Raw genomic sequence first — 120,980 nt, 5'->3', positions numbered from 1 at the left:
TAGTTAAACTATTAACTATTAACAGATTAGCATCTTTGCATGTGCAGAAATAGACAATAGGTGCAGAAGTAGACCATTCGGCCCTTTGAGCTTGCACCCCCATTCTGAGATCATGGCCGATCATCTACTATCAATACCCGGTTCCTGCCTTGTCTCCATATCTCTTGTTTCCCCTGTCCATAAGATACCTATCTAGCTCCTTCTTGAAAGCATCCAGAGAATTGGCCTCCACTACCTTCCGAGGCAGTGCATTCCAGACCCCCACAACTCTCTGGGAGAAGAAGTTTTTCCTCTCAATCTCCTTAATTCCAGCATATACAAACCCAGTCTCTCGAACCGCTCTGCGTAAGACAGTCCGGACATCCCAGGAATTAACCTTGTGAGTATACGCTGCACTTCCTCGACAGCCAGGAAGATGTTCTTCCTTAACCCTGGAGACCAAAACTCTGCTCAATACTCCAAGTGTGGTCTCACCAGGGCCCTGTACAAATGCAAAAGGATTTCCTTGCTCTTGTACTCAATTCCCTTTGTAATAAAGGTCAACATTCCATTAGCCTTCTTCACTGCCTGCTGCACTTGCTCATTTACCTTCAGTGACTGATGAACAAGGACTCCTAGATTTCTTTGTATTTCTCCCTTACCTAACTCTACACCGTTCAGATAATAATCTGCCTGCCTGTTCTTACTCCCAAAGTGGATAACCTCACACTTATTCACATTAAACGTCATCTGCCAAGTATCTGCCCACTCACCCAGCCTATCCAAGTCACCCTGAATTCTCCTAACATCCTCATCACATGTCACACTGCCACCCAGCTTAGTATCATCAGCAAACTTGCTGATGTTATTCTCATTGCATTTATCTAAATCGTTGATGTAATTCGTAAACAGCTGTGGTCCCAATACCGAGCCCTGTGGCACCCCACTAGCCATTCCGAGAAACACCCATTCACCACTACCTTTTGCTTTCTATCTGCCAACCAGTTTTCTATTCATGTCAATATCTTATCCCCAATGCCATGAGCTCTGATTTTACCCACCAATCTCCTATGTGGGACCTTATCAAATGCCTTCTGAAAATCGAGGTACACTACATCTTCTGGATCTCCCTTGTCCAACATCCTGGTTACATCCTCGAAAAACTCCAACAGATTAGTCAAGCATGATTTGCCCTTGGTAAATCCATGCTGGCTCGGCCCAATCCTATCACTGCTATCTAGATATGCCACTATTTCAACTTTAATAATGGACCCTAGCATCTTCCCCACTACTGATGGTAGGCTGACAGGACGATAGTTCTCTGTTTTCTCCCTCCTTCCTTTCTTAAAAAGTGGGATAACATTAGCCATTCTCCAATCCTCAGGAACTGATCCTGAATCTAAGGAATATTTTAAAATGATTACCAATGCATCTGCAATTTCCAGAGCAACCTCCTTTAGTTCCCTAGGATGCAGACCATCTGGACCTGGGGATTTGTCAGCCTTCAGTCCCATCAGTCTACTCATCACCGTTTCCTTCCTAATGTCAATCTGTTTAATTTCCTCTGTTACCCTATGTCCTTGGCCCATCCAAACATCTGGGAGATTGCTTGTGTCTTCCCTAGTGAAGACAGATCTAAAGTACTTATTAAATTCTTCTGCCATTTCTCGGTTTCCCATAGCAATTTCACCCAATTCATTCTTCAAGGGCCCAACATTGTTCTTAACTATCTTCTTTCTCTTCACGTACCTAAAAACGCTTTTGCAAATTATTTTATATTCCTGTCTAGCTTGCGTTTGTACCTCATTTTTTCTCCCCGTATTGCCTTTTTCGTTAAGTTCTGTTGTTCCTTAAAAATTTCCCAATCATCTGTCTTCCCACTCATCTTAGCTCTGTCATACTTCTCTTTTTTTAATGCTATGCAATCTCTGACTTCCTTTGTCAACCACTGTGGCCCCTTTCCCCCCTTTGAATCCTTCCTTCTCCGGGGGATGAACTGATTTTGCACCTTGTGCATTATTCCCAAGAATACCTGCCATTGCTCTTCCACTGTCTTTTCTGCTAGGATATCTGTCCATTTAACTTTGGCCAGCTCCTCCCTCATGGCTCCATAGTCTCCTTTGTTCATCTGCAACACTGACACCTCCGATCTGCCCATAACCTTCTCAAATTGCAGATAAAAATTTATCATATTATGGTCACTACCTCCTAATGGCTCCTTTACTTCAAGATCGCTTATCAAACCCTGTTCATTACATAACACTAAATCCAGAACAGCCTTGTCCTTGGTCGGCTCTCATACAAGCTGTACCAAGAATGCATCCCGTAGGCACTCTACAAACTCCCTATGCTGGGGTCCAGCACCAACCTGATTCTCCCAGTTCACCTGCATGTTGAAATCCCCCATAACTACTGCGACATTACCTTTGCCAGATGTCAATGTTAACTCCCTATTCAACTTGCACCCAATATCCATGCTTCTGTTTGGGGGCCTGTAAACACCACCCATTAGTGTCTTTTTGCCCTTACTGTTCCTCAGTTCTATGTACACATACTCTACTTCTCCTAATCCTATGTCCCCCCTTGCAAAGGACTGAATCTCTTTCCTCACCAACAGGGCCACCCCACCCCCTCCACCCACATTTCTGTCCCTACGATAGCACGTATACCCTTGTACATTCATTTCATTGTACATTATACCCTTGTACATTAAATAGTTAAATAGAATTCTAAAGTGACTTTGTTTGCGTGACTGAGAGTGAAACTTCAAACCAGTTGGATTTGGTTTCAGCAGAAAGTCCGCTCCCTGTTCTGAGGAATGTGCTGTTTAAGCACAGACCCTGAGCTCCGAGTCTCACAGAAAAGCAACCCATACATTCCAACTCAATCAATGATATTGTCTCTCGTCTCTCCCCTCTCCTCTCCTCCTCTCCCCTCTCCCCTCATTTCCAGTTCCAATAAAACCCAAAACGTTCCCTTTGTATTCAGTTCCATACATACTGCCCGGACCTGCTGAGTTACTCCGGTTAGTAGCAGAGTGGCGCAGCCGAAGCATGGTGGGCCCATAATCCAGGGGTCGATGGATCGAAACCATCCTCTGCCATATTCTCTGCTGGCGCATCCTTTCGTTTCCGAACACCCACACTCTGTCCGTCAGTGAAAGCAGGACCTCCCAGTGGCCACACATTTTAATTCCACGTCCCATTCCCATTCTGATATGTCTGTCCGTGGCCTCCTCTATTTCAAGATGAAGCCACACTCAGGTTGGAGGAACAACATCTGATATTACAACCTGATGGTATGAATATTGATTACTCTTTTTTATTGAATCTGAATATTGATTACTATTGATTAACTTCTGTTAATGCCCCTCCTCTCCGTCTTTCCCCATACCTTATCTATCTATCATTTATTTATTTAAGATACCGCGCACGTGAGGGCAGATCCCGCTGTGGGAGCACGTCAGGCGGGAGGGGGAGTCTGTGTGAGGTCACCTGTAGGGGTGTAGCCTTAATGGGCGTTCCTTATGATTTCAGAGGGACAACAACATTAATCACGGGTTTCATCACTGAATCCAGCATTCTGGGATGTAAAGTCCCTTGTTATGTGTCCGGCTGTGCCGTGTTGTTGGTGGAGTGGGCAGCGTGGTGTTTGTCTCGATTCGGGTCACAACACCAGAATTGCCAGCGGGGTCCACACACAGTGTATTGGTCAACAGAAAACCTCTCGTCCCTGCAGTCTTTGTCTCCTGGTAAACTCAACACCCTGACAGTGTGGACCATAGATACCCCTTCCTCTCAGAGTCAGGGGATCACTCAGACAGCTGATCGCTGAGAGGAATTATATTTATTGGTCATTAAAGTTCACCCAGATTCGTTTTGACGGATTTGATGTGGAGTTCGGGGTGTCACAGTGAAAGGGCCGGACGGCCGAACTCTCTCCGTTGTCCAAACATCCTTCCAGGTGAGGCGACACTTCACCTGTGAATCTTCCGGGGTCGCCCGTTGTGTCCGCTGCTCCCGATGCGGCCGCCTCCACACTGGTGACACCGCATCCTCCGCAGTTGTGCGGGGCAGAGTTGTTTTTTTTATCGGGGTGGGGGGGGGGAGTCGATGTTATTATTCCATTTTCTCCGGAGGGGTGTGTTTGGGGGTTGATGATCAGGATGAAGATCTTTTTTATGCGTGGGGGGGGGGGTAGTTTGATTTTTCTCCCTGAGCGACTTTCATGCTATTTTTTTGTTTCGTGGTTCTCTGGAGAAGAAAAAAAACTCGGATCAGGTTTGAACAATTATTTGTCCTAATTCGTACTTTCTACAATGTTTCTGCAGCGCAGATGGGTAGACTTATTGTGCGTGGGTTATGCCATAAACAACTTGAGTGATCAGCACATTAAGAGAAATGCATCATGGCTTGAGCTTGTTTATGGATACCTGCTTTATAACAAATTAAACTTTGAACTATCTGCTCAGAGCGGAACTTCTCGGTGTCCAAACATTTTTATTCCGATTCCCTTTCTCGTTCCGACTTGTCAGCCCATCTTGTGTCAAGATGAGGCCACCCCCAGGGTCCAGGATCAGCAACTTATACTCCGTCTGGGCACCCCCCCCCCCCCCACAACCTGATAGCATAAATATAGATTTCTCCTTCCGGTGAACAAATTTCCCTCACACCCCTCCCTCCCACTCCCTCTCTGACTTCTCACGTCCTCTCTCCTGCTTACCACTTCTCTCTGGGTCCACTGCTCCATCCCTTTCTCCTATTCTCCACTCTCCTCTCCTATTAGACTCTATTGTCTTCTGCTCTTGAGCTTTCCCACCTATCTGGCTTCACCTGTCATCTTCCAGCGGGACATTTCCTCGCCCGCCCCGATTTTATTCAGATATTTCCCTCATTCCATCTCAGTCCTGAAGGAGAACTCTTTTCGGTAGATGCTGCCCGGCCAGCTGAGTTCCGCCAGCATTTTGTTTGTGTTGCTCTGAATTTCCAGCATCTGCAGACTTTGTCGTGTTTGTGATTTACCTCTCCGTTGTCCCTCCCGCCTCCGTCCACTGGTCCCTCTGTAGGGACCTCCGGCCACGACTGGTGCAGCACAGAACCTCCTGCTAAACGCAGGCGCAGTGCCGACTGGAGCTGTCGCCGGCCGTTATTCAGTTCAGGAGTCCGTGAAGAAGGGTCTGATCTCGGGTTTGTGGAAACCAGGGGCCGGCTGCCGTGGAAGCACAACTTTTTGGGCCGAAGGGCCTGTATTGTGCTGTAGGTTTTCTATGTTTCAATGAAAAGTACCGGGAACGAGCTCTGCCGGACGGCTGGAGGCTCCGGGCTCTCCGGTCCCGCAGCCCCGGTTTTAGCTTTGCGTCCGAGGCCAGGCTGTGGGATCAGTTAGTTGTGGTTCCCAGGCTGGGAGGGATTTGGGGTGAAGGGGATCTGTTTGTGTGTGTGTTGGTAGAGGTTATGGGTGGACTGTGGGTGTGTGGTGAGAGGAGTGACGTTTTCGGGGGGTGGGGGGATGGGGTTGCTGTTGTGAGAAAGTGGGATGATCGGACGTTCCGTGACCCGGGTCAAATAAAGTTGAAAACAGGGGAGGATCTGCTCCTTTGTGTCGGACGCTCGCGTGTCCTTTCAGGAAGCAGCAATTCTCTCTTCAAATTAATCGCTGTCTAATCTTGCTGCTAATATTGTGTTTGTTACAAAGCCCCAGTGTCTGGCAGAGCTGTCACCGTCATGGGCTTTTGATGCAGATTGGGATGGCGGTGGGGTGTCAGTGACCTCTGTATCAGAGAACAACACGGGTTTCTACATCCTCCTGTGAGATATAAATGTCCTCACAGTGGATTCGGATCAGCTGGCATAGCTGGAGCTTGCAAGGGGAAAAGGAATAGGGAAGAAGCTGAGGAGAGAGAGTTTTAATCAGCAAACCATCGTCCGGGGTAATGGAGTGCAAGAGCTGTCTGATAGATCGTTTTACAGTAATTGTGTTTTTATATAATCTCACAGACGGTGACTGAGGAAGAAGCTTGTTGAGGGAGGAGACCCGGAGGTGAGCAGGTCAGACACGGTATCAGGAGAGTGACAGAGATGTGATTTCCTGTGTCACGGGTATAGACAGTCGTCTCAAGTGAGGAGTTTGTGTGGAGATGCAGCTTCCCTGGAGGTGGAGGAAAGAGGACACACCAACAGGTGGAACCAGCTGTGGGAAGACATGGTTTGTCAGGTCTGACGATGAGCTGAATGTACCATAACCTTCAGACTGAATCAGAAAACCATTCTGAGGGTATTTGAAATGTCAGAAGCAGGGGAGATGTGATCTCATGTCTCCATCAGACCCTCAGTGAGATGGTCCCAGTTATGTGCAGGGATGAAAGCACAGTGTTTGGGGCTGATTTATTCACTGATTCTGACACAGTTAGTTTTACTGTAAGGAAGCAATATTAACGGAAGACACAGGAACTTCATCAATTCCAGTTGTTTAGCAGAAGTGACTAATCTCTATGTTACCTGACATAAACATATACTCACAGTGGTGACAAAGGGGTGCAGTCTGGTTTATTTCAGGTTGGAGAGTGGTGCGGAGTTTTGAAATCAATGCTTCGCGGTGCCACCATCGTTAATTTACCTTGTCCGGAGCGGTGGATCACACAGCACGGAAACAGGCCTTTGGTCGGCCATACCTGTTCTGACCATCCACTCACTGTCTACACTGGTCCCATTTATCAGCACTTGGTTCACAGCCGACTGTATCTCGGCAGTTTCAATGCTCATCCTCTTCGTAAATGTTGTGAAGGGACCTGCCTCCACCACCACCTCGGGCAGTGAGTTCCAGACTTCAGCTACCCTCTGAGTGAGAAATCTCCTCCTCAGATCCCTCTAAACCTCTTCATCCTCTGATTAAATCTATGCCCTCTGATCGGTGACACCTCTGTCCCAGGATAGTGGCCAATATGGGCATCAGTGAGGCCTTTGATAAAGTTCAGCATGGTAAGTTGCTGTGGAATGTCAGATCACACGGGATCCAGGGAGAGCTGGCTCACTGGGTACACAGTTGTTTTGATGGTAGGAAGCAGAGAGTGATGGTGGGAGGCTGTTTATTGGACTCAAGGCCCGGGCCTAGTGAGTTCCCTCAGGGTTACACCCCATTGTGTTCATTATTCATTGATGTTTAATGATATTTGCATTTGCACAGTTTGTTGAATTCTATGCTTCACTTGAACTTTCATTGATCCTATTACTATTCTATAGATTTGCTAAGTGTTCCTGTAGGAAAAACTATCTCAGGGTTGTATGTGGTGACATATATGTATTCTGATAATAGCATTTACTTTGAACATCAATCATTGCTACCTGTCATCTGGATCAGTAACTTGGCTAAGAATGTACGGGTATGGATAGCAGATTTGCAGCAAGTTCAAACAATTACTTGTTCTGAAAGATATTAAGTATAAACTCTACGCTCTATTTCCTTCTCCGCACTCGATCACCCCCTCCCCTTACTGTCTTCCCTCTCTGCCCCGTCCTCCCTCTCACCCTGACATTGGACATACAGTCAGGGTGAAAGGTGAATTATCTGAGGGGAATCTGAAGGGGAATTCTTCACTCAGAGGTTGGTGAGAGTGTGGAATGAGCTGCCAGTGGAAGTGGAGGATGTGGGTTTGATTTAGACACTAAAGAGGAATTTGGGTGAGGACGTGGATGGGAGGTGTATGGAGACTCTGGTGCAGGTAGCTGGAACTAGGCAGTAACAACAAAAACAGGTCAGCATTGACTGGAAGTGCTGAAGGGCCTGTTACATTGCTGCTGCTCTCTTTGACTCTAATAATATTCTAATTTGTAATTTCCACATCAGTACTTTGTTGTTTATGACTGAACCCAGACATTTACTCAAACAAGAATTGTAAGACACTTGGCTGGCTACAAAAAGCATTTACAAGCTGTGTTTCTTGCCAAATGGGTTGTTACTAAGTACCAACCATGCAGAGCACCCAAACTTTTGCTTCAGGCCCTTTTCCTTTTTTGTTATTTTGAAACTGTAAAATATGGAAATTAAAATGTAATCTTGCTTAAAATATTTCAGAAATGTGTCATCTTTGACTTATTCCTTTTGGAAATCAGGTCATCGTTTACTCGCTGAGCTATTCACAGCACCAGAATCTTTGACCGGGTGCCCAAACCTTTGCATGCTACTGCTGGACTAAGTGTGTAAATGTAGGATGGGACCACTTTGAAAAATAAATGTGCGAGGTTTTCTAAAATCGACCCCTTCCACCCAAGGCCACGAACATATCAATCACCCCTCAGATATGTTTTCATCCAAAATGAACAGGATTCAGCACTCCATGTGTGTATATGCAATTGTGATAAGAAATACAGACCAGAACACGTACATGTGAGGCCAACTCAGAAAAATGAATCATCACTCTGGAAGAAAGCATTAACCAGTGGAATGAGTATGACCCTCCATGGGAGACATCCCAGCGATCTGACCAGACGAGATGGTGACAAATGAGCCCTCAATAAGGACGTTAACTCCCAATGTCATTCTTCCTCAGGCAGAGACTTGAGGGGTGAAGAACACCTCAGACAGAACTGCAGTCAGCTTGACTTCTTCAGTCTGCAGGAAATTCAAGGGAAACCTCTTCACCCACAGAGTGATGACAATTTGGAACCCATCACCACAGAGATGGACAACAGGGGAGGATTTGAAAGATCTGTTGTGGATCAGAATCAGGTCCAGCCGGCCTGAGTTGACTCTCTACTGTACACTAGGTGTGTTATAAATTCACTAAGTACCGGAGACAGTATTTACAATAGGACTGATTTATTTGTCACAGATCTAGTCCCATTAAAGGTGAATATGCAGCAGAGGAAACTCCTCCCGTGCCCAGTGACCAGGGTGCAGAACTGGGTGTGGTCAGCAGCAGCAATAGTTGCAGATTCCAGCACCGACAGTCAGTCTGGAAGTTGCATTTAGCGATTGTGTTGGTCAAATATCCAGCATGCAGCTCATTGAAACTTTCTCCCCAGTGTGAACCCGGTAGTGTATCACAAGTGTAATGCGCTGTAAGGTTTCACTGCTGAGTTAGTGGCTTCCCTGCAGCAGCAATGTTTAGGGTAAGACTAGAGGTAACAGGGTTTTGGAGTGTGGGACTATCCAATGACAGAAATGTTCTTCCTTGTGAGTCTGGAAGAGAGATTTTCATGGTCTTTTGCTGGGGAGAGATGAGAAGAAGATATGGTTAATTCACTAACCATATAGTCATTATACATCTCAGTCATTTTATCACATATTGTGTACTTTTTGTTATTTCAGGGTACTGATTTGTAACAGGGGACACATCACACAGCATCCACCCAGACAAGATTTCTTAAGTTTGACCAGGCTGGGGGGTGATCACCCCCTGTATTAAACTGCTAGCCAAAGCAAGAGTTGCATAGGGTTAGATTACTGAGTGAATCGCTTCTGAAATACATAGCAGGTGAATAGTCTCTCCCCAGTGTGAACTCAGTCATGCACATCAGGTTGACTTCGCTGAGAGAATCTCTTCCCAACGTCTGAGCATGAGATCGGCCTCTCCCCAGTGTGAACTTGCTGGTGTCTCTGTAGTTGAGATGTCCGAGTGAATCCCTTCCCACACACTGAAGCCTGAATTTTGCTTCACCGTGAAAGCTACGCCGTACACTCTGCGTAACCGTGTACCTGACGTGGCACCCTAGGCCACACCACACACCGTAGCCTAAAGCGCACCTTACGAAAATGTAACTGTGCGCCACAGACTGCGAGAACGTGATTGGTCTGTTTGGTAGCAGCACATTTCCTCCTAGGTATTTCCTGTTGCTTCAAAGTAAGAAAATGGACCAAATCGTGGAGAGGTTAAGTGAGGAAGTCAGAAAACATGTATATTTGTACAACTCTTCATTGATACACTATAAAGACTTGCAAATGGCGTGAAATTCATGCAAATACATTTCCACAAACATTGGTTTGGACGACACGGACTGCACAAGGTTTGACCAGGCTGGGGGGTGATCACCCCCTGTATTAAGCTGCTAGCCAAAGCTACTCCCCTGCCCGTTTGTGCCCACTTTCACCCTCTCCTGGTCTGTGAACGCTGCATCCCTCCCCGTCTTGCGACCACTTCTACATATATTCACCGTGTGTGTGTGTGTGTGTGTGTGTGTGTGGGGGGGGGGGGGGGGGGGTTCCCTGTGCTACAGTTCCAAGGTGAACACAATGAGAGTAATTGTGTAATCTGATTCAACTCGAGAACTCAGTTGATATAACTCTCACTACAGAGACCTTTTTTTTCCATGTCTGACTCCGGGAGTTTGTGATGGGATGGTGTGGAGGGAGATTCACTCTGTCTGATCCCGGGAGTGTGTGATGGGACGGTGTGGAAGGAGATTCACTCTGTGACTGACACCAATATTCCATTCGCCATCCCTCTCATACTGAGGACCTCAGTGGACTCACATCAATTTTAACTGTCTGCGGGGCAGCAGGCGGGGGTCAGTTAACCAGGAAGGCGGCTGGGTGGAGATGAGATCCTGGGCACCAGACTCTTCCAGTCCGACCTCCCTCAGCCTGGAGCTGAGACGCTACTGTGTCAGTGTGAGGAGCTCCGACCCACTGTTGCAGTGCACAGGGTGCGGGGGGCAGCAGAAACCTCAACTAAAACTCGAGTCCGACACCAAGACAGGAAGTTACAGCGGTTTATCGATACAGAGACCCGTTACCGTGATCGGTAAAACTCTCGGTGGGGAGACAGAGATCGGGAACCGAGCCAGTTTGGGATATGGAGACTGGGAACCATGCTCTCTATAACTTCCTGTGTGCTATGTGGACACCGGGAACCGGGCGCAATGAATCTCCCTCACACGCACCCACCCCTCAGGAAGGCTGAAGTATCCACCGACTCCTCCAGAAGTTAGAACCTCGTCAGTGTTACAAAGTTGTCAACATCCACACGGTCCTCGAATTTCCTTGTAACCAGTAAACCATCAGCGTTCTCGTGAAATTCCAGCTTTGAGTTTCGCCAAACACGAAATTCAGGCCTCCCCAGAAGTGTGTGGAGGGATCTTCACTATGTGTCTGACCCGGAGAGTGTGTGATGGGATAATATGGTGGGACCTTCACCCCGTGTTCAATGCCGGTATTCGATCCCCCATCCCTATCGTACTTGGGACCCAAGTAAAATCACGTCTCAGATTACAGTCGATTTTAACAGTCTGCGGGGTCAGTTACCCACGTTGAGGGTAGGGTGTAGATGGGATCCTGAGCAGCCAGACTGTGCAGGTCCAACATCCTTCAATCTGGAGCTGAGATGCTGCTGTACCAGTGTGAGGAGCTCAGACCCATTCTTTCAGTGCACAGGGTGCTGGGGTCAGCAGTAACACCAGGTCCCTGTTTCTCCTGTAATGAGATTCAAGTCCAACACCAAGACAGGAAGTTACAGCTTTTTAATGATTTCATCATGGCAAATGTAAATTAAACAACGTGTTAGCTGCTAACGTGCGGGAATAAATAAGCTGCTCCAGACTCACTCACAGTCACACACAATTAACTGACCAGCGACAACGAGTGACCGGTTGAATAATCAGTCCCGTGTCTCACCGTCGCTCTGTCTCGGGGAACCGATGATTACAAAATCACACTTCAGGGCCATGTCCGGGATTGCTGCAGATCCAGGGTCACTGCTGTGGTGTTTGTCGATATAACATAATTATATCGGCCAGGCATCAAAGTTTATGGTGAGAAGGCGGGGGAATGGGACTAAAGAGGAGATTGGATCAGCTTATGATGAAATGCGGAGTAGACCCGATGGGCCGAATGGCCGACCTGCTCCTTTGTCTTATGTCGGCCAGACTGCCGAATGCACCATCTTCAGCAAAAGGAGCAAAAGGATTCTCTCCCGGGATAATCACACCTCTGGGCTCTTCCTGTCTGTGTCTCATGTGGGGGAGTCACGAACCTGCATATCTGGCGGAAGCTGCGCTGCGGGACAACAGATGGAAATACCTCACTGCGGGACCGCATCCGATGTCACCGAGCGCGAGACTGGAGCCGGTTCTGTTAAAACCGTTGGGAATTACCCCCAGCGCGCGGTCATTAAAGGTAAGGGCGAGAATTAAAGGGGAGGGCGTGTGTTAAAGTGGAGGGGGGAGTTAGAGGGCAGGGAATTGGCCAAAATTTACCCAAGCCCCGGGCGGCGATGTTCACAGATACACTCTCAGTCCGGGTCTGACTCCCTGCAGAGATCTCAGTTCCTTCCTGCCGGTCTCACTGAACAGATTCCACCACACCCTGAAACAGATGGAAGAAGAAAGATGAAATAAACAGATTACACAATAGTGTCAGCAACAGGGGACTGGGGTTAATGTTTCAACAACACTCACAGTCAAATATCACCAGAAAACCCGCGGATCTGCTGATATTTTATTACATTGAACATTGACACAAATACTCACACAATCTGCTCCAGATTCGGGAGGGTCAGTACAAGGCGGCGGAGAGCGGGGACAGATCGGTCTGTCAGCGAGTTGAATCCCAAGTCCAGCTCCTTCAGTGATGGGTTTTTACTGAGAGCGGAGACGAGATCTTCGGCACCAGAATCTGTGAGATCGACAAACTCCAGCCTGGAGATGAGAGAGAGTAAGGGTGAAGGACACAGAGAGACAGGAGACGGTACAAAACCCCAGTGTTTATCAGTAAAACAATTACTGATCACATTAATGTTCAGTCTCAGACACTCAGTGACTGTAAACTCATCCTCCCACAATCTGATAATTACCACAGTTTCTGTATTTTACACTCCGGGTTCTTCAGAGCCGCAGACACCAGTTTCACTCTTGAATCTCCCAGTTTATTACCACCCAGGTTCAGCTCCATCAGTGACGGTTTTGTGCTGAGAGCAGAGGCAAAATCCTCGGCACCAGAGTCTGTGGGACCAACATCCCTCAGCCTGGAGATGAGAAAGAGTGAGGGTGAAGGACACAAACAGACAGGAGACAGCACAAATCCCCAGTGTTTATCAGTAACACAATTACTGATCACATTAATGTTCAGTGTCAGACACCCAGTGACTGCAAACACAATCTCCCACAGCCTGGAGATGAGAGAGAGTGAGGGTGAAGGACACAGAGAGACAGGAGACAGTACAAATCCCCAGTGTTTATCAGTAACACAATTACTGATCACATTAATGTTCAGTGTCAGACACCCAGTGACTGTAAACACAATCTCCCACAGTCTGGTACTTACCACAGTTTCTGTATTTTACACTCCGGGTTCCTCAGAGCCGCAAACACGAGTTTCACTCCTGAATCTCCCAGTTCATTCCGCCCAAGTCTAAACACAAACAGACAGATAGATGAACAACGTGATTCAAACCGTGTGTCTGAGGGAATTTCTCTCCCTCTGATATTCAGTAAATCACTGATCGGAGTTCCCATCACTGTCAATGTCCCTCACTGTCCAGCTCCAGGGTATTCGCCGAATGTCGGTAATTTCGTCTGTCGGTGTGACCCTCTAAACCCCACATATTCTGTCCCATTCCCCGATGGAGAGAAAAGTGTTCCTGACCAAAATGCAGAAATGTCAATGGGACACAGTGAAACAGAGCCAACCGAGCTAAAGGGGTGGGGAGGAGAGGTACCACAGGATGTTGGATGGACGAGTGATCCAGAAGCATGAAGAGGGATGTGGAAGAGAGATCCAACAGTAGGAATGGATAGGGAAGAGAGATCCCACAGGATGAATAGGGATGGGGAAAAGAGATGCCACAGGAGGAAAGGGAGTGGGGAATAGAGAACCCACAGGAGGAAAGGGGGTGTGGAAGATAAATCCAACAGTAGGAAGGAACATAGGGAAGAGAGATCCGACAGGAAGAGGAGGGATGGGGAAGAGAGATCATACAGGAGGATGGGGGATGTGTAGGAGAGATACCTCAGGAGGAATGGGGATGGGAAAGGGAGATCCCACAGGAAGAGGGGGCATGGGAACTGAGGACCCACAGGAGGAAGGGGGATGTGGAAGGGAGATCCCACAGGAGGAGGTCGGATGCACGAGCGATCCCAGAGGAAGGTGGATGGGGAAGAGATATCCCACATGAGGAAGGGGGATGAGGAAGTGATCCAATAGCAGGATGTTGATGGGGGGGAGGGGAAGAGAGCGCACAGAAGGAAGGGAATGGGGATTAGAGATCCCACAGAAGGAAAGGGGATACGGAACAGAGTTCCGATAGGAGGATGGAACATGAAGAAGAAAGATCCCACAGGAGGAAGTGGGATATGGAGAGCGATCCCACAGGAGGAAGGCGAATAGAGATCCCATAGGATGAAGGGGCATGAGGAAGACAGATGAGACTTCAGGAAGTGGGTGGGGAAGAGTGATCATACAGGGGGATGGGGGATGAGTAGGGGAGATCCCATAGGAGGAAGAGGGATGGGGAAAACAGATGCCACAAGAGGATGGGGAAGAGTGATCCCACAGGAGGTAGTGGGTTGGGGAAGAGAGATCCCACCGGAGGAAGGGGCATTGGGAAGAGAGATCCCACAGAAGGAAAATAGTTGATGAAGAGAGATCCCACAGGAAGAAATGGGATGGGGAAAATAGATCACACAGGAGGAAGGGGGAAGGGAAGAGAGAGCCAAGATGAAGAAGGGGGATGTGGAAGAGAGATCCCACAGGAAGAAGGGGATGTGGCAGAGAGATCCCACAGGATGAAGGGTGATGTAGATAATAGAGCCCAGATGAAGAAGGGGGATGTGGAAGAGAGATCCCACAAGAGGAAGGGGGGTGGTGAAGAGACATCTTTCAGGAGGATGTGGGATGGGGTAGGCAGATCCCACAAGAAGAAAGGGGGTGGGATTAATCCCGCAGGAGTAAGGGGATTGGGAAGAGCGACCCCACAGGAGGAAGGTTATGCGGAAGGGAGATCCCACAGGAGGAAGTGGGATGGGGAAGAGCGATCCAACAGGAGTAAGGAGGATGAGGAAAAGAGATCCCACGGGGGTAAAGGTGTTTGGGGAAGGGTGATCCCACTGGAGCAAGGGGGTGGGGAAGATTAATCCCACAGGGGAAGAGACATCCCACAGGAGAAAGTCGGGCAGGGGTAGGGAGATCCAACAGCAGGAAGAAATGGGGAAGGGAGATCCCACAGAAAGTAAGGGTATGGGTAAGATAAATCCAACAGGTGGAACGAGCATGGGGAAGAGACTACCAACAGGAAGAAAGGGATGGAAAAGAGAGTTCATACAGGAGGATGGGTGATGAGTAGGAGAGATACCTCAGGAGGAATGGAGATGGGAAAGAGAGATGGGAAAGAAGGTGAATGGGGAAGGGGAAAATAATAGATCCCACTGGAGAAGTGGGAATGGGAAAGAGAGTTCCCAGCAGAGGTAGGGGGTTTCGGTAGTGATTTCCACAGAAGGAAGGGGAATGGGGAAGAGAGTTCCAACAGCAGGAAGTTGATAGGGAAGAGAGATCCTACAGAAAGAAAAGGGATGGGGAAGAGAGACCAAACAGGAAGTTGGGGGGGGGGGGGGTGGGGGGGAAATAGAGGCCGCACTGTAGAAAGGAGGATGGAGAGAAAATCCCACAGGAGGAAGGGAGATGGGGAGGAGAATCCAAAGGAGAAAGAGTGGTGGTGAAGAGAGATCCCACCGCAGTAATGGGGATGGGGAAGAGAGATCCCACAGGAGGAAGGGGGATGGGGAAGAGAGATCCCACAGGAGGAAGGGGGATGGAGAAGTGAGATCCCACAGGAGGAAGTCAGATGCACGAGCGATCCCAAAGGAGGAAGGTGATGGGGAAAAGCAATCCAACAGGAGGAATGGGGATGGGGAAGAGAGATCCCACAGGAGGAACACAGATGGGGAAAAGAGATCCCACAGGAGGAAGGGGACGTGGAAGGGAGATCCCACAGGAGGAAGGGGGATGGGGACTAGAGATCCGACAGGAGGAAGGGGATAGGAAAGAGAGATCCCAGAGGAGGGAGGTGAGAAGGACAGATGCCACAGGAAGTGAGGAATGGGAACAGAGGCCCAATGGCAGGAAGGGAGATGGTGAAGAGAGAGCTCACAGCAGGAGATGGTGAACAGCGAGCTCACAGGACGAGATGGATGGACGAGCGAACCAAATACAGGAATGGGGATGTGGAAGGGACATCCCACAAGAAGAGTGGGAGATGGGAACAGAGGACACACAGGAGGATGGGGGATGCGGAAAAGAGATACCAGAGGAGGAAGGGGGATTGTGAAGAGAGATCCCACAATAAGAAAGCGCAATGAGAAGAGAGATCCCACATAAGATGGGGGATTGGGAAGATAGATCCCACAGGAGGAAGGTGAATGGGGAAGGGGAAAATAATAGATCCCACTGGAGAAGTGGGAATGGGAAAGAGAGTTCCCAGCAGAGGTAGGGGGTTTCGGTAGTGATTTCCACAGAAGGAAGGGGAATGGGGAAGAGAGTTCCAACAGCAGGAAGTTGATAGGGAAGAGAGATTCTACAGAAGGAAAAGGGATGGGGAAGAGAGACCACACAGGAAGTTGGGGGGGTGGGGGAAATAGAGGCCGCACTGTAGAAAGGAGGATGGAGAGAAAATCCCACAGGAGGAAGGGAGATAGGGAGGAGAATCCAAAGGAGAAAGAGTGGTGGTGAAGAGAGATCCCACCGCAGTAATGGGGATGGGGAAGAGAGATCCCACAGAAGGAAGGGGGATGGAGAAGTGAGATCCCACAGGAGGAAGTCAGATGCACGAGCGATCCCAAAGGAGGAAGGTGATGGGGAAAAGCAATCCAACAGGAGGAATGGGGATGGGAAAGAGCCATTAAAGGAAGGGGAATGGGGAAGAGAGATCCCACAGGAGGAAGGGAGATGGAGAAGAGGCATCCCACAGGAAAAATGGGCATGGGAACAGATGATCCACAGGAGGAAGGGGTGGCAAGAGAGAGCCCATAGGAGGAAGTCTGAAGGATGAACGGTCCCAAAAAAGGAAGTGGGATTATGAAAATAATTCCCACAGGAGGAAGGGGGATCAGGAAAGGAGATCCCATAGGAGGAAGGGGGATGGGGTGGAGATCCCATAGCAGGAAATGTGATGGGAAAGAGAGATCCAACAGGAAGAAGTCGGGATGGCGTAGAGAGAGTCTACAGCAGGAATTTGGATTGGCGAACAATCCAAAAGCAGAAGGGGGATGTGGAAGAGAAATGCTACAGCTGGAAGGGGGATGTGGAATACAGATCCTACATGTGGAAGGGGGATTGGGGACAGCGATACCACGGGAGGAAAGGGTTTGGGGAAGAGAGATCCCACAGGAGTAAGTGGATGGAGAAGAGAGATCCCACAGGACGAAGGGGATGGATGTGACCCCAGAACAGGAAGGCGGATGGGGAAGAGATATCCAACGGGGGGAAGTGGAATGGGGAAGAGAGATCCTACAGGAGGAAGGGGGTTGGGAAAGAAAGATCCGGCAGGAGGAAAGGGGAACGGAGAGGGAGGTCCAACAGCAGAAATGGGGATGGGGAAGAGAGATCCCACATAAGATGGGTGATGGGGAAGATAGAACCCACAGAAGGAAGATGAATGGGGAAGGGGAAAATAATCGATCCTCCTGGAGAAGTGGGAATAGGGGAGAGAGTTCCAACAGGAGGAAATTGATAGGGAAGAGAGATCCTACAAAAGGAAAGGGGGATGGGAAGAGAGATCCCAAAGGAGGAAGTGCAATCGGGTAAAGAGTTGCCAGAGCAGGAAAGTGGATGAGAAGAGATATCCAATAGCAGGAAGGTAATGGGCAAGAGAGATCCCACAAGAAGGATGTGGAAGAGAGATCCCACACGATGATGTGGGATGGGAAAGAGAGATCATACAGGAGGATGTTGGATTAGTAAGAGAGATACATCAGGATGAATGTGGTCGGAAAAGACAGATCCCACAGGAAGAGGGGGCATTATTTTGGCCCAGAGGAGGAAGCGGGATGGGGAAGAGAGAGCCCAGAGGAGGAAGCCAGATGGACGAGCGATCCCAATGGAGGAAGAGGGATGGGAAAGAGATATCCCACAAGAGGTAGGGGGAAAGGGAAGAGAGATCCCACAGGAGGAATACCGATGGGAAGAGCGATCCCACCAGTGGAACTGGGATGGGGAAGAAAGATCCCACAGAAGGAAGGGTGTTGGGAAAGGGAGGTTCCAGAGGAAGAAAGGGGATAGGGAAAAGAGATCCCACAGGAGGAAGGTGATGGGGTAGGGAGATCCAACAGCAGGAAGTTGATGGGAAAGAGAGCTCAGAGGAGGAAGTGGAATGTGGAAGAGATGTCCAACTGAATGAAGTGGATGGGAATGAGAGATCCCATGGGAGGAAAGCCGGCGGGGAAGATGAATCCCACAGGAGGAAGGGGTTGGGGAAGTGAGATCCTACAGGAGGATGTGCAATTGGTTAAGGAGATGACAGAGCAGGAATGTGGATGAGAAGAGATATCCAATAACAAGAAGGTAATGGGCAAGAGAGGTCCCAAAAGGAGGATGAGGAAGAGAGATCCCACAGGATGAAGTGGGATTGTGAAGAGAGATCACATAGTAGGAAGGGGGATGTAGAAGAGAGATCCCACAGATGTAAGGGGGTAGGGGAAGGGAATCCCACAGGAGGAAGTGGGATGTGGATAGCGATCCCTCAGTAGGAAGGTGGTTCGGGAGGAGACATGGTACAGGGGAAAGGGGGATGTGTTGGACAGATACCTCATGAGTAATGGGGATGGGAAAGAGAGACACACAGTAAGAGGGGCATGTGAAAAGAAGACCCACAGGAGGAAGGGTGATGGGGAATACAGCGCCCATAGGAGGAGGTCGGATGCATGAGCGATCCCAGAGGAAGAAGGTGGATGGGAAAGAGATATCCCACATGAGGAAGGGGGATGAGGAAGAGTGATCCAACAGCAGGAAGTTGATGGGGAGGAGAGAGCTCACAGGAGGAATGGGATGGGGAATAGAGATCCCACAGAAGTAAGGGGTTGGGGAAGATATATGCCTAGGAAGAAAGAGGGTGGGGAGGAGATATCCCACAGTTGGAAGGAGAATGAGGAAGAGAGATTGGACAGGAGGATGTGGGCTAAGTAAGAGAGGTACATCAGGATGAATGTGGAGGGAAAAGACAGATCCCACAGGAAAAGGGGGCATTATGATGGCCCACAGGAGGAAGAGGGATGGGGAAGAGAGAGCCCACAAGAGGTAGGGGGAAAGGGAAAAGAGATCCCACAGGAGGAATATCGATGGGGAAGAGTGATCCCACCAGTGGAAGTGGGATTGGGAAGAAAGATCCCACGGAAGGAAGGGGTATAGGGAACAGAGAGCCCACAGGAGGAAGGGGTATGGAGAACAGAGATCCCACAGCAGGAAGGGGGATGGGGATGAGAGATCCCACAGGAGGAAGGTGGATGCTGAAGAGAGATACAGCATTTGGAAAGAAGGGCCAGTGGGAACAGAGAGCCCAGAGGAATAAAGGGGGATGGGAAAGCAAGATCTCACAGATGGATTGCTACCCGTGCCACATGCTAGTGAGGCTAGAAACTGGAAGATAATGCAGCTAAATACGTGACTGAGGGGATGGTTCATGAGGGAGGGGTTCATGTTTCTGGACAATTGGACTTTCTTCCAGGGGAGGTGGGACCAGTTCGAATTGGACAGTTTGCACCTGAACTGGACGGGGACTAACATCCTTACCGGTAGGTTAGCATGTTCTGCTCCGGGGGTTTTAAACTAGATTGCAGGGGGAGGGGAACCAGAGTGTTAGAGCAGACTGTGAAGTGGAGGTTGATAACGGTCATGCGAGGACTGCATGTAATGACAGAAATCAATGGTTTGTACATGATAGAAATGTTCTCAGGTGTATCTATTTCAATGCAAGGAGTATTGTAGGTAAGACAGATGAGTTTAGGATGTGGATTGGCACATGATAATTTCAACATTATTGCTATTAGTAAGACTTGGTTGCAGTAGAGGCAGGACTGGCAGCTTCATGTTCTGAGGTTCTGTTGTTTCAGATGTGATGGGGGGTCGGGATGAAAGGGGGAGGAGTGGCATTACCAGTCAGGGGAATATCACAGTTGTGCGTAGACGGGGCAGCACGGAGGGTTCATCTACAGAGGCCATGTGGGTGGAGTTGAGGAACGGGAAAGGTGTGACCACACTAATAGGGTTGTATTATAGACTGCCCAATAGGCAGAGAGAATTGGAGGAGCAAATCTGTAGAGAGGTAGCAGACCGATGTAAGAAACTGAAAATTGTAATCGTAGGGGATTTTAACTTTCCAGATATTGACTGGGACTCCCACTCCAAGAAAGGGTTATGTTGTTTTTGAGTTTGTCAAATGTATTCAGGAAAGTTTTCTAAGTCAATATATTTGAGTTACCAACGAGAGAGGGTGCAGCACCTGATCTCCTATTAGGGAACCAGACAGGTCAGGTGACAGAAGTACGTGTAAGCAAACATTTTGGGTCCAGTGACCATAATGTCATTAGTTTCAAGATAATTATTTATAAGGATAGGACTGGTCCACCAGTTAAGGTTCTGAATTGAAGAAGGGCCAATTTTGTGGAAATGAGAGAGGATCCGGGAAGAGTGGATTGGGATAAGTTGTTTTCTGGCAAGGATGTGTTCTGTAAGAGGAACGCCTTCAAGGGTGAAATTTTGAGAGTGCAGAGTTTGCATGTTCCTGCCAGGATTAAAGACAAAGTTAGCAGGCATAGGGGATCTTGGTTTTCAAGGGATATTGATGATCTGGTTAAATAGGCATTTAACAGGTATCGGCAACAAGGAACAAATGAAGTACTTGAAGAGTATAGAAAATTTAAGGGAATACTAAAGAAGGAAATCAGGAAGGCAAAAAGGAGACATGAGGTTGTGTTGGCAGATCATGTGAAGGTAAACCAAAAGGGTTTCTACAAGTATATTAAGAGTAAAAGGATAGTAAAGGACAAAATTGGTCCCCTAGTAGATCAGAGTGGTTGTCTATGTGTGGAGCCTCACAAGATGGGGGAGCTCTTAAACAGTTTTTTGCGTCAGTGTTTAATCAGGTAACTGGCATAGCGGATATGGAATTAAGGCAAACAAACAGTAGTGTCATGGAACCTATAGAGATTAAAGAGGAGGAGCTGCTTGCTGCCTTACAGTGAATAAAGGTAGATAAATCTCCGGACCTGACATGATATGTCCTTGGACCCTGAGAGAGACTAGTGTAGAAATTGCAGGGGCCCTGGCAGAAATATTTAAAATGTCCTCAGCCACGGGTGCAGTGCCGGAGGATTGGAGGGTAGCTCATGTTGTTCCGTTGTTTGAAAAAGGCTCCAAAAGGCCAGTGAGCCTGACATCAGTAGTAGGTAAATTATTGGAAGGTTTTCTGAGAGATCGGATATACAAGGATTAGGACAGCCAAGGGCTGATTAAAGATAGTCAGCATGGCTTTGTGCATGGTAGATCGTGTTTAATGAATCCTGTAGTGTTTTTCGAGGAGGTTACCAAGAATGCATATGAAGCTGTGGCTGCGGATGTTGTCTACATGAACTTTAGTAAGGCCTTTAACAAGGTCCCACATATGAGGTTCATTTTAAAGGTTCAGACACTAGGTATCCATGGAGAGGTTGTAAACTGGATTCGAATTGGCTGGGTGGGAGAAGACAGAGATTGTTAGTGGATGTTTGCTTCTCAGACTGGAGGCCTGTAACTAGTGGTGTGTCTCAGGGATCTGTGCTGGGACCATTGCTGTTTGTTGACTATATCAATGATCTCAATGATAATGTGATAAATTGGATCAGCAGGTTTGTGGAGGACACTAAGATTGTTGTGTCGTGGACAGCGAAGAAGGCTTTCAAAGCTTGCAGAGGGATCTGGACCAACTGGAAGAATGGGCCAGAAAATGGCAGATGGAATTTAATGCAGACAAGTGTGAGGTGTTCCATTTTGGAAGGACAAATCAAGGTACGACATATACGATAAACTGTAGGGCACTGAAGAGTGCGGAGGAACAGAGGGATCTGGGGGTTCAGATACACAAGTCCCTGAAAGTGACGTCACAGGTAGACAGGCTTGTAAAGAAGGCTTTTGGCATCCTGGCATTCATAAATTAAAGTTGAGTTTAGGAGCTGGAATACGATGGTGAGGTTGTATAAGACATTGATGAGGCCACATTTGGATTATTGTGTGCAATTCTGATAACCCATCTATAGGAAGGATATCAGTAAGTTTGAAAAAGTGCAGAGAAGATTTACTAGAATGTTGCCAGGTCTTCAGGAGTTGAGTTACAAGGAAGGATTGAACAGGTTAGGACTTTATTCCTTCGAGCATAGAAGAATGCGGGGAGATTTCAAAGAGGTTTACAAAATTATGAGGGTATAGACAGGGTAAATGCGAATAGGCTCTTTCCACATAGATTAGGAGAGATAAATATCAGAAGACATGGCTTCAGCGTGAAAGGGGAAAGGTTTAGGGGGAGCATTAGGAGGAACTTCTTCACTCAGACGGTGGTGAGAGTGTGGAACGAGCTGCCATCTGATGTGGAAAATGTGGACTCACTCTTAAGCTTTAAGAATAAATTGGATAGATACATGGATGGGAGAGGTCTGGAGAGTTATGGACTGGGTGCAGGTTAATGGGACTAGCGGAGTAAGGTTTTGGTACAGACTAGAAGGACTGAATGGCTTGTTTTCTGTGCTGTAGTGTTCTATGATTCTATGGGCAGGAGAGTTCCCAAAGGCGAAAGGGGGAATGGGGATGGGGAAGAGAGATCCAAAATGAGGAAGGGGATGAGGAGGTGAGATCCCTAAGGAGGAAGGGGATGTGGAAGAGAGATCCCAGAGGAGGAAGGGGGATGGGGAAGAGAGTTCCCACAGGAGGAAGGGTGATGGGGAAGAGAGTTCCCACAGGAGGAAGGGGGATGGGGAAGAGAGATCCCACAGGAGGAAGGGGGATATAGAGAGATATTAAACATGGAGTGGGAAGGGGTTGAGAGATCGGCCAGGAGGAGGAGGGCTATAGAAGAGAGTTCCCACAGGACGATGTGGGATTGGGAAGAGAAATTTCACAGGAGGAAGGGGGTTGGCGAAGAGAAATTCCACAGGACAATGGGACATGCCAAAGAGAGATCCGACAGGAAGAAGCCGATGGGGGATAGAGATCCCACAGGAGGAAAGGGTATGGGGAAGAGAGTTCTAACAGCAGGAAGGGATAGGGGAGGGAAATCCACAGAAGGAAGGGGGATGGGGAAGAGCGATCTCATAGGTGAAAGGGAGATGGGGAAGAGAGATCTCACAGAAGGAAGAGGGATGTTAAGGAGAGATCCCACAAGAGGAAGGGGGATTGGGATGAGAGGTCCCACAGGAGGATTCCAAGGGTAAACGATAATCCTACAAGACGAGAGGATTCAGAAATTTTTTGTACATGTGTGTTGGGTCTGAACAGAGCCCCAGAGGAGATGCACCCTCGCTCTTTGCGTATCTGGACGTGAGCAAAGTCACACACGGGGAATGGCAGTGGGAGGACAATCTCACAATGGTATTTCTCTCCTTCTCACTGGGACAGTCTGCTGACGGTCTCTTGTCCCTCACCGGGAATGGGGTGTGAATCTCTGACCCACCTGCTGCAATCAGTGTCTGTCTGAGTGTCAGTAACAGTGAGAAGGAACATTGTCAATGGACGTGTCACAGGCAGTGAGAAACAAGGCCATTCCTGGGATTTACTACCATTAAACCAATGGCCGTTGTTCACTGATCTGATGAAGTCTCCAACATCCCTTCACAAAGAACCACAAAACCCTCCCGTCCTTGGGGAATTACTGACTGACCCCGTGGGCATTTGTCACAATTCTTCACAATCTGATTTACTACAAATTTACTAAAATTCCTTTACATTGAAACAACACAATGAGACAGTTTCACAGTTCAGAGAGATAAATAAAGTTACCTCAACTCCTGGCACTTGTGCAACCCGGGTCCAAGCCGCTGGATTCCTTCACACTGAATGTGGCAGTCCCACAGCTCGAGGTGTTTTATTGTATCACAGAGTCCGATGACATGAGACAGGACCGCGCAGTCAATTGGGGTCAGTGTCATTTCACTGAATGAAAGTGTTTCCACAGATCCCAGTGCAGCCTGAGCCAGTCCACGATTCTGAGACTCAAACAGGTAGTGCAATGTGTTCAGGAGGCTCTTTTTACCAGCTTCACTCCACGTGTTTCTACTCTGGCGTTTAAACTCCTCCTTCACCCAGTCAATCACCCGGCAGGTTGTTTGATGAGGAAATGGACCCAGAAACTCCTCCAGGCCCCGAGCTGTCATTGGGTTGGAGAGACCAGCAACAAAACGGAGAAATACCTCAAATCGCCCATCTGTCGTGCTGTGGACTTCAGTGAGGAATTTCAGGATATCCCTGGAATGTGGATTCAGGAATTGTGCGACTGCAGCTACAAACTCTTGGATGGTGAGGTGTGGGAATGTGTACACCACGCTCCGGGCGGAATCCTCTCTCTCCCAAAGCTCCATCAGGAACCCGGACAGGAACTGGGAAGGCTGCAGATTGATCAAATCTCCATCTGTAAACACAATCTTCCTCTCGCACACTCCTCTGAAGGCCATCTGACCAACCCTGAGTAACACATCTCGGGGGTTCTCAATCTCACGGCCGTGGTTTTTCAGGATATTGTAAATATAGTAGGAGTACAGTTGGGTGATGGTCTTGGGAACTCGCTGTGGGTCCCTGACTGTTTGTGTGAAGAAAGGGACCAGTGCCAGAGCGAGGATCCAGCAGTAGGAGGGGTTGTAGCTCATGGTGTACAGGATCTCGTTCTCCTTTACGTGTTTGAAAACAGCTTCTGCCACCGTCTGATCTTCAAAATGTCTGATGAAATATTCCTTCCGTTCTTCACCAACAAATCCCAGGATTTCAGCCCAGACACTGATCTCTGCCTTTTCCAATAAATGTAATGCAGTGGGACGGGTGGTCACCAGCACTGAACACCCTGGGAGCAGCTTGCCCTGGATTAAACTGTACACAATGTCCGACACTTCACACCACCACTCGGGATCTGGGCACTGGTGCTTGGGTTCTGTAGCTCTCCGACAGTCCGCAAAATCAATTTTGTGTTTGAATTCATCCAAACCATCGAATATAAACAGCAATCCCTCTGGGTTCTTCCAGACCTCTCTCAGGATATTCCCAAAGTAAGGATACTGATCCAAAACCAGTTCCCTCAAGTTTATTCTGCAGTTAATAGAGTTTAAATCACGGAATTTGAAACTGAAGACAAAGTGGAACTGTTGGTATATTTTCCCCATGGCCCAGTCATAAAGAATCTTTTGTACCATTGTGGTTTTCCCTATTCCTGGGACTCCGGCCACTGCTGCTGAACTCCTAGATTTATTGTTACTCTGGGAAAAGCTGCTCTGGAACAGCTGATCAGTCCGGATTTTTTCCAGCTCTCCTTGGAGAAGTTTCTGTCTCCACTCTTCGTGGTCTCTGCCTCTTGCCAGCAGCTCATGTTCCACCAGTCTCCGATCTCGAACAGTAGAAATGACCGTGAGCTCAGCATATCGATCAACCAGCTGGAAAACCTTCACCTTCTCCCTCATCAGGATCGTGTTCACTCTCAGTGTTTCACTTTGTGTCCGCAGGGTCTCCTTGTGTTTCTGTTGAACATCTTCCATGTGAAGAGAACATAGTAAAAATGTTAAATAGCTCAACTGACAAAGAATATTATAACTTCAATTCAACATTCAGTGTTTGAGATTACATGAATTAATTCAATGTTGCCATGAATATTACAGAAAGCAAAACTCTGTTCACAGACATCAGAACTGAGAGAAAGAATATCAAAAAACAAAGAAAAACAAAGAATATCCAGTCCTAATATTCTGGTACTCATGCTTGTGCAGGTGAGCATTCCCTGATATTTTATTGCATCCTGACTGCACTCTATTACAACAACATTTCACTATATTTAAAGCGTTGTTTGCATCATGAACAGATGATGTTCATGTTGATCTGATGTGGGCCTGTGGAGAGCAGGACACTGTGCATTTTCGCAAAGCTGCACACTGGGGAGTCACAGCCGTCCACGGCTCTTGCATCAAAACAGGAGCAGAAATGCTTAAGTCGGGCACGCATCTGGGGGAGAATCACAGAGAATGACAAGGAAGAAAATGGGTAATGGAGGATTGGTGGAAAAATGAAATCTCTGTTAATGGAAGAAACCACAAGCGTCTGTTTCAGTGATGTACATCGTGTCTGTGGGAGAGGGTGGTGAAGTCTTGGCAATGGCTACTCATCAGCGTTGTTGTGGGGGTGTGGGGCTCTGTCTTATGAGGCCTCCATCTGTCAGAGTCGACCATGGATGCCCTGCCCCTGCAAGCCAAGTCACTACGATGTGGAGAGGAAGCTAGTGCTGATGTAACAAACTCCCCTCTCTGTACAATTGATGAACACAAAAAAACTGTAGAGACTGATACACCTTGGCATCACAGGTGTCGCGGGAGATGCCAGTCTGGGTTGAACACCATTTAACACTGCCTTAAGGGGAGTCAGCTGGAGACGCTCATGGAGTGAGTACCGTTTTGGATTCGCTCCATAACCTTTACTTTTTTTAACCTTTGATCACCCTGATTCAGCTTATCTTTACCTATATCGAAAGTTTCTTTATTCTTTTTTTTAGATTTACTGCCAAGAGTTTGTAGTGAACTTTTGAAGATATGCAAACAGAAATGTCTCTCAGGTCTAAGGGACGGGATCCCGGACGTAATCCGAACGGTAACGGAAAAAAGCAGGCTCCGACACAACAAACACAATTAACTTTTGAATTGTTTATGGAGGTTTTGGAAAAAAATTTGCTGAACTAAAACAATTTTTTAAAGAAGATATAAAGGCTTTTCAAGAGTACATGGTTAAGACGGATTTAGTAATTAAACAGCAACAAGCTCTTATTGCGTCTCTGCAAGAAGAAGCTCGGAAGCGAGATTTGACTATTGGAAAACTGCAACAGGATTTAATTTCGACCATTAAGCTGATGGAAGCCCTTAAAGCTAAGAGTGACGATTTTGAGAATCGGTCCAGAAGACAGAACTTACGTATACTTGGTCTTCCAGATGGCATAGAAAAAGATGACCCTTCGAAATATTTTGCTCAACTTTTAAAAGAAGCCTTTCCGACGATTTTCCCGAATAACCCCCCTTTATTGGATCGGGCACATAGAATTCGGCGTCGATCACCGAGTGTTACAGACAAACCTTCGGTGGTAATTGTCCGGTTCCATTATGTACATGACAAAGAACAAGTTATAAGAGCAGCGCGTCGGGTAGGAATGATTAAAATCAAAGATTTTTGCTTTCGCCTGATCGAAGATTTTAGTTCAGATCTTTTAAAAAGAAGGCTTCTTTTTAAACCATTGATGGCTGAATGTTATGAGAAAAATCTGAAACCTGCGCTTCTATACCCTGCAAAGCTTCGAATTTCTCCGTCGAATGCTCCACGACAAGTTTTCCTTTCAACTTCAGAAGCGAGAAAATATCTGGAGGAGAACTTCCCTACTGCGAGACACTAGTCTTTAATAAATGAATGATTCTGATCGTGTAAGATGGTTCTCGATCTCTTAAACCAGAATTAAAATCTGGTTATTGTTGTAGGTTCATCCAACACTTTATACTCAAGTTAAAGTGTGTTTGTGTCATGTTAATTGTTTTGCCTTATACACTTTAATTATTTAACTACATACTTGTCTATTAACTTTGTTCCTTCGAAGGTATATTTTTAATTCTTTGAAGGTAAATTTTTCCTTGATTAAGATGGTGGTTTTTTGGAAAAGATTTTTGGTTTTGCTTAAGATGGCATTATGTTTATATTTTTCGCGTTTCTTCCGTACAATGCATCGCTTATCTTAGCTTAAATATTTTTTGTTTTGTCTGGGCCAGAGCCCGAGTTATAATTGTTTTTTAGTGATTATATTTTTATTCTTTTTACAACTAACTATACTTAGAAATATGGTTTTTATTATAGCGATTTTATTTTTAAAGTTGGGGTGATTCTTTTATATATATCCTTTTTATATGGAGTGTTCTTCAGCTGACATGGGGGTAGGATTAGTCTTACTTTTTCTATTTTTAAGTCATATTTTGGCTTTTTCTCTTTTTCTCGGGGGGTGGGGGGATGGTCTGTTTGCTAATTCTATTTTTTTTGTACCAGTTTGTGTTAGTTTTTTTATTCGGGCTGTTTTTGAACTTCAAATATGTCTGTGTTGTCGTCACTTCCGGATTTTCTCACTACTTTTGTTCCTCTTCCGGGTGCATGAGTTTATAAGTTGGTTAACCCTTTCTATACCAAAGGGTTGATTTTAGAATTATGGCTCAGACCATTAATTTTGTGTCTTGGAATACTAATGGTTTAACTCATCCAATTAAACGAAAGAAGATTTTCAAAGTATTCCAAAGACTTAATGCTCATATCATTTTTGTACAAGAAACTCATGTGAGGAGGGAGGACAAATTTCGTTTTTTTAGATTTTGGCGGGGTCAACAGTATCACGCAAATTCGAATGCTAAAGTAAAAGGAGTTTCAATTTTTATTGACTCCTCTATTTCATTTGTTCAACATGATATTTTTTCGGATCCGAATGGCAGATTTTTGTTAATTACGGGTTTACTTTGTAATAAAAAGGTTGCTTTGGTTAATGTTCATGCTCCAAATGTGGATTGTCCTGACTTTTTTAAGTCTTTATTTACTTCTTTACCCAATCTAAATGAATATAAGTTAATAATGGGTGGTGACTTTAATTGTTGTTTAAATCCTCTGATGGATAAATCTTTATCTATTCAGACTTTACCTAATAAGTCGGCCACTTGTATTAACTCTTTTTTGACTGACAATGGAGTTTTTGATATTTGGAGATTCCGGTATCCTAAAGACAAAGAGTTTTCTTTTTTCTCACATGTTTATCACTCTTATTCAAGAATTGATTATTTTTTTGTAGACTCTTGTTTTATCCCATTGGTAATCGGTTGTAACTATGATATTATAGCTATCTCTGATCATGCTCTGTTATTACTTTCTATGAAATTTACGGATACAGCTTCTAATGCTAGACAATGGCGATTTGACTCTACCTTGTTGCAAGACTCTGACTTTATAAAATTTATGGAGGAGCAGATCGACTTCTTCTTCTCAACTAATTCTACAGATGATATTTCCTGCGGAACACTTTGGGACACTTTTAAAGCTTATATACGTGGACAGATTATTTCTTATTCTGCTGGTTTGAGGAAACGTATCAATATGGAAACTCTTTTATTGGTTGATAAAATTAAAGAGATTGATAAGAAATATTCGATTGCTCCTAGTAAGGAGCTTTACAAACAAAGGGTTGAACTTCAAATGGAACATAGTTTATTACTTACATCCTCGATTGAAAATCAATTAATGAAAACTTAATCTGATTTTTATATACATAGTGATAAATCTGGTAAACTGTTAGCTAGTCAATTGAAGAATGCTCTGGTTAAACGTCAAATCACTAAGATTGGTCAGCAGAATGGGAATCTGACAGTTAATCATGATGAGATAAATAATGCATTTCAAGATTTCTATACCTCCCTGTATCAATCTGAATTTCCTCAAGATTATAATACCATGTCTGATTTTCTTGGAAAATTAAATTTTCCAAGGTTATCATCTGATGATCTTTTGATAGTGGATACTCCTATTACGGATGTAGAAATTAAGGGGGCTATTTCCTCAATGAATTCTGGGAAAGCACCGGGTCCAGATGGTTATACAGTTGAATTTTTTAAATTTTTTTCCGCTACTCTTTCCCCTTGGTTAGGTAAGGTTTTTGAGGAGGCCATTAGATTAGGGAATTTGCCACAATCTTTTTATAGAGCTTCCATTTCTCTAATATTGAAGAAAGATAAAGACCCTACTAATTGTGCTTCTTATAGACCTATATATTTATTGAATGTAGACTCCAAGATTTTTTCTAAGTTACTGGCATCCAGATTGGAGAACGTATTACCCAAAATTATTTCAGATGATCAAACTGGCTTTATTAAAAATCGTTATTCTTTTTTTAACATTAGGAGATTGTTGAATATTGTTTATACTCCCTCACATGATACTTCAGAATGCGTGATTTCATTAGATGCGGAGAAAGCATTTGACAGAGTTGAATGGCCTTACTTATTTAATGTGTTGGAGAAGTTTAATTTTAGTCCGATATTTATATCATGGATTAAATTGATTTATCATACTCCAGTAGCCTCAGTGGTTACCAATAATCAAAGATCTCCCTTTTTTCGCCTATTTCGGGGCACTAGACAGGGATGTCCTCTTAGTCCATTACTATTTAACATTGCCTTAGAACCTTTGGCAATTGCCATCAGACAATCACAGGATATTTTGGGTATTAATCATGGGACAGATATTCATAAGTTATCTTTGTATGCAGATGATTTATTATTATTCATTTCTAACCCGGAGAAATCCATTCCAGCAGTTTTATCATTATTGGCTCAATTTAGTGAGTTTTCTGGGTATAAGTTAAATCTTAATAAAAGTGAATTGTTTCCATTGAATAAACGGGTCCCAATTTATGGAAATTTACCCTTTAATGACTCTTTTACTTATTTAGGGATCAAAATCACAAAAAACCATAAAGATTTGTTTAGATTTAATTTTTTACCCTTAATTGATCAGATTAAAGGTTTGTTTACTAAGTGGTCACCTTTGTCTCTATCCCTAATAGGTAGGATTAATGCTATTAAGATGGTTATTTTACCTAAGTTTTTATATATTTTTCAAGCGATACCAATTTTTATCCCGAAATCTTTTTTTACTAATGTTGACTCTAAAATTTCTTCATATATATGGCAGTATAAAAATCCCAGGTTAGGTAAAACATATTTACAGAAGACAAAAAAGGAAGGCGGGTTAGCATTACCTAATTTCAGATTTTACTATTGGGCAGTTAATATTCGATATTTGTTATGTTGGTTGAAAGATGGGGGTGGATCTTTTGGCCCTTGTTGGGTGAGTTTAAAAACTAAATCGGTATCAGCTTATGCTTTGGGTTCTATTTTAGGGACTTCTCTCCCTTTTGCTCTTTCTAAATTGCCGAAACGAATTGACAACCCGATAGTTAAACATACATTGCGTATATGGTTTCAATTTCGGAGATTTTTTGGGTTGACTCAATTCGTTTTAAATAGTCCTATTGTATCTAATTGTTTTTTTCACCCTTCCACTATAGATCAAGCTTATTCAGCTTGGAAAACTAAGGGATTACTAAGATTTTCTGATTTATTTTTAGATAATTGTTTCATGTCTTTTGAACAATTATCCAACAAATATAACTTGCCGAGATTTCATTTTTTTAGATATTTACAGATTAGACATTTTTTAAGTTCTGTACTCTCTACGTTTCCAAATTTTGTGCCTTCAGATACTTTGGAGAGTTTATTTGAATTAGACCCTTTTCAAAAAGGGCTTATTTCAAAACTTTATAATATAATTATGAAGATACGTTCAGAGCCTCTTTATAAGACTAAACAGGATTGGGAAAGAGAGCTTAGTTTTAGTATTTCTATTGAGAATTGGGATAGAATTCTTCGATTAGTTAATACATCATCGTTATGTGCCAAACATTCACTAATACAATTTAAGGTTGTACATAGGGCCCATATGTCCAAGGATAAATTAGCTCATTTTTACTCTCATATAAGTCCTATTTGTGATAGATGTCATTCTGAAATTGCATCTTTAACTCACATGTTTTGGTCGTGTTCATTTTTGGAGAAATATTGGAAAGATATTTTTGATATTATTTCTGCGGTTTTGAATATTGATTTACAACCTCATCCTATTACCGCAATTTTTGGTTTACCAATGTTAGATTCACTGCTTTTATCTTCTTCAGCCCGTCGAATGATTACATTGCTAACTCTGATGGCTAGAAGATCTATATTGTTGAATTGGAAAGAAATTGATCCTCCCACTGTATTTAATTGGTTCTCTCAAACTATGTTATGTTTAAATTTAGAAAAAATTAGAAGTGGTACTTTTGAGACTTCTATTAAATTTGAAAAGTTATGGAGACCATTTATTCAACATTTTCATATGATGTAATATGACCCTGTGCCAAGTTCATTTGATTTCCCAGTTTTCAGCTTATGTATTTTGAGAGGACCGGAAGTGACGGCATTGATGAATACTTATTTTTGTGAGATATTATAAACAGCCCGTTTTTTTTCCCTTCTTTTTTGTTTTTTTTTCTTTTATATTACTTATTAGTTATAGTTATTAGATTAGATTAGCTAGTTCTGCATTATATAAATTTTTTTGTTTGTTTTTTTTTCTTTCTTTTTTCTGTTTTTTTTATATTATACATTATGAAATATTTAGATTTACTATGTCCATACATATATCTTATGGCTTATGTCTTGGTAAACTCATTTATATTGTAACTATTATGTATTTTTTTTTCATATGTAATGGAATGTGTATGTTGGTAATTTCTTTATCAATATATCATCTGTATTCTGTCCATATTACTAACATTAATAAAAAGATTTAGAAAGAAAGAACACTGTCTTAAGGACTCCAGCTCCAGAGTTTTCCCACTGGGTTTACTCCCAATGTCTTCCTCATGAGGGCTACAGTTACAAGTGTGAAGAGAACTGAAGGACTATTCTAAAGTGGACTGTTCCTTTAACAAGAGAGAGAGGGAGCGAACAGCTTGTGTGCTACTTCAGGGATAGAGAGCAACAGGAAGTCTGTGAGTTGCCTTGGAAACTGAAAGGCGCAGGTATATGATGGACAGCTGGTGTTCCGCACTTGGAGATATATGCAAAGTCAGTTGACGTTTTAATCAGACACACCACAGGAGACACACAACGCCAGAGGCAAGGAGAACACTCGTGAGCATTGTGAACCCACAACAAGGGTGGGATTATTCCTCACAGTGTGGACAAAGAGGTGACCGGAGGAGAGCTATTGGTGTGTTTAACCCTGGCCTGGGGTTGATAACTCCACCATAGAAGACGGCATCCCCTTTTCTGTGGTCACAAGTTGGTGACTTTTAAATAAGTTTCGGAAGTAAGGAGGATGACGTGGAGGATCGGCATCGGCATTGGAAGACAAACCAACACTCTAACTCTCTCTCTCCAACTCTACTCAAACCAAATTCCAGAACTGAACTGATCACTTACCATCCCACCGTGAGACTGTATCACGCAATCACCTGAGCTGGGGAAGCTTATTTACTCACCAATATATATGCATAAACTCTGCTAACCTGTTTACTTTATCTCGTTTCATTTTACTTCATTCACTTAGTTACTAATATAATAGAGTTTATAGCGAAAGACTCAGACTCCAGGTGTGTCCATTTCTGCTGGTTCTTTTTAACTCGTCACGGGGTACGTAACACAAGGCAGAGGAGGTTTGAGATCAGAGTTTTCCTTCCACTGGATGAGCAACCAATCATGGTTAATGAGCCCCATCTGCCCAAAGCGACAGGCTGGAAGGCACCAGTAACCAGCCTTTGCCCTTCTCCCGTCAGATGTAACGCTTCCTCCATGCTTAATAGCTAAGCAACACGTGAAGGCCAGGAGCTGGACTTGAATGTCAGAAGCTATTTGAGGTGCACACCACTGGGAGCATTTACTAGGTGGTGGCCGCTTTTCTCCACTATCACCCCTCGGTAAAACTATCTTGAGAAACAACCAAGGGGCACTGTATTGTTGACAACAATAAATTGATAAATTATTTTCACATGAACTACAGAAAACTTTTCTGCATGCTATCCATATAGATCACTTCATCACATAGATGCAATGAGATGGTACAAGGACAAACGGAGCAGAATAGTTCACGGAAACAGTGTTTTAGCTGCCAAGAAAATGCAGTGCAGGCAGACAATAAGGTAGAAGGTCAAAGGATCATTGGGAGGTCAGGGATTTGTTTTCGATCTATGCTCACAAACTGTAGAATTCAACATCTGAAACTACAGTACTGTGCAGTAGTCTGGTGTATATTACGACTGACAACATTTTCTTGTATTTTATAGTTCGCACTTTATCCCATTGTAATGTGGTTTGAACGACATCCTCCAGACGAAAAGTGCTTTATAAATAAATTATGATTATTTTTTTTCTGAGCCTAAACTGGTAACAGTTTATGGGCATAACAAGCACATTCATGTCTCAATTGATAGGAAATTTCAGACTACTTCAGTGGTGTAGGGTATTGTGGTTTTTTGAAGACTGTTACGAATGTGCCACAACTCTGAGGGGCCGAAGGGTACAAAGTAGCCCCCTCCTTTTTGAGAATCGCAAGATCGCTATTAATTCGGGTCTGGGACCCAGGAAATGAGAGAGAGAGACACGCAGAATCCTCAAGGTTTGGAATGTGTCCTGGCCTCAGCGAGACAAAGCCACGGATACCGGCCATTGTCTCTTGGAGACAGAATTGTGTATTGAGTACTGTACTATTCATTGAAGCCCTCAGGGGATGACCAGAGTGGGTTGGTTGGGGGATTGCATCATCCCAACCTGATTGACATCTGAGACCCGGTGAGTGAGGATAAAAGCGTGTCTGGGGAACAATCCCTTTAGACGCATCAGGAGAAACACTAGAAATCTCGTGACTACGTTTAATAGCGACAGCCAGTGGGGGGATCGCGTGCGTCCTTTCCCTTGCCTGGGATTGGCGGCCTCGGCACGGAAGAACGGCTTTAGCTAAAGGAGAGGCCACAAGTGAACGGCCACACCAACGGGACTCCCGATGGATCGAAATCATAAAAGGAATAGGCAAGTTTCTCAAAATCTCTCTCTCAGCTCCAACCAAGCCTGCAGCCTGAATGAACTGAGTGACTTTTATATTTCCATCAGACAATATATTATCCCCTAGACAACTATAGAGCTATTTCTTATTGATTATTATTATACCCACACTTTTAGATTTAGTATTGATGACATATATTATCTGTATGTTTGCATTGATATTATTTTTATTATTTTTACTAATAAATACTGTTACAAATAGTACCATCAGACTTCAACGGACCTCTCTATCTTTGCTGGTAAGTGACCCAGTTACGGGATTCGTAACAAAGTGGGTGCTCGTCTGGGATTTGATAACAAATTGGAGGCCAGTGAATCGGGCTTGTAAGTCCAAACGTGGGTCTGGTTGTGCGGGAAACCAGACGGGAAACCAGCAAAGATGGACGTGGATGAACTTGTAGAAAACCTGACTCTGGAGGCGCTAGAGGCAGCCACAAAGTCGGATGATAAATATTGCGAAAGGACTAAACCTCACAGAGGTGAGGTTGTCAATGAAAAAGCGGGAGGTGCGGAGGGCCATAACTCTGTATTATATTGTGAAGAATGTGTTTTCGGCTGAGGTATTGGAAAATATCCCTGAAAAGGCACCAGCCAGTGGGACGGCTCAGCTAGAGATGGAGAAATGAAGGTTGGAACATGAAATTAAGTTAAAACAGCTGGAAGCAGCTGAAAAAGAGAAGGAAAGGGCCGAGAAAGAGAAGGAGAGAGAGTATGAGGAGAAGGAGAAACAGAGGCAACATGACTTGGACATGGAGAAGTTAAGGCAAGAGCGAAGAGCTCAAGGGTCAGACTGAGAGGAGCGGTTTAATGTTAGTCGGGAGTTTAGGTTAGCACCTCCGTTCGAGGAGACTGATGTTGATAGTTATTTCTTGCATTTTGAAAAGGTGGCAGTGAGTGGCCCAAAGAGCAGTGGGTGGCGTTGTTACAAAGTGTGTTAAAAGGGAAGGCACAACGGGCATATGCGGCGTTGTCCATGGAGGAGGAGTCTGAGAATTATGAGAAAGTAAAGGAGGCCATTCTTTGGACCTATGAATTGGTATGTGAAGCGTATAGACAAAAGTTCAGAAATTTAAAGAAAGGTTGGAATCAGACGTATACCGAGTTTGCCTATGAGAACAGTGTGCTCTTGGATCGTTGGTGTGCAGTAGAAATAGTGGAAGAAGATTTTTGGCATCTCAGGGAGTTAATTCTGATTGAGGAATTTAAAGTTTGTGTTTCGAATGTTATCCGGATGTATTTGAATGAGAAGCCGAATAAGTCCATCTCCGAATTTGCTAGGTTCGCAGGTGAATATGCCCGAACCCACAAGGCAAAGTTTTCCTCGAATAAAAGTTACCAGAGAGACCGTGGGAATGGTAGAGAAAGCACGCTAGCTGAGGCAATCCCGCTGGGAGCTAGTGGTAAAATTAAGAAGGAGGAAAGGCAAGACGGCAGGAGAGTTCCTGGCTTGACCTGTTTTAATTGTGGAAAGGTGGGTCATATGGCATCTAAGTGCCTTGCTCAGAGGAAGGAGACAGAAAATGGAAAGCAGCAGTCCCTACAGGATGTGTTGTGGTGATCAGTAAATCAATGAGAGAGCCCCAGGTAGACAGAGTACGAGAAGGGTCTGAGAAATGTATTTCAGAAGGAACCGTGTCTGTGCGAGAGAGAGACACACCAGTTCCAGTGCGGATCTGGAGAGACATGGGAGCTGAGCTGTCATTGATTAGCAGTAAGGTACTGGATTTTGGTCGCAAGACTTGAGAGATGGCTTTGAGAGGCATAGCAAAAGGGACAGAAGCGGTGCCCTTGCATAGGATCATTATAAATTGTGGGCTGGTATCTGGACCAGTTGAAATAGGGGTGTGATCAGAATTCCCAAGAACTGATGTAGACATCCTTCTGGGTAACAATTTAGCTGGTGGTGACGTTTGGTCGGCCATGGAGCTGCTGAGCCAGCCTGTAAGTGTTGAGGACCCGCCCCTAGAATCAAAGATCTATCCCGCATGCGCGACCACTTGCAGCATGTCGAGAAAGGCAGCTGAGAAAGAGACCAGTTTAAATCAGGCCAGTATCGATTTGGCCGAGATGCTTTTACTGGCCCTGTACCAAGAGGGTGGTAAAACAGAGAATAGGAAAGCGAAAGAGAGTAAGGGAGAGGAGGTAGTCCTGCCCTTAGCCAGGAGGAAATTTATAGAGGCCCGAAGTAAAGATGAGAAACAGATAAGGCTGTTAATAGGTCCAGGGTTGGACATGGATGATCTGTCTGGTTTGGCAGAACTGTTTAGAAGTTGAAAATTCTAAAGGTGTTCCTGATAATGAAATGAGGGCAGTCCTAGATGAAAAGGATGCCATTACCTTGAAGAAGTCTGCTGGGTTGGCAGATGAGGTTGTTTCAGCCCGCAGGGTTGAATTTACTCTGGAAGGGAGTTGCCCAGAGAGTAACTGGGAGGATCAGGGGAATTTAGAGTTTAAAAAGGGTACGGGTATTAAAAGCCTGGAAGAGGCAGATGTCCTGTTTGAGTGTGTTCAAGATGTGGATGCACGTGGTACTGAACCTAGTAATGGAGCTCAGAAAAAGTCTCAGTTGAAATGGAATGCAGTCCTTGTGGGTCAGATGGACTTGGTTCAGTGAAGAAAGGGTTAACCTTGGTAATAGTGGGAAGTAAGAATTCCCAGTTGTTTGTGTTCGAAGGTGTGTTAAAAGTTAGTGAGGAGATAAAAGGTGGTGTTGTGAATCTTATTATTGAAGGAAAAGAGAAAAGTGTAGTTCCTAAATTGAATGGAAAAAATTTAAATTCTGGATTAATGTCAGAAGCAGCAACCAGGCTACAGAGACAATGGCTTGGTAACACGGTGCTTGCGAATCAATTACAGGCTGATTTGGAACGTAAAGGTGCCCCACACGCTATTGTTATTCAAGAGAGTGCTGTGAAGAAGCAGAAGGGTCCTGAAGATAATGCTAACAACTTGCTTAAAATTAAAGAATTATGTGGAAATTCAGAAAATGGTCAAAGTTTGGAACACATTGTTGATAAAATAATTCCTATGAAAGGAGCATGCGAAAACCCATTCCACACTAGTATACAAGTTAACCACGTGGGAGTTAACTGGAAAAGGGGCGAGGATGGCGGGATGCCATTTCAACTTACAGGATCCGGTTTTAAGGGATGTCGACAAAGCATGTGAATAATAAAGACAACCCCCATGGAAGATTGACTGTTATGTTTGAAAGTAACATAAAGATTAGTATTTGCATGAACTTTTGTAGTATACTCGTAAGCTAAGATCACTACTCTTTAGTTTTTGTTTGCTGAAGGAAAGGAATAAAAATAGGTGGTTATCAAATTGGAGTCTGATGCTACAAGAATTTATTAAGGTACAAGATGTTAAGATATTAAAGGAAGTGACAATGTAGTCGCTAACTGTTTAGATGCTGAATTTGAATGTATAACTGTGTAGTGAAAAAAAAACTCTTTTCTATTGTGTTAGATGCTAAAATCCTGTAAGATTCTGTATTAATTCATTTTTACCAATGGTAAAAATCTTTGAAGGAAGGAGGTGTTACGAATGTGCCACAACTCTGAGGGGCCGAAGGGTACAAAGTAGCCCCCTCCTTTTTGAGAATCGCAAGATCGCTATTAATTCGGGTCTGGGACCCAGGAAATGAGAGAGAGAGACACGCAGAATCCTCAAGGTTTGGAATGTGTCCTGGCCTCAGCAAAACAAAGCCACTAATAACGGCTATGGTCTCTTGGAGACGGAATTGTGTATTGAGTACTGTACTATTCATTGAAGCCCTCAGGGGACGACCAGAGTGGGCTGGTTGAGGGATTGCATCATCCCAACCTGATAGACATCTGAGACCCCGTGAGTAAGGATAAAAGAGGGTCAGGGGCACAATCCCTTTAGATGCATCAGGAGAAATGCTAGAAATCTCGTGACTGCGTTTACTAGCGACAGCCAGTGGGGGGATCGCGTGCGTCCTTTCCCTTGCCTGGGATTGGCGGCCTCGGCACGGAAGAACGGCTTTAGCTAAAGGAGAGGCCACAAGTGAACGGCCACACCAACGGGACTCCCGATGGATCGAAATCATAAAAGATATTGGCAAGTTTCTCAAAATCTCTCTCTCAACTCCAACCAAGGCTGCAGCCTGAATGAACTGAGTGACGTTTATATTTCCATCGGACAATACATATCCCCTAGACAATGATAGAGCTATTTCTTATTGATTATTATTATACCCACACTTTTAGATTTAGTACTGATGACGTATATTATCTGTATGTTTGCATTGATATTATTTTTGTGTATTTTTACTAATAAATACTGTTACAAATAGTACCATCAGACTTCAACGAACCTCTCTATCTTTTCTGGTAAGTGACCCAGTTACGGGGTTCGTAACAAGACTAACACAAGTATTGCCACATGGGCCTAATTGGTTAACACTATTGTGTAAAGCCTTTGGGATGATACCGTTATCGATATTACGATTGGGATAATGAATACCCTGTTCGTGTTCCATAGTCTTTCAATCTCCCCTTTTAATTCAGCATATTTCTGCTGTTTTTCACAAATTGATTACTGTAAGCTATGTATGCTTGGAATTGCTATATCTATTAAATACATTTTTGCTTGTTTATCCTATAAAATTATATCCGAACGGTTACTGACAGACATACTTTATTGATCCGGACTGAAATTGGGTTTTGTTACAGCCTTGCCAACCAAGAATAGTGTAGAAATATAGCAATATAAAACCATAAATAATTAAATAATAATAAGTTAATCATGCCAAGTGGAAATAAGTCCAGGACCAGCCTATTGGCTCAGGGTGTCTGACACTCTGAGGGAGGAGTTGTAAAGTTTGATGGCCACAGGCAGGAATGACTTCCTATGATACTCAGTGTTACATCTCAGTGGAATGAGTCTCTGGCTGAATGTACTCCTGTGCCTAACCAGTTCATTATGGAGTGGATGGGAGTTATTGTCCAAGATGGCATGCAACTTGGAAAGAATCCCCTTTTCAGACACCACCGTCAGAGAGACCAGTTCCACCCCAACAACATCACTGGCCTTACGAATGAGTTTGTTGATTCTGTTGGTTTCTGCATATGATTATGGATTATCCTATCTGTAATAATGGATCGGTCACAGTATCATATGTAGGACTCTAACTCTAAAAGTGGACCCAGCTTCATCAGCTGTAGTTTAAAACAGAATTTTGTGAATGTTGTCCAGCATTTGGTTGTGCTTGTACAAGTAACCAGATTGAGTTGAACTACTGCAGGGTCCCGAAAGGTATTGGATTGTTTCGGGTTTCTCTTGTAATTTTCAGCATTTATCAACTTGAACTTGTTGGTCTTTTATTCTGTATTATTGATAACTCTGTGTGAACTACCAAGATCCCTTCTGTTTCAGGGAAGAGCTCAACAACTCTGAGCCTGGCGTTTGATGATTCCTTGTTGACATCTAGTCGGCTGTGATTGTGGAGTAACTTACTTCTCTTAAGACAGTTTCTTCATTTTTATAACCATATAACAATTACAGTACAGGATCCGGCCATCTTGGCCCTTCTAGTCCATGCCGAACACTTACTCTCACCTAGTCCCACCTACCTGCACTCAGCACATAACCCTCCATTCCTTTCCTGTCCACATACCTATCCATATTTTTTAAATGACAAAATCGAACCTTCCTCTACCGCTTCTACTGGTTGTTCCACACAGCTACCACCCTCTGAGTAAAAAAGATCCCCCTCATGTTACCCCTAAACTTTTGCCTCGTAACTCTCAACTCATGTACTCATGTTTGAATCTCCCCTACTCTCAATGGAAATAGACTATCCACGTCAACTCTATCCATCCCCCTCATAATTTTAAATACCTCTATCAAGTACCCCCTCAACCTTCTACGCTCCAAAGAATAAAGACATAACTTGTTCAACCTTTCTCTGTAAGTTGGATGCTGAAACCCAGGTAACATTATAGTAAGTCTCCTCTGTACTCTCTCTATTTTGTTGACATCTTTCCTTTAATGCAGTGATGAGAACTGTACACAAGACTCCAAATTTGGCCTCACCAATGCCTTGTACAATTTTAACATTACATCCCAACTCCTAAACTCAATGCTCTGATTTTTAAAGGCCAGCATACCAAAAGTTTTCTTCACCACCCTATCCACATGAGATTCTATCTTCAGGGAACTATACATCATTCTGTTCTGCTGCATTCCTCAATGCCCTATCATTTACCATGTATGTCCTATTTTGATTAGTCCTACCAAAATGCAGCACCTCACACTTATCAGCATTAAACTCCATCTGTCATCGTTCAGCCCACTCTTCTAACTGGCCTAAGTCTCCCTGCAAGCTTTGAAAACCTACTTCATTATCCACAACACCACCTACCTTAGTATCATCTGCATATGGGTTATACTTACATTTCCTTTCAGTGATGTGTACCCTTTATCAGAATTGCATATGCTTGTATGGAGAGCAGAATCCTGCTTGCGTTGATGAAAATAAATCAGCTAATTCTAGATGTCAGAAAAGGCAAGATGAGGGAACTCAACACACTAGTCCACAGAGGGATCTGAAGTGGAGACAGAGCAATTTCAAATTCCTGGGTGTCAATATCTGATGTGAGTATCTAACCTGGATCCGATATATTCATGCAGCTATAAAGAAGGCACAACAGTTAGGAGTTTCCAATATCACTCGAATATTTCTACAGGTATAACTTGGACAGCATTGTAACTGGCTGCATCACCGTCTGGTTCATGGGGAATACTGCACAGGATTGGAGTAGGCACACCCTCAATGATTCAGGAACAACTTCTCCTATGCCATCAAATTTCTGAGTGGTCATTGAACCCATCAATAGTGCCACAGTAATCTCTTTTTTATTTCTATTTCTGCACAACTTATTTAATATAATATTTCATATAATCAGACAAGTATAGCTAGATATGCTCAACTTCCAAGCCCTGAAGCTACTTTGCTGCTCAGCCTGCTCCAATGGACAGGACACATGCCTCACATGGAGAACTCCAGGTTACCAAAATCAGTACTCCACAGAGAACTCTCTCAGGGCAAGAGAGATTGTGGTGCCCGTACAAAAGGCACAAGTACCAAATTAAGCAGAGGCTGTATCAGGCAAATATGGAGATCAAAGAGTGGCAGCAGCTGATCCATGGCAAAGCCAAGAATTTTGAGGAATTCAGAAGAGCTACTGCTGAAGAAAAGATGAAATGTAAGAAGGATCCAACTACCCAAGCACTTGCATCCCAGCTGTCCCTGTGTCCCAACTGCTCCCAGGTCTGCGGATCCAGAATATATAAACCTATTGGGGAAGAGAAGAGGATTTAGGGTATGCTTCATGGTCACTGATGCTTGCTGGAACACTGGAATGTCCGTGCCCTCAAATCCTTTTGTTCCCTGGTTCTGGAGTGCCTGGTGCTGCTGTGTAAACCTTTCTGGCGGCCAAGGGAGTTCACAGCTGTTATTATCACAGCTATTTAATAACAACATCCCCCAGAAATTCGTCAGATCAACCCAAACCAGAAGCCCTGGATGATCAGTTCCATGCAAACAGCACTTAACGCGCGATGGACAGCCTACATTGCCGGTAATCATCAGGAGCTCAAGAAATTCAGATCCAATCTGTGCAAAATCATCAAGGCAGTGAAACAACAATACAGGGACAATATCCAGGCACAACTCTTGAACAACACACACAGCATACGGTAATGTGGCAAATATGGCTTATGGCAACCATCGCGGACTTCAAATCTAAGCACAGTGGTGCTGCCAACATTGCTGCCTCCCTCCCAGAGGAGCCAAATCTTTCTATGCTCAGTTCGATATCGCCAACACTGAGCCCTAGAGGACAGCCGACAATGCGACCTGCACCTTGGTCATCTCTGAGGCTGAAATTCGCAGGTGTTTCCAATGAGTGGACAAGTCTCAAGGTTGTGGGACCGGTCGGCATCTCAGGGCGGTTACTCGCGTTTTGCATGACACAAATGGCGTGTGTGGTTAGAAACATTTCAAATCTCTCCCCCTCCCAGTGTAGAATGCCCCCTACTTCAAAACATCCACCATTGTCCCTCGAGATAAAAAGACCAAGGTAACATGTCTGAACGTTTGGCATCCTGTCGCACTCACCTCAATGATAAGCAAATGCTTTGACAGGCTGGTCATGGACTACATCTGCAGCATGCTGTCACCCACACTGGACCCACTACAATTCACCTACTGACACAACCGATCGACAGATGACACAATAGTCACTGCTCTTCACACCTCCTTAAATATCTGGAGAAGATGGGTGCTTATGTGAGAATGCTGTTCTTGCTGTACAGTTCAGCATTCAACACCAGAATTCCCTCCAGACTCTACAAGAAGCTCAGAGACCTCGGCCTTCACCCTGCCTTGTGCAAGTGGACCATGGACTTCCTGTCAGATCGCCGGCAAGTTGTAAGAATGGGCTCCCTCACCTCTGCCCCTCTGACCCTCAAAATTGGTGCCCCTCTGGGCTGGGTCCTAATCTCCCTCCTTTTAGCTCTGTATACGCATGACTCTGTCCCCAGCCACAGATCCAATCCACTAATGAAATTTGCTGATGACACTACACAGGTTGGCTGAATCTCAATTAATAATGAGGCAGCCGACAGAGAAGAAGTCATCACCCCGACACAGTGGTCTCAGGGAAACAGCCTCTCCCTCAATGTTGCAAAAACAAAGCTGGTTGCAATGTCGCAAAAACATGAGGAATGGAGACAGGCTGACACCTATTGATGTCAATGGATCTGGGGTGAGTGGGTGAAGAGCTTTAAGTTCCTCACGATACACATCATTGAGGATCTCACGTGGTCTGTACATAACGGCTGTGTGGTGAGAAAGGCACAACAGTGTCTCTTTCACCTCAGACGTTTGATGAAGTTAGGGATGGGGCCCTAAAATCCCAAGGACCTTCTACAGGAGCACAATTATCAGCATCATGACAGGCTGCACCACTGTCTGGTACATGAACTGTACTTCTCTCAATCGCAGGACTCTGCAGAGAGTGGTGTGGACAGCCCAGCACATCTGTAGATGTGAACTTCCCGCTATTCAGGACATTTATTGAGATAGGTGTGTAAAAAGGGCCCAAAGGATCATTCTGGACCCAAGTCACAACAACCACTAACTGTTCCAGCTACTACCATCCGGGAAATGGTACCACAGCATAAAAACTAAGACCAACAGGCTCCGGGACAGCTTTTTCCACCAGGTCATCAGACTGATTAATTCATGTTGGTAAATTCTATTTTTACAATTTATACATAGATACACGCTCAATACACACAGTTTACGGCAATTGTGCTGGCGCATAAAAACAATTTTCACTACATATGTCAGTGATATTAAACCCGATTGTGAACTTTTATCTGTGTCATTTTTTAGTTCGATTATTCATCTTCCTCATACTGTCCTAGTTCATGTTAATCTAAGAGCACTCGAGTGAACATGGTGTTTTCTAAAAATTGCTATTTTACTTTTTATTTTTCTTTGCATATTTTCCAGATCCGTTTCAGACCAGGATATTATACCAAATGAATACGTCAATACGGGCATAGGGAGTGTTTAGTATCTTTGTTAAATTTTTACTGTTCAGTTCTGTTTGGAAGATTTTCTTCAGCCTTGATGTAAATTCAGATTTTCTTTGGGCTTGAAGTAAATTCAATCTTAAAGGAAATTTTGTTGAAAGATTTTCCTTTATCAGACAATGACTATTTTCTTAGCTTGTTGATATCCTAAATATACTTCTATATTTCATATTCATCCTTTGGTGGTATTGTAACCTGATGAAAAACATAGAAACATAGAAAACATGTGCAGGAGTAGGCCGTTCGGCTCTTCGAGCCTGCACCGTCATTCAGTATGAACAGAGCTGATCATCCAACTCAGAACACTGTACCTGCTTTCTCTCCATACCCCCTGATCCCTTTAGCCACAAGGGCCATATCTAACTCCCTCTTAAATATAGCCAATGAACCGGACTCTACTGTTTCCTGTGGTAGGGAATTCCACAGATTCACCACTCTGTGTGAAGAAGTTTTTCCTCATCTCGGTCCTAAAAGGCTTCCCCTTTATCCTTTCATTGTGACCCCTCGGTCTGGACTTCCTCAACATCAGGAACAATCTTTCTGCATCTAGCCTGTCCAATCCCTTTAGAATTTTATATGTTTCAATTAGATCCCCCCTCAATCTTCTAAATTCCAGTGAGTATAAGCCTAGTCGACCCAGTCAATCTGGTGAACCTTCTTTGTATTCCTTCTATGGCAAGGATGTCTTGCTTCAGATTAGGGGCCAAAACTGCACACAATACTCTAGGTGCGCTCTCACCAAGACCTTCTACAACTGCAGCAGAACCACCTTGCTCCTGTACTCAAATCCATTCGCTATGAATGGCAACATAGCAAATTTACCTTTTTTACCATTTGCCTTTTTCACCGCCTGCTATACCTGCATGCACACCTTCAATGACTGGTGTACCATGACACCCAGGTCTCGCTGCACCTCCCCTTTTCCTAATCGGCCACCATTCAGATAATAATCTATTTTCCTGTTCTTGCTATCAAAGTGGATAACCTCACAGTTATCCACATTAAATTGCATCCTTTAAGGGATGCTCTGTTTCATATCATACTGGCTCTACTGCATCTTTATGTTTAATGTTCTGTACTTTTCTCATGTAAAGTTCACGTTTTGTATCTTTGGAAATTAGTTCCATTATTTGAATTCATTGTTGTAGCTTTAATGATGCAAGGCAACTGATCTCAAATCATCCCTGTGTCAAGCTATAATCCATTTGATTTTTTTCCCTGATTTGATACCCGATGCTAGTCTGTTTCAGTAAATTACAGAATGGGTTTAAATCCAGACAAAACCTTAGCGGGCTTAATGAGACTGTCTGGAAAATGCCTCCATTTATTTTGAAAATGGTTGTTCCTTTTTGGTTGTTAATAGGGTAATTATGGCATGCCAATGCTTCATCAGATGTGGAAACTTCAGAAGTATTGGGTGAATTTTTGTATATATTAGGAATTTAACCATGAGAGGGACAGAATCAAATATTTTTTGATAGACAATATAACATTGGAAGATTTCTGCTTTCTCCAGGCTTGATACAGAATTACATAATCTACTGTCAGTTTTTCCTTTAATCCATTCATACCCTGATGGCCTTTCTGCTCTTCTGCTCTTTCTGCTCTTCTGTAAGGATATTGTGGTTATCTAAGTGAAGGGTGATTAGTGATGAGTTGCATGATGTTACAATTTTAGTCTTATGGTTTTAGGGAGCATCTGGAGTATTGTATTCACTTACGATTGTCCAGCTCTTGGAAGGATTGGAGAGGGTGCAGAACAGGTTCATCAGGGTGTTTCCTGGATTCAGTGGCGTGTGAGACAAGCAGAGTAACTTGATAAACTTGGTTTGTTTACTCTGGAATTTGGTTAGAGGTCTGACAAAAATGTGTAAGATTTAGAGATAAGGGTTTGGTAAGCAGCCTATATTTATTTTGTTTTTCCACATAGAGCAGATATCTAATACCAGAGGGCATTTGGTTAAGATGAGATGGGGTAAATTTACAGCACTTATGGGTAGTTTTTTCACAGGGTGGTAGGTGCCTGGAATTTACAGTCTAGGTCAGATCAGAGGCAACTATGTTACAGATGCTCTGAGAAATACATGACTGTGAAGCAAATGAAAGGATATGGTCAATAATATAAGTGAGGATGCCAAAGTTTATTTTTTTTTCCTTCCCAGATAAGTAAAGAGTAAAAACAAGGAGAGGGTAGCTATCGGACTGCTGAAAAACGATGTTGTAGTTGTAGTAATCGGTGAAAAGGAAATGTCAGACAAACTCTGTGGAAGTCACTAGCAGAATTACAAAATGCAAAGAGCATCCACGGACATAATTGAGTGTAGTTGCCATTACAACGGAGAAGGTGCGTTGGTATCTGATAGGTCTGTAGATAGGGAGTGTCATTGGACTGAATGACACAGTGTATCAGGAGGAGAGGGTGGATATCGGACCGCTGGGAAATGATGCTGGAGATGTAGTAATGGGTGAAAGGGAAATGGCAGACAAGCTCTGTGGAAGACAACAGAGTCTGCCAAAATGCCAAGCATTTCAGGTGGACAGGAGTGCAGTTCTATTACAATGGAGAAGGTGCTCTGGAAGATGAAAGGTTTGAAGATAGAATAGTCACCTGGACTGGATGATGCAGTGTATCAGGAGACTTCCTCGAGTGTGTGGGCATTCCCAGAGCATCAGGACCTGGAGTGAAGGCTTCAGCAGAACCAACAGCTGGATTAATAAAAATGCATTCCCTGAATTGTAACCTGAATCCATAGAGCAGCAAGTGATTGATGGTAAATATTCAAGGTTTTGACAAGACACAGTCTAACATTTGAGTCGTGATTTGAACTGTGCGTTTCATCACTCACCAATCAGTTGAGTGGGTAACTCAGATAATCCTTGGGCAATGTTCATGTATCTCTGTGAATCAGGACCTGTTTAAATCAAAATAAGTTCATGAAAACAGAACTTAAATGACTAAAATTTATTTCAATGTGCCTTTGTGTTCAGTGAGTGTTTTTAACATACCGAGCTCTTGTATTTCCCTCAGGATTCTGTCCAACTTCAGTAACTCAGTCCTCCATGTCACAAAGGATTCCCACATCGCCCTCTGGGCCCGGGAGCCTTTGCCCATCACCAAACTGAGGAAGAGTCTGGAACTCTCTGTCCGGTCTCCCTTCTCTGTCAGTTCAGTGACTTTCTGTAAAAGGAAACAATGTATTTATTGTGGAGCAGACAGACAGACAGACACAGAGAATGTGGAGGAAAATATCTGTTCATGGTCCCAGTGACGTCAAAACAGATGCAGTCACTGGGCTGCTGCCTCATCCTCTCTGGGTTCAGTCATTAACAGAGAAATAGTAACCGAAGGAAATTCTAAATCAATAGTGTGTATGAATAAGGATTTATTGACGCCTTGCAGTAGATACAACTTGATTAATTTCCTCGATCTATCAATGTGCAACATTACTTCAACCAGAAGAGAGGGGAGAACGAGACAGCAAAAGAAAATGGATTGCGATCATGACTCAATCATGGCTGAAAGAAGATCATAGCTGGGTGTTCACATCCAAGGATAAATGTTTAATTGAAAGGACAGGCAGGAAGGTGAAAGGGTTGGGTTGACTCTGGTGTCAAAAAGAAGAAAAGTCCTTAGAAAGAGGTGATATTGGATGGAATGATGCAGATGTTAAGAAACTGCATTGGAAAACTGACCCTGGTTAAAGTGATATACAGGCCTCTTAAAAGCCCCCAGGATGTGGGCTACTAATTCCAGTGGGAGAGAGAAGAGGCATGTACAGAACTCAGTGTTAAAATAGCCATGGGGAATTTCAATAGGCAGGTAGCTTTGGAAAATCAGGTCGGTGTTGAGTCCCAAGTGAGCGAATTTATAGAATGCCTAGGAGATGGTTTGTGAGAGAAGCCTATGGTTTAGCCCACTATAGGAAAGGTGGATCTGGATTCGGTGTTGTGTATTGCATCAGATTTGATTGGGGAGCCTAAGGTAAATAAATCCTGAAGAGGCAGTGATCATAAAATAGCAGCATGCGCACTGCAGTTTGAGAGAAAGAAGGTAAAGTTAGATGTATCCATGTTACAGTGGAATAAAGGAATTACAGAGGCATGAGAGAGGAGCTGGGCAAAAATAAATTGGAAGAGAACACTAGCAGGGACAATGGCAGAGCAGGGATGGCTGGAGTTTCTGGGAGAAAATCGGAAGGTGCAGGACAGATAATCCCAAAGATAAAAAATTATACCGGAGGAAGGATGATCAACCGTGGCTGATGAGGAAGTCAATGCAGCACAAAAGCAAACGAGAGGGCAGAGAACATAGCAAAATATAGCGGAAAGCTGGTGGACTGGGAAGCTTTTACTAACCAGCAGAAAGCAACCAAAAACCCATAAGTAGAGTGAATATGAAATGTGAAGCTAGGCTAACTAATAATGTAAAATAGCTAACCAAAAGGCTCGTCTGATATATATGCCCTTTTAGGATAGGCTATTGAGTTTTGGGGTCATGCATATCAGCTTTGTGCATGGTAGTTCATCTCTAACCAATCTTAAGTTTTTCCAGGAAGATGCTGGGAAAATTGGTGAATCGATGGAAGTGGATGTTGTCTACATGGACTTTAGCATGACATTTGACAGGTACCGCATTGGAGGTTCAAGGAAGGTCAGTTGCTCAGCATTCAAGGTAAACTGGTAAACTGGATTAGACATTGGCTTTTTGGAAGACAGAGAGTGGTTGTAGACTTTTGCAATTCTGATTGGAGTTTATAACTCATGCGGTGCCACAGGGATCAGTGTTTGGTCCGTTGTTATGCGTCATCGATGTCAATGATCTGGATGAAAATGTTGTTAATTGGATTAGCAAATTTGCGGATGACACCAAGAGTGGGGATGTGTAGTGGAGAGTAAGGGACACTACCAAAGCTTGCAGTGGTGTCTAAACCAGCCGAGAAATGGGTAGAAAATTGCTGATGCAATTTAATGCAGACAAGTGTGACATGTTGCACTTTGGAAGGGTCGATCTTACACACTGACCTGTAGGGAACTGAGGAGTGCGGTAGAGCATAGTGATCGGGGAATACTGGTCCACACTTCATTAAAACTGGCAGCAAAGGTAGATAGATCGGAAAGAAAATATTTGGCATATTAGCCTTTATAAATGAAAATATTGAGTACAGGAGATGGGATATGATGTTGAACACGTTGGTGAGGCCTAATTGTGTGTATTGTGTGCAGTTCCAGTCACCTACTTATAGGACAGATGTAAAGAAGGTTGAAAGAGTACAGAGAAAATTTACAACAGTTACCGGGACTGGAGGACTTGGGTTATAAGAAAAGATTGAACAGGTTAGGACTTTGTGCCTTGGAATGCAGAAGATTAAAGGGATATTTGATAGAGCTACACAAAATTATGAGGTGTATTGATAGCGTAAATGTAAGCAGGCATTTTGCACTTAAATATAGAAGTACTACAACAAGAAGTCTTCAGTAAAGGATGTGTAACACTCTGGGAAAGGTTTCACTGCTAATGTGATTGTCTTTCTGTAGAAGCTGTGCTTGGGCTATGGTTAGCGATAACAGGTGCTTAGGAATGTGAACCGTCAGGCAAGGAGAGGGTGCTTACATGCTGTTTGCCCAACACCGAGGCAATATGGGTCTTTTGTTCAGCAGAAGATGGAGAAAGAAGATGCGAGAAAGGAGAGGTTGTAGACACCAGAAAGGAGTGGACTTCCAGTGCGACCGGGAGTCAACGAGGCCAGGGAAATCGATGGAGGACCAGCGTAAGGGAAACCGTGAGCTCCAGCATGTGCACATTAGACTGTCTCATTAAAATGATCCCTTTTCTTTTTGTTTTACTTTAGCCGTTAGTCAAATTAAGAACTATAAAGCTAAATCACATATGTGTTGTACTGTCTCTTCTTTCGTGGTACTGATTTGTAACAGGGGAACAAATCACGTAGTATCCACACAAACAGGAGGTTTTGCACCTCAATCTCAAACGTTTGGTGGGGCCAGAGTTTGTCTTCCCTAGACTGACGCAGCCGACGGAACCCGAGGGTTACAGATGAAAGGTGAAAAGTTCAACGGGTACATGAGGGGGAACATCTTCACTCAGGAGGTGGTGAGAGTGTGGAACGAGCTAGCAGCACAAGTGATACAAGCGGTTAAGAGATGTCAGGATAGATATATGAATATTAAGGGTATAGAGTGCCAGGGCCCAGTGCAGGTCAATGGGAATAGGCTGTTTAAGTAGTCCGGTATGAAATAGATGGGCCAAAGGGCCTGTTTCTGTGCTGTACTTTTCTATGACTATGACAAGTCAGCCAGTCATTGTTTGGGAACTCAGCTGTGGTTCCCTCCCTCCCTCAGGTACAGAGGTGAATCCAGTTGGTCCAATTTACAATCTGATTGTTTCATATTCATCCTGGATTAATGAGCTGAGATGAATTTGACCGACAATCCTGTAAAGTTGCGAAATTCATTTTAGACCGAGTACCTGTTCAACGGTCCAGATATGCAGACACTGCACTTGGACCACACTGATAAATACAGCAGGTGTGAGAGGAAAAGGTGACGCTGGACCTGCAGTTCCCAGTGCTCCCCACCTTAACAGCTGAAACAACATCTGCTGAGGACAAGTCAGAGATCAAAGTCTCCATTGTCATGTAGAACTAGAATGTGAAGGAGATTAATTTTGGCCACTATTCCCAGCAGTTCGGTGACAATTCACAAACTACACTCACCTCATTTTCTTCTCTACTGAAATGTCCTTCCTTTGTCAACATCCAACCAAGTCTTTCAACCTTTTCTTCAATCGCTTGTTCTAGTCTGTCCCTGTAGAACTTTGTCAGTTGGTACAGTCGATATTCACCCCCCTCTGCCAGGAGGTCGGAGATTGTAAACTCTGGCTCTGCGAATATAAAAAGAGAATGTAGACACAAATTCAAATATTGCTTGTCTGCACGGCTCTCATCCAACTCAACAAACCAGTCATGTCTTGAACCTCAGTGTTCATCTGCCTTCAGCTGGAAACACGGATTTATTCCCAATCTCCGACACTGGCTTTAAAACCGACTCATCAATGCGCCGTGCATGATGTTCCCAGAAGGACCACATTCACTAGAAACCTGTCTCTCCCACCGTCCCACCCACTCACCGATTTCAGTTTAAGATGGGCAATAAATGTTGGGACTGTCAATGATCGTCGTTTCCCAGAGATGCTTTCTGCATTCTGGCGAATACATTTTCCTTAATTCATATCCTGGAAGTAGCCTTTGATCTGGACAGCTGCATTTCCTCTGATACACATCCGGGATCTCCTCAGCACAGATAGTACATTTCCTGTAGTGGAATAACGCGTCCCTCACTACACCACTTGTCCCTCATCCACACATCCACCTCTCCTCTGAACAACCCTCCAACAAGGAATCACATTCTTCCTCCTCCCTGCCACATCCTGTGAACACATCAGCCTCATATTTCACTTACCCATTCTTTGTTGGGGACGTGACAATTCCGTATTTGATGAGCTTCTGAGTTGACAGACAGTCGCCTCACTTGTGCTGTTTCCAGGGTCCTGATGGGTGTCTCTGACAGCTCTGTCTCTGGGCTGACAGACAGTCGCCTCACTTGTGCCGGTTCCGGGGTCCTGATCACTGTCTCTGACGTCACTGTTTCGGGGCTGAATTTGCTCCTCCTCCTCTGCGGCAGGACCGCATTCCATTGGGACATTGCTCTCAATCTGACCCTGCTTTGGTACCTGGCTTCCCATGTCCCGATCATCTTCCCTCGATGATCCGCCTGGTAAAATCCTCTTGAGTACTTTGTGTACCTGATTTAATTTCCCACCTGAAATAAATGAATTGCAGGTTTAGAATGAGTTATACATGAACAAGGAGTCACAATGGGTGCCATGGAGTTGAGACTTTGGCTGATCATATTTGGAGTGGGACTGTGCTGAAGAATGTGAACCAGACTTTCAGCCAGGTGACCATCCCAACACATCCATTCCCAGAAAAAGAACAGGACAGACACTGTAATACTGTTCACTGGCTATGCAGTAGTTGAACACATTGATGACCAGGGGATAATAATGTAACGGCAACAGGTGATACCGACAAATATCATCAGGATTATCTTCCACAATCAAAAATCTCCCTGGGTCAGAAACTGTCCAGTCACCTGTGTCACTCACAGACCAGCCAATGGATCACACTCTGTCCAATCCCCTGGATCACATGTTCTCCGTTTGCTTTGTCACACACCGTCTTGTCCCCGGGTCACAGACTGACCATTACCTTGAGGCCCTTGATGCCTGGCCCCCTGGGTTCCGCTGTTCCCTGGATGATGATTGTCATGTGTTTAAGCTGGAAAGAGTGTAGTGGAGGTTGACAAAATGTTACTGGACGTGGGTGTTGGGCTTTGTGTTACATGGATCGGCAGGGACAGTTTTCCATGGAGCACGGGAGCTTGAAGTGTGTCCACACACACATACATAAAATAATTAGGGTGTAGATAGATTAGATGGTCATAGTCCTTTTCCCAGGGTAGGGAAGTCTGAGACTCGAGGGCAGAGATTTAAAAGGGACTGAAGGGACATTTTTTTCACATGGAGGCTGATGTGTATAAATTGCAAGCAGCTGTGGAGGCTGAAAACACAACTAAAATTACAAAGCTGTGAAAATATGGGCAGCAAAAAAGAATAAAAGAAGTCTAGGAGGGAAATTTGGGGAAAGCTGCAGGAAAAATGGGACAAGCTAGGCTGAGGGACCCATTTCCTGGCTATAATCATTGTTTTATTCCACCTGGAATCACAGAGTTGAGCACAATCACAATGCCTACAGGAAACAGAGACAGTTTGTCATTGGCTTTACTGAGTTTCCCATCAGAGATCCAAGGAATTTGAATTCAGGAATTTGATATTGATCATCTCAATATTTGTCCACAGCCCAGACATTCAGTAGGGTATGAAACACCAAAGCAGGGCACAAGTTTATCTACAGTGAGCGGCCATGTTCTCGATTTCAGAAACTCCCCTCATGTTTGTGCAGCAGCTGATGAAATGGGGGGGGGGGGGGGTGTCTTAATAGCTGCCCTTTCAAACCCTGAAATGCTCTGTTCTCACACAAACTCTGAATTCCTGGAAATGTTCCTATCATCTGGCGTTGGGTTTTATAAATGAAAGTCAGAAATGTCTTACACCACAGGGCCCGTCTAGAGGTGAAACAGACCATGACCCTGGACTTTTATATAACCCTCAAGCCCGCAGTCGCATTCCTGTCTGTGTTTCACTCACAACCACCTGATGCAGGATCTCTTGCCTCCTTCACTCAGGTAAAGCTTTCCGCGGTGAGCGGACTGATTTGACCATCACCACTGTCAGGTCCCTGCGCTGGAACTAGTTGTTGGTTTGATTGATTACTCAAGGCCTCTTTACCAAGGGATTCAATGACTCTGTTTAATGAAACTTTTCTCTGCCTCCATTAGCATCTCTCAAAGTTTCTTCATCTGATGTACTGTGCACCAACAGGACAGAAGTTTAATTATAAAGACCCCAGTGAACATACCTGTAGCCATTCTGATTCTGACTGACGATTGTTGATCGTAGTCGTCTTGTTTACACTTTGGCCGAGGTGCGGGACAGCTCCACCTGCTGGCGATGCCCTGAGTGATAAACAAGGGGAGAGAGAGAGGGAGGGGGAGAGAGAGGGGGGGAGAGAGAGGGGGGGGGAGAGAGAGAGGGGGGGAGAGAGAGAGGGGGGGAGAGAGAGAGGGGGGGGGAGAGAGAGAGGGGGGGGGAGAGAGAGAGGGGGGAGAGAGAGAGAGGGGGAGAGAGAGAGGGGGGGAGAGAGAGAGGGGGGGGAGAGAGAGAGGGGGGGAGAGAGAGAGGGGGGGAGAGAGAGAGGGGGGGAGAGAGAGAGGGGGGGAGAGAGAGAGGGGGGGAGAGAGGGGGGGGGAGAGAGGGGGGGGAGAGAGAGGGGGGGAGAGAGAGGGGGGGGAGAGAGAGGGGGGGAGAGAGAGGGGGGGGAGAGAGAGGGGGGGGAGAGAGAGGGGGGGGAGAGAGAGAGGGGGGGGAGAGAGAGGGGGGGAGAGAACATGATTAATTTTTAAAATGACAGCATCTCCATTCCCTGTATCAGAGCTGCAGTTGGCTGAGGGACTGCGCTTTCGCTGTTAACATCAACTTTCACAGCATGTCTGTTCAGTGATATCTGACACACCCTGTAACAAAAAGCAACAGAGCACAGATACAGACCCTTCGAGACCATGATGACCACAGTGCCGACCGAGATGTTCTCAATTTCCTGTTATGGCCCCATTCCCATCCTGGCCTCAGCCATTTGGAATGAATGCACAAGGCTTGACTGGTAAGTTCGTAGATGACACAAAATTACTAGATGGTGTTGTAGTGAAGAATCTCTGCATGAGACCGTTACTGCTCATGTTTGTTTTGGTAACCTATTTAAGACTCCTCTGTCCATTTAGATCGCCTATAATCTACGATAATCTTCACTATTTACTAGGAAATTTTTCAGACTCCTGTATGAGGCAAATGACATCCAGATGCAGCTCCAGTTCCTTAACTCATTCTCTGAGGGGTTGCAGCTTGGTGCACCTGTTGCAGATGTGGTTATCTGGGAAGCTGGGAGTCTCACAGAATTTCCAGTAATTTCTCTTTTTAATTTTAAACAATGCGCAAACATCAACTGATTTCACAATGCTTGTGATGTCCTGAACAGATTTTGCAATGCCCATATTCTTTAGTTTTCTCTTCATTCCAATAGAGTTGATACAGTCAACGTTCACAACATCCTTCCCCACCTCCCCACCTCACAGTCAATCTGTTACATCCTGAGGTCACTGGTCTCTTCACTGAGGGGCAGTAATCAGATAACAAAAATAACATGCAGCACTCCTTCATGGGCTGTTACTGAGTAATGAATCATCAAAAATAACTGAAAAAGCCAATAACAAAGCTTTACTTCATATACTGAATTTAATTAAAGTTAATTAAATTAAATACTGAATTGATATAAAGTTTTAATGGCTCCTTTCACCCTGCCTCGTGCTGTACTTAATTCAACCTGTGCTGATGATCCATCCCCCGGCTCCCCGCCCCATGGGGTGAGGGTCCTCTTCCAATCCTGACCCCACAGACATACCAACACAAAATGGGAAAGAAGCCAGCGCTCATCCAGGGACTGTGAAAATGCGCAAAGTGATTGTTGCATCATCGGGCGCGGCTTCAAAATCAAACCTGCAGATACTGCAGATCTGCGGTAAAATCAGAGGGGGACACATGATCCCGTGACTGGTGGAGGGTGTTGGTTGCTGCTTTGGAAATTCTGCAGGGAGGCTTAAATTCTCACATAAATGGGTCATATACCCCGAAACATTGGCTGCATTTTGGAAGGTCATAAGAGTGGAATGGAATCAGGGAAAACATATTCCCTACCCATCACTGCCTTGTCCAAACAGACAAAATATAGGTGTGGCCCTGGGGTCATCACCTCATCCCCGTCCAACGGAGCAGCAGAACAACAGTGTCTCATCCCAGGCTGTTTGCTGTGAAGGTTCCGAACCCGATAGGTGTCAGTCCAGGAAGTGGGGCGAAGGCCGCCAATTTCAGTGAGTTAATGGGACTCACTGCCCTGCATCAGAACTCTTCACTGGGGACTGGACACAATACTCACCGATGAGAACTTTATGTCTTTGCCCTGCAGTCAGGGATCCAGCCCCCGGCTCCCCGCCCTGGGATGGGAATGCGCCTTTCACCGAAACCACATCCGGGAATACGAGCATGCGCAATCTGATCAATGCGTCATCAGAGGGGAGGACTGTCCAGGGTGATCTGCTCTGGGATGGAGTGGCTGCAGTCACTGCAGAGTCTCGTTGTTTAGGATTTTCATAAACAACAGTTTTATTGATGCTAACTGGAATTGCCAGCAGGGTAAGCACAGATTACATCAAGTAACAGAAAACCTTTCATCCATGGTCGAGGTCTCCTGGGAAACTAAACACTTTGACAATGTCGACCATAGCATTCTCATCCTCTAAAAGTGAGTGAATCATTCTTGCTGATCACTGAGAGGAATTAAGTTTGTTGGTCATTAAAGTTTGCCCAAGATGGTTTGGATGGAGTTGATGTGAAAGAACTGGACAGCAAAACGTTCTGACCATGCAGCCTCCAGACATGGGCAGTGCCACGGCGAACCTCCTGCAGAGCGCAGTCGTGGCGCCAACCCCAGCTGTTGTCGGTGTGTTACGTACCCCGTAACTGGGTCACTTACCAGCAAAGATAGAGAGGTCCATTGAAGTCTGATGGTACTATTTTTAACAGTATTTATCGTTGTCTAGGGGATAATGTATTGTCCGATGGAAATATAAAAGTCACTTTAGTTCATTCAAGCTGCAGCTTTTTGGTTGGAGAAAAAGACAGGTTAAAACTTGCCCAGTCCTTTTATGATGTCAATCCTTCGAGAGTCGCTGGGAGTTGATTTCCCCGTTGTTAGCTAAAAACCGTTCTTCCATGGTAAAGGCCCACCAATTCCGGGGCAAATGGAAACGGACGCACGTGGCCTTCCCACCGGCTTTCGCTATTACGGGATCGCTAGCGTTTCCTCTGGTGCGTCTGAGGGGCTGTTCCCACAGACCCTCTTTTATCCTGACTCACAGGGTCTAAGATGTCAATCAGGTTGGGATGATGCAGTCCCTCCACCAATCAGCCCACTTTGCTTGAGGGCTTCCTCGAAGCACAGTATTTTAATACACAATTCCGTCTCCAAGAGACAATGGCCGTTTCCCGTAGCTTTATATCGCCAGGGGGTCTAGACATTCCAAACGTCTCTCTCTCATTTCCTGGGTCTCCTGACCCAAATCAATAGCGATCCTGCGATTCTCAAAAAGGAGGGGGCTGCAGGCGTAACAGGTGGTACTCCTGTCTGGGTGGCAATGAGGAAGGGGCTGATCTTGGGTTTGTGTAAATTGAGGGTAGCTTGCAGTGCGAAAGGGCTGGGACCGAGTTGGACGGCCAGAGACTCTGGACTCTCTGGTCCCATAACCCCAGTTTTAGTTTTGCGCCTGAGCCAGATTGTGCGATCGGTTAGCTGTGGGTCCCCTCGCTGGGGCGGTGAATGTGGGTGAAGGGGATCAGTCACAAGTGCGGGTGTGGGTTAAATGGTGGGAAGGATGTGGGGCGATTGCCAGGGTAGTGGGAGGATGGGGTACTGAACGTCATCAGATTCTGCGTCACCCAGGGAGGCTGGGCATGGGGCAAATTAAGTTGAAAACAAGGGAAGATCTGGTCCATTGGATCAGACAGCTCAGCTCATGTGTCCTTTCAGGAAGCAGCACTACTATCTTCATATTATTTACTGTCTAATCTTGCTGTTAACGTTGAGTTTGCTACACGTTCCCAGAGTCTGGGACATCTGTCACCAGCATGGGCTGTGGGTGCAGATTGGGAAGGGGGAGGGGGTGTTGGTGATCTCTGCACCAGAGAAGGGCATGGGTTCATACAGCATCCTGTCAGATACAAATGTCCTTACAGTGGGTTCAGACCTGGTGGCATATCGGGAGTTGAAGAAAATGGGATCTAGCCCAACACAACAATCACATTTCCTGCAGACTAACAGGAATAAAATGCTTTTAATAGAAAATTGAAAGTAAAGTGCTGGAAACCCACTACATCGAATTGGATATGCGGAAAGAGAAACTGTGGAAGACCCAGTATCAGAACTGGGACTGTCCAAGTTGCTGCACAATCTGCTGAACGGTTCCAGCATTTTCTCTTTTGACTTTAAATTATGCACAACTATTGACTGATCACAAGATGTTTGTGACGGCCTGAACAAAGTTGCACAAATGTAATGCCCACATTCATTACCTTTCTCTTCATTCAAACACAGGGTTAATACTGTCGATACAGTCAAGGACTGAGCTTAAGTTACCACTCAATGCACTTTAGTAAACTATTTAAGAACTTTTTAAAAGTTATTTATTAATGCTTTTTGGGAGGGTGATTTTAGATGCATATCATATTTATACTGAGTTAAATACTGTATGTAATTAGTTTTGCTACAATAAGTGTATGGGACACTGGAAAAATGTTGAATTTCCCCTTGGGGATGAATAAAGTATCTATCAATCAATCAATCAACCAATCAATGTTCACTACATCCTCCCCACCCCACTATCAATCTGTTATATCTGCTCTGGAGGCCACTACTCTCCCTGAGGGTCAGTGACCAGAGAGAGAAAAAGGTGCTGCCCTCCCTGCAGATCCTGTGGGCTGTTCTTGGCAACAGAGAAAGTGACTCTCCAAAAGGAAATAACAGACTCAACATTAAACGCTGAGAGTCTCCATCTGACTAAGATTAACACAGCGGCCAGTTGGTAACATTGAAACTAAAATCGTAGTGGCTATCTTTACCCTAGCTCATGCTGCATTCAATAAATCCACTGGTAATTCTAGGTAACAAACACCAATTTCATAAATAACCCAGTGACGCCAAAGACTTCACAATGAAGACAATGGTAGAAGAGAGACTATTGATAAACATCATTGAGGTGGTGGCTGGCTAGCAGGACAAAGGTTGAACAAGATGGTTGATATATATCACAGAAGTGGTGGGATACAGACTGGACAGAGGTTGAACAAGTTGGTTGATATATATCACAGAAGTGGTGGGATACAGACTGGACAGAGGTTGAACAAGATTGTCGATACATATCATTGACGTGGTGGGATACAGGCTATGCAGAAAGTTGAACAAGATGTTTGATATATATCATTGAGTTGGTGGGATGCAGGCTGGACAGAGTTTCTACAAGATGGTAGCATACATCATTGATGTGGTGGGATACAGACTGGCCTGAGGTTGAACATGATTGTCGATATATATCATTGAGGTGGTCAGATACAGGCAGGACAGAGATTAAACAAGATGGTTGATATATATCATTGAGATGGTGGGATACAGACTGGACAGAGGTTGAACAAGTTGGTTGATATATATCATTGAGGTGGTGGGATACAGACTGGACAGAGGTTGAACAAGATGTTTGATATATATCATTGAGGTGGTGGGATACAGACTGGACAGAGGTTGAACAAGATGGTTGATATATATCATTGAGGTGGTGGGATACAGACTGGCCTGAGGTTGAACTTGATTCTCGATATATATCATTGAGGTGGTCGGATACAGGCAGGACAGAGATTAAACAAGATGGTTGATATATATCATTGAGATGGTGGGATACAGACTGGACAGAGGTTGAACAAGATGTTTGATAAGTATCATTGAGGTGGTGAGATGCAGGCTGGACAGAGGTTGAACAAGATGGTTGATATATATCATTGAGGTGGTGGGATACAGGCTGGACAGTATTTGAACAAGATGGTTGATATATATCATTGAGGTGGTGGGATACAGGCTGGACAGGTTGAACAAGATCATTGATATATATAATTGAGGTGGTTGTTATAGACTGGACAGGGGTTGAACAAGATGGCTGATATATATCATTGATTTGGTGGGATATAGACTAGTCAGAGGTTGAACACGATTGTCAATATATATCATTGAGGTGGTGGGATGCAGGCTGGACAGAGATTGTACAAGATGGCTGATATACATCATTGAGGTGGTGGGATACAGGCTGGACTGTGGTTGAACAAGATTGTCAATATATATCATTGAGTTGGTGGGATACAGGCCAGACAGCGGTTGAACAAGATGGTTGATATGTACCACTACCGTGACGGGATACAGACTGGACAAAGGTTGAACAAGATCTTTTATATATATCATTGAGATGGTGGGATACAGACTGGACAAAGTTTGAACAAGATTTTTGATATATATCATTGAGGTGGCAGGATGTAGGTTGGACAGAGTTATGAACAAGATGGTTGATATATATCATTGAGGTGGTGGGATGCAGGCTGGACAGAGGTTGAACAAGATTTTTGATATATATATCATTGAGGTGGTGGGATACAGGCTAGACAGTGGTTGAACAAGATGGTTGATATATATCATTGAGGTGGTGGGCTGCAGGCTGGACAGAGTTTGAACAAGTTGGTTGATATATATCATTGAGGTGGTGGGATGCAGGCTGGACAGAGTTTGAACAAGTTGGTTGATATATATCATTGAGGTGGTGGGATACAGACTGGACAGAGGTTGAACAAGATGTTTGATATATATCATTGAGGTGGTGGGATACAGACTGGACTGATGTTGAACAATATTTTTGATATATATCATTGAGATGGTGGGATGCAGGCTGGGCAGAGGTTGAACAAGATGGTTGATATTTATCATTGAGGTGGTGGGATACAGGCTGGACAGAGGTTGAACAAGATCATTGATATATATAATTGAGTTGGTGGTTATAGACTGGACAGAGGTTGAACAAGATGGCTGATATATATCATTGATGTGGTGGGATATAGACTAGTCAGAGGTTGAACACTATTGTCAATATATATCATTGAGGTGGTGGGATGCAGGCTGGACAGAGGTTGTACAAGTTGGCTGATATACATCACTGAGGTGGTGGGATACAGACTGGACTGTGGTTGAACAAGATTGTCAGTATATATCATTGAGTTGGTGGGATACAGGCTATACAGAGGTTGAACAAGATGGTTGATATATCTCATTGAAGAGGTGGGTTACAGACTGGACAGAGGTTGAACGTTTTGGTTGATATATATCATCGAGGTGGTGGGATGAAGGCTTGACAGGGGTTGAACAAGTTGGTTGATATATATCATTGAGGTGGTGGGATACAGACTGGACAGTGGTTGAACAAGATGGTTGATATATATCACTGAAGTGGTGGGATACAGGCTATGCAGAAAGTTGAACAAGATGTTTGATATATACCATTGAGTTGGTGGGGTGCAGGCAGGGCAGAGGTTGTAGAAGATGGATGATCTACTTCATTGAGGTGGTGGGATTCAGACTGGACTGAGGTTGAAAAAGATTGTCGATATATATCATTGAGGTGGAGGGATACAGGCCGGACAGAGGTTGAACAAGATGGTTGAGATATATATCACTGAAGTGGTGGGATACAGACTAGACAAAGTTTGAACAAGCTTTTTGATATATATCACTGAGGAGTGGGATACAGGCTGGACAGAGGTGGAACAGGATGGTTGATATATATCATTGAGGTGGTGGGATACAGGCTGGACTGAGGTTGAACAAGATGGTTGAGATATATATCATTGAAGTGGTGGGATACAGACTAGACAAAGTTTGAACAAGCTTTTTGATATATATCACTGAGGAGTGGGATACAGGCTGGACAGAGGTGGAACAGGATGGTTGATATATATCATTGAGGTGGTGGGATACAGACTGGCCAGACGTTGAACAAGATGGTTGATATATATCGTTGAGGTGGTGGGACACAGGCTGGACAGAAGTTGAACCAAATGGTTCATATATATCATTCCGGTTGTGGGATACAGACTGTTCAGAGGTTCAACAAGATTGCCGATATGTATCATTGAAGTGGTGGGATACAGGCTGGACAGAGGTTGTACAAGATGGTTGCTATATACCATAAACTTGATTGGATACAGACAGGACAAAGGTTGAACATGATTTTTGTTATATATCATTGAGGTGGTGGGATATGGACTGGACAGAGGTTGAACAAGATGATTGATACATATCATTGAGTTGGCGGGATACAGACTGGACAGAGATTGAACAAGATGGTTGATATATATGACTGAGGTGGTGGGCTATATACTGGACAGAGGTTGAGCAAAATTGTCGATATTTATCATTGAGTTAGTGGGATGCACGCTGTATAAAGGTTGTACAAGATGGTTGATCTATATCATTGAGGTGGTGGGATATAGACTGGACAGTGGTTTAACAAAATTGTCGATATATATGATTGAGGTGGTGGGATATAGACTGGTCAGAGTTTGAACAAGATGATTGATATATATATCATTGAGCTGGTGGGATACAGGCTGGACAGAGGTTGAACAAGATGGTTGATATATATCACTGAGGTGGTGGGATACAGGCTGGACCAGATGTTGATCAGGATGGTTGATATATACCAAAATCTTGATGGGATACAGACTGGACAAATGTTGAACAAGATTTTTGTTATATATCATTGAGGTGGTGGGATACTGACTGGACAGAGCTTGAACAAGATGGTTGATATATATCATTGCGCTGGTGGGATACATGCTGGACAAAGGTTGAACAAGATGGTTGATATAGATCATTGATGTGTTGGGATACAGACTGGACAGAGGTTGAACAAGATGGTTGATATATATTATTGAGGTGAGGGGATACAGATTGGACAGAGGTTGAACAAGATGGTTGATATATATCATTGAGGTGTTGGGATACAGACTGGACAAAGGTTGAACAGGATTTTTGATATATATCATTGAGGTGTTGGGATACAGGCTGGACAGAGGTTGAACAAGACTGTTGATATATATCACTGAGGTGTTGGGATACAGTCTGGAAAGAGGTTGAACAAGATGGGCAGGTGATGAGCGGATGGAACCAGATGGGAAAAGGAATCATGGACAGTCTCTGATAGTCCTCTAGCAATACACAGACATTGAATTAATAGGAGATACTATTGTATACAACATCCTAAATTGACCTAGATGGAACAGGAAATTTGGCACATACCCTTCTCCCCAAACCAAATGTTATAAACGCACCTTGGAAAGTATCCCATCCAGATTCTTGACACCTTTGTCTGGCTACTGCTCTGATCATGACTACAAGGAACTGTGGAGAGCTGTGGACAGAGCTGATCTCATCATAAAACCAACCTCCCCTCCATGGACTCTGTCTGCATTTCCCATGGACTCAGTAAAGCCAGCCGTGTACTTAAAAATCCCCACAACCTGGAGCATTCTGATTTCTCACCAATTCCCCATCAGGGAGAAGCTGCAAAAATCTTAAAGCAATAACCACCAGCCTCTAGGACCGTTTCCATTCTGCTGTTTTAAGCAAACTGAATGTCCCCAGTGTGATAAGATGGATGGCTGACCACATGGAGTTACTCTAAGTGACCTTACATTTTCTCTAGATCCATAATGCTTTGTAACACTGTCACTGTTTTACCTTGTATCACCTCAATGTACTGTTTAATGAATTGATCTGTGTGGATGATACACGAGACAAGATTTTCAGTGAACCTCTCAACATGACAATAATAAACAGATTTCCCATTATAATGGTGTGGAAATTATTAGACAACCTGGGTTGCTGGGTTGGATCTTCTGTGGGGAGAGTTAAGTGAAGTGTAGAAATTCTTTTAGGAGCCACGATAAGCGGAAACAATTATCAAACGGAAGCATCAATCCAGGTGAAGTTTGGATCTGCTACCGGCCAGGTGATGGGGATAAAGTTCCCGGGATACACCTCAATGGACAGGTTCATCCCGGCATCACCACCTCATCCCGCTCCTAGGACCAGAGCACCAGGGCTGAGCGGCGGCTCATCTCAGGAGGTTCGGTGTGAAGGTCCCACAACCCGGACCCACCCAGCAGGTCCTGTCCGGGAAGCGGTGGGAGGCAGTTTGTTCAGGGAAATAACGGGAATCACTGACTCGAGACTGGCCGCAGTTCTCACCTACGGAATCCCGTTGGTCTCGCCACACAGAATCATCTTTTCCCCGGCTCCCCGCCCCAGGGGGCAATGTCATTCTCCTGATCCCAGACCCACACACGATCCGCCACAGCCATCCACAAGAAATCACTGCCCATTCTGGGACTGAGCATGCGCAATGTGATGTTGCGTCATAGAGCAGGGGCAGGGCCTCAGAAACAATCCTGCTGATGCTGCCTATCTGCAGTAAAAGGGAACGGGAAACAGATTCACGTGATGGGTGCAGCGTCTCTCATTTAAACCAGTGACTCTGCTGCTCGCTTCTCACACGCTGCCTGATCCACCTGCCACATTATCCACATTTCAAATTTACACCAGCTACATTTTTAAGTTTTCTCTCGGCATCTTCCCCGTCCCATCCCTGCACCTCCTGGGTCACAGAGATAGGGGTTCGATTCCCATTACTGTCCAATTGTCGATTCAGACCCACAAAGGAATTATGTAGATTTCATTCAAACCACTTCTATGTTTACAGACAATAATATCAATTCACATTCCCCTTGGTTCAATGGTCAGGAACACTGAAACATCAAGTGAGAAACAGCAGGAGGTGGCCATTCAGCTCCTCGAACCATCAACGAGACTATGACTGCTCTTCCATCTCAGCCATATTTCATCCCAATCCTCATCTCCTCGATCCCTTCGGTCTCCATACATCTGCCGACCCCTGTCACTATTTCTACCTTCCCACCTCCCCCCTCACCTGTATCCAGCTCTCACTCCCCGGCTCTTGCCCCATCCCCACCCCTCACTTCTTTTCTCTGACGGTTTCCCATCCACTCTCCGTCCAGAGAGAGGGTCTTGGCCCGAAATGTTGACGGTCCATTTCTCTCCACAGATGCTGCCCGACCCACTGAGTTCCTCCGGCAGTTTGTTCTTTGGTCTGTATAACCCGTGTTAGTATGGGGAGCGGGATTTTACATCATATTCCAGGTACAATCTCAACAAAGTGCAAATAATTGTTAAAGTAATTTTCAGTCTTATACCAATGAGTCTTACCATCGATACAATGTACTTTTGACTTCCTCCTTACCCACGGAACCGCAGACCCTTACCATTTAAACACACCCTGTGTTTCTGTTTCTCCTACAGAAGTGGGTGATCTCACATTTCCCACATTGGACCAGCCGACCTGTTGTCCCCACTCACTCCTTTTGCCTATGTTACACTAAAATCTCTCGACAACAGACACAGAACAGAGAACAGTACAGTACAGGAACAGGTCATTTACTTTGTTTGTTCCGCTTTGACCAGGAGATCGGACTGGAGGTAACACCCTCTTCTTCAGTTTGCTTGTGCTATTGGGTGGAACCTGTGACTGACATCTCTTCACATCAATGAGAATTAACACGGCTTATTAACTCTGCTGCCTGGCCTGCAGAGTTCCTCCAGCATTTTGTGTGTGTTGCTCGGATTTCCAGCATCTGCTGATTTTTCTTGTTTCAGAGAGATCGGTGATGGGTCAATGCCCCGTGGGATATTTCACATCCCACTACCGGGGTGAAAGATGCCTTTTGCTCCCACTTAGTAGAAACCGCCCTGGAGAGTAATTGTGGTTGACGGCAACGGCATTGTTTCTCTTAAGCCATTTTGGACATTAATTGACTCGTTAACATGAACATGTCAGAACTCCCTTCTCCCACTAAATTCACTCCCGACCCCGACCAAAGCCGAGCCTCACTGTAAACGCTGAATAGTCGTGGAGAATCATCGACAACACTTACCTCTGAACCCATCTCAGCACAAACCAGGCCGTGCGTGTATGATGTCAAGCACCGCACTCGTGACGTCAGATCCCCAGTGTGGGGGAGTGCTTGTATTTTGAAATACCTGTATGGACGTTTAAGTTGTTTTCAGGGGGACAACAACATCAATCATGGGATTCGCCCGGCTGCGAATAACGCACTGGTGGAGTGGACAGTGTGCTGTTTGTCACGAGTTGGATCACAAAACCCTAATTTTAGGGAAGGACTTTCTAGGCTGATCGGATAGTTTCATCAGTGCAGCGTCTCGCTGTTCAGTATTTTGAAAAACAACTGTTTTATTAATGTAAACCAGAGTTGCCAGTGGGGTCTACACGCAGTGTATTAGACAACAGAATATCTCTTGTCCCTGCAGTCTTTGTCCCCTGGTAGACTAAAACCCTGACAGTGTGGACCATTGATACCCTCATATCCTCAATGCCAGGGGATCATTCAGACAGATGGTCGCTGAGAGGAATTATGTTTGTTGATTGTGAAAGTTTGCCAGAATCGGATGGATGGAGTTGATGTGGAGGTTGGGAGTGTCACAGAGAAAGGACCAGACAGCCGAACCCTCTCCGCTGTCCCTCCAGCTTCTGAGCAATGGCCATGATGTGTGGACCTCTGGCCACTGGGGGCTCCACTGAGATCTCTTCTCAATTCCCCAGAAATATTCTGACAGTGTGGATATGATTTCAATATCCATCGTTCCTTTCAAATAACTTCAATTAACTTCAACTGATTCCAAACTCTGTCCCCTCGCCGATCATTTGTAGCCATGGCAATGCATTAATTGCAAGAAGAACTCAGCAGGTCTGGCAACATCCATGGAGGCAAATAAACAGTTGATCCATGGGCTGAAACACTTAGTCGGTACTGTAAATGAAAGGGGAAGGGCCAGATGATTGATTGATTGATTGATTAGGGATGCGTGCGTTGTTTATCTGAGGGACTCGGGTCTGTGGGTCAGCAGCTGCCCCTTCCGCGCTCATTCCTCACACAGGAGTGGCCTTTCTTATGAAATTAAATCCAATTAATCCGACAATTCACTCTCATTAAGGAATGAGCAAAGTCACTTTAACTCTTTCTCCTGCTGGGAAACCGATAAAACCTATACCCTTTTATAGGAGACACCACTTACATACGATGCTGTAAGCTGACGGCGTTCGGTAGGGTCCCGGGTAACCACAGTTTGATTTCTTGGGTGAGCAGCAGTGGACCTGGATTAGTGTGCTTAACCCTGCGTGGAGACTTCAGTCTGAGATGTGGCCTATATTGACATTTTCTGGCATTAATGGGAGCTAAATAACTCATGTCTCCTGACGGCCGCACAATGTTTCCCAAATCCTCTCAGTGTGAGCCCGGGAGGGCGAGGGTAACGAGTTCCGTGAGTGCACGCATGTCGGGCAGCGGGTGGTACGGGACAGTGAGCTGGTGCGTGAGAGACCCAGGGAGTCTGCAGCGGGATTAGGAGGAAAAACTCGATCCCCTCTTGCAGCTGGGGTACATAAATAATGCACAAAGCTGCATGCAAATAATTAATTTGAATTCAGTAGAAATACATAAATTAAATCCCATCTCCCTTCGCATGCAGTCATTATACCAGCTTACAGTAATTAAATTGTCAGAGCTTTTCTAGTCAACATACCAACATGCATAACTGGACCACACGGCCCCTCGAAACTACTGCAGATCAAGAAATCATGACTGATAAGATCTAAATTTTCATTCCGTATTCCTCTATGTCCATCCCTGTAACACTTCAAACCCGCTGTTTATCAAGAATCCCGTGATTAAACAGAATTACAGTCTTTGCTTCCACTGGCGTTTGAGAAGAGGAGTTCAAATTTCTCACAATCAACACAGGAACAGTCAATGTATTTGCCTGCAATAAGAAACTTTGAAAAGGGAACAGGTGTTTGCTGTACAGCTCCCGCACCCTTGCTTTGAAACAGGTGGCCATTGTTCTAGAGCTGATCTTAATCTTTACCTAACTTGTGGAAAATGTAAATCATGCCAGCAGGAAACAGTTGAAATACAAAAGGCATCACGGACAGAAGTGGCTTAAAAAAACAAGTATCTCCTTGATCGCTGATTTAATACACAGACAACTGGTTGTTGGGAAGTAAATATCAGAAGCTGAATTATTCTCATCTTAATTCCCCACGAATACTCTGACAGAGTGGATACAGTGTGTCGTTTCTTACAAGTAACCCCACCCACTGCCCCACGCGGATCTCTCGTAACCATGGCAACACACACAGTGCTGGAGGAACTGAGCATGTCAGGAAGTATTTATTGATGGGTGTAAACAATCGACGTTACGGAACGAGTCCCTTCATCAGGACTGGACTGGAAAGGGGAAGAGGGCAGATGACTGACTGATTTGGAAGGTGCGGGGTGTTGTTCTGTTTGACTGTGAGCTCAGGGTCTGCGAGCAAGCAGCTGCCTGTCCGTCACATTCCACAGAACAGGGAGCGGCCGTTCCGCTGAAATCAAATCCAACCGGTTCGGCAAAACACTGTCATTTTGCGCTACAAGGAGGAGCAATAGAAACAATGAGGTGATGTAAAGTACATGAGCTGGACTCTCGAAGGTCGACTATTCCTTTTTCCATAGACGCTGCCTGGCCTGCAGAGTCCCTTCAGCATTTTGTGTCTGTTGTTCGGATTCCCAGCATCCATCTGCTGATTTTCTCTTGTTTGAGAGAGATCGGTGACTGGTCACTGCCCCGTGGGATATTTCACATGTCACTACCGGGGTGAAAGATGCCTTCTGCTCGCACTGGACACACTGGAGAGTATTTGTGGTTGATGGCAACGGCATCGTTTCTCTTAAGCCAATTGGACTGTAATTGACTCGTTAACATGAACATGTCAGAACTCCCTTCTCCCACTAAATTCACTCCCGACTCCGATCAAAGCCGAGCCTTGCTGCAAACGCTGAATAGTTGTGCAGAATCAAAGACAACACTTACCTCTGATGTTTAACCGGCCGGCGTTCAGTGTGGTCCCGGGAAATCACAGTCTGAGTTCCCGGGTGATCGACAATGGTCCTGCCCCGGTGTGCTCACCCTGTACGGAGAGTTGAGTCTGAGCTGCTGCTCCCGATGCCACTCGGCTGTGATGTGTCCGCCGCTCATTACAGATGGACAGGGCCGGGTGAGCCGGGGTAGAGCGGGACTGCCGCAGTCCGGGTCACACTAACTCTCACTGGCTCAGGACGGGTCTGACAGCGGGAGGAGGCGGGAGTGGGGTCAATGTCGCAACCCTAAAGAGGAAAACAAACAGGCTGCGTTAACCTTTCTTAATTCCTTGTGGATCTCCCCTTTTTCTTTCATCGCAATCAGTTGGGCGGAGTTTCTCTGTTTAACTCAGCGAGTCCCAGGCTGCGGATTTGATCCAGCCCGGGTTCTGGGAGGGTCTGAGCTCCGCCCTCTGTGTAAGAAAGACAGTCTGACATGGATAGAGTTTCAGCTCAGACCTCCCTCACCTGTTCAGGTGCAGGGAGCTGCATTTCTGCTGAAATTAAACCAAACACGTTCGACTATATATTTCCACTAACTAGAAAAAAAACTGGGAAAGATCATTGGTTTTCCATCCGGACAACTACTGTCACAAGAACCCTCCTCGCCCCCGGTTTCATTTCACAAGAGGAGACTGTTGATCGACACCGCGCCGGAAATACTTGTTAAATTTATTTCTCTTAAAAGTCATTTATTCCAATGGCCTGAAGTTTTACCGAGGGAGGGAGTGACACATTCACTGAAAATCGTCACATACGTTAAAATGGCCGACAGGGAGGGAATGACTCACTCATTGAAATGAGTATGGGAGGAGGGGGAATTGTGTGCCGATTAAAAGTGGAAGCCTCACTCCTCTCTAACCCCTGACCTAACCCTCATTATCATCATCCCTCTACCCCATCTACCCTCATGATTTTGTAGACCTCCATCAAATCTCCCCCAAATCTTCTGCATTTCCAAGAAACAAAGTCGTAACATATCCAATCTTCCCTTATAACTCAGGTCCTCCAATCGCAGTAACATCCTTGTCGTTGTACTCTGTCAACCTTATTTACATCTTTCCTATTTAGGTGACGTAAACTGCTCATGATACTCCAAATTAGGTTACGTCCCTCCAATTTCTGAATCCACCTCCATCGGTGTCCGAGGACTGACTTTCTCAGTCGCTGGGAACTCATACACTCTAAGTTGCCCAATTTGCCCAAAACACTTACTCATCCGTAATTTGTACAACATCCATGGCCTCACTTCAATACAGTCTTTTCCCCAGTGAACACAGAAGCAAAAACCAGACGATATTCCAGACAATCAATTGTGTCTCCTGAAATCCTTTGGCTTTTAAAGCATCTGTATGATCCCTCACCTTGTCTGCTAGGACAACCTTATGCCACCCTATGGCCTTCCTGGTTTCTTTCCTCACTGTTATCTTGCATTTCCATGTAATCATATAACAATTACAGCACAGATACAGGCCATCTTAGCCCTTCTAGTCCATGCCGAACACTTACCCGCACTCAGCCCTTAACCCTCCATTCCTTTCCTGTCCATATACCTATCCAATTTTGCTTTAAATTACAATACTGAATCCACCCCTGCCACTTCTACTGGAAGCTCATTCCACACAGCTACACTCTCTGAGTAAAGAAATTCCCCCGCATGTTACCCTTAAACTTTTCCCCCTAAGTCTCAACTCATGTCCTCTTGTTTGTTTCTCCACTACTCTATGTGGAAAAAGCCTATCCATATCAACTCTATCTATCCCCCTCATGAATTTAAATACCTCTATCGTCCCCCCTCAACCTTCTATGCTTCAAAGAATAAAGACCTAACTTGTTCAATCTTTCCCTCTAACTTAGGTGCTGACACCAAAGTAACGTTCTAGTAAATCTTCTCTGTACTCTCTCTATTTTGTTGATATCTTTCCGATAACTCAGTGACCAGAACTGTACACAATACTCCTAATTTGACCGTACCAATGCCTTGTACAATTTTAACATTACATCCCAACTCCTGTACTGAATGCTCTGATTTATAAAGGCCAGTACACCAAAAGCTTTCTTCACCACCCTATCCACATGAGATTCCACCTTCAGGGAACTATGCACGATTATTCCTAGATCACTCTGTTCTACTGCATTCTTCAATGCCTACCATTTACCATGCATGTCTTATTTGGATTTTTCCTACCAAAATGTAGCACCTCACACTTATCAGCATTAAACTCCATCTGCCGTCACTCAGCCCACTCTTCTAACTGGCTTAAATCTCTCTGCAAGCTTAGAAAACCTACTTCATTATCCACAACACCACCTACTTTAGTATCATCTGCATACTTACTAATACAATTTACCACCTCATCATCCAGATCATTAATGTATAGGACAATAAACATTGGACACAGTACCAGTGATGGCAAATTAATAGAACGTATTCTTAGAGATGGTATATATAATTATCTGGATAGACAGGGTCTGATTAGGAACAGTCAACATGGATTTGTGCGTGGAAGGTCATGTTTGACAAATCTTACTGCATTTTTGAAGAAGTTACGAGGAAAGTTGATGAGGGTAAAGCAGAGGATGTTATCTATATGGACTTCAGTAAGGCCTTTGATCCCTGTGGCAAACCACTAGTCACTGGGTCCAACCTGACACTACTCTGTGGCATCTTCCAGCCAGCCACTGTAGAATCCATTTTACTACTTCAATATTAATACCCAATGATTGAACCTTCCTATCTAACCTTCAAAGGCCTTACTGAAGTCCATATAGATAAATCTCAACCCTGGGTCCAGTCCTATCCTTTTCCATAATTATATTGAAACTAAAGGCATTGTGATCACTGGACCCAAAGTGCTCCCCAACACATACCTCCGTCACCTGACCTATTTCATTCCCTAACAGAAGATCCAACACTGCCACTTCTCTAGTTGGTACCTCTATGTATTGCTGCAAAAAACTATCCTGCACACATTTTGCAAACTCCAAACCATCCATCACTTTTACAGTATGTGTACAGTATCCCCAGTCTATGTGTGAAAAATTAAAATCTCCCACAATCACAACCCTGTGCTGACTACAAATATCTGTATCTCCTTGAAAATTTACTCCTCCAATACTCGCTCCCCATTAGGTGGTCTATGATACACCCCTATAAGTGTTACTACACCTTTCCCTTTCCTCAATTCCACCCAAGTAGCTTCCCTTGATGAGCCCTCTAATCTATCCTGCCAGAGCCCCACTGTAATATTTTCTCTCACAAGCAACGCAACACCTCCCCCTCTTGTCCCTCCGATTCTATCACACCTGCAGCAAAGAAATTCAAAAATATTTAGTTGCCAATCACACCCGTCCTGCAACCATGTTTCACTAATATCTGCAAAATCATATTTTCAGATATCAATCCATGCTCTAAACTCATCCACCTTTCTTACAATTCTCCTAGCATTAAAATAAATGCATTTAAGAAATTCTCCCAGTCTTCCTCTCTGTTTATCTCTAACAGTACACAGAACTTTACTGTCTTCTTTTTCATCCTTCTCCCATACATCTGTTTCTACACTCTGGTTCCCCTCCCCCCTAATATCTAGTTTGAATTCACTGGCACCTCTCTAGCAAACCTACCTGCAAGAATATTTGTCCCCCTCCAGTACAACTGTAAACAGTCCCATCGGACAAGGTCCTACCTTCCCTGGAAAACTGTTCAATTGTCTATAAATCTGAAGCTCTCCCTCCTGTACCATGTCTTCAGCATCTGCACTATCTTACTATTTCTGAAGCCACCTGCATGTGGGCACTGTTAGCAATCCTGAGATTGCTATCCTGGAGGTCCTCTTCTTTAACTTGGCACCTAGCTCCGTAAACTCACCTTTCAGGACCTCTTCATTCTTCCTACCCACGTCATTGGTCCCTATACGACATCCAACTGCTCACGCTCCCTCTTGAGAATACTGAGAACTTGATCCGGGATATCGCGGACCCTGGCACCAGAAAAGCAACAGACCATCCAGGATTCTCGATCTATTCCACAGAACCTCTTATCTGTCCCCCTAACTATTGAATCCTCTATCACTACTGCTCTCCTCTTTTCCCTCCTTCCCTTCTGAGCTGAGGGTCCAGTCTCGGTGCCAGAGATGCAACCACTGCAACTTGTCCCTGGTAGGTTGTCCCCACCAACAGTATCCAAAATGGTATACATTGTTGATGGGAATGGCCACAGGGGTGCTCTGCTCTTCCTGTCTATTCCCCTTCCCTCTCCTGACAGTCACCCAACTACCTGTCTCCTGACTTCTACGGGTGACTATCTCCCTGAAACCCCTCTCTATATCTGCCAAATGATCCAAAGTTCATCCAGCTCCAGCTCCAGTTCCCTAACACGGTTGTCAGGAGCTGCAGCAGGATGCACCTTTTGCAGGTGTAGTCATCAGGGACAGCTGTGCTTGCCCTGACTTCCAACATACTGCAAACAAAGCACTCATCTGCCCTAACTGCTGCCTCCATTACCTACTCCTAAGCGAATTAGATTAATTAAAGGAGCTTACCCGGCCTTACCTCACCAGGAGTGAAGCTCGGACTCAGCCTATGCTCGCTATTTAAATTCTCCCACTGCCTCACAGGCCGACTTTCACTCGCTTGCGCAGTTGCGCCCCGTTCAAACCTCGCCTCTGCCTGTTCTCACCGAAGCCTGATTTCCTTGACTTCATAAGTACCTGAATTTTTTCCCTACCTGCCTACACCTGTTATACATCCGTTTTTTTTCTTCTATAGCAGAGCCTCAATACCACGGAGCAGAGCCATCGTTCTCCATACTTCCTTTGAATCCGATGGGATTGTGATCACCAGATGCAAACAGTTTCCCTACACATACTTCTGTTATGTCTGTCCTGTCTCAGTCCCTAATGGGAGATCAAGTATCACATTTGAGTCTTCAGGACTTCAGTGTACTGATTAATTTCTCTGGTCTACCCATAAAGCCTCACTAGATGAGTTCTCCCAACTGTCCTTATTGCACACTGCTGTGACAGTTTCCCTGAGTAGTGAAAACACCCCTACCCCATTAATCCCTCATGCTCTGTTGTGTCTAAAGCAACACCACCCCAGAATATTCAGCTGCCAGTCCTCTGTGAGCCAGTCTCAATAATGGTGACAATATCTTAATGCCATGTACTGATCCATGACCGAAGTTCATCTGCCTTTCCTTCCATACTTGTTGCATTGAAATATACGCAGCTCAGAACATTAATCCCAACATGGTTAACCTTCAATTCCTGACCTTGTCTGAGGTCTTAGCAACATCTGTTTGAGAAACTTGGATAGATACATGGATGGGAGGGGTGGAGGGCAGGTCAAAAGGTCACGTCGGATTAATAGTTCGACAGGGGGACTGGGACCCGTGCACAGTAAAACTCCCGGTGTGGGAAAGGGAGAAGAGGAATCATTTGCAGTAACGCAGCTGGTGTGGGGTATGGAGACCGGGAATGGTGGGCGATATGATCCAAAGACCGGGAATTGTTTGCAGAGAAATTCTCATGTGGAATTGGAGACCAGGAAACGTGCGTGGTAAACACCCCTGCTGTGGAATATCAAGACTGGGAACAACAGCCTCATGGTGGAGTTGTTCAGTAACTTGTGATCAGCCATGATGAACATCTTTGCCATTGTGGATGAATAAATATTTTGCCCAATAATTCTGGTCTCCCTCTATTGTCCTTGCCTCCTCACCACCGCTCTTCACCCTGCTCTCTTCTCTATCCCTCTCCCTCAGTCTTCCCAACTAGCACCTCACTATTCGCTACCCGTCAACCTCACACTCCTTTCTCATCATCACCCCAGTCCTCACCCTCCTACCCCACACCTTCATTCCTTCTGCCTGAATCCTATTTCTCTCACTGCTCTGCCACTGATGTCATTCTCACTCGCCCATCATTCTTCACCACCCAACTCAGTCTCTCTTCCTCCTCACTGTACATCACACCCCTCCCTCCTCACCACCCATCTCTTATCCTGCTCTCCTTGCTAATCTACTTGCCCCTCTTGCTCACCCATTTTTCGCCGCATCCTGCACACCCCTCCTTCGACATCCCACTCAATCAACCCCTCCTCGACACTATTTATTCCACCTTCCACTCCTAGTCTCCCTTACCCTATCTCCTACTCCCTGTCACTCCCTCACTCTCCCCACCATTTATCCTTCGGCACTTTTGCTCCTCTCTTTCTCTGCCTCTTTCCTTCACCCTCTCTCCTATTCCCACTCCTCACTCTCTCTGCCTCCCATTAGCCTCTCACAATCCATCCATCCCTCTCACTCCCTTTCTCTGAGCCTCTCAGTCACTCTCCCCACACTTTCCCCTCTTTATTCCTCCCGCTCTGTGACTTCTTTCTCTATCTGACCCTCTCCCCATCTGTCCCCCTCTCCTCTTTCTAGACCTCTCTCACCCTGCTTTACCTGTCCCCACCTTATTCCCCTTCTTTGTCCCTTTCCCTTGTCTTTCCCTCCCCACGTAACACTCTCTTACTCCCCTCTCTCTGACCCTCCCTCTCCCTCCCCTCACTCTTGCCCTCTCCCCTCATTCCCCATCTCTCACTTCCACACTCTCCACACTCTCCCCACTCTCTCTACTTCCGCTACTTCCCCCTCTGCACCTTCCACACGCTCACCCTGCCCTTCCCCTGACCCTGCTCACCCCATCACTCCCCTCCTTACCCTCAAAGTCACTCACCCTGATATCAACAGCAGTTAAAAGTTTAGTGGGTTCCATACCGTAGGATAATATTCCGTAATTTATATATCGTCACAGTTGGAAATGGCATTAACTGGTTTATTTGAAGGATTCTTAAAAAAAATCTGTAGATGATGAGGGTTGAAGGAAAAATAACAAATTGTAAACTCACAGCAAACAGGGCAGCAGATGAAACTGGTAACGATATGGGTTCGAGACCCTAAGTCATGTTCTTTCTGTCATGTTAAATGCTCTATCACTACACTGCAGCAGAAATGGTTAAATAAAACACCCGAATTAGAGTGATTTGTCGAACCGGTTCCAATTGATTTCAGCAGGAGTGAGGAAAGTTGCTGTGGCAATTTACACTGACATCAAAACGCTGTGGGACTATTCTTGCGGAATTACTGTGTGAATCATTCAACTTTTGATATTTACCAGAAGTTCCTTAAAAGAAAGGACGGATGAAAAGACACGAGGATGTTGGATGGCCAGGGAGGAGATAAATTTGATCAAGAAGGAAATGGAAACGTATGTAAAGCTTCAGAAGGTAGAAACAAACAAAACTCATGAGGAGGACAAAGAGACCAGAAAATAACTAAAAAAGGGAATTACAAAAGGCAAGAGGGTCATGAAAAATTCTTGGCAAGTCGGATTAAGGTGAATCCTAAGGCATTCAATGCATTCATCAAGAGCAGGAGGATAACTAAGAAGAGGACTCTAATGCGTTCTCTTCAGTAATCAGCTAGAACCACATCAGGCTGGCACCATCCCCAGCACTCACAAAACTGCATGTTATATTATATCAAAGAACAGCTCACAAATATCTTCTTTGGAAAGGATCTCTCGTTTAGTAAATGAACTGAAACACCACTGTGTCTATTTTAAAACACAAAAAGTAAAGCAACTTTGTCTCACAAAATGGAGGCTGTAAAACAGTTCCACAAAATGGCAGTTTCCATCTCCAAGCACGTGGCAGGAGCAAAGACATTTGATCTGGGTGACTCCACTGTCCTTGACCCATTCGACTTTGACATTTTCTTCCAGACTTTAAATCCACCTTCATTAACAAATTAACAACAATGAGTTAAACTGTCCACAATTATCATCGTCATTCTGCATTGATATAAAACTACAGTGCAGCAGCGTGTCCAAGCATGTCTAGAGATCCAGAGTCAACTGCTGAGATATTTATCAAATGAACATTCTACAAGCAGGCTGCAACAGAGGCAGGAGTAAACAGTCCAGCTGCACCGACCTCATAACACAGCCAAATGGGTTTTCCCCCATATAACCTAACCTCTGAGATAATGAATCTGATTACTGGGGTCCCATTCTGCGCCCTATCCTTGGATACTGATGGCATTACTGGTGTCTGAGACCGAGCCCCACTTGGGTCTTTGTATAGCATGATGGTGTACCATTCTGCACCCCATTTTGGGACGCTGATGGCATTAATAGAGATCCTTACTGAGACTAATCCTGGGGCATTGTGGGAAAATGATTGTGTTTGCATCGATTTCAGGAGAGTGAGGAAGTGGTGGGTGCTGTCGTCACACAGATTTGCAAGGGATTTCAGCCACCCCAGAAAAACAGTATTTGTATTCAGTGAATGCTTCAGAGATGGGGTCATTTTTGCTGCAGTTGGAAGTTTCCACATCCCTTAAAAGGCTAAAAATTATACCAGTGCCCAATAAGAGTAGTGTGAGTTGCATTAATGACTATCACCCATTGCAACTACAGTTACTGTGATGAAATGCTCTGAGAGGTTTGCGATGGCTAGAATGAGCTCTTCTCTCAGCAAGGACCTGGGCCCACTGTAATTTTCCTGTATCCACAATAGGTCACAATGCAATCTCATCGGCTCCTCACGCGGCTTTGGATTACCTTGACAATAAGAATACTTACATCAGATTGCAGTTTCTCAACCGGAGCTCAGCGTGTAATGCAATTATTCCTACAGTTCTGATCAAAAGGCTCGAACCGCTGGCCTTTCTACCCCCATCTGCAACTGGATCCTTGATTTCCTCACCGGAAAACCGCAATTGGTGCTGATTGGATATAACGCCTGAACATCACCAGCGACATGGCTATTGTTGGCAGATTATCAGATGGTGAGGAGAAGGCAAACAGGAGCGAGATATTCTCCAATAACAAACTGTGCAGACTGATGGACAAATAACAGATCCCCATCCCTGGGACTCAATCACAGCTGCTGTGCGGCAGAAATGTCACTACTTCACTCGTCAGTATGGAAGCCTTCTTTTGTTTCACTTTCCAGAGAGCCAGACTGTGGGCGTTGCTGTATTCACAGGGCTATCCGAGGCTTTTTGAAGCAGACTAACTCCACTGCCCCGAGAGGACATTTGCAGTGTGGACGGTCCTGCAGCAGCCCCGGGGTCATCAGCTCCTGGACTCAGACACTGGGCATTGGGCAACAGCAGAGCTCTGCAGAGTCTCCCCCATAACTTTCATGGTTAGTTTCTCCCCAGTGCAGTGAATGTACGATGTACAAGAACGTTGTTGGACAGTTATCAGACTGGAACAAAGTGACACTTACTGCTCTGGGAGAGAGAACAGTAAATTTACTGAATTAAAAATATATAGTGCAGTACAATGTCGCAGAGTCCCATGTGGGAGATTAGTCAAGAAGGTTCAAGGGTTTGGCATTCAGAATGAGGTGGTAAACTGGCTTCGACATTGGTTTTGGGGAAGAAGCCAGTAAGTGGTGGAAGATGGTTTGACTCTCTGACTGGAGACCAGTGACTCGTGGGGTGCAGTGTGGGTTGGTGCTGGGTTCATTATTGCTTATCATCTCGGTCAACGTTCTGGATGATATAATTACTGCAATAGTTGTTTTTTTTTGTTCAACAATAGGTTATTTGGCGTGGTCCGTACTCATTAACTTAGTTTGCAGCAACTCTGTAGTCAGATCTTTCCTAGCCAGGCAGAGATTGGCCACTCAGCCCATCGAGCCTCCTGCCCCACAGAGTGAAATCATGGTGTTCGCTCCGCAATGCTTTCTGTAACTGGTCCCCACCCCACCCCCTACTGTTGCTAAGTATCGTGACCTTGAACAGCATCAACGCCTTTGCCTCTAAAGGACGTCGAGGAAATCAGCTCGAAACACCAACAATAAACACAGTCACGATGAGAAAAACGACATGCATTTATCTGAAATGGCAAGGTTTGGGAACAGAAGCCATGTTGGCTAAACAGCTTTTCTCACGCTTGCTTTGGAATCGTAACCCCCGATTCGGGAACTGTTTTTAACCTTGACATGTACTGTGGGGAATCTGAACCGTGCAGACAGGATAATGCAGGAAGACAAATACCACGACCGCCAGAAGAGACAAAGTAGGGCAAATAACTTCTTCCAATACACACAAAATACCGGAGTAGCTCAGCAGGCTAGGCAGCATCGGGGAAAGGAGTCCTGCTGAAGGTTTTCGGCCCGAAACGTCGACTGTTCACTCTTTTCCTAGATGCTGTCCGGCCTGCTGAGTTTCTCCAACATTTTGTATGTGTTGCTCCAGCATCTGCAAATTTTCTGGTTTGCAAGTAACTTCTTGATCACTGATCCAAAACACAGGTAGCGTGTCGATTGGAAATAAAGGTCAGAAATAAACATCAGAAGCTGAATTATTCTCACCTTAATTCAGTAAGAATGTTAAGACTCCCTGTGGGTATATTTTCAAGTCGTTTTCTTCCAACTTTACACCAGACCCTCAGACGAGGGTCATTTAGTACCTATGGGGGAGGGGCCGAAGTTGCAGTTCTGTGAGACTCACAGCGCGAATTTTCTGTGTGCAAGCTGCTGCCGGTTTGCAAGGCAAATTCCAACACGCATTCTTCAGAGCAGGGAACGGCTGCAACCAAACAAACCAGTTCGACTTTCCGCGCTCACCCTCAACTGTGAACAAAGCTAATTTAACACTGCATTTAAATATTTCTGTTACAGGAAGAACAATGAAACACCGATGATTTGGAAAAGAAAGTTCACCAGTGTCTGCAATCTGAATGTCTACTTATTACAATTGCTATCAGACTTTGAGAGTCTCCAGTAGTTTATTTTACTTCAAATACTCAACATCTGTAGTTTCAATACATAGATATTAAATAAATAAATATATATATTTAAAAAAAATTCCTGCGATTTAATTAAATAAATCGACCTCTGGCATTGTCCACTGCGACGTTCCGAACGGCAAAATCTTACAGTAGCTCTGTATTCCGAATAGTTTTTCCTGTGTACGTGAGTGAGAGTGTTATGGAGGGAGTACAGGGAGAGACTCTTTCGCTGCCTCGTGGGGATATCTCGCATATCACTGCAAAAAGGTTGCAGCGTCTCAGTAGAAACCAACTGGAGAATGTTTGTAGTTGAAAGTAATCGTTTCTTTTAATCCATTTGGTCAATAACAATTTGTTAATTTGAAGATTTCAGAGTTCCCTTCTCCCACTGAATTCCCGATCCCGACAGAAGCCGAACCCCGTTGTGAACATTCCCTGATTCTGTAGAATCGGAGACAACACTTACTCTGATGTTGAAACGGGACGAAGTTCAGCGCGGTCCCGGGTGAACGGTGCTCACTGTGCACGGAGATTCCAGTCTGAGCCGCACCACCCGAGATCATTTGGTTATATAGTGTCTGTCGCTCATTACAAAAACACTTGTTCTCCTCCCACCCGCCCCGTTCCCGCTGCGCTCTTCTCCCACCCCCCGGCCACTTTTCCTCCCACCTTCTCCTTCGCCACCTACCCCCAGCTCTCCCCTTCCCCTCCCGCGCTCGCCTCATGCCATGCGCGACTCTCCTTCCCCTTTCTTTATTCTCTCCCCTTCCTTCTTTCCCCAAACCCTTCCGCATGCTCTCGTGCCTACATCCCTCTCCATCTCTCTCCTTCTCTTTCCTGCCCAGCTACCACCTGTCTGATAATGTAGACTGTCATCTAAATGGGAGAATGTTCAAACATCAGAGTTTCAGAGGGAATCAGGTACTCGGGGCTGACTCCCAGAAGGATAATTTACAGGTTGAGTTCGTGTTATAGCAGGCAAATGTAATGTTGTCATTTAATTCAAGGGGAATAGAATATGAGAGCAACGAGAAAATTCTGAGTCTTTATGAGACGTTAATCAGGGCATATTTCGTGTCATCAGCAGTTTTGGGCCCAATATCTCAGAAAGCATGTACTGTCATTGTTGACTGACCGCAGGAGGTTCATGAGGATGATTCCAGGAATGAAAGGGTTCACACCTGAACAGCATTTGGCAGCTTTGGGTCTGTACTCACTGGAATTTAGAAAATGCTGAGGAATCTCATTGAAGTTTACTGAATGTTGACAGGACCGGCTAGGGTGGATGTAGAGAGGATAGGTCCTGTGGTGTATGTCTGTTCTTTGGTCTTGTAACCCGTGTTAGTGTGGGGAGTGAGATTTTACACCACATTCCAGGTGCAATCTCAACAAAGCCCAAATAATTGTCACTTTGCCTGGACCATTGGCCCCGCTTGCAGGGCAACAGTCTGCCGGTGTTTGCCCCCAATGTGGTGAATCCCTCTGCTCGGCACCACCGTGGGCTCACACATTTCCCCAGATGAGCCCCTCCTGTCCCCACCGATATAAACATCCTGTCCGCCCCCTCTCACACCATCTTCATCCTTTCAATAAAATCACCCCTCTCCCTCCCCTGTTATGTGTCCGGCTGTGCTGTGTTGTTGGTGGAGTGGCAGCATGGTGTTTGTCTCGATTCGGGTCACAACACCAGAATTGCCAGCGGGGTCCACACACAGTGCATTAGTCAACAGAAAACCTCTTGTCCCTGCAGTCTTTGTCTCCTGGTAAACTCAACACCCTGACAGTGTGGACCATAGATGCCCCTTCCTCTCAGAGTCAGGGGATCATTCAGACAGCTGATCGCTGAGAGGAATTATATTTATTGGTCATTTAAGTTCACCCAGATTCATTTGGACGGATTTGATGTGGAGTTCGGGGTGTCACAGTGAAAGGGCCGGAGGGCCGAACTCTCTCCATTGTCCAAACATCCTTCCAGGTGAGGCGACACTTCACCTGTGAATCTTCCGGGGTCGCCTGTTGTGTCCGCTGCTCCCGATGCGGCCGCCTCCACACTGGTGACACCGGCTCCTCCGCAGTTGTGCGGGGTAGGGTTGTTTCTTTTATATATCGTGGGTCAATATTATTGTTCCCTTTTGTGCGGACGGCTGGCTTTTGTGGGTTGATGATCGGGAAGCCGTTCTTTTTTATGCGGGGGGTGGGCTGGGGTTTGATTTTTTTCTCTCTGAACGACTTTCATGCTCTTTCTTTGTTTCTTGGTTCTCTGGAGAAGAAAAAAAACATCATTATTTATGGATACCTGCTTTGATAATAAATCAACTTCTGAACTACCTGCTCCGAGCGGGACTTCCCCGTGTCCAAACATTTTCATTCTGATTCCCATTCCCGTTCCGACATGTCAGCCCATCTTGTACCAAGAGGAGGCCATCCTCAGGGCCCAGCATCAGCACTTGATATTCTGTCTGGGTACCCCACCCCCAAGCTGATGGCATAAATATCTATTTCTCCTTCCGCTAAACAAATTTCCCTCCCACACCCTCTCTCCCTCTCTGACTTTTCACGTCCTCTCACCTGCTTATCACTTCTCTCTGGGTCCATTGCTCCATCCCTTTCTCCGATTCTCCACTCTCCTCTCCTATTAGACTCTATTTTCTTCTGCTCTTGAGCTTTCCCACCGACCTGGCTTCACCTGTCACCTTCCAGCGGGACATTTCCTCGCCCGCCCCGATTTTATTCAGATATTTCCCCCATTCCATCTCAGTCCTGAAGGAGGGTCAACTGGAAACGTCGACTGTTGAATCTTTACGATAGATGCTGCCCGGCCTACCGAGTTCCGCCAGCATTTTCTTTGTGTTGCTCTGAATTTGCAGCATCTGCAGACTTGTCGCGTTTGTGATTTACCTCTCCGTTTTCCCTTTGGTCTCCGACCACTGGTGGCGCTGCGTGGACCTCCGGCACCCGCGGCGATGTGCTGACCTCCGGCCGCGGGTGTTGCTGCCGCGAACCTCCTGCGAATCACAGGCGCTGTACCGACCACGGCGATCGCCGGCGGTTCTCCCATTCGGGCGGCGGTACGGGGAGGCTGATCCTGGGGTTGTGTAAATCGGTGGCTTGCTACAGTGGGAAAGGGCCGGGGCCGAGATCTGCCGGACGTCTGGAGGGTCAGGGCACACCGGTCCCGCAGCCCTTGTTTTACATTTGCGCTCGAGCCCGGGCTGTGGAATCAGTTAATTGTGGTTCCCAAGCTGTGGGGGGGGGGGGGGGGGGGGGTGGGTGGCGGGTGAAGGGGATCTGTACTGCTTGCATACTCTCCATCTCCCACTGGTACTCCTCTCCCCCTTTCATTCTTCCAAGGCCTTCCGTCCTATGATACTCCCGCTTCTCCAGCCTTGTATCCCTTTTGCCAATCAACTTCCCAGCTCTTCGTTTCATCCCTCCCCCTCCTGTCTTCTCCTATCATTTCGGGACTCCACATCCCCCTCCCACATTCAAATCTCTTACTATCTCTTTTTTCAGTCCTGACGAAGGTGCTTCTCCCCATAGAGGCTGCCTGGCCTGCTGCGTTCCACCAGCATTGTGAGTGTGTGAGTGTGTGCTGTTGCTTGAATTTCCAGCATCTGCAGATTTCCTCGTGTTTGCGAATAGTGAACTATTATCTGATTGGGGAGAAGGTTCAAACAGGAGTACAGAAGGAAATATGAGTCCTCGGGCAAGACACCCAGAAAGTTAATTTACAGGCTGAGTCTGTGGTAAAGAAGGCAAATGCAATGCTGGCATTTATTTAAAGTGAAGTAGAATCTATAAGCAGGGAGATAGATAATGCCGGTACTTTATAAGACACTACTCAAGTTGCACTGAGAGTATTTGGGACCCATATCTCAGAAAACGTGTGTTGTCATTAGAGAGAGTCCAGAGGGTGTTCAAGAAGATGATTCCGGGAACGAAGGGGTTAAGGTATGAGGTGTATTTTCCAGCCTTGGGCCTGTACTCCTGCACTGACATATGTTTAATAAATGATGATGGGTGGGGGTGTTAAATCTCACTGAAACCGACCGAATGTGGATAGGGTGGATGAGGAGAAGACTTTTAGCACGGTAGCGGTTGCCATAACAGTGGGCACAGCCTCAAAACCGAGGAGCGACCTTTTAGAATAGTTATGGAGGATTTTATTTAGTTCGAGAGCAGTGAATCTGTGGAATTCTCTGACACAGATGGCGGTGGTGGCCAAGTCTCTGGGTACATTTAAGGCAGAAGCTAATAGTTTGCTGATCAGTCAGGGCATTACAGGATATGCCAAGCAGGAAGGTGCATGGGGTTGAGTGAGAACCGGGATCAGTCATGATAGAATGGCGGAGCAGGCTTGATGGGCTGAATGGCCTAATTCTATTCCTATGTCTTATGGTCTTATAATGCAGGTGTCTTACACAGTGAAGATTGACACAAAATACTACATTCGGCCACTATTTCTTTGCTCTATTACTAACTCGCCAACATCATCTTCCAATGGTACAATATTAACTCTTGCCTCTCTTTTACTCTTTATGTATCTGAACAACTTTTGATACTTGATATTATTGGCACCTTTACCTTAATTTTTCATCTTGTCTCCCCTGTGTTTTATTTTTGGTTGTCTCCTGTTGGTTATGAAAAAGCTTTCCAATCATCTAACTTCCCACTGTTTTCTTGCTATATAGTATGAATGACCTATAGTTATTTATATGTATATATAAAAAATGAGTGATGCAGCTGCATCACTGCCTGGTTCAGAAATTGCACCGTCTCAAATCGCAAGACCCTGCAGCGTATAGTGAGGTCAGCTGAGAAGATCATTGTGGTTTCTCTTCCCGCCATCACGGACATTTACACCATAGACTGCATCCGAAAAGGAAACAGAATTATGAAGTACCCTGCTTGTCTGAAGGAACGATTATGAACAATCTTAACAGATTATGAAGGAACCTTCTAACCAGGAAGGTTAAAGACAACAGGAGGTTGCCGAAGGAGACAATGTGAACTAGAATCCGAAGAGGATTCTACAGAAAAGGAAAGAGCAGAAGAATTGTGAGGGACAGAATTGGAATCCAGAATGGTCATCAGTGCATGATGCCGATGGTTATAGGGGCTGTGGGGGTTATCAGTTTTACTCGGGAGACGGAGGCAGAATCTGCACAGAATATATAGAAGTGAGGCGAAGCAGCTCATTGACCATACACTTATTACAGAGGCGGACATGTTGCTGCCTGGAGGCAAATTCGGTTGACAAACTCTCAGGTCCTGCCAAGGTGCTCCTTCCGAACTTGTGGTTGGCAAATGCAGAAACTGCTCGGGCTCCAGCAGAAATGTTTGAATCACCATTAGCGATGGGTGAGACAACGGGAAATTGGAGAACAGTGAATCAGGTGGTACGATATAGGGGCAGATTTGGGGAATTTGGCCCATCGAGTCAGCACTGCCATTTCATCATGGCCGATTTAATTACCCTCTCTGACTCAAAAACACGACGATACTATAAATGATCAGAATTCGGTCACTTGCCGCATCGTGTCGATGGGTAATGTGTAATGTTGCCCCACTGTTTATGAAAGACTCTCTCCTGATGTGAGCTCGACATTAGTAGTGGGAAAGATGTTGGACGGTATTCTAAGGGGTCGGGTATATGAGTATTTGGATGGACAAGGGTTGATTACGGAGAGTTTGCACAGTTTTATAACCTCTATGTCTTGTCTAATGCATATGATAGCTTTTTAAGGGTAATTTAAGGTGGATAAAGGCGGGGATGTGAATGTTGCATGCATGGACTTTATCAAGATATTTGACAAGGTCCCGCATAGGATGCTGGTCAATAAAGCTCAGTGTCTTGGCATTCAATGAGAGGTAGTAAATTGTATTCAGTATTAGCTTTGCGGGAGAAGCGAGAGAGTGACTGCCTCTCTGACTGGAGGCCTGTGACTAGCGGATCGATGACGGGCCCGCTGTTGTTTGACATCTATGTCACTGATCTAGATGATAATGTGGCGAACCGGATCCGCACATTTACGGATAATTCCAGTAGTAGGGATGCAGTGGACAACAAGGAAGACTGTTGGAATCCAGCGGGATCTGGACCAGCTGTACAACTGGTGGATGGATTTTACTGCAGACAAGTGCGAGGTGCTGTATCCACACAGAACGCCTCACTCGTCCTGTTTGCAGTCTGTCCTGACGGAGCACTGCCGTGACATTTTCTCTGACTGGTGCTTCCACTCCTCCTACGTTAATCCTCCCGCTCCGACACATCTTTAAGAATGCAACCCCGAAATAGCTGTGAAGGGTGTGGAGTGTTTCACCTGAAACCGGACAGTCCTGTTCACACACAGGGTGGAGCCTCAACCCGGCCGGATCAAATTGGCAGCCTGGGACTGGCTGAATAAAACGGAGAATTTCCGCCCCGCTGGTTACGTCAGAGGAATAAGGAGGAAAAGTGAGGTCTGCACGGAAATCCAGACAGAAACTACTTGCAGGTTCACAAAGCCTCTGTAGTTCTGTCTGTGTTTGCTGCATTTGTCCTGGTCCCCTCTCCTCCCGCTGATCGACCTGTACCAGAACGGCGCCCTGCCGCATTAACCCCGGCTCATCCAGATCTGTAATCAGCGACTGTCACTGTATAACCGAACAGCATCGGCAGCAGCAGTACAGACTGAATCCTCGGTGCATGGTCGGCATGTTTGTCATCTGGGATCGCCCGTCCGTCCGGTATCGACATCAGAGGTAAATGTTGTCTCCGATTCTGCAAATCAGTGAGCGTTTACAGCGGGGCTCGGCTGTTATCGGGGTCGGGAGGGAATACAAGAGGAGAAGGGACACGGTCAAGTTAGCAAATTAATTTTTGACCAAATACGTTACAAAAAACGACGACGTTCCCTTCTGTCATACACATTTTCTACGGTGGTTTGTACTGAGTCAGTGCTGATGAATCTCTCTCTCTCTCTCTCTCTCTCTTTCTCTCTCTCTCTCTCTCTCTCTCTCTCTCTCTCTCTCTCTCTCTCTCTCTCTCCCTCCCTCTCCCTCTCCCTCTCCCTCTCCCTCTCCCTCTCCCTCTCCCTCTCCCTCTCCCTCTCCCTGTCACCCTCTTTCTCTCAGTCACGCACAGAGACACAAACGCACTCACACAAAATACAAACTAACTACTCAGAATAGCAGAGTGACCGTGAGATTTTGCTGTTTTACTACTCGGACAGTAGCAGTGGAGAAGGCCAAAGATCAATTTATTTAAATAAATTGGAAAAAAAAATGTTATTAAAACTATAAATGTTGAGAACTTGGAGTAAAATTAAATATTGGAATCTCACAAAGTCTGGTAGCAATTATAACCAGTAGTCATTCAGATTGCAGACACTGGGGAACTTCCTTTTATATATCAACGGGTGTTTATTGTTTTATTTTCCTGTAACAGAAATACTTAAATACAACATTAATCCACCTTTGTGCACAGTTGAAGTGGAGTGTCGAACTGGTCTGTGTGGTTTCAGCAGAGAATCCGCCCTGCGGACAGGCAGCAGGTTGGACACCGAAAATCGCGCTGTGAGTCTCCCAGAACAACAACCCGGCCCCTCCCCCGCAGCTTCTAAATATCTGTCGCTGGTCTGGTTGGAATGAAATTAGCAGCAAACGACTTGAAAATATACCGCCACGGAGACAGAACATTCTTGGTGAATTGAGGTGAGACTAACTCAGCTTCTGCTTTTTTTTTTCCGGATCTTTATTCCCAATCAGCCCGTTGTCTGTGTTTCGGATCGCTGATCAAGAAGTCACCATTTCTATTGTAACCCTCCTCTGGCGGTGGTGGTGTCAGTGATCCTGCAGTTTACCGTCTGCACGGGTGAGATTTTACATAGTTCATGCCCAGGTTAAAAACACTTCTCGAACCAGAGGTTACGATTTCAAAACCAGCGTGTGGAAAGCTTTTTTGCCAACTCGGGTTCCGTTTCCAAACTTGTCATTTCAGATGAATGCGTGTTCTTTCCTGTTAGTGACTGTTTATTCTGGGTGTTTCGAGCTGATCTCCTCAGCGTCATGCAGAAGCAAAGACTTTGATTTTGCTTAAGGCCTCGATACATCGAGAACGGTTCGGGGTGGGGGTGGTGAAACAGTTACAGAAAGCGGCAGGTAAGTATTACAAAACGAAAACCATCATTTCACTGTGTGCGCAGAATGACCGATGGGCTGAGTGGTCAATTTCTGCGTGGTATGTTCACAACAAAAGCTCTGACTACAGTCATTGTAAATCAATTTAATGCAAACGTAAATGCACATGTAAATTACCTGTCGCCGAACCAAAGCCAAACATTGCCGGAATTAAATCATCCAGGCGTTGACATAGATGATAAGCAACAATAGATCCAGCACCGGTCACTGGGGCATCCCACTATCCACTGGTCTCCAGTCAGAGGGTTAAACCATCTTTCAGTATTTGCTGGCTTCTCCCGCGAAGCAGATGGCCAAACCAATTTATCAACACATCCAGCATTTCCAAGCCCCTCAACCTCAGACCATAAGACAGAGGAGCTGGATCAGGCCATTCAGCCCATCGAGTCCGCTCTGCTAGTCCATCATGGCTGATCCCGGATTACATTTAACCCCATACACCTGCCTTCTCGCCATATCCTTAAAAGCCCAGACGGAACAGCAAAACGATCAACTTATTCCTTAAACATACGCACGGACTTGGCCTCCTCTGCAGTCCGTGGCAGAGTTTTCCACAGACTTACTACTCTCTGGCTATTAAAAAAAACTCTTCCTTACTTCTGTTCTAAAGTGTTGCCCCTCAATATTGAGGCTGTGCCCTCTAGTTCAGGATATCGTCACCATCGGAAACATCCCCTCAGCAGCCATCCTATCTAATCCTTCCAGTAGATTTCAATCGGATCCCCACGCATTCTTCTAAATTACAGTGAGTACAGGCCCAAAGTTGCCAAATGATCCTCGTATGTTAACCCCTTCATTCCCGAAATGATGCTCGTGAACTTCCTCTGGACTCTCCAAAAACAACACATCTATACTGAAAACTGTTTCCAAAACTGTTGGAAATACGCCAAGTGTGGCTGACTTAGTCTCTTATAAAGGCTCAGCATTACCTCCTTGCTTTTATATTCTATTCCTATTTAAATAAATGCCAACATTGCATTTGCTTTTTCCCTGAGATGCAACCTGTAAATTAACCTACTGGGAGCCTTGCACGAGGACTCCTAAGTCCCTCTATACCTCTGATGTTTGAAACTTCTCCCCATTTATATAATATTCTACGCTATTGTTCTTTTACCAAAAATGCATTATCATACATTCCCCAACATTTTGTTCCATCTGCCACTTTTTTGCCCATCCTTCCAATTGATGGCTTTGAGGCAATGTTTGTAGATGGAATAAAGAGTAGCGATTAACGGGTCCCTTTCAGAATGGCATGCTGTGACCAGTGTGGTACCGCAAGGTTTGGTGCTGGGACCACAGCTGTTTACAATATACATTAATGATTTAAATGAAGGGATTAAATGTAACATTAGCAAATTTGCTGATAACACAAAGCTGGGTGGCAGTGTGAAATGTCAGGAAGATGTTATGAGAATGCAGGGTGACTTGGACAGGTTGGGTGAGTGGGCAAATGTATGGCAGATTCAGTTTAATGTGGATAAATGTGAGGTTATCCACTTTGGTGGCAAGTACAGGATGGCAGATTACTATCTAAATGGAGTCAAGTTAGGAAAAGAGGAAGTACAATGAGATCTAGGTGTTCTTGTACATCAGTCAATGAAAGCAAGCATGCAGGTACAGCAGGCAGTGAAGAAAGCTAATGGCATGCTGGTCTTTATAACAAGAGGAATTGAGTATAGGTCCTTCTGCAGCTTTATAGGGCCCTGGTGAAACCCCACCTGGAGTATTGTGTGCAGTTTTGGTCTCCAAATTTGAGGAAGGACATTCTTGCTATTGAGGGAGTGCAACGTTGGTTCACAAGGTTAATTCCTGGAATGGCAGAACTGTCATATGTTGAAAGATTGGAGCAACTGGGCTTGTATACACTGGAATTTAGAAGGATGAGAGGGGATCTGATTGGGACACATAAGATTATTAAGGGATAGGACACGCTGGAGGCAGGAAGCATGTTCCCGCTGATGGGTGAGTCCAGAACTAGAGGCCACAGAATAAGGGGTAGGCCATTTAGAACTGAGATGCTGAAAAACATTTTCACCCAGAGTGTAGTGGATATGTGGAAATGCCCTAGAAGGCAGTGGAGGCCAAGTCTCTGGATGCATTCAAGAGAGAGTTAGATATAGATAGTGGGGTCATGGGATATGGGGAGAGGGCAAGAACGGGGTACTGATTGTGTATGATCAGCCATGATCACAGTGAATGGCGGTGCTGGCTAGAAGGGCCGAATGGCTTACTCCTGCACCTATTGTCTATTGTCTTTTATTGTGAGTGGATCAATGCCATTGGACGGGGGATCAGGCTCCGCCGAATGGGGCTGAGTCACGGGGCCTCCGGTTATCTCCAGCCCGATCATGTCATTAGGTAGCACTGGAAACACAGCACGTTTGTCAGGATTTACGGTGATGCTATGGCCCGACTACTGCCGTGCTGCTTATTAAGTCCCCCGGTTTGATCCTAGTCTTGTCACAGGAAAATTTACAATGGCCAAATAACCTGACGGAGGCATCCGGATCACCCAGAGGAAACCCATGCGATCACAGTGAGAACCTGCAAATTCTTACTGGCAGTGGTGGGAATTGCAACCGGGTCTTTCGAACTGTAAAGGCTTGGGCCATTGTATAAGTCATTGGTGAGACTGTGTTTGGAGTACAAAGTATGGTTCTGGCCGCTATATGTTTGAAAAGGCTTGGTTAAAGTGGAAAGAGTGCAGGGATTTGCGAGTCTGTTGTCAGGGCCAGAGATCTCCGTTCTGGGGAGAGAATGTCCGCTCTATGTCTTTACTCCCAGGAATGTCAGAGACTGAGCAGCAATCTTACAGAAGTGTTTTAAATTATGAAGGGCAGGGTAACTGACACGCTCTGTTTTATTGTGTAATTCAGGTCATCGCCAGCAGATGGTGCTTTCTTCTACCCGGACGGCAGACAAGCAGATGACAATCAACCAAGGACAGAGTCATAATGGACACAGGTATGTTCACTGGGCTCTTTCTCACTAAAACTCTGTCATCACAGTACACGTGTACATAGAACAGCACATTACAGGCCCTTCGACCCACAATGTTGAGCTGACCCTCAAACCCAGCTTCCTATATAACCAACCACCTTAAATTCCTCCATATACCTGTCTAGTAGTCTCTTAAACTTCACCAGTGTATCTGCCTCCACCACTGACTCAGGTGGTGCATTCCACGCAAAAACCACTCGAGTTAAAAACCTTCCTCTAATATCCCCCTTGATCTTCCCTCCCCTTACCTTAAAGCCATGTCCTTTTGTACTGAGCAGTGGTGCCCTGGGGAAGAGGCGCTGGCTGTCCACTCTGCCTATTCCTCTTAATATCTTGTACACCTCTATCATGTCTCCTCTCATCCTCCTTCTCTCCAAAGAGTAAAGCCCTAGCTCCCTTAATCTCTGATCATAACCCATACTATCTAAATCAGGCAGCATCCTGGTAAATCTCCTCTGTACCCTTTCCAATGCTTCCACATCCTTCGTATAGTGAGGCGACCAGAACTGGACACAGTACTCCAAGTGTGGCCTAACTAGAGATTTATAGAGCTGCATCATTATATCGCGACTCTTAAAATCTATCCCTCAATTTATGAAACCTAACACCCCATAAGCTGTCTTAACTACCTTATCTGCCTGTGAGGCAACTTTCAGGGATCCGTGGACATGTACCCCCAGATCCCTCTGCTCCCCCACACTACCATGTATCCTGCCATTTACTATGAACTCTGCCTTGGAGTTTGTCCTTCCAAAGTGTACCACCTCACACTTCTCCGGGTTGAACTCCATCTGCCGGTTCTCAGCCCAGTTCTGCAATCATTCAATGTCTCTCTGCAATCTTCAACATTCCTCTGCACCACCAACCTTTGCGTCGTCTGCAAGTTTGCCAGCCAACCCTTCTACCCCCACATCCAGGTTATTAATAAAAATCATGAAAAGTAGAGGTCCCAGAACCAATCCTTGTTGGACACCACTCGTCACAACCCTCCAATCCAAATGTACTCCATCCACCTTGACCCTCTGCTTTCTGCGGGCAAGCCAATTCTGAATCAGTTAATGTAATCAACTAATTTCCCAATATGGGCTGCACACTTAATAATCGTCAAAACTCGAGGTAGCTGTCGAGTGGTGAGTAAGCTGTTTACAAAGGTGGCATTACTAATGAGGTGGCCAGAGGAAGTCAGGAATCCCCATGTTCCCAGAGAGCCCCATAGTCATGTACAATCCCAAATGCATAACGGGAGTCTGTGTAAACATTTGCACTTTAGTGTTTTGCTGGGATACAGGCACTAGTCAGAGCAAACAGCTCAGCCTTCTGGGCGGAGACAGCTGCTTCAAAAGAGGCCTGTTCAATTACTTCACTGTCCGTCACTATCGCATCGTTTCCCTGCTGGATCCACAAAAGAGCTTCCATCCTCATAAAACGTTTCCTCAGGCTAGAGGGGGTATTGCAGAATGGATGGGAGAGTCTGTCCTTCTTTCACAGTGAACCGGACGGGCTAGAGGGGGTATTGCAGAATGGATGGGAGAGTCTGTCCTTCTTTCACAGTGATCCGGACGGGCTAGAGGGGGTATTGCAGAATGGATGGGAGAGTCTGTCCTTCTTTCACTGTGATCCGGATGGGCTAGAGGGGGTATTGCAGAATGGATGGGAGTGTCTGTCCTTCTTTCACTGTGATCCGGACGGGCTAGAGGGGGTATTGCAGAATGGATGGGAGAATCTGTCCTTCTTTCACTGTGATCCAGACGGGCTAGAGGGGGTATTACAGAATGGATGGGAGAGTCTGTCTTTCTTTCACTGTGATCCAGACGGGCTAGAGGGGGTATTGCAGAATGGATGGGAGAGTCTGTCCTTCTTTCATTGTGATCCGGACGGTGGGGGGGGGGGGGGGGGAGTGGAACCATTGGTGCTGCTGACTTCATCGCCTGAAATAACCCAGAGATGGGGTACAACATCTAGGTTTCAATCAATATTAAAAGAATGTCTTACCAGATGTCCCGTCTTCACCTCAGAGTCCTTTCAGTATCGGACGTGGCCCGCGGCCAAGTCTTGCCAGTCTCCCTCGGAGCTGGAGGCCTGTTTCCTCAGGGTGTAGGCCAGGAGCCCTCGGCTCTTTGGCATGAACCCAGGGCAAACCCTAACGCTGGTTTGGGGAACCTCCAGTCCTGTCTGTCGCCAAAGGAAATCCGGAACTTCGGCCAGTAATGCTCTGCCCTCTCTTTTTTTAACCTCTCCAATCACCATGACTGGGAACTTCTGTCCCTCGTGGGGTGCATAATCTTGGCTTTCCTCAGTGACGCACCCTGTAGGGTCATAGCACAGAGTCACATGAGGGTCGGCCGCTGGCGGAAGTGGTTCAAACGCAGTGGAGTCCAGATTAAGTGCCCACCACTGGGGATTCAGAAACTGGGGAAGCTGTCGGTTGGTCACTAGTCCCAGGGTGACACCCTTGTCTGTGCATAAAATCTCAACTTACAGCAGACAGAGCAAGACAGACAGAGCAGACAGTCACCCCCATGTGCTGATGACTGTAAATGAAACCTCACACTGGCTCCCCTGGAATTCCACCTGCAGTGGCTGGGTACGTGAATACGTACGTTCCGTGCCTTCGAACCCAGACAGAGTGATTGTAGCGTCAGATAGCTGGAATCCCTTTTCCAATACTATTTCCTGATCGAGAGTGGTTGTGGTTGCCCCCATATCAGTCATAGATGGAATTGGAATTCCAGCAACTGTCAATATTACACTGGGCTCTTCCTGAGGGGTGGTACTCACGGTAGGAAGCATTCTTGCTTGTCCATTTCTAAACGGGTTGTTGTCCCCACCAGTTCCTTGTGAGGTTTTTGCTCCCATTTCTGATCCCCAGATGTAGCCCACTCATGTCCTTCTTCCCGCTGAACATATTCGATCCCTTCGGGTTTGATCGGGATTCAAAAGTCGGGTCCCAATAATATGTCAAAGCTCGTCGCATTTGATTTCGGTCATTGTCAGGCCAATCCATATTATTTGTTTTAATCATGTTGGCTAACTCAGTTGGTCAGCATTGGAGCAGTAGGGCATTAAACTGGGGGGACAGATTCCCATCATTAAAGGCTTGGTCTCCTGCGAAGGTGCTGTAGCAGGCCACAAATCACTCCCAATAGTCTGGTCCCAATTCCCCAGGCTTAGGTTTGCATTCAAGTACTTTAGTGATGTTCACAGGTTGCTGGAGAGTCCTTTCCAAGGCTTGAATAATCTGGCCTGTCTGTTCATTCTCATTATGTTTTCCCACCTGTAACTCCTGATAGGATTGGTATCGCAATGGGCATTCCATTTCCGCCCCTCATCAGCTGAGAGAATCATGCAGCAGAGACTGAATGAATCTTGTGCAGTTGCATTAGACATTTGTGTAGTACTGTGGACACACTGAGCAAACGGTGCTGGTTTTTCTTTTCTATCTGGGGCCTGATTCATGATCGTTATCATTTCTTGAGGCTTCCAGGGAGCATACACAGGAATCACTGAGGGCTGTCCCTCCTCCTCCTCATGGATTGGGCAGCATTTGGGTGGGCAGTTGTCTTTGTGGAGCCACTAACTCTGTGGATTTATTGGATTCTTCCCTCCCTGTCTCGATATAATCCTTGCTATTCCCTTTTGGGATCTTAGGGTAAAGTGACCCCCCCCCCACCTTCCATGTCCCGCTGTTTTACCCGAGCGGCCATCGTATCTGAGTACTGGGAGGATTGGGGTTCATGAGCCCTGGGTGCCCTTGGCCCCTGGTAAGGTAGGAGAGTTACGGGGTGGGGGGGTGTTGCCCACTGCTCATCGCGGTCACTGTCCCCAAATAGAGTCAGTATGACAGACATGGGTTCATGATCCTTTGTTTCCCTATCAGTTCGAACTTTAGACTGATGTTCCTGCCCTTCTCTCCTATCTGGACCAGCCTCGGTTTGCTTACGTTGTTTTTCCTGCTCTCGTTTTCGGCATCCATCCACCCATTCACACTTCACTTTTAGTGTCTCCCAACCTTTGGCGTTCGTTCTGCAGTACATACCTCTATCCCTTTGTCACATGCATTATTCCTCCAACTTGCTGATAATATACTGTTCTACTTTACATCTTCATTTCATTCCCTTTTCAATAATTTCCTCTTCAACCCACAGTTCATTTTTCCACATCATATTCACTGCTTGTTCTCATGAGGTAATCTCCCATGTTACCACCCCACCCCTCCGCCACCAGTGGCCACAGTTTGTTCCCCAATTTCCTATTCAGCGCTGCACTCAACATTCACAAATCTTTTTCCTTGTCTGAAAAACTCTTAGACATTGTGCAGGGCTGCTCCAGGCCCACTTGTATCAATTGACTGCAATTGACCCATGTTCTCTAAGTAATTTACCTGGGATGAAGCTTCCTGCTCAATTAACAATCAGATAAATTGTCCCGGCTGGCATCTCCTGCCCATTTGGTAAATTTACCAGGCTCGTCTGCCTCCTGCCCACTTAGTAAAATTTTGACTACCTTAAACGAGTCTCCCAACAGATTCTTTCTGGTTCCCCTCAAGGTATGCAATCAGCCTTGGGAGAGGAACCCCACCTCCGAAGGAACTAATGGAGAGCGACAAAAGGTAAAATAACTATTGGGCATAGAGTCGGTCTCCGCAGTCCCCAGAGTGGTCCAGCCGCTTACTCAGCCCATCTGCTTGGCACTCCCTGTATTGGGATCGTGTTCGTGACTCCAAATGTTAAAGTTGAATAAAACTCGGGAGACCAGCTTCTTATCGTCACCACAGTTTATCGCACATTTTCCTGCAGGAGTTTGAGACCCTATTGTCAAAGGGAGGGCACATAAGCACTGCCACCATCTGACAAGTGGACTGACTTACTCAGGTTACAGTTGTATATTTATACATAGTAAGAGCCATACATTACTATTGCAAAATGTCCTTTGAACTGGTACGCCCACCAAGTCTGTTGTCTCCAAACTTAATTAGATAAGAGAGTTTGCTAAATGAAGGTTTTAATTACAGATGGATGTACTGTCCAGTCCTTATCAGTTATTCCCTTTGCAAGGCCCTGACTTAATTACAGACAGATGTTTACTCCTGTCCTTATCAGGAAGTGTCGGGGTCCGGTCCGGTCCGTAATTCGCATTCCGAGTCTCGATCCGGTCCGAGGGCTCCGGACTCCGGGTCCTGCAGTAGTCCCTCCCGTCACCTGTCAACTAGTTAGGACCCTTTGGGCGCAAGGAGTCACACCTGTAACTCATTGAGCTGCAGGTGCTTATAAGGGGTCTTGGGTCTGGGACCAGGTGGGTGGTTGTTTTGTTCTGTTTCCTGTTCTCTGCTGGTTCTGAACTCTTCTCTGCATTCTGTTATCCTGCCCGGGCTCAGATCTTCTCTTCATCATGCTTCTCTGCCCGTACCAGTACTGCCAGGTTGGTCCTCTCCCCCACCTTTCTTCCCATGCGCTGGTCCCCCTTCTCTGCTCATTTGTTTTGTTCGTGCGGTCGCGCTGTCTGCTGGTCGTTCCCGATTTTCCTGCTATCATGGCTGTTGTGTTGGTCACCCTGGACCTATGCCCGTTCCTACCCCTTGCCTCCGTCGCGCAGGTCCAGCCGACCTGCTGCTGCCCGGCAGTAGTTCTGCCCGTTACTATCCCTTGCCTCTGTCGGGCAGGCCTGGCCGGTGTTCCGCTGCCTGGCGGGGGTTCTGCCCCGTCCTCCTCTTCCGCCCGAAACCTGGGATTGTGCCCCACACCTGCCTAGTGGTCTGCATTGTGCCCAGGCCTCTGGTGTTTCTGCCTGGGAGGTGGCCCTACCCGGGATATATGTGGCCCGCCCAGAGAGGGCTCCCCGCCAGCCTATCTAGCTGCCTGGACCTGCCTGCCTGCCTGAGCCCCAGGGACGTGCCTGCCTGCCGGCCTGAACCCTGGGGACCCGCCTGCCTGCCTGCCTGAACCCCGGAAGCCCACTCCGCTCTGCCTCCCTGCCTGAACTCCGGGAGCCCGCTCCGCTCTGCCTGCCTGACACTCTATATACCTGAACCCCAGCTCTACCCTTAAATGCCATGGTATCCCCATCCTGTCCTCCCCCCTAGTCTACTTCCTGTGTTTGGGTCCATCTAGCCACATTCCTGACAGTGTGTCCTCCTCCCTTTACTCAAAAGAGGGGACAATGTATAATGTTATCAACTAACGAGGGTGCAGTGTATAATGTTATCATCTCTCAGTGTGTCACTCTGCAAGCCACAGAGAACTGGTAATGAGCCTGCCTCAGATAACCACTGAAGACAGTGTTTACTTCGGTTCAAATATTCCTATTCAGTCCCAATTATTCTTTTAGCCAGAGGTTACATAGATTCAAAATGATTTTTTTAATATATATCCTTAATTCCTCAAGAGGGTTCGGGGGAAATGTTTATGCCCAATATAGAAACTGGTGATACCTGTGTGTATTGTGGTGATGCAAAAGTTGCTGTAGAACTTACAAGTGGGAAGAAGTGGAGTGATATTTGGAAATCTGACTTTTTAAAGCATAGTTTAGCAAGCAAACCACATATGGACAATGTGCAAAAGCTCTGGTAAGAAAATCCTTCATTACCCGTTACACTCCCGCTACATAGTTTGTGTGAGAGTGCAGATGAACCTGAACAAACCCAGAGGACATCATAGTTCTTATCGACAGTGATTTGCTAGCTGTTAAAATGAATAGCTCACTATATAAAAATCACTGTGTACATGTTGTCACTGGGTAAAAATATGCACAGTACATGATTTATGTGCACACTGGTCATTAGAAATTAGAGGGAGTATTGGAGGGAAGGTGCAGAGACCTTTAGTGTCCTTGATGCCCTCACCTACAAGATGTGCATCCAGCTGCAGCTTGTAGCCTGAACTTGAAGGAGCTGGGACTTGAAATTGATGAATTCTGGATCAGCTGGGAGTCAGAGGGGGTGATGCATGTGACATGAAGAGAGGTGAGTTACACCCAAGGTGCAGGACACAGGAAACTGGGTGAGAGTCAGGCAGGTGAATGAAGTTAAACAGCCATGGAAGAGTACTCTTGCAGACATCCCACACAACAGCAGGTGGACCACTTTAGAAACTGTTGGGGGGATTACCTGGCAGAGGAAAGTCAAATAAGTGATAGGGGATTCATTAGTTACGGGAATGGAACAAGAAGGGGACTAATATCCTGGTATTAAGGCTTGCTGGAGCTAGTGTGGTGGGAGGGTGATATGCTTAAAATAAGTTGTAGGGGGAATGGGTGCCAGAGTGACAGAACAGATAGTGGAGAGGGAGCATTGAGTCGAATTGAATTGACTTTATTACATACATCCTTCATATACATGAGGAGTAGAAATCTTTATGTTACTCTCCGTCTAAATGAGCAATGCGTAATTTATAGTAATTTATAATATATTGTTTATACATAGAACAGTCAAAATAACATCGAAATTCAATTGTATCAGCATGAATTAATCATTCTGATGCCCTGGTGGAAAATGATGTCACAAAGCCTATTAGTCCTTTTGTTGTGGTATTGTTTCCTGGATGGTGGCAGTAGGAACAGTTTGTGGTTGTGGTGAATTGTGTCCCCAATATCCTTTGGGCCCTCTTTACACACCTGTCTCTGTAAATCTGAATAGTGGGAAGTTCACATCTACAGATGCACTGGGCTGTCTGCACCACTCTCTGCAGGGTCTTGCGATTGAGGGAAGTATAGTTCCCATACCAGGCAGTGCTGCACCCAGTCAGGATGCTCTCTATTGTCTCTCTGTAGAAAGTTCTTAGGATTTGGGGCCCACAACAAGCAACTTCAACCATCTGAGGAGAAAGGGGTGCTACTGTGCTCTTTTTGCAACACAGCCAGTACTTACAGAGCATTTGAGATCCTTGGTGATGTTTATTCTGAGGATCACCCTCTCAGCCCCAGATCCATTGATGTCAATAGGGGTTAGCCTGTCTCCATTCCTCCTGTAGTCCACAACCAGTTCCCTTATTTTTGTGACAATGAGGGTGAGTTTGTTTTCTTGACACCAGTCAGATGTTGTTCAGACCTCACATATCGATCACTCAGCTTCTGAATTGCTCCCAGAAGCACCAGGCATTGCTGCTCCATTGTGGCTCCTACCTTTTCCCTTCCAAACAAGTTTGGCCATTTTCTCTGTCACAGAAACATGGAAGAGTTCAGTACAGAAACAGGCTATGTCGCCCATCCAGTCAATGCTAAAAAAAAACATTTACGGTATCTTATGCAACTACCTCTTCCGGGACCATCGCCCGCCATACCCCTACCATCCAGGCTCCCATCCAAACTTTTTTTCAAATGGTGAAACTGAGCACACATGCTCCCCTTGTGCTGACACCTCATGCCACACTCTCACGACCATTTCAGTGAAGAGCTTTTCCACATGTTCCCGTTAAATTTTCACATTCCCTGCATACCCATGCACTCTAGTTGTCAACCCACCCAACCTCAGTGGAAAAAGCTGCTTGCACTTACCCTATCTGTACCCTCATAATTCTGTATACTTCCAACAAGTCCTCAAAGCAATGTTTAATTACCTTGTCTATGTTTAGAGCATTTTTTAGGTGTATAAGATGATGAGGGGCATTGATCGTGTGGATAGCCAGAGGTTTTATTCCCAGGACTGAAATGGCTAACACGAGGGGGCATAGTTTTAAGGTGCTTGGAAATAGATACCGAGCGGATGCCAGTGGTAAGTTTTTTACACAGAGAGTGGTGGGTGCGTGGAATACACTGCCGTCTATTTGCATGAGAGTGTTTCAGTTACTGTGGGGCCAGCAACCCATGCAGCTCAGTAGAAACAGAATAATACCTATGTAGAGAGTCAAGCTGAGCCAAGTCACAGATTGGAGATGGCAGAAATGCCCCATTCTTATAGAGTCAGGAGGAGCTTCAGTGAGTTTGATGGTCATTCCAGACCACCACAGTGCCCAGTTAGAAGATGATTTCTATCTCCAACTTGGGTTGAACTTCACTGTAACTGTGTGATTCCAGATCACACCTTGACAACTCAGGTGATCTCTTCTGAAATGCTGTTCTACACCCATTTATGGATTTTGTGAATCTTTTTACAGGTTAAAAATGACAAGGAATTTGTCTACAGGAATCTCAAACAGAACACACCAGCTTTGCTGTCTCTATCAAGATATTTAATAATTGGAGCAAGGGACTCACTCGATCATCCTTCTTGCTCAGACTGTGGGATTCACTTGGTCATTTCGACTAAAGATACATCAGCAAGTTCATACTAGGACAATCCATTCACCTGTTCTGTGCGTGAGAAGGGATTTAGTCAGTCTTCCCACCTGTGGACACACCAGTCAGTTCACACTGGGCAAAAGTTGCTGAACTGCTGAATTTGTGGGGAAAGATTCACTCGGTCATCTGACCTAATGGCTCACCAGCGAGTTCACATTGGGGAACGGCCATTCACCTGCTCAGACTGTGGGAAAGGATTCACTCGGTCATCTTATCTGAAGGTACACCAGCGAGTTCACACTGGGGAGTGGCCGTTCACCTGCTCGGACTGTGGGAAAGGATTCACTCGGTCATCTTATCTGAAGGTACATCAGTGAGTTCACACTGGAGAAAGGCCATTCACCTGCTCAGACTGTGGAAAGGGATTCACATGCTCATCTAAACTGAAGGTACATTGGCGAGTTCACACTGAAGAGAGGCCGTACACCTGTTCAGAATGCGTGAAGGGATTCACTCAATCATCCACCCTAATGGCACACCAATCAGTTCACACTAGGGAGTGGCCGTTCACCTGCTCAGACTGTGGGAAGGGATTCACTCGATAATCTAAACTACAGAGACACCAATGAGTTCACACTGGGTAGAGGCCGAACTCCTGCTCAGACATTGGGAAGAGACTCTCTCAGCCAAATCAACCAAATGTGCATCATTGAGTTCACACTGGGGAGAGGCTGTTCACCTGCTGTGAATGTGGGAAGCGATTCACTCAGTCAGCTAACCTTATGTATCCCTCACTTTGGCTGGCAGCTTAATTTCGGAGTTTGTTAGCCCCCTAGCCTGGCCAAACTTAAGAAATCTCGTTTGGGTGGATGCTGTGTGATGTGGCCCCTGTTACAAATCAGTACCCCGAAATAACAAACAGTACACAATATGTGATTAAACGATTGAGCTTTATAATTCTTACTTTGACTAGTCGGTAGGTAAAGATAACAAAAAAGAAAAGAAAAAGGGCCCACTCTCTCCATTCACATCTCATCTCTCCCCAGCAAAAGACCATGAAAATCTATCTTCCTGACTCACAAGAAAGAAGATGTCACTCATCGGATAGCTCTGCACTCCAAAACCCTGTTTTCTCTGGTCTTAACCTAAACATTGTTGCTTACAGAGAAACCATTGCCTCAGCAGTGAAACATTACAGAGAGGTCATTACATCAGCAGCGAAACCTTACAGCATGTTATACTTATGACCCACTGCCATGGTCGCACTGGGAAGGAAGTTTCAATGAGCTGCATGCTGGATATTTGTCCATCACCGTTACTAAATGCTATTTCGAGGGTGATTGTCAGAGCTGATCTTTGCAATTATTATTGCTGCTGATATTGGAGTATAAAAATATTATGGAGTATAAAAGTTGTATTTGCTGATTAACCAAAACTATGTAGTCAGCTTGCTATTCATGTATCCAAAATGAAATCCTAGGAATGTAAAAGACAATGGTGCATTAATGAGAGGTAGCTAAGAGATGTAGATTAGAACATGATTAAGTCAATGGGACGTGTGAAACTGGACCAGGAGATTGATATAAAAAATGCTGTGTCCAGGGATCGGTGGGCAATCAGCGACTAGCTCAATGACTGTCTCAGCTTTGATTTGCAAATTAAAGTTTAACCCTTCTTGAAGAATCTTCTGCGTCTCCTGGTCATTCTGCGTCTCCTGGTCATTTGTGAGGCACGAAAAACCACGACAAAATTGGCGACCGCGGCAGGACCGGAAAGAGATTCGCGGAAAGGAAACGGCAGATTGCGGACACTTCCCAGTCCTCTAGGGACCCCCACAAGGCTAACAGAATAAAGGGTGCACCCAAACAAAAGGTAAGTGCTTTTTGCGAAAATTTGGACTAAGAATTCTGTTGGCTTTGGGGAGGTCTTGGCGTCTCAGAAGTGTGGAACCACTGCCGCAGGGTCTCTCTGGTCCAAAGGATCTGGCAGAATTGGGGGTTAACGGAGGAGGCTCAGAGGATTGATCAAGAACACTGCAGTGAGGGTAAGTACAAATAAGTTAATAAGAAGTTAAGTTAAGAAAAAGTCCACATGGTGTTGGTAAATCCCCGTGGGTACCACTTCGTATGAAACGAAGGGCTGAACGGGCAGGGAAAGGAAAACAGAATAGAATTAGAGGAGAAAATCCTCGTGGATACCGCCTTAAGAGATAAGGGTCTGAATAGACGAGGTGCAAAGAGCAAATTCTGTGGGTACCGCTCTGAATAGAGGTCTGCACGGGCAGAACAGAATAGGAAACAAGAACAGTCCAATATACAGTTTAAAGCGCTGGTAGATAGACAATAGACTAGGCATAGAATTAGAGTAAATAATATTATCCAGTAAATGAACTGTGAATCTCTGAAATTCCTTAAAAAGAGAGAATAATATGACAGGTAAAGGAATGGCAGTAGAGATTCTGAGCAAAAAATTCCCGTTAATTAAATATGAGATCACAAAAACTTCAGAAAAATGGGAAAAAATAACCAATAACCTGGTCACAAAGTGGCTAAGAGAAGGAACGCTTGATGTAAGTTTGTGCGAAGAAATGGAGGGACTAATTAAAAATTACAAACCAAAGGATAAATCTAAGAAAAGAGGGCAAAAAAGAGAACAAGAAATGGAAGTGTTAAAACTCTTCGGAACGGAAGGATAAAGGCTGAGGAGGACAGGTAGAGTATTGGTTACAGACGAGGAACCCATTGTTCAGGTTATGTTAGAAGGGCAACTGACACCAATGATGATAGATACAGGAGCCACGTACACTTGTGTATAGCCACAGTCTGCCCTTCACCTTCCCATGTCAGGAAAGTTTATTAAGACGGTAGGGTTCTCGGGGAAAACACAGTTGACACAGTGCACGGCTCCAGTGCGGTTGAGAATGGGAAATAAAGAAATTGTTTTGCTGGTGCTAGTATTTAAAGGAACTCCGATTACTTTCTATTCTGCACCCTGGTCACTGGGCATGGGAGGAGTTTCTTTTGCTGCACATTCACCTTTAACGGGACTGGAGTTTAATATTCTGGATCTGAGACAAATAAATCAGTTTAGTTTAAACTCTGTCTTTGGTACTTAAGTGAATTTGTAACACACCTAGTGTACAGTAGAGAGTCAACCCTGGTCAGCTGGACCCTGCCAGTGATTCTGTTCCATTAGATTATGAGGACACTCAGTCCTCGTTTATTGTCATTTAGAAATGCATGCGGGCATTATGAAATGATACAATGTTCCTCCAGAATGATAACACACAAAAAACAGGACAAACCAAAGACTCACATTGACAAAAAAAAGCACATAATCATAGCATATAGTTACAGCAGTGCAAAGCAATACCATCATTTGATAAAAGTAGAGCATGGGCAAGGTTTAAGAGAAAGTCTCAAGTCCCAATCGACTCCAATGGTCCCGATATCAGGCAGAAGAAGTGAGAAACTCTCCCTGCCATAAACTCTCAGGCACCGACAAACTGATGCCTTGGAAGCACCCGAACACAGCAGACTCTGAGTCCGTCCGAAAACTTCGAGCCTGCTATACAGTCTGCCGAGCGCCTTCGTCCTCGTCCCGGCCACCGAAACAAGCAAAGCCGAGGTCTCGGAGGCCTTCTCCTCCGGAGATTCCGGACCGCGGAAGCGGGCAGTTCAGAAGTTTCTCCAGATGTTCCTCCGCGCTCTCACGTCTATCTCCATCAAATCAGGATACTTATTATACAATAATATCATACTTAATATACAGATACAAATCTGTACTTAACAAGTAACAGATATCATTCTCCAGAGAGGCCGTGTGCGCTGCGTTGTGCCGCCATGTTATTCTCCTCCTCAATAACAGTTCTTTTGAATCTTCCCCTGTACGGCCAAAGTCGGCATGGTTTTCCTCAGTAGAAATCTTCCCAGACAAATCTGTTGGAATCCTTTGGTGAAATAAGAAAGGCGGTGGGTGTTGTTTGTTTGGGTTTTCAGATGGTCTTGAAGCAGGTGCTGCAGCTGAAGCTGCTAAACAAGACCACAGCTCATGGTATTTGATATCTCTGTGCCTGTTCCCGCTGGAGTTTAGAATTATGGGGGGGGGGGGTGTGTTGGTGTTGCGGGGTGAGGTTCCTGAATACTGAAAAGCGGAGGTATGGAGGTTATGGAGAGGATGTTTCCCATAATGCGGAGCTCAGGACCGGTGATATACCCTCAAGACTACAGGGAAATCAATTCAGAAGAGAGATGAGGAGGAAGTCTTATGATATTATGTTTATTCAACACGGCCGTATCTGATCTATGCTTTTGTTCCCATCCCCGTCTATCTCCTCCTCAAATGTGCCCACCCACCCGCCTACACTCAGATAGATAGATGGACACTTCACTGATCCTGAAGGAATTTACTTGGAAGATTTAGAATTTTAGAGATTTCTATATGTCTCCATTTAAAATGAGTGGCCCTTTTTGATTCCTGTCCGTTTCTCTCTCACTGATCAACAGAGATATCGAAGAGCCCGTCACTTTCCCTCGTATATCTCCCCCGTCTCGATCCCTGGTTTCTATCCCAGTTTAACTCCCCAACTCTCTTCCCTCCCCATTCGATCCAATCTCTCTCCTCCGTCTTTCTCTCCCACGCCTCTTTCTGCCCCCTCACTCGCTCCCCGTTTATTTCTCACCCACGTCCATCCCACTTTCCGGCATCCCTCACTGATTGTCGCATCCCATCTCCCCTCTGTTTCTTGCCTCCGCCACTTCCCTCCTATCCCTCCTCAGTCTGTCTCGCTAACACTCCAGCAGCCTCTTGTTGCTCTCTCTAACTCAGTGTGTCTCTCTCAATACCACTACAAAGCCTGTTCTCTCTCTGTCTCTCTCCCCCCACCCCCTCTGTCTCCCACTTCCCTTCTCTCCTTCTCCCTCTTCCTCTATGTTCCTGTCTCTTTCCCTCCTCTGCTTCCTCCGACTCCAAATGCCAGCAAGTTCCGATGTGCAAACTGAACTCCAAGGCTACTTGTCGATGTCACCGTCGCACATTGAAAGGGACGGGATGCTATCCTGGAGTGAACCCGGGCTGAGATTCAGTGTCGGGGTGGGGGTGTGGTTTGTAGACAGAAAGGGGAGAAGATTGGTGAGAGTGAGAGAAAGTTGGGTTGAGCAGAGTAAGAGAGGGAGGCGTGGAAGTGGGAGAGGGTGTATTAGGATAAGAGGGGAGAGGAGGAGAGGAAGAGTGAGAAGATGGAGGAAAGAGAAGCAGTGTTTTGAGGAGTGAGGAGGGTGAAGGGTGGGGAGAAAGAGAGTGACAGATCTTGTGAGCGCACTGTGGAGAGAGGAGGGTGCAGGATTTTGAGGGAGCTGCACACGCTCAGTGTTGCGGGAGGTCCATCCCCTGTGTCCCACTCACAGACACACTTATAAGGATTTACTTTATACTTTATTTTACTTTTTTAAAACATTATTTTTTACGTTGATGTATTTGCATCAACGAAAACCGGATTCAACACGCTGCGAGCATGTGCTATTCTGAACTGAAATGAAAGCCTAACCCAGAAAGATGAAGAAAATATCGCAATGGAACAGTGATGCCCTCTGGGGGCAGTGACGTGTCCTCAGATGGCTTTAGAAACAACAACACTCGCCGGGGGTGGGGGGGGGGGCGTTCAGTATTCTTGGTGGGGCGGTAAGCTGCCTCTAACTTGAGGCACCAGACCTGACCGACCGTTAGTAGAGCAGGCACTTCCAAAGAAGGACGCGGAAAGAAGCCAAGCACTGCAGCCTTGGACATTCGTCATCACAACGCGTCTGACATTCGGCAATCTTACTAACCTAGCAGACGTTGTTGGGGATACATAAGTTAGCAACCAGGGTGTTCGACATTTCCACTTGTTTCGCGGCACGAAAAGGTCTAGAATAGGTTGGGTAACACTGCTGTAGAAGAAAGAGTTAACCTGGATGAGCATAATTGTCCAGGGATGAGATCCCCACCACCTGAGCAGACCAGGTGTCAACTAGAAGCGTCTGACGCGAGGCTAAAAGTTGGAGATCTCTTCCCAGAAACTGAGTTGTTCCTTGTGGCAATACAGGACCAGGTAGCTGAAAAGAAAAGGTAACAGGAATGCTCATTAAAAAAAAAGCCTAACAAATTCAAGACAAAGTGTATTTTCCTGTGTTGTGCCTCTCTCGGGTTGTAAAGCAGAATACAGTATGTTGTTTCAAACTATCCAACGCATTACATGATGCAAGAACGATTTACTTCAATCTGTTTCCTTACACACTGGGAAGCATCATTCACCAGAATCTTGCTTGAAGATGCAGATTTTGGCAAGATTCTATAGATTACTATAAATATGCGCGTATACCGTTTTAAGGCCGAGTCTGACGATTATATTATGATCGATCCACTATTGGGCAACGCAGTACATGATGCCCCGTCCGGATGTAATATCACAGGACAAACATGCAAAGACAACTTACTTGATCTGTATAGTCATTCCGACACGTACAACACACAAACATCAGTAAGTGAATAACAACTGAAATATGCCGAATTGAAAAGGAAAATGAAAGCCTGCGATATTGTCCCAATTGTAATATATACGACAGGTATAATCCCAAAGTCAGTACACTGAAACATTAGACAATTAGAGCTGCAGGACAATAATAAACACCGCTAGAACAGGCCGAAAATCCTTCGCAATTGTGAAATGAGATTTTTGTCAATGTCCAGACCACACGTTTTACCAGTTTTAACTGAGGAGAAAAAATAAAAAAATATGGTTAAACATGCGATTGTCCTGCGGTGAATACAGAGGAGATTCCACACGGAGCTCGTACAGATGGAAATTTATGAAAAAGTCAGGAAGCGAGGTGACAATGTTCCTTCAGGCAAAGTAGGCGTTTGGTTACTCCATGGAAATTCGCACAATTATGGACCAAATCCAGGAGCTCTGCAGTGTTAATCATTTCTCCATGACAGGTTTATCTAATATGAAGGACAAGTGCGAGGTTTACTGTGAGTTCGTGTGAGTTGACTCACTTTCTCATTTCATTCTGATGCAAAAGGCTAACGTAACAAATGAGATGCAATTTTGCCGATTAGGACTTGAATGCCCCCGGATCCTCCCCCGCTTTATCATTACCGAAAGGGTTGTGGCGGTGACAGGAGCCGGAATATGGTGGGGAATAAACATAAAAGATAGGGTGAGTTCAGTAATTGACAGGAGGTGGACGTCGCGGGCTGAAGCTGTGAATGTGTATTTTCCCGTGTTGTGCCTCTCTCGTCTCGAGACCAGTTTTATTCTCCCCGCTGCCATGTTCTCCGATGTTAGTTCTGCAGTGTTAAGGTGACCACAACCCCCTCTGAGAAGAGCTCACATATTTTGTTTATTGATTAGTTGAATAACTGACGTGAGCGGGTATTTCGCTGCGCTGATGAACTGCTCTCTGAACTTGGACTGAGTTACCCCATAAATAAGTGTGCTTGTGCAGCAACTTAATATCATCAGCATGTATCCGGTTTGTTGAAATATGTATTCCGACTCATTGTAATTATTTCTATCAAATCCGGAAAGGAATTCAGAAACTTTTACCGACCACAGGATGATGAAGCTTCCGGAGATGGTGAGAAGTAAGATCACAGACCTCCTCCTGCTCTCCATCTCCGGGTCACTGCGGTTCTCCGCCTTGCTCTGACCCCTCAGCCCCTTACGGACGCGACTCGTCACTAAAATGTGTCTGACTGTCAGAGCGTTGAGCAAGAGTATTAACACGAACGGGAGTAATGGCGATAGAGCAGTAGTAAAACAGTCATATCCCAACCACCCGGCGTCCGTATAGTAGCTCGGCTTTGGAATGCAGTCCCAGGGTATATTGTCAATCACTTTCACAGGTTGCAATATGAAGAAGTAGGGCACATTATTCAAACACAACACAACACCGGTTGTTGTCAGAACCACAGACGCAGTTTTCCCGGTGCAATACTTTGCTCTCCATTTCTGACAACAGATGGCGACAAACCGATCAAACGTAAAGCTGACGGTGAACCAGACAGAACAGTCGGTGGCTGCCTCTCCAAGGACAGCGATCACACTGCATACGGGGGTGATGTCCAGGAAAGTCCCGGGGAAGTAATAATAACTGACCCGCCACAATATCACCGCAAACACAGTGGTCAGTAGATCCGCCGTTGCCATGGCCACCAGGTAGCGAGTGGTGCAGGTGGATAGGCCGCACTTTCCCCGGGACAGAATCGCTATCGCCACTAAATTCACTGGGGGGAGGGAGGTGGGGGAGAAGGAAAGCAGAAAGATTGATTGAATTACTCTCTCTGGGTCTTTGTGCCGAGATAAGGTGAAAAGAGAGAAAAATCAAACTTTGCGGGCGCTCATTACTGGGGTTTAAAAAGGTGTAAATCGGATTTTGCAGTCGCCTCAAGCAGGGAGAAAGGTCACGGCACTCGGTACCGAAAGAGAAGCAGGATTTGGGAAGGAGGCATTGCCAATTAATCGCAAACGGCTCTTTTCGGCCGATATGTAAAGTTTGAATACCTTGGCAACTTTCACGGCCATTGTGATTCCCGCGATCCCATCATCTATCTTTTGTCTGGCTTGGCATATCACCCAGCCCCACTGTCTGACTTTGTCCATTTACAATGTTCAAAGTTCGAAGCAGATGTACTTCCTCTGTTCGCAGGCATTCATCTCCTCCTCGACTTTCAGTTTGCCACCCGTCCGTAGGGGCCCAGCCTGGCTCGCTGTTGTTAAATTCCGCAACTACCATTGGCCGCAGTTACTTTACACTATCTGATGGGATCGGAACTGGAAGTTCCCATTTTCTTTTTTTGTTTTGCATATTCTTCCTGACCTGCTCCAAATTACAGAAGCATTATTCCAAATGGATCGATGTCCATTGTTCCAGAGCGGAGTATCCCATGTATCACACCGTCAGGCATCTAACAGACACCCCTGGGTTGGCTAATCCCCACTTCACTGATAATATGGCGTGGAGACAAACCCTTGTAAACTGAAACGCACACCGACACTATTTGAATTTTCGAAACTCACGATGTTCCGAGATCGAACACACAAGTGAATCTCACCTGGGTTTCGCTTACCGCGTTCCCTTCAAACTCGCAGTATTTTTTTTTCAAACAAATCCCTTAAATTTTAAATTAAAGCATCTTGAACTATTAATGCTGGAAAAAAAAAAACAAGTAGTCCTTAAGGGTGCCGAGCGCGCTGGATTATCGGAGTTTACTTCGACAGCGTGTTTCTAATGATAAATCAAAACAGCTTGCCATGGACCCACGATATATATCCATCGCCCCGATCTTACAATCTACATCTGTTTCAATCTTTTTTTTTGTTTTTTTTTCCCGCGCGCAATGAACAGCAAATGTTCGTTCGCGTCTGTTCTTACCAGGGGCACCAATAACGGCAACAATCAAGTAATATATCTTCCTCACGCGGTAAATAATTTCAAGCATGTTGTGTGAGACTCAGCCTGTATTCCAGCTGCCCGCGATCACGCTTCAGATAATCTGAGCTAATGAATCTCCACTGCCATTCATTTATACCCGCTCCAGAACGCTAAATATACTAGGCTGACGTGTTTTCCAACAGCTGGTGTAAAAAAAAGCAAGATTTCATTCAAATAAAATCCCAAATGTGATGAGGTATGGAGAGCTTCACAGGAAATTGCAAAATCTTACAGATGAAGAAATGACGATTGGAGAGGTGAGTGAATGTTGTTGTGAGACACTCTCAGGCTCGCCTCTCTGCTTCATGATTCTCATTGTTGATCTTGTCCATTCCCAGACTACATAGACTTTGTCATCATAGACCAATTCGATACTGACACTGGGTTGCTCTGTTCCACTCTGGAAGTTGTCTCCGTTATAGATGTTACAATGGAAATATACAAAAGAATATGTTGTTTGTGCGTTCCTGTAATATAGTGAACAGCCATAAGCTGATATCGCATCCAGGCTTACGAGGCAGGGAACGCACGCAAACTGTTAATCACAATAATCATAACACGTACAAAATCTGGAAGAACTCAACAGATAAGGCAGCATCTATGGAGATGAATAAAAGGTCGAAGTTTCATGCAGTGACGCCTTCTTGAAATTAATTAAATCTTCGTCGAGCACCTCAGCTCCAACAACAAAAAGCCAAATTTCCCATTGGCCAACCATTTCAATTCTAATACCCATTCCCAGTCCGAAATGTCGGCCCATGCCACACGAGCCCACCCTCAGGTTATAGGAGTAACCTGCAAATATATTCTCTCTGTGGAACCTCCAATCTTATGACATGAACACAGATATCTGAAACTTCCTGTGTTTACCCTCTCCCCCGTCCCTTTTCATTTCACCACTCTGGCCTCCTGCTCTTCTCCTCACCTGCCAGTCACCTCTCTCCGGTCCCCCGCTACTTCCCTTTCTCCCGTGATCCACTCTGTCCTATCGGATTCCTTCTTCTCCAGCTCTTTGCTTTTTCCCATTATCAGCCCCAGCCACATTTCGCTCCCTATCCAACGCAACTGGCTTCCCCTATCAGCTTCTGGCTTGTTTTCTTTCCAGCTACTCTCAACGTTCTTATTTTGACATCTTCCCCCTTTTTACTCCATCCCGAAACTGGGTCGCAGCCCGAAAAGTCAACTGTTTATTCATTTTGATGCATGCTGCCTGACCTGGTGAATTCCTCCAATATTTTGTGTCAGCATAACATTGATTGCAGACCATCACGTGGTAAAACAGGTACACGCAATGTTTGTACCGATATGAAGCAAATAATTCAATCGCCCTCAAATTGGTGTGACTGCTTAAACTGACAGATTATTTGCATTCATGACATTTGTACCAACAATGACAATTGTTTTGTAGATGCACTGAATTGGCAGCGCTGTTAACAGTGAGGTAGAAAGTCGTAAGAGCTTCCATTGTGAAGACTGATACAAAATTCGCATTCAGTTCCTTTGCCATCTCTCCGTCTCTCGTCACAATACCTCGAGTGTCATGTTCTATTAGTCCTCTCTCTACCCTCAATTCACTTTTCCTCTTTATATAGTTAAAAACGTTTTCTTCTTTTCTTTGATATTAGTCACCAGCTTCTTTTCATAATTCATCTTTTCCTTCCTAACGACATTTTTGGTTTCCTTCTACAAGTTTTAAAGGTTCCCAATTGACTATCTTCCACTGGATTTGGCTTCCTTGTATGCCCTCTCTTTTGCTTTTGTTTTATCTCTGAATTTACTTGTCAGCCACGGTAGTGTCCTTCTTCCATTCGAAAATTTCTTATTTCGAATATATCTGACTTACACTTTCCTCATTTTTCGCGGAATCTCCACTGCTGTCCTTCCTGCTAGTGTCCCTTTCCAGTCAATCTCGACCAGTTTCCCTCTCATGCAACTGAAATTTCATTTATTCCTCTGAAGTACCGACACATCGGCATTTAGTTTCTGCTTCTCAAATTTCAAAGTGAACTCGATCTTACTGTGCTCACTGTGCCCTAATGGTTCCTTAACCTTAAGCTCTTTTATCACCTCCCCATCATTGCACAACACCCAATCCAGCACAGCCGAGCCTGTTTTGGGTCCAACAACAAGCTGTTCTAAAGAGCCATCTCTTAGACATTCTTTAGTTTCTGTTTCCTGTGGTCCAGTGATGGCCTGGTTTTTCCAAATCACTTTCATGTTAAAATCCCCAACGATTATCATGACATTGCCCTTCTGACTCGCCTTTTCTATCTCCTGCTGTAAGTTGTATTCCGCATCCCGGCTGCTGTTTGGAGGCCTGTATGGAACTGCCATTAGGGTACTTTTATCATTGCCATTTCTTAACTTAACCCATTAAGATTCTAAACCTTCTGATCATGTGTCATTCCTTTCGTATACACAGAGCCACACCAAACATTCTGCCTACTAAACTATCTTGCCGATATCGTATATCCTGGGACTTTCATCTCCCAATGGCAGCTATCTTTTTCACAAGTTTCAGAGATGGCCACAACGACGTACTTGCCAATATGTAGTTGAATTTAAATATCATCCGTTTTATTTCTTATTCCGCGTGTATTCAACGGCAACACTTTCAGTCTATTATTTGTTGCTTTCTGTTTCAACTGCACCACGACTCCATTGCCCTGTAACTCAACCCACTGGCTATGATTATGCCTCATCTGCTGTCTTTCCTTTCTATCATATCTGCTGCACCCTATCTGTGATTTATTTCTGTTTTCCCCTTCCAAATGCATATCACTCCGGTTACCATCTACTTGCCAATTAGTGTAAACCCTCCCTTACGTGTCTACTAAGTGTGCCCGCTAGGCTATTGGACCACTTTGGGTGCAGGTGTAATTCGTACTTTTCGTCCAGGTTGTACTTTCCCTGGAAGATGTCCTAATGATCCAGGAACTCGAAGACCTGCCCCCTACACCAGTCGCAGATACTCATTAATATGCCCGATCGTGCTATTCTTGCGCTCGTCAGCACGAGGAACAGGCAGCAGTCTCGAGGTTACTACCCTGCAGGTCCCACTTTTCAACTTCCTACCCAATCCCTTGAATTCTTTCGTCAGGACCTCCTCCCTGTTTCTACCTAGAGTATGTCATTAGTACCAGCGTGTACCAAGAATTCTGGCTGTTCACTCTCTCCCTTCAGAATACTCTGCACCCGATCCGAGACATCCCGTACCCTGGCACCTGGGAGGCAACACACCATGCAGGTCTCTCTAATCAGGCTGACAGAACCTCCTGTCTGTTCCGCTGACTGCAGATCCGCTATGAATGCCGCATTCCTCATTTTCCTCTTTCCCTTCTGCGCCACGGAACCAGACTCAGTGCCAGAGACCGGATCTCCGTCCTTTGTCAGGTGATCCCCCTCAACTGCATCCAAAACGAGATAACGATTACTGAGGGGGATGGCCACAAGGGAGCTCTCGACTATTTCAGCTCTTTCCCTCGGTCCCCTAACCATCACCCACTTATCTAACTCCTGCGGCCTCGGGGTGACTAATTCCCTGTAGCTATTCGCCATCTCCTGTTCACTCTTTTAAGTAAACTGTAGTCATCATCCCCAACAGGGTCTCTCAGGAGCTGCATCTCGGTGCACCTGGCGCTGATGTAGCCATCGGGGCCACTGGAAGATTCCCAGGATTCCCACCTGGAGCAAAGTCCTACACTACCAGCATGCTCGCTATCCCTCAAAACGATCATGTCTGGATATGTCTGTACCCTCTTCACGCTTCGACTCTGATACTCCTTCTATGACGTCTGTTCCACGCACATCCTGCGGTTCTCCAAACTAAGCATTCCCAGAGTCCTTTACTGTCGCCAGTTTCAATGGATCACTATTACGGACACGTCTACACCCTGCCATCGGATTCCGAGATGGATATTAAACCCATGAAACTATCTCACTTTAAAAATATATATTATTTCTGTTTTTGCACTTTTTATCTATTCAATACCCATATAATGTAAGTGATTTACTTATTTATTGAATTTTATTTCACTTTTCCTTCTATATTATCTATTGCATTGAACTGCTGCTGCTAAGTTAACAAATTTCACGACACATGCCGGTGTTAATAAAACGGGTTCTGATTCCGATATTTAATGGAATTTATGTTCGGCGGTGCTTGTATTTGACGTACCACAGACCACTTTTCCCTCGCCACTTACGAAATTGTCTAATCATCAGTGATTTTAATCAGAGTTATTCACTGCTAACTAATTCGCAGATGAAAACCGGACACAAACTGTTGTCCTGGGTATCGCTGTGACTGCATTAAGGATTCCAGAAGCACCTTGCAATCTCAGTATGAACGGGTTGCAAATTCAATGTTCGTGTTGTGGATATGAGGATACCAATCCAGAATATAGGTTGCAGTTCCTTTAGGATTTTTTTTTTGCCTCCACTTGGCCTGAAGGGAACTCCAAGGGCAGGATGTCTCGGGATTTGCATGTGACAGAGTGTCTCACCCGGCACGGCTATTTCAAGGCCCTGCAGATGGGTGATGGAAGCGGTTTTTGACAGTTGTTTCACCTTTATCTGTCTTTTCCAGCTGTAGTTCCCCCGGCCTCACCCTCGTGCCTTGTATATGCTGAATTTCAAGCGTGGACGTTATCAGGTTTTATCCAATGCGGAGTGAGTTAATAACAGCCGAATCTTGTCCGTTATTGGTTAAAACAAGATAAATAAATAACAATAATAAAGTGTAACATTAACAGAGCAGGTAATGTGTATGTAAACAAATAGGTGCAAGTCCATAAGGAGGGAGATTGTGTGGCGAAGATTTAATCTGATTGGACTTTGGAACAACTTAGTTCTCTTAACAGAGATGACAGAGTTTTTTTCTGAACCTGGTGCCGGGGCTTTCATGGTTTTGTATCATCGGACCGATGGATGGTGGCGGTGAGGGTGGTGGGAGAAAGGGGATTAGCGGCGTCGGTGGGCCTTTGATTATGGTTCCAGAGCTCTCCAGTTTTCTGTGGTCTGATCAGGGCCATAATGTGCCCTGTAGGTGTGAAACTGAATCTCTCTGGGTGTCCCTGTTCTGGAACTTTCCATTCAGGAACATGCTCGTGAGACGCTGGTGATCTTTCTCCCGATCGTGCGTTGTCGAAAGCTGCGACTAGCGCTTCAATCGAAGCCGAAACGGGCCAAGTACCTTTGTAATAACATGTCTCTGTTCTTGTACACTGTGCCTCATGAAATTAAACGAGGTTTCCTGATGTGTAACCACTGTTTTTTTGTGCTCTTCGCAATGACCTCGTGACGATTTTAATCTCGCGCTGATTTAATTGTGGCTCCATATGAGCATAAGACTATAAGATATAGGAGCAGAAAAAGGCTATTCGGCCTATTGCGTCTGTCCCGCCATTCAATCATGGGCTGATCCAGTTCATACGGTATCCTCACTCATCTGCCTTCTTCCCATACCCCTTGATGACCTGGCTAATCAAGAGAATATCTATCTCTTCCTTAAATACTTCCAACGGCTTGGCAATAAATTCCACCGATTTACCGCACTGACTACAGTAACGTCTCCGCATCTCTGTTCTAAATGGACGTCCTTCAAGCCTGAAAGTGTGCCCTCTTGCCCTAGACTCCCCTACCATGGGAAATAACTTTACCATATCTAATCTTTTCAAGCCTTTTAACATTCGGAAAGTTTCTATGAGATCCCCTTGACGAGCCCCGACAGAGTCTCACAGTCACAACGTTTTGTTCTTGTATTCTGTACCTCTAGAAACGAATGCCAACGTTGCATTCGCCTTCTTCACAACCGACTCAACCTGGAGGTTAACCTTTAGTGTATCTTGCACAAGGACTTCCAAGTCCCTTTGCATCTCTACATTTTGAATTATTTCCCAATCTAAATAATAGTCTGTCCGTGTATTTCTTCCACCAAAGTGCTTGACCCACGCATTTTCCAAAATTGTATTTCATTTGTCACTTCTTTGCCCATTCCCCTAAACTATTTAAGTCTCTATGCAGTCTCTCTGTTTCCTCAACTCTGCACGCACCTCCACCTCTTTGTATCATCCGCAAATTTAGCCACAAATCCATTTATCTCATGGTCTAAATCATTGACATACATAGTCAAAAGTAACGGTCCCAACACCGACCCCTGTGGAACTCCACTGGTAACCGGCAGCCAGACAGAATAGAATCCCTTTACTTCCACTCTCTGTTTTCTGCCAACCAGCTAATGCTGCACCCATGCCAGTAACTTCCCTGCAATTCCATGAGATCTTAACTTGCTAAGCATCCTCATGTGTAGCAACTTGTCAAAGGTTTTCTGAAAATCCAAGTACACCATAGCTACTGCATGCCCTTTGTCTGCCCTGCTTGTAATTTCCTCAAAAAAGTGCAGTAGGTTAGTCCGGTAGGATTTTCCATTCAGGAAACCATGCTGGCTTTGGCCTGTCTTGTCACATGCCCACAGGTATTCTGTAATCTGATCCCTAACAATCGATTCTAACAACTTCTAAACACTGACGTCAGGCTAACAGGTCTATAGTTTCCTTTCTGCTGCCTCCCTCCCTTCCTATATAGCGGAGTAACATTTGCAATTTTCCAGAAATCCGATTTTTGAAAGATGATTGTTAATGCGTCCACAATCTCTCCAGTTATTTCCTTCAGAACCAGACGGTGAATTCTATCAGGTCCAGGAGATTTGTCCAGCGTCAGACCATTATGCTTCCTGAGCACCTTCTCTGTCGCAATTTCCACTGCACATACTTCACTTGCCTGATACTATTCAATCTCCGGTGTACTGCATACGTCTTCCATTGTGAAGACGCATTCAGTTCCTTTGTCATCTCTCCGTCTCTCGTCACAATACATCCAGCGTCATGTTCTATTAGTCCTCTCTCTACCCTCAATTTACTTTTCCTCTTTATATAGTTAAACAGGTTTTCGTCTCTTCTTTGATATTAGTCAACAGCTTCCTTTCATAATTCATCCTTTCCTTCCTGATGACATGTTTGGTTTCCTTCTACAAGTTATAAAAGTTTCCCAATTGACTATCTTCCACTGGATTTGGCTTCCTTGTATTCCCTCTCTTTTGCTTTTGTTTTATCTCTGAATTTACTTGTCAGCCACGGTAGTGTCCTTCTTCCATTCGAAAATGTCTTATTTCGAATATATCTGACTTACACTTTCCTCATTTTTCGCGGAATCTCCACTGCTGTCCTTCCTGCTAGTGTCCCTTTCCAGTCAATCTCGGCCAGTTTCCCTCTCATGCCACTGAAATTTCATTTATTCCTCTGAAGTAACGACACATTGGCATTTTGTTTCTGCTTCTCAAATTTCAAAGTGAACTCGATCTTACTGTGATCACTGTTACGGGCACGTCTACCACCCTGCCGACAGATTCCGAGATGGAAATTAAACCCATGAAACTATCTCATTTTTAAAAATATGTTATTTCTGTTTTTGCACATTTTTATCTATTCAATACCCATATACTGTAAGGGATTTACTTATTTATTGAATTTTATTTCACTTTTTCTTCTATATTATCTATTGCATTGAACTGCTGTTGCTAAGTTAACAAATTTCACGACACATGCCGGTGTTAATAAACCGGATTCTGATTCTGATATTTAATGGAATTTATGTTCGGCGGTGTTCGTATTTGACGTACCACAGTCCACTTTTCCCTCACCACTTACGAAATTGCCCAATCATCAGTGATTTTAATCAGAGTCATTCACTGCTAACTAATTCGCAGATGAAAACCGGACACAAACTGTTGTCCCGGGTATCGCTTTGACCACATTAAAGATTCCGGAGGCACCTTGCAATCTCGGTATGAACGGGTTGCAAATTCGATGTTCGTGTTGTGGATGTGAGAATACCAATCCAGAATATAGGTTGCAGTTCCTTTAAGACTCCTAGGGCAGGATGTTTCTGGATTTGCATGTGACAGAGTGTCTCACAGGCACGGCTATTTGAAGGCCCTGCAGATGGTTAAGGGAAGAGGTGTTTTCACAGTTGTTTCACCTTTATTTGTCTTTTCCAGCTATAGTTCCCCCGGCCTCACCCTCGTGCCTTGTATATGCTGAATTTCAAGCGAGGATGTTATCAGGTTTTATCCAAAGCGGAGTCAGTTAATATAGCCGAATCTTGTCCGTTATTGGTTAAAACAAGATAAATAAATAACAATAATAAAGTGTAACATTAACCGAGCAGGTAATGTGTATGTAAACAAATAGGTGCAAGTCCATAAGGAGGGAGATTGTGTGGCGAATATTCAATCTGATTGGACTATGGAACAACTTAGTTCACTTAACAGAAGTGACAGAATTTTTTACTGAACCTGGTGCCGGGGCTTTCATGGTTTTGTATCATCGGCCCGATGGATGGTGGCGGTGAGGGTGGTGGGAGAAAGAGAATTACCGGCGTCGGACGGCCTTTGATTATGGTGGCTGCTTTACCGAGCTGAGCTGGTTCCAGATCTCTCCAGTTTTCTGTGGTCTGATGCAGGGCCATAATGTGCCCCTGTAAGTGTGAAACTGAATCTCTCTGGGTGTCCCTGTTATGGAACTTTCCGTTCAGGAACATGCTTGTGAGACGCTGGTGATCTTTCTCCCGATCGTGCGTTGTCGAAAGCTGCGACTAGCGTTTCAATCGAAGCTGAAACGAGCCAAGCACATTTGTAATAACATGTCTCTGTTCTTGTACACTGCGCCTCACGAAATTAAACGAGGTTTCCTGATGTGTAACCACTAAGTTTCGCAATGACCTCGTGACGATTTTAATCTCGCGCTGATTTAATTGCGGCTCCATATGAGAATAAGACCATAAGATATAGGAGCTGAAGAAGGCTATTCGGTCTACTGCGTCTGTCCCGCCATTCAATCGTGGGCTGATCCAGTTCATACGGTAATCCCCACTCATCCGCCTTCTCCCCATACCCCTTGATGACCTGGCTAATCAAGAGAATATCTATCTCTTCCTTAAATACTTCCAACGACTTGGCAATAAATTCCACAGATTTACCGCACTTTGACTACAGTAACGTCTCCGCATCTCTGTTCTAAATGGACGTCCTTCAAACCTGAAGTCGTGCCCGCTTGTCCGAGACTCCCCTACCATGGGAAATAACTTTGCCATATCTAATCTTTTCAAGCCTTTCAACCTTCGGAAAGTTTCTGTGAGATCCCGCTGACGAGCCCTGACAGAGTCTCACAGTCACATCATTTTGCTCTTGTATCTATATCACTAGAAACGTACGCCAAAGTTGCATTCGCCTACTTCCCCACCGACCCAACCTTGGAGATTAAGCTTTTGGGTATCCTGCACAACCCCAAGTCCCATTTGCAGCTCTGAATTTTGAATTCTCCCTGGAGTCGTCACTCGCTAACTGGTTGCATTGGAAGCGGCGGATCCACTGATCGTTGTCCTGGACCAGATATTGAGCAGGATTCCGAATAGTTACATGCCGATCAGAATTTTCTTCTGGTCTGAGTGTACACCGGTGTTTAACGTCCAGGCTGTTCCTCTTTTTTCGGTCTGGTACATCGTCTCCTTCACTTTTGATCGATCTGTGGCCATTTGTTGCCAAAAAAATACTAAAACCCAATATTGCATCTCGAAAGTCACGGCAATGCATCTGCGGACAGTGACAGTGGTTAGCTGGTTAAGAAACATTTACTGGTATTTTCATTTCTCACAGTATTATACAATGATGTTCCCTCCATTTTTTTGTTTACCTTCTGTATACTGTTCGTCCCTATCTTTCGCGATGCCAATGAACTTATTTAATTGCATCCTCGCCTCTGTAAATCCCATTCCTGATGGTTCTGACGAATGGATTAACCGTCGGGCAACTTTTAGTCACCAGCAGATGGCGCAGGAGTGACCGGTGTGCTGACGTGGGGAAGGGTGCCAGAGACCAGGAGATGGAGAACCGCCGGAAACCCATCGTGCAACGAGGACCGTAAGAAATGCAAGAGAACGCTTACGACAGAAAGCAGAAGGCTCAAAAGAAGGCACGGTGATGCCGTAGCAGAAAATCTGAAGAAGATTCCTCGGGGTGATGCTGATATGCAAAGAGCTAAGGGAATGCTAGAGACTGACTTGGTCCTCTGGGAGATCAGAGTGGTAAACCGAATCTGCAGCCAAAGGAATGCATTTAATTGGCATCTGTGTTTACTTGGGAGACGGAGAGAGTCTATGGAGGGAAGGCAAAACGGCATCAACACCATGGACTATACAAATTACCGAGGTTTTGTTTGCTGCCTTGATTACGGGGATAAACTAGAGACCGTCCTCTGCTGTTTTCATCGATATTAACGATCTGAATGATAATGTGGTTAAACGCATCTGGACAGTTTCGGATGACGCCAGACGTAGAAGTGCGTTCGGCGGCGGGAATACGACAGCGGCTTGCAGCGGAACGTGGGCCAGCTGGCAAAATGACGTCACAGATCAGAAGCAAGCTGCCGGCACACAGGCCAAAGTGCCGAGTACACGGGACGGGATGGTAAGCTGAGGTTGTACAGGACACTGTCGGTGTCTAATCTGAAGGTGCTGATCAGTGGGGTAGTGAAGCAAGCTGCCGGCACACAGGCCAATGTACCGAGTACACGGGACGGGATGGTAAGCTGAGGTTGTACAGGACTCTGTCGGTGTCTCATCTGAAGGGTTGAGCGCAGCTTTGGTCAGCTCCCCACAGGGAAAGTGTGACTCAGGTTGAAAGAGGGCAAGACGAGTTTACAAGGATTTGGCTGGCTCTGGAAAACCTGCTTTATGAAATTGAATAGATTAAAACTGGTTCCTTAGAATATAGAAGATTCGAGAGGAGATTTTACGGTGGTATAGAAAGTTATGAGGAGTATAGATAAGGTAAACACAAGCAGGATTTCCAACTCATGTTGGTAGAACCACAACCGGAGCTGATGGGTGAAGGGTGAAAGGTCAAGAAATTAAAAGGGACATGAGGTAAAACATTCTGACTCAGTGGGTTCTGAGAGCGTGGAACGAGCTGCCAGCACCAGTGGGGCATGCGAACTGGATTGCAACGTTTAGGAAATAGTTTTGAAGGTAGGGCTATGGTAGATACCTCTCCGGTGCAGGTCGATGGAGCAGGCAGTTTAGATAGACCTTTTCCTGTGCTGTACTTTTCTCTGTCACTTTAACGCTGTGACTCTCTGACTCCTTTGTCGCTGATTCACAACAGTCCACGGGTTGATCCGAAGTAAAAATCAGAAGTTGTATTGTTCACTCCTACATTCCCCAAATATGTTCTTGGATCTGTTTTGAGGTCGTTAAAATTACCCCGCCCTCTACACCAATCGCTCCCTCTCGCCAGTCTGGGAAGAAACCGGGTTACTGATTGATTCGGAAGGTTCGGGTTGTTGGTCTGAGAGACTCGGGGCTC

At 45.3% G+C, this 120,980-nt stretch overlaps 1 protein-coding gene across 1 annotated transcript; it reads right to left on the bottom strand.

Moving 5' to 3' along the window:
* Positions 1–8,893: 8,893 nt before the first annotated feature.
* LOC132387343 (NACHT, LRR and PYD domains-containing protein 3-like) lies at positions 8,894–52,241 on the bottom strand. Its single transcript, XM_059959691.1, has 10 exons — positions 51,942–52,241; positions 51,197–51,363; positions 47,472–47,643; positions 47,323–47,377; positions 23,920–25,662; positions 13,234–13,320; positions 12,764–12,934; positions 12,441–12,608; positions 12,168–12,276; positions 8,894–9,184 (listed from the first exon to the last, which is right to left on the bottom strand). The coding sequence occupies exons 1-9, from the start codon at positions 52,222–52,224 to the stop codon at positions 12,189–12,191; spliced, it is 2,934 nt and encodes a 977-aa protein (XP_059815674.1). The 5' UTR covers positions 52,225–52,241; the 3' UTR covers positions 8,894–9,184; positions 12,168–12,188.
* Between the last annotated feature and the right edge of the window lie 68,739 nt (positions 52,242–120,980).

This window comes from Hypanus sabinus, unplaced genomic scaffold (genome assembly GCF_030144855.1).
Source record: "Hypanus sabinus isolate sHypSab1 unplaced genomic scaffold, sHypSab1.hap1 scaffold_176, whole genome shotgun sequence".
Lineage (NCBI taxonomy): Eukaryota > Metazoa > Chordata > Chondrichthyes > Myliobatiformes > Dasyatidae > Hypanus > Hypanus sabinus.
This window is presented reverse-complemented; position numbering and strand designations above follow the sequence as displayed.

Coding starts and splice junctions, on each gene's coding strand:
- LOC132387343 (XM_059959691.1), bottom strand. CDS start 52,224: ATGGGAAGCCAGGTACCAAAGCAGGGTCAGATTGAGAGCAATGTCCCA. Junction 47,644..51,196: donor TCAGTAGAGAAGAAAATGAG/GTGAGTGTAGTT, acceptor TTCCTTTTACAG/AAAGTCACTGAACTGACAGA. Junction 47,378..47,471: donor GAGGGAAATACAAGAGCTCG/GTATGTTAAAAA, acceptor TGATTTAAACAG/GTCCTGATTCACAGAGATAC.